This window comes from Saccopteryx bilineata, chromosome 3 (assembly GCF_036850765.1).
Source record: "Saccopteryx bilineata isolate mSacBil1 chromosome 3, mSacBil1_pri_phased_curated, whole genome shotgun sequence".
NCBI lineage: Eukaryota > Metazoa > Chordata > Mammalia > Chiroptera > Emballonuridae > Saccopteryx > Saccopteryx bilineata.
Window position 1 is genome coordinate 285,256,411 of NC_089492.1, and position 139,644 is coordinate 285,396,054.

At 51.8% G+C, this 139,644-nt stretch overlaps 5 protein-coding genes across 9 annotated transcripts; 2 read left to right on the top strand and 3 right to left on the bottom strand.

Annotated features, from left to right (window-relative positions):
• Positions 1–4,447: 4,447 nt before the first annotated feature.
• Positions 4,448–35,593, bottom strand: DRAXIN (dorsal inhibitory axon guidance protein). 2 transcript variants are annotated; one of them, XM_066270431.1, is made up of 7 exons: positions 35,325–35,593; positions 16,350–16,810; positions 13,990–14,180; positions 12,624–12,735; positions 11,935–12,024; positions 9,834–9,923; positions 4,448–4,976 (listed from the first exon to the last, which is right to left on the bottom strand). In XM_066270431.1, exons 1-7 carry the CDS (start codon positions 35,357–35,359, stop codon positions 4,864–4,866), a joined length of 1,092 nt encoding a protein of 363 aa, XP_066126528.1. In that variant the 5' UTR covers positions 35,360–35,593; the 3' UTR covers positions 4,448–4,863. The 2 variants fall into 2 exon arrangements, with proteins under 2 accessions (XP_066126528.1, XP_066126529.1); XM_066270432.1 differs by lacking the exon at positions 35,325–35,593 and adding an exon at positions 28,138–28,263.
• Positions 28,170–40,495, top strand: MAD2L2 (mitotic arrest deficient 2 like 2). Of its 3 annotated transcripts, none has more exons than XM_066270436.1 (9): positions 28,170–28,240; positions 35,600–35,651; positions 35,747–35,865; positions 37,141–37,212; positions 37,696–37,796; positions 38,532–38,626; positions 38,941–39,014; positions 39,827–39,919; positions 40,162–40,495. In XM_066270436.1, exons 2-9 carry the CDS (start codon positions 35,612–35,614, stop codon positions 40,201–40,203), a joined length of 636 nt encoding a protein of 211 aa, XP_066126533.1. In that variant the 5' UTR covers positions 28,170–28,240; positions 35,600–35,611; the 3' UTR covers positions 40,204–40,495. The 3 variants fall into 3 exon arrangements, with proteins under 3 accessions (XP_066126533.1, XP_066126534.1, XP_066126532.1); XM_066270437.1 differs by lacking the exon at positions 28,170–28,240 and adding an exon at positions 28,495–28,580; XM_066270435.1 differs by lacking the exon at positions 28,170–28,240 and adding an exon at positions 35,075–35,232.
• Positions 40,496–40,620: 125 nt separating this feature from the next.
• Positions 40,621–48,017, bottom strand: FBXO6 (F-box protein 6). The gene is given in 7 exon segments (XM_066270434.1): positions 40,621–40,902; positions 40,904–41,055; positions 41,216–41,351; positions 42,550–42,645; positions 43,131–43,257; positions 45,387–45,682; positions 47,872–48,017. Coding segments are annotated over 6 exon segments (864 nt in total). The 5' UTR covers positions 45,652–45,682; positions 47,872–48,017; the 3' UTR covers positions 40,621–40,814.
• A 3,112-nt stretch (positions 48,018–51,129) lies between these two features.
• On the bottom strand, positions 51,130–57,397 carry FBXO44 (F-box protein 44). Of its 2 annotated transcripts, none has more exons than XM_066270440.1 (6): positions 57,265–57,397; positions 55,593–55,881; positions 53,684–53,810; positions 53,442–53,537; positions 53,216–53,351; positions 51,130–52,288 (listed from the first exon to the last, which is right to left on the bottom strand). In XM_066270440.1, exons 2-6 carry the CDS (start codon positions 55,855–55,857, stop codon positions 52,121–52,123), a joined length of 792 nt encoding a protein of 263 aa, XP_066126537.1. In that variant the 5' UTR covers positions 55,858–55,881; positions 57,265–57,397; the 3' UTR covers positions 51,130–52,120. The 2 variants fall into 2 exon arrangements, with proteins under 2 accessions (XP_066126537.1, XP_066126536.1); XM_066270439.1 differs by lacking the exon at positions 57,265–57,397 and adding an exon at positions 56,834–56,959.
• Positions 57,398–57,413: 16 nt separating this feature from the next.
• FBXO2 (F-box protein 2) lies at positions 57,414–62,898 on the top strand. The gene is made up of 6 exons (XM_066270438.1): positions 57,414–57,539; positions 60,546–60,899; positions 61,330–61,459; positions 61,529–61,624; positions 62,073–62,211; positions 62,466–62,898. Exons 1-6 carry the CDS (start codon positions 57,518–57,520, stop codon positions 62,598–62,600), a joined length of 876 nt encoding a protein of 291 aa, XP_066126535.1. The 5' UTR covers positions 57,414–57,517; the 3' UTR covers positions 62,601–62,898.
• Positions 62,899–139,644: the final 76,746 nt, after the last annotated feature.

Consider the following 139,644-nt stretch of genomic DNA (forward strand, 5'->3'; position numbering starts at 1 on the left):
GGTGGTAAACCAGCCCACCCCTCCTTGCTGAGCCTGCACAGGCCCAGCGTTGTTCTTCCCCCACCTGCCGAGTTCGGCATCTGTATTTCTCTGCACTGAGCCACCCAGTGCAGGGAAATGAGGTTGCCCCAGGAGGCCAGCCTGCTGTGACCCGCCTCCTAATCTCTTTGGGACCTAGCTGCTCCAACCCTAAAATGGGGAGAGAGAGAAAAAAATATGAAACTCCTACCCAATAAGTCTGGTTAGAGGGCCATGCTGAGGTCCAGGTGGGAGCAGAGACCCTGTCTGCCTTGTTTACTGAGTGGCTCAGAGCCAGCACTCCTTCAGAGGTGTGAGTGAATGAGTGAGACATGGAGGGGGAGATACTAGGCTTGGAGACCCTCCAAATGCCCTGCGCAGACAGACCACACCCTTGGGGGGGGGCGCAGAGAGACGCAAGAGCCAGCTTATTAACCATCACCCCTTTATTAACAGCTGGGAGAGCACATGCAACCCAGGACTACAAAGGTGTCGCCCTCCCCGCCCCCCCCACCCACTGCCCCACTTCACAGAGCAGCCGCAGACCCCCAGGAAAGTTCCAGGGAGTCAGAACACCCAACCACGGAGGGCCCCAGGCCCAGGTGCCCCACATGGTTTTCTCTAAAAATAAAGACCAGTTCCAGCCCTAGGGGCAGGGCCTCAGAGCCTGCAATTCATCACTGCTGGTTATTAACTGGGCCAACGGGACTGCCAACTCACACCTGAATGTAAATGCCCCTGAATCATCCGAATGTCCCTGGCCCAAAAAGTTCTGCATCCTAGAACTGTCTCTCCATTCACGGTGCATAAAAATGTCCCCAGAATGTGTAAAAACTCACATGGCTGGGCCCCACCCCCCAGAGCTTCTGGTTCAGCAAGTGGGGCCCAGGGTCCTGCATCTTCACCCAGCTCCCAGCTGATGCCACACTGCGGGTCCTGAGCACACAGGGAGTAAGGAGGGACTAGGGAGGCTCTTGCACCCAGAAGAGGCCACAGATTCTAAATCACCCGCCCTGACATTACAGAAAGTACACTCCCTGTCCATGGACACCCCTGGTTTTGTAAACTGCTAGTTCCTGCCGGCCCCTCCCCAAGCGCGTGGTGCACATGGACACTCACATATCCCCCTCACAATCTGCCACAAGAATGAAGGTCATCATAGAGATGCTGCTGCCCCTTCCAGCCTGTGCAACCCCGGAGGAGCAGAAAATTTGGTTTGCTTTTGGGCTCCTCCCACCACCTCTCCCAGCAACCATTTATCCTTGCTGTTCTGTTTTATTAACATGTTCCCTGAGGGTTACATGTATCTTCACCATCTCCAGCTGCAAAGGGACTCCCATTCCGCGGAGCTGTGTGCCCACCACTCAACCTTCGATTTCACTGGGTGTGTGGAGCATGGTGTGAAGGGGTCATGGCTTTGCATTCGGACCCTGTCCCAGTTCCTCCAGGAAGTGTGAGTGAAGCTGTCACTTTCCCATGAGGCTTGGCCCTTCTGTCCTCTGACCTTCAGGGCATTCCCGGCAGCCTCGGCAGCCACTCTTAGTGTCACCAGACACATCATGGAAAGGCAGCCCCGTGGGAAGGGTGAGTATCTCTGGGGAATGGCCGTGAGACTCCCAGGAGGAATGCAGGAGGGCACAGGTGACTGTCCCAGCAGCTATTGGTTTCCACCGGGGCCCCTGCTCAGCTCCCTCCACCAGGGTATATTTTTAAAAACTCATGAACTTGTTACCTCAAAGCCACACACGCCAGCAGCTCTGCCCAGAGGCTGTGCCTGCTGCATCCGGCCGAGTCCAGAGCAGTTTTCCAAACCTCTTTGTCCACTGAACCCCTTGTCCTCTTTTCAAATGGAGCATCTCCTGGCCCCAGTGTCCTGGGGGACACACTTTGGGAAAAGAGTCTGAATGGTAACTTAGAAATGATCTTTGAATATCTGATGGATCATTAGCAAAGAACAGAACACCTACAAAAATTATCCTATAAAATAAATTTGCTAACACGGGGTGCTTGTTGTGTGTTCGGCGCTGTTTGAAGCACATTCTAAGGATTTTGCGATTACTGCTCACAATACCCCGATGAAGGGAGAGTTACCATCCTCAGTATACAGATGGAGAAATCAAGGCACAGAGACCTTAAGGAGAAATCAAGGCACAGAGACCTTAAGGATCATTTTTAAGGTCATGAGGGTGGTGAGAGGCAGAGCAGAACTCTGGTCACTAGCTGCACTTCCACAGTCAGTGGGACGAGAGCAGTGCTTGGGTCCAGCTCCACATTAGTCACCTGCAGAGCTTTGCAAACACAGGGAACCTGGACACAACCCAGACCAATTAAACCAGAGCCTTTGCCGGTGCGCCCCGGACATCAGTGCCTTTGAAAGTTCCCCAGATTATTTTAAGGGGCGGCCCAGGCTGAGACTAGTAGACTGGGGTAGGGGTCTGCAAACTGTGGCCTGAGGGGCAGATCCAACCCAGTGCCCGTTTGTATGTAGTCCGGAAGTTTAGAGAGGTTTTCACATTTTTAAATGTGCTTTAGAGCATCTAGAAAAGAACACTAGTTTGTGACATGTGAAAATTATATGAAATTCAAACCTCAGTATCCATGAATAGTTTTACTAGGGCAAAGCCTAAAATATGTATCTGGCTCTTTCTGGTAAAGTTTGCTGAGGCTGGATTAGAGGAAACTGGCTTTTGCACCAGCAGGAGAAACTTAAGATAGACCTAAGGAAGCACTTTCTGGCAGGGAGGTTTGTTAGACACTGAGTGGTTTTGGCATTCCTAACTCCAGAGATAATAGGATTCCACTGCCAATTTCACCCCACCTTGTAGATGCCCCGTGGAGACAGCAATGGCAAACAGACAGCTAGACCCCGAATTTCCACCCACGGAACTCCCCTGGTGGGCAGTGAGAGTTCCGTGGGGCCGTCAGCTTTGTCCCAACCTTCTGTTCTCCGTTGCTAATGTCCAGGGCTATCTACCTGCTGCCCCCCAGACTGATTGTTGGATTTCCCGCCTGTGGCCATATCCTTGGGCCCTCTCACAATCTCTGATCAGCCACCATGTGGGGCACACACAGCAGGCGTTGTCTGCTCTCGAACAGACAAAACCGCTGGCAGATACGGGACTCGGTTCCCAAAGAGCTGGCTTTGATCTCTTTCAGCTTCCCTGGCCCATCCCGCGAGAGTTCCATGCCCATCGAACTTGAATAGGAGACAAGAGCAAGCGTGTTTGGTTTCTGCTAGATGAGTCTGCCTTCCTTGGTGCCAGACCCCTGACCCCAACTGATTTTCCCAGGGGAGTAAACAGCCTTGGCATCCTGTGGGCACGGCCCCTCCCTCCCAGGCTGTCCAGGCCTGCAAGGAATTTGGACGGGTAGGGCTTTTGTCATTTGAGATTTGGTTTGCCCTGGACCAGAAGGTTGGCTAGGTGTGAGATGCCAAGTGGGGGGATTCAGGTGGCCCCTAGAGCCAGCTCTGCATGGACAAACAGTCTGGGTGGGCAACATGGGTAAGGCCTATAGGGGTTAGTTAGCTTCAAGCACCTCAACCTCAGAGGTGCCCCCAACTCCTCAGTGGGCTCTGCGGCAGAAGTGTGGGGTGAGGGTCCTGGCACCGTCTCTGGGAGCCCCGGGAACCACTAAGATGGAGCAAAGTGGGTGCACGTGGGTGACGTGTGGATGTTTTGAGTCCGTGCTTGCATTAGATTCTCAAGGGGCATGAATTTCCAGAGCTAAAGAACCCCTAGGGTGGAAGGTGGCAGAGCAAGTCCAAGGCACGTCCCAGGACTGGGTGAGCAGGGCCACAGGAATCCGAGCAACCCGTCCTACCTCACTCAGCATGCCAGCTCCCAGGGTCAGGGGCCCACCTGCCCAAATCAGGCCTTATCAATAAGCCGGTGCTTAGTGCAGGTTTGCTTTTGTTTTAAAGATGATGCCTATTTGTCCAGGGATATAAAGGAGCAGGTGGTGACTGCAGCTTCACACCAGTGAAAGGGCTCCCGGGGAACACGCCTCTCTCACTGAAGGCTCTGCAGAGCCTGGAATAAGGCCTTAGTTGTGAAGGAGCGAGAACATGGGCTGTGGAACCGGATGACCTCGGGCCAGGTTCTGATCACAGCTCCACATCTATTCCCCAAGATAAGGGTGGGTGCTCTCAGTGAGGTCCCAGGACCAGTGGCATGGGCAGGCCCCCGGAGCTTGTTGGAGAGGCAGAATCGATTGAACGGGGAATCTGCATTTTCACCACTCCCCCTCCCCGCCCCGTCCCCCGGGGATTGGTACACAGGTTAAAGATTGAGGAGCACTGATCTGGGACCCTAGGCAAATTATGTGACTCAGTTGAGCTTCAGTTTCCTCACCTGTAAAATGGTGATAATGCTTACTTACTTTAGAAGGTCATGTGATAACTAAATGGGATAACGTATGCCACGCGTTTAGCACAGTGCCTGATACATAAGAGGTGTCTTGTATTTATCTCTGCCCTTGAATTCCCTGCCAGGGAGTTTCCATTTCTTTTCCGTTCAAAAACCTCTTCATTTTTTTAAACTTGAAGCTGTTGCAGTGCTGCGGTAGGACGGTAGAGGGCACTCTTGACATTGCCATAGCGGAAAATCCGGCGGAGCTGATCCCCTGGGGGTGGTACGGTGCAGATGTACTGCTGCAGGGCTCCTAGGCAGACGCAGTTCCCCAGAGCTCCCCTCCCCCGGCTGAGGGTCCTGGGCTGGAGTCTGTAGCCCCAGACATCTGTCCCCTACTTGCTCTCCCATTGCTAGTTATAAACAAATCGCTGGTTTCTCCAAACCTCCAGCGCTCAGTCCCCAGGCCTGCTGGGAGGTGCCTCAATCTGGGCCACTAGACGTTGATGAAGGATCCCAGGTCACCGTTGACCATCTCAGGCTCCACACAGCGCCCCTTCCTCCGTGTGACCCTGCGGTTCCGGTGGAATTTGGCGTAGCAGCGCAGCCCTGAGCCAAGGGAGACAAGGGGGTCAGGGGTGCACCAGGCCAGTCCCCTCCCCACTCTGCCCCACACAACCCTCTGGGACCCCAGTACCCTCTCACCGCCACCCCCTTCCTTATTCTGCCCTACAACCAACGCATCCTCCACACCACAGCCTGAATATGGAGGAAGGGAAGGGTGACATGGAGCTCAGAGGATATTTAGGTCCAGGAAACTATTTTTCTGTGTGATACTGTAATAGTGAATGAAAGTCACTATGCATTTTTTTTTTCATTTTTCTGAAGCTGGAAACAGGGAGAGACAGTCAGACAGACTCCCGCATGCGCCCGACCGGGATCCACCCGGCACGCCAACCATGGGGCGAAGCTCTGCCCACCAGGGGGCGATGCTCTGCCCATCCTGGGCGTCGCCATGTTGAGACCAGAGCCACTCTAGCGCCTAGGGCAGGGGCCACAGAGCCATCCCCAGCGCCCGGGCCATCTTTGCTCCAATGGAGCCTTGGCTGCGGGAGGGGAAGTGAGAGACAGAGAGGAAAGTGCGGCAGAGGGGTGGAGAAGCAAATGGGCGCTTCTCCTGTGTGCCCTGGCCGGGAATCGAACCCGGGTCCTCCGCACGCTAGGCCGACGCTCTACCGCTGAGCCAACCGGCCAGGGCTATGCATTTGCCAAAAACCACAGAACGTACAACATGATGAGTGAACCCTCACATATACTATGGACACGAGATAGTAATGTATCCAGGTTGGTTTATCAATTGTAAAAAGTGTACCACAGTAACATGAGATAATAGGGAAAACTACAGGAGGAGAACTCCATGTTTTCTTCACAATTTTTCTATCAACCTAAAACCACTTTAAGAGTCTGTTAAAAAGTTTTTAAGGGAATGCAGCTCTGGCTGGATAGCTCAGTTGATTAGAGAATCGTCCCAAAGGGCAGAGGTTGCCAGTTTGATCCCCAGTCAGGGCATATGCAGGAACAGATAGATGTTCCTGTCTCTCTCTCCCGTCCTCTCTCGCTAAAATCAATCAGTCAATCAAGGCCTGTGGTGGCGCAGTGGCTAAAGCATCAACCTGGAACGCTGAGATCGCTGGTTCAAAATCCTGGGCTTGCCTAGGAGTTGATGCTTCCTGCTCCTCCCCCCTCCCCTCTCTCCTCTCTAAAATGAATAAAATCTTTAAAAAAAAATTTCAATCAATCAAGGAATGCAGATTCTGCCCTCCGCTCTAAAACCTCCCCATTGTATTCAAAAAGAAATCCTAACTTCAGTCTTCTCACTTTTCCTCATATATCTAGCTATCTCCTGTCTCAGGACCTTTGCACTTGCTGTTTGTTCTCTCAGCCAGAAATCCCTTCTCCAGGCTTTTTGCTTAGCTGGCTCCGTCATGGTCTTCAGGTCTCAAAGAGACCCTTCCCTGACCGCCCTAACTAAAGAAGCTGTGGTCTTCCTGGTGCACCCACAGGAGTGTTTTCTGGTTGTGTCTCTTTCCACATGCCACAGGTGCCCCCTGAGATACATGGGTAGATATACTTTTCATTTAAGGTCACGTCCTCTTGATAGTGGGGGAAAGAGATGTTAGTGTGACCTGAGCAAATCCCTACATTTCAGGTGAGGAGTGACCAGAGAGACAGAGAGAGAGAGAGAGGACATCGCTACTTTAATATTCAACTATGTCACTGTCAAAAGCATAAAGAGACTGCTGTGAAGTTTGTGGTAGGTGGCCTAGAACTGACACCTGGGTTACTGGGCCTTTAGAATTATGGCCACACAAATGACACTTGGGAGCGGACAGGGGACTCATGAACAGGAACGGTTGGTAGCCACAGAAGCCATTCCATAACCCTCCAGAATTCAGGCTGGCCTTGACTGCTTGGCTTCAGCCCTGAGCCCCATTTTCAGTGTTTTGGGATATCACAGGAATCCTGGTCCTCATGAGGATTCCTGGCACCCCTAGATCCCTCTGGTGTGGCATCTTGGTGACAACCTCCTCCTGGACCATCTTTAATGAGCTGCCCGAACTGTCACTTCCACTCTTCATTCTTTTTTGAGCCTGAGTCTCCAGGGAGGAAGGGAGAGTTTCGATGAAATCAGCCTTTGTGAGGGATCAGCAGAAATGAGCAGATGGAGCTTTATTTGAGACATAGCTTTTGGACTCCTGGAAGTTGTCCCCTCCCACCTGAGGTCCAAGGAGGGAGGAAAGCAAGAAGGTGGGGAGGAAGAGGGGAAGGTGAAGGAAAAGGGAGGAAGAAGGAGGGGGGAAGGAAGGAAGGAAGGAAGGAAGGAAGGAAGGAAGGAAGGAAGGAAGGAAGGAAGGGAAGGAAGGAAAGGAGGGAGGGAGGGAGAAAGGAAAGGGAGGTGAAGGATGGATTCCTGGGGAGAGGGGCTGGTGCCACCATTGAGCATCCAACCGGGAACCAGCTAGGCATGTGCAGCTCAGTAGGGCCAAGTCCCCCTCACTCCGGTAGGCTGGACCTGGCGGCCAGGGACTGAGGTCTGGCCCCACTGCTGTTCTGGGCTACCTAGACTGGAGGGCCTCCTACCTATACCGCCCCTCAGTGTCGTCCTCTGTGGACTGGGGCCCCGACCCTGCACACAGATATCAGAAGGCAGCTTCCCAGCACCTCCCTGCCTCCCAGCTGGTCCTTCCTGTCTTCATTCCTGACCCCCACAGCCCTGCAGCCACAATGAACTTCTTCTTTTTTTTTAATTGATTGAGAGAGAGGCAGGAAGGGAGAGAGATGAGAAGCATCAACTTGTAGTTGCATCACTTGTTGTTCATTGATTGCTTCTCATACATGCCTTGACCGAGAGGCTCAAGCTGAGCCAGTGACCCCTTGCTCAAGCCGGCAACCTTTGGGCTCCAGCCAGTGACCCTGGGATCATGTTGATGATCCCGTGTCCAAGTCAGCAACCCCATGCTCAAGCTGGTGAGCCTGCAATCAAGCCAGATGATCCCACACTCAAACTGGCAACCTTGGGGTTTCAAACCTGGGTCCTCAGTGTCCCAGGTCAATGTTCTATCCACTGCGCCACCACTGTTCAGGCCACATTGAACTTTTAACCCCCACGTCAGACCGTGTCGCTCCCATCTTTATAAACCTTCCTGCAACTTCCAATTACAAATCAAACAAGGCCAACATGGTCCTGTGTGATCATCCCGACCGGCTTCCCCCACCTCCCCGTGGCCACTGGGCGCCAGGCCCGCTCACCCCACCAGCCTCTTTCCTGCCTGAGATCCTTTCTCTTCCCTGCCTCCTGCTTGGGACTCTTCCCCACTCTCCCCTCCCCAATCTTCAGGTGGCTGGTTCCACTGTCCAGGCCTGCCCATCCTGTCTGAAACAACCCAGACTTGCCGTCAGACCTCCAGACTATTTTCTTTACAACCCTACTCTCTAAAGACATCTGATCGATTTATTAGCTTATTGTCTGCTCATCTCACTAGAATGGACTCTGTGGGTGCAGGACTTGCTGGAGCTTTTAGTGGCTGAATCCCCTGTGTCCGGAACAGTCCTAGACACCTAGTAAGTACTCAACAAGTTTTTCTTGACTGAAGGGATGGATAACTGGACCTACGTAGTGTTATTGCTTTCACGACGGATAATTTTTAGAGTAATGTGAGCAAAAATAGGGCAGGTATCTCATGATAGTTCACAGAGGAACCAAGACCAAATCTCCCCACTCGGGAGATAATTGAATACTGAATGATACTGAGTAATTCGTGTTCATTTTCGGTATTTCATTTTTTAAAGTATTTGTCTTTTAGAGCTAGACACTGAAATATTCACAGGTGAAGTATCTCTAAACTCCCAGGCGTTGCTTCAAAATCCTACTGGCATGAGGGATGGGCAGGGGAGAGGTGGCACAGACAGGCAGTGGGTTGGCAATTATGAAGCTGGCTGATGGAAAATAGGGCTTTGCTATTCTGACTCCTAGTCTGATATATGTTTATAATTTTTCAGAATACAAAATTAAAAGTAGCGCCCAACCTGTGGTGGCACAGTGGATAAAGCATTGACCTGGAATGCTGAGGTTGCCAGTTCGAAACCCTGGGCTTGCCTGGTTAAGGCACATATGGGAGTTGATGCTTCCTGTTCCTCCCCCTTCTCTCTCCCTTTCTCTCTAAAAATGAATAAATAAAATCTAAAAAAATTTAAAAAAAATTAAAAGTAGTCCCCTACTTTTCTAGTTGTGTGAGTTCAGACAAGTCTCTTAGCCTCTCTGCCTCAGTTTGCTGATGTGTAAAATGGGGACCATAATAACTGGATGGCTGTGAGGATTAAGGAAACATGAGGATTACAAAGGGTGATGTGAATAAAGTGCCTAGCACAGAGCCCAACATACTTGGGCACACCTGGGCAGGAAGGCACTACTGCTCCCAGTGGGAGCTCAGAGTTAAAGAGATAGCAGGCCAAGTGCATCCTCCCCTGGGATGTGCTGGGAAATTCACCCCCCAGCCCTGTTATCATACTTGGAATGCCTCCCCTGGGATAGAATTCTGGCCTTCTCAGGTTTGATCTTATTTAAAGAGATAGGCTCCTCTCTCCTCCCTTCTCCCAGCTCCAGATCATGGGAGATCATGCCAGCTTGTATTTCAAGAGGCGAGAAAAGCAAATCTGAGAAACTATGCCAAGAATCAGGCCTAAATGAGTTCACAGATTGCGAAGGAATGGAGCAAAGCTGTTCTCACTCACGGCTTCGGCTCCCAAGGGATTCTCCCACCTCCTCCTTCGCTGCAGGCCCCTCGGCCCACCCTCCTCCAGGAAATCGTGTCCCCCACTCAGCGCAGAACCAGCCTCAAGGAGAGAGGGAGGGTTTGTGGTTCTCAGAGCGGGAGGGATCCCCCACACCGGGGGAGCGGGGCTCACCTTCCACACACATGCAGTCGTCGAAGCATTTGTTGTTGAGACCCCGGTTGTGGGGCGTGCAGAGATGCTCCCGCAGGTCACAGCAGGTCCCTGCCAACACGGCAAGCATACGTGGTCAGCCAAACTGAGCAGACCCGCCCCACCGCCCGGCACAAGGCCCCACTGGACAGGAGATCCATCATCTCTGTGGCAGGGCCATGCCCTGGCGGGGTGGGGCCATCTGGTGTGCGAGGCTCCCAGCCGGAACCACTGATGGATGTCACAGTCAAGGCCCCTGCAGGCAGGTGGCAGAGACCCCAGCTGCCCCAGATGGGCAGTTGATTGATCATGGGAGGAGCGGAGGCTGTGTGGGATCACCTCCCAGGGAGAGCGGGTGGGACAGCTGGGGGCCTGCAAGGTGTAGGGTCAGCGTGGAGCTGAGGAGGGGGTGCTCAAGGATCGCCAACACCAACGTCCTCTTTGGACAGATGGGCAAACTGGAGCCCCCTGGGGAGCAGCGAGATCCCCCAAGGTAGGCCCAAGGCCCACCATAGAGCCTGCTCTCGGAGTGACTGTCCAGTTGGCCCAAACTCCAGCCTTTTCTTTCTGCTCAGGGTGAAAACAATGGTTTGAAAAGAAAACAGCCTGTTGGGGAGCTGGTGGTCTGGCGCATACAATGCCAAATGCTGGTCCGGTGGCTGTTTTGTAGCATATTCTGGCCTCTGAATGAACCATGTGGCACCGTGGAGGTGTGTTACTAGGATCTTCCCCCGGATGGCATTTGCTGTCCAGCAGTGAGGAGAGCAGTTAGCTGTTAGCACCTTCAAGATGTCATACTGGGCCCAGGTCACGCTGTCCCTTGAGCAGCCCCAGCCCATGACTGGCATGGAGAGGGTACCAGGCCGGGCCATTTCCGCCCACAGGGGTCCTGCTCTAGCAGTCGATCTTTGCTCTGGATTGCCCCCATGCCTGGAGGAGACTGCATCCCAGGTGTCCTGTCCATTTGTGCTCCTCCCCCTTTCTCCATTCACAGGCCTTACCCCCCATACCCCGTACCCCCCCTAACCTCCTACACAACTGACTCCACATTACTATATGCTCCCTGGAGGTTCCAGTTGACTTAACTAGGACCAACACCTTAGGGCATCATCAAAGCATCAGGCCCCTTGCTTTAAAAAAAAAATTACTTATTAATTTTAGAGAGAGAGGAAATGAGAGAGAGAGAAATACTGATTTGTTGTTTCACTTATTTATGCCTTCATTGGTTGTTTCCTGTATGTGCCCTGACCAGGGATCGAACCCACAACCTTGGCATATTGAGGCAACTCCAGGCTCCTTTCTTTTAGACTGTCTTGATGGGCACAGCTGCTAAACAGGTGAGGATGTCATCAAAACATCTGCAAGAAAAGCCTAGCAGTGTCATGATGTGCCACGGGCAGAATTAAGCCCGACCAGATTTTAGAAGGAAGTCGGGAGAGGGGTCACGCTGACTTAAGGCAGCACGTGGGGCAGTGGCTCAGCAGGCAGACTCAGGTGTGAGCCACCTCTTAGCTGTGTCACCTTGGGTGAGACACTTAGCCCCTCCAGGGCTCAGTTTCCTTGCCTGAAAACTGGGGATGACAGGGTCCTTTTCTCTAGGTTGCGATGAGGATTAAATAAAATGTGACAGCAACTCTCAGTAACATGATAGCTGGAGTTGTTACTACTAATTATCCCCTAGAGCAGTGATCCCCAATCTTTTTTGGGCCACGGACTGGTTTAATGTCAGAAAAAATATTTTCATGGACTGGCCTTTAGGGTGGGACGGATAAACGTATCACGTGACCGAGACAAGCTTCAAGAGTGAGTCTTAGACGGATGTAACAGAGGGAATCTGGTCATTTTTTAAAAATAAAACATTGTTCAGACTTAAATATAAATAAAACAGAAATAATGTAAGTTATTTATTTTTTCTCTGTGGACTGGTACCAAATGGCCCACGGACCAGGTACCGGTCCGTGGCTCGGGGGTTGGGGACCACTGCCCTAGGGGGTTATGCACCCAAAGGCCCTCCTCATTAGCCCCTCCCCCCAAGGTCCCCAGCACCCAGCCTAGTGCCTTGAACATGATGCTGGTCTGGTACCTGGCAAGCAGTCTTGGTGATGGTCGCATGGCTCCCCTTCGGCTGGTGACGTTTCATTGCCATCGCTAAAGAGTTTCCCCCGGGTTTTGTCTGGGGACAAGAAGAAGACCTGCCGTCATAAGTTGCAGAGCAGAGCAGAGATTGAGCACACAAGTGCCAGTATCAGAGAGGTCATACCACCATGCCCACAGCATGGCCTGGACACGCTGCCTCCAGTAATCTCCTTTCTAAAACGGGTCAACAGCCTGACCTGTGGTGGCGCAGTGGAAAAAGTGTCAACCTGGAAATGCTGAGGTCACCGGTTCAAAACCCTGGGCTTGCCTGGTCAAGGCACATATGGGAGTTGATGCTTCCTGCTCCTCCCCCCTTCTCTCTCTCTCTGTCTCTCTCTCTCCCTCTCTCTCCTATCTAAAAAAACAAACAAAAACAAAACAAAACAAAACAAAAAACGGGTCAACAGCAGCATGGACCTAACATTTGTTGTTGTTTTTTTTCAGAGTAAAATGAGTTGATACACAGAAAGCGCTTGGCATGTGGTAAGTACTTGATAGTGGTCTTTCTATTTGGGGTGTCCGTTCCAGTGTGGACTTCATACTCCACCCATCCCCCACTTGGGACATCTGCAGGTCATGCTGGTAGCGGGGAAGGGCAGGGAGACCACGCATGCGGGGGCGGGTAAGTGGAGGTACCTTTTCTTTTTGCAGAGGGCCAGACCTCAGGTTTTAAGTCTTCGTAATCAGTCCAGTCGAACAAGGCCATGTCCAGCGTGGGCAGCACCTCCCCGTCAGGCCTGGACTGAACCTGCAGGAAGGATGTGGGCGGGGAAGAGGGAAGCAAAAATATGGGGGCCCCAGGGCCGGAGAGCAAAGGAGGGGCTCCACAGAGGCCAGCTCGTCCTTGGCTAGCTTCCCAGCCCGGGGCATCTATGCAGTCACCTGAGGTTTCTGCTCTAGCTGTCACCTGGGTACTCGCCTCACTTTACATCCAGGCAGAATGGTGCCTGCAGGGAACCCGTCAGATGGAGCCATCCATCATACCCTCTGAGGGTGGGGCTGGGAAGGCAGTCACGCCTGCTCAGGGTCGCTATCTCCATGCAGAGGCAGTTGGATGAAGCCAGCCGCTCACATCCCTGCCCATTCTTCCCCCTGCAGAAGTCAGCAGCTCTCCATGGAGCTGTTGAGACCATGATCACGGCTCTGTTCCACTCGCAGACAGCCCCAGGCCAGCTGTGTCGGCACTGGATCTGCCCATAGTAGGACATAGGCAATAATAGCACCTTCCCGGGCAAGGTGCTCAATGCAGGGACTTCAGGAAGCTCACAACGGTGGAGACAACCCTGTGTTCTTTGGGGATGGTCCATTGCTTTTATCAGAATCTCAGGGGACCCAAAAAAGAGAATTAAGAAAGATCTACTGCTAAAATTGAAAAGTTATTTCCTTCCATCTATATTTTATTCATCATTTTAAATGACATAATTTTTAAAAGTATTTCCAAGCTACAGAACAGGTGCAATGATGCACATCTTGTTATTTGCAAGAATGATGCAATGAACTCCCATGTTCCCTTCTTCTGGACCTGCCAGGGGTCGCAGACTGGCCACACGTGCTTGCCTGCGCGCTCTCCATACGCCTGTCTCAAAGGTTTGAAGCAGATGCTAAGTGTTAACTAATGCTTATCAATTCTGGCTTGTGGGGACGTGGTTTTTTACAGTCTCATTATTCTCTGAACTTTTTGGTATGTATAAAATTCTTTGCCCAGAGCCTTGTTCTTCTCAATGTAGAGACCAGTGTCCTGAGTGGGCACTGGCTTCCTTGGCTGTCCCTAGACTGAGCCCCCAGGACCACTTTCTCCTGGACAGTGGCAGCCCTTTCAGAATGGAGTGCCCACTGGGCTGTAGCTGGTCTGGATGGGCATCAGGAGACTTGGTTTCCAGCTAGCTAGTGCCGGTGGCCTCCACCAATTCCCTCCCACCCCTGTTCCTCAGTCTCCCTAAATGTACTAAGAGGAGTTTGTATAATGTGGTCTCAAGGACTCTTCTGGCCCCAAGGCCCTTACCTGGGACCACAGGGACGTAACAGGCAGGATCAGGGACTCCTCCGTGGCAGGTGCTGCCTCAAAGGTGGTTAGGTAGAGTATGGTAGGGGCTAGGCTGGTGGAGGATTCCTCCATTGCGGCATCTGGGGCGAGGTCTTCGGAGAGCTCCACCTTCTTCATTAGGGAGCTGGGCCCTCGGACCAAGGCTCGGCCTGAGACAAGGAGTGGGAAATACGGGTCCTTTATCTGCTTGCCACCCTGCATCAGCCCAGAACCCACATTTCCTGCTGCAAACAAGGGGGCGGCAGGCATCCCGTGACAAGCCCGACAAGCAGTTGGCTCAGCGAACATCTCTGCTGCCCACTCTCCGGGGGAGGTGGAAACCAGGGACTGGGGGTGGGGGAATTGTCTTAGATAAACTCAGTGTTGCCTGAGGATTCTCAATCTAAAGCAACATTCCAGCAAGTCCAAGTCTGGGTTGGCTGGGTGCAGCCAAGGGTGTAAGCACAACAAGTGGGAACTAATAGGATTAGCTATGGAAGGCTTCCTGGAGGAAGTACAGTTTGAGTATGGGAGCAACAGGATGAGGCCGCAGGGGGAGAAGACTTTGAGAAGTGAGAGCTGAAACTTATCAAACACAAGCAGGTGCTTGCTGTGTGGTGATAATTGTCCCCCTGCGTGCTGAATACCTGCGGTGGGGGAGGACCCTGTTGTGCACCTGATGCTGCTTTACAACCACTGTTTCATGAGCTCTGCAGGAGCTGTGGGAGGAAGTACTCTTTCAGCCTCATTCAGGGGACTGGGGGACTGAAGCACAGAGAGGTTAAGAGACTTGCCTGAAGGCACATAGCTGGTAAGTATTGAAGTCTGAACTTGAACCCAGCTCCACCTAAGTGTAATGTAAAATCGATACTTTTAACCACCAGTGCCACCTTCTAAGACACATGGGCATGAGGTAGGGTGAGTGTGACTAGACAGAGTTGGGGTGGTTGGGAACGAAGGGGCTTCAACAGGAGCTGGATGGCCCAGGCTACTCCTTGCCCCTTTTTCTCAGGCAAGATCTGTCTTTAAGGTTGGTTGGGTCAGTTGGGATCACTCCACTCTCCAGAAATGAGTCCCAGAGTAGAAAGGCCACTTAGGGACCACCAGATCTTCTGCATTCATTTTCCAGCTGGTCAGCAGGGCTGGGCCTGGCCTCTAGCCCTCTGACTTGCAGGTGGGTTTGGGGGTCCCAGTAGGCCTGGCAGGGAGGCAAGCCCCAGCTGTTTGCAGCAGAAGGTGGGCCTGAGACTTCACCACCCCCACCTCCTCCAGAACCCCTGCCCCATTCATGACTGCAGCACTAGACCTGCCCCTAGAGGCAGTCTTGTCACATGAAGACTTGGAAGCCGAGGTTGCAGGTGTAAGCTGGAGGCCAGGTGGACTGGGGAGGAGCCAGCGGGAGAGGAGCCAGCTGGGCGGAGCCACTGGGAAATGTCTGTTCAGAGACCGAATGCGCAGAGGGGAGGGGGTGGCGGGATGCTCCCAGTGGGCAATCAGATGCTCATAGGGAGTTGGGAATGTGGAGGAAACTTAAAGGAAGGTGAGGATGGCTGGGGAGTGGGGAGCACCGCATGAAACAAACAAGGATGTGACACCTCTTCTGGGACATCTGTAGCCAGGTTGCAGGACACTGATTCAGCACCAAGAGAAAGCTGAGAATTAATTCGGAACAACTGCTCATCATCCCTGCCACTTGTCAGGCACCATTCTAAGCACTCTGCATATCAAGTCCTCTCTGAATCTACACTGAGGGTAGATGGGGCCGTTAGCTTCATTTTGCAGAGGAAGAAACAGAGGCACAGAGGTGACTTGCCCAGGGCTATGCAGCTAGCTAGTAAACAGTGGAGCTAGGATCTGGACTTGGGCAGATCTGGCCTCAGAGTCTAAGCTCTTAGCCCCTGCTCGATGCTTCAGAGTTGTTTAAGTGATGTCCTTGGAGGGCATTGAACTGGTCCATCTCTACTCAGTAGGACAGATTTAGGTCAGATACAAAGTGGAACTTCCCGAGTTAGGAAGATCCTCTATTGATAAGACTAAGTTCCTACTGCCACAAGTCCCTCTCCTCCACCCATGCTCCAGCCCCAGGCCTCTGCCAGCCTCCTCCCCTTACCACATCCCTCTGACTTTAGTGAGACCCCCTCCCCTCCTCTGGGTGTCCACTGCCTGCCTCCTTTGGGGCTGCCGGATGTCTTCTCAGGGATTCACACCGTTGACACTCCCTCCAGGCCTGCTCCTGCTCCTGAAGTCCCCTTGGCCGTTTGGGTTTGAGCCCTCTCCCCTCCCTTACCCCGCCCCTCCCTTCCATCGTAGGACCCTAGCCATCCCAGACCTCCAGCTACCTCTGTGCAGTTTCAACCTCTCCCTGCGTCTCTTGTGCTCCCTGCCACGTTTCTTCATCCTCTCTGATCCTGGAGACCGGTTCTCCTTCTCAGGGTAGGGCAATGCCAGCCCCAGGAGCAAATTCTTGTCCTGCAGCAGGCCTGCAGGACTTTGCCCCGGCAGCAGCTCCCCTGCCCCTGGAAGCCTGGAGGCCTGCCTGGTAGAGGTGACCACAGCTCCATCCTGGGCCCAGCCAGGCATTCCTGGGCCCCGCTCCTTCTTGCCCAGACCCCGCCGGCGGTGGTGGCTCGCCTGAGGTGTCCATAGTGCTGGGCCTGGGAGGTTGATGTGATTTTCAGGGAGGTGTCGAGCAGGGGTTCCAGGTCCCAGGGAGCTGGCCAGACTGAGCTCCAGAAGCACCAGGAAGGCAAGGAACAGCATGGGGGCAATGTGGGTGGTGGGTCCAGCCATGGGCTCCTCCCTGCAAGAAAAGCAGCATGTGAGGGGCCAGCTGGGCAGCCCTCCTCCACTTCCCCCCTCCCAAATTCTCTCCTTACATCACTACAGCCCCGTGTTTCTCAACAGGAGTAGAGAGGGACTTGTCCCCTAGAGGGCATTTGGCAAATTCTACAGCAGGGGTCCCCAAACTATGGCCTGCAGGCCGCATGCGGCCCCCTGAGGCCATTTATCTGGCCCCCACCACACTTCCAGAAGGGGCACCTCTTTCATTGGTGGTCAGTGAGAGGAGCATAGTCCCCATTGAAATACTGGTCAGTTTGTTGATTTAAATTTACTTGTTCTTTATTTTAAATATTGTATTTGTTCCCGTTTTGTTTTTTTACTTTAAAATAAGATATGTGCAGTGTGCATAGGGATTTGTTCATAGTTTTTTTTATAGTCCGGCCCTCCAATGGTCTGAGTAACAGTGAACTGGCCCCCTGTGTAAAAAGTTTGGGGACCCCTGTTCTACAGACAGTTTTGGGTGTCAGAACTGGACAGTGCTACTGACTCTTCTGGGTGGGGGCCAGAAACGCTGTCACACACCCTACAGTGCTCAGGACAGTTCCCCATGACAGACTCTCCGGCCCAAGGACCACAATGCTGAGGCTGAGAAGACCCGGTGTACATAGCTTAAGCGGTGTCCGGGCTCTAGACTAGACTAGAATTCTCTTCTCTGCGGCCCTTTGTGAAGTGCCTGGAAGGCGCTCAGAATTCCGCCTCCAGTTCCCGGGACTCGACTCAAAGCCTAAATGCAAACAAACGGAATCATAGCATTTGAGCACGTGCCAAGCCTCCGGCAGGAAGTGTGTTTAGTGCTTTGTGTGAGTTTGTGTCACTTTGTCCTTTCAACCATGCTCTGCTGCTGCTTCTACGATTTTTCTGAAGTGGAGGTTAAGGCTCAGAGAGGTGAAGTCACAGCAAAGAAATGTCATTTATGGACTTCTTATGCCTGTGCTTGGAACCAGCACACGGCTATCCCTGGACCTCCTGGTTCTGTCATTGTCCCTTTGTTCCTCCTCTGTCTAGGGAAGTTCTGACGCGGCACTGTCCCTGCTGGCCTGAGGGGTTCTGGTGGTGTGACTCTGAACCCTGCAGGGCGAAGTGAGCTGACAGCCCCCCATTCCCCACTGGAAGTGGGGCCTCCGCAGGAGACCCTCTGCTCTCCCCCACACCGGGGGAAGAATCAGGCCCCTGGGAGTTCCAGAGGGCCTTGCAGCGCAGGCTTGTGAGGCCTGTGGCTGGGGACAGTGTAGGTATCTGCTGGGCTCTGAAGACCACCCCCTATGGCCCCTGCCCCACAGCACCCCCGCCTGCACCGTTCTCACTGCATCTGGACAAGCTTGGCATCAGGTTAGCCAGGCTGACTGAGTTGTTGTGGCCTCCAGGGGCCCCCTGAGCATTCTGTTAGACTCACACAGGTGCGCATGCCTGTTTTCTAGTGATTTGTGGCCATGTCAGTGCTTGCATGTCTCTCTCCAGCCCCCTCAGTTTCTGCAGCCCCTCACCGGCCCCGACCCCCCGGCTCACCTTTAGCCAACCCTTCCTGGGGGGGGGGTGTCTTTCAATGGGTGGGGAGGGCAGGTGGGACAGGGAGGCAGGGGCAGGACCAGGCTGACCCATTCAGAGAGGGCTGGGGGGCTGGAGAGAGGGAAACAGCTCCTCCCTGCTCACTGGGCCACACGCTGCCCTTCACCCTGCTCTCCCTTCTCCCAGGCCTGGCCTGGCCTGGCGTATCCCGGTTCCCTGGGAGGCTGGGGCCAGGGCCTCCTCTGCCCTCTGCTCTGCTCTGCTCTTCCTAGGACCATGGGAAGAGAAAGAGGCTGTCCCATCACTTCTCATCTCATCCCCTCCCTGGAGCCACCTGCGTATCCTAGGCGAGCCTTGGAGAGCTGCGTGGGACTCTGGGATGGGCTTGTTGTGACAACCCCCATTTCATCCCACAGCCTTCTGTCCTAAGACTATGAACTCAGAAGCCCTGGCCTGATTTCCTGTCCACCTGGCAGGGAACAGGAGCTTCTGCCCCCTCAGCCTCACGTACGAGGGTCCTGAGGTTGAGGCTCAGGCAGGTGAGCAGCTGGACTGGAGGAGGGGGTCCATTTTAAGGGGCTGTCAGTCAAGGATTGTTCCCCTACCAGGGACCCCTGGCGCCCTCTTTTCAGGACTGAGGCAGGTGCACACTAATCTGCATGCTGGCATTTAGCAGACTTCACCCTCTGCTCCCCAGACTGAGAAATGCTCTGAGTCTCTGTAGATGCAGTCTCTGACCCAGTCCTGCCCTTCTGTTTGGCAGGGACACCGACAGCCTGGGGGAAGCCACAGAGTGCCCGCATCAACAGGGAATCTTTAAGGTGTTGGCCAATGAATAGATTCTCCATCCTGGAGTGGGGAGAAGCAAGGAAGGACGCCCAAACACTGGATGCAAGAGTCCAGATGGGGCTGGGCAGAGGGTGAGGGCTAGGCAGACTCATGGGTGTGCACAGGCAGCTTGCTGTCCCTGCGATACACACAAGCCAGCCTCTGAGCTCAGTGACCAGCCTGGGGACTGGTCTGAGAAGAGAAGGTGTTCCCTGCAGAGCCAGGAGATGAAGCCCAGCCCCATACGCCCCTGCATAATGACCCCACCTGTACTTGTCATCTCTCTCTCTCCTACTGAAGTCCTTTTGCTAAGACCCTACAGCGGATCCATTCATTGTACCCAGGAATCCCAATTTCAGGCCCATCTTTCTTCCCTTCTGCCCTCTGTACCTGTTGAATCATGCATGCAGCCCACCTGGGGCAGAGGAGAGAGGATTTCAGTGTGCAGTGCTGCTGCACCCATGGGGGGCTATCCCTCTCCCCAGACCATACCAGCACTGTCCTGCCCCTAGACCCAGCCTGTACTGCTGTCAGATTACTCTGATCATGCCACTCACCCCTGCTCAAAACTATCCATGACTTCCTATTGCTTTTCCTTTTAATCAAAGACTCCTCACTTTGGCACTTAAGACCTTGTATGATGTGGCCTCAACCTAGCTTTGCAGCTCTGACCTCTACTTCCTCTGCTTCACAGTCAACAGAGACTAGTCCCTGAGCCCCAAACATACCCCATCTTTCCTGTTTCTATTCTCCCTTCGGCTATTCCCCTTCCCTGGAACAACCACTCCCCTCTACCCCCATCTCTCTCTGTCCAAACCCTGCCCATCTTCTGGGCCCTATTCCAAATGACCTCTCTTTCAGGAAGCCTTGTTCAGCCTCCCCACCTCCCACCCCCAATAGATGTGCTTCCTCCTCCATGATCCTACACAGCTTTGCCCAGCTTTTAAAGATCTCATGTGCCATTTCGTGCTGGGTCATCAGCCTTTCTTAAGGCCCCTGATGAGACAGGAAGATCCTAGGGGGCTCTGTCCCACTTTTCCCTCTGTTCCTCTCCGGTCTAGAGGACCCTGCAATGACAGGCACTGATAACTATGGATTGGAATGGAAATGGCCGGAGCATAGCCCAACTGATGACTGACCACAAAATCATTAACACATTCTCAGTGTGGCTGAGGGGAGTGAGCTGGAGTGAGGGCTGGGAAACCGGCACCACTCTGTCCTGACAACAGCCTGGAATTCTCCATCCAAGCCCAGAGGGCTTGCACGCAGATCCTGGCACAGCCCAGCAGCCAAGGTGCCAGCCTGGCAAAGAGCCACAGGAAACGTGGGCTGCTACAGAAGTTGTGCCAAGGACACAGTGACGAAGGGTTCCCATCCATTTCTGTCACTCTGGGAGCCGGTTGGAGGTTGCATCACAAAGCGCCAAGCACCTGGGCAACAAGGGGCAGCAGGCACCCCCCCACACACACACACACCTCCCGTTAGCCATGGATGGTCTGCCTGTGGCTTGCTCACAAAGCCTGCTCCCTTCTGTGGTGGGGGCCGATTCCGCCCACCCCCCTGATTGGGGACCACCAACAGCTTGGAATTGCCCTAACAAGAGTTCTCGAGGGACATCAGGACCACCCATCACCCAGAGATAGTGCTCTCACTCACAGCTGAGATCTAATAGTGACTCATTAAAAGCAAAGCAAAACAAAAGCAGTTGTGGTAACAGGAGCTATCACTCACAGAGTGGCTGTGAAGCCCAGGCCCTTACACACTTTGTCCATTTCTTATCGTATCCTCTCAACTGCTGGGCAGGGTGGGTTGTTTTCCACATTTTTAAAACAAACAAACTGCCCTGGCCTGATAGCTCAGTTAGAATGTCATCCCGACATGCTAAGGTTGTGGGTTCAATTCCCAGTCAGGCTACATACAAGAATCAACCAATGAATGCATAAATAACTGAACAAGTTGATGTTTCTCTCTCCTGTTCTCTCTCTAAAAATTAGTAAATAATTTAAAAATATACTTCTTTCAAAAAATATAAAATGAGGAAACTGAGGCTCTGGGAAAATAAGCCACAAATCTAAGTGACATGACTGGTGAGTGGCAAAGCCACTTAATGCTCTGCGCAGGGGACATCCCAAGCACTGCGCTGCACCAGAGGTCACCTGCCTCCCCACAGCTCCTGCCATTGCCGTGAGGGCCTCAGCACCCCGCAGGGACCAGGCACTGGCAGCTGGGAAGGGGACTGGCCGAGGAGGGGCAACAGGCTTATCTCAAGCCCATAACCCGTCCCCACACTGTGCATCCTGTCTCCACCCCGTGTGGAGCAGAGCTGCAAAGCTGTTCCCATCCAGAAGGCTGCCAGGAAGCAGATCGTATGCAAATAAAGGCAGTTAATCCAGCCTGGAGCCTGTTTTGATTCCAGAGCCCCTCCTCCCAACAGCCTTGCATATAGGGGCACGGAACAGGGGGGCTCCCGCCCAGCAGACAACTGTGGAGCTGGGCTGCCATCGAGCAACTGAGGACAGCTGTAGGTCCCGCATTCTTGCCTTGCTGATCATCTCACTGCGGCATGGAGGGTTGAGGGAGGAGTAGGGCTGGCCAAGAGGGCTCCATCGGGAATCCTTGGCCAGGGGTATCAGTGATGCTGATTATGGTGCTCATTCCAGGCTGGGAGCCAGACAACCACCCGCTCGGAGAACCTGGCCCTCAACCCCCCTCCCCGACTGTGGGTCTCCTCCTCCTGCTTTGTGAAAGGAACACATTTTTTTTTAATTTTTTTTATATTTTATTTATTCATTTTTAGAGAGGAGAGAGAGAGAGACAGAGAGAAAGAAGGGGGGAGGAGCTGGAAGCATCAACTCCCATATGTGCCTTGACCAGGCAAGCCCAGGGTTTCGAACCGGCGACCTCAGCATTTCCAGGTTGATGCTTTATCCACTGCACCACCACAGGTCAGGCCTGAAAGGAACACATTTTAGGCACTGTATTTGGTACAGATGTTTCAGGGGTTTCTCTAAGCATTTGATTCTAACTTCACTTCGAAAACATTTTTTAATTTTATTAATTGATTTTAGAGAGAAAGGGAAGGGAGCGAGAAGCATCAACTCGTAGTTGCTTCTTGTAGGTGCCTTGACCGGGCAAGCCTAGGGTTTTGAACCGGTGACCTCAGCTCTTTTTTTTTTTTTTTTTTTTTTTTTGTATTTTTCTGAAGCTGGAAACGGGGAGAGACAGTCAGACAGACTCCCGCATGCACCGGACCGGGATCCACCCGGCACGCCCACCAGGGGGCGTCGCTCTGCCACAACCAGAGCCACTCTAGCGCCTGGGCAGGCCAAGGAACCATCCCCAGCGCCCAGGCCATCTTTGCTCCAATGGAGCCTCCGCTGCGGAGGGGAAGAGAGAGACAGAGAGGAAGGAGAGGGGGAGGGGTGGAGAAGCAGATGGGCGCTTCTCCTGTGTGCCCTGGCCGGGAATTGAACCCGGGACTCCTGCACGCCAGGCCGACGCTCCACCACTGAGCTAACCGGCCAGGGTGACCTCAGCTCTTCACCCCACAAAGTGCCACCTGTCCGATAGGAAGGGGCCTCTCAGCTCCCTTAGGCCTCAGTACAGTCAGAGCCCCACCTACCTGTCCACAGGCCATTGTGCCAACTTCATCTCACACAGAGAGCTCTGCCTCTCCATCTGGGGCGCCTCTTTGCAATGGAGGTGGCCAGGGAGAGTGACACCAGGTGGTCACCACTTGCTGGGCTATGCAAGGGAAACTACTACAATCTGAAAGCGGAGACAGGCTCCCTGTGCCTGGGCATTGCCAGTCTGATTGGGGACAACAGTCCTGGCCCTGAGGTCCCAGTGTAATGGGAGAGCCAACTCTTGCCTGGGAGCCCCTCTCTGACAAGAGGGACACACAGGTCCTGTCCTCGGGGCGCTGTCTCAGCAGAAAATGCAGCCCTTGCACCCAGGAAGCTTCCAGTCTGAAGGGTGAGTTCCATTTGCTGCTCTTAGGGACTTCCCAGAACATGCAGAGAACACACTCTTTGCTGGATAGAGCTTCTGACTCACAGGCACAGACCCAGCCACTGTCCTCCAGGTGTCCAGTCTGACCTGCCAGAGAGGCCACAGGTCTAGTGAAGGATTGAGGCACAGACATAACTGTTACTGATTCAAACACACAGATGTCAGCCCAAACCCATTAAGCTGAGCCATGTGATCTTGGGAAAGTCATCTACCCTCTCAGAGCCTCAGCATCCTCTCCTATAAAATGCTGGTGAGCCTCACCTGTGGTGGCGCAGTGGATAAAGTGTCAACCTGGAAACGCTGAGATTGCTGGTTCAAAACCCTGAGCTTGCCTGGTCAAGGCACATGTGGGAGTTGATCCTTCCTGCTCCTCCTCCCTTCTCTCTCTTTCCCCTCTCTATAATGAATAAATAAAATCTTTAAAAAAAATGCGGTGAACATGAGGATGAGCGGAGGCAAGGGTATATGAAGTGAGTGTTGCCCAGTAAGGGTGCAATGGGCAGCAACGGTGGTTATTATGGGGAGCGGAAAGCATGGGAGAGGGTCGCATTTGTGCATCTGTGCCTGTGTGTGCAGGGGGCAGGCGCAGGTGGTGCTGTCCTTAGTCCTCAGTGGGGTGATCGATGGCTTCCATGGGCCAGGGCAGGACAGGCCAAGTCCAGGGCAGGATGGCTTCCATGGGCCTGGACGGGACCATTGTCTTGGCAAATGAGTTTGGCTTCCCTGCAGGGGCAGCTCCATCTGCCTTTATTGTTTCCAATAGCAGCCTCGGGAATTCCTACCCCCTACAAGGAAGGCCTCAAAAAACCTGTGTAAGGATGTTGTTTTTTGTGGGGGAGGGTGCTCCTCTCTCCCAGTACTCCACCCCCACCTCCTGAGCCAGAGTCCTACCTCCTGGTTACAGGTGCTCCTCTTCTCCTCTCCTCCCACCCCCCAAACCTCAAACTTCATTATCTCAGTGCCCAGACAATTAACACCACTTGCGGTTTGGTCAGACCCATCACTTAATCATCAAGTGACAAAAAACGCCTACTGCCGGCTCTGGCAGAGCCACTGTGGAATGAAGACGCCTGAAGTCAAACAAGCCTGGGTATGAATCCTGGCTCCAGCACTTAATAGCTGTGTGACCCTGGGCAAATCAATTAACCTCTCTGGGCTTCAGTCCCACATCTGAAAGATGAGTATGCTTGTTTGGATGTCATGTATTGGGGATTTACTAAGTTAGTTCTAGAGTTTTCTATGCATGATCTAGACCAGTGGTAGTCAACCTGGTCTCTACTGCCCACTAGTGGGCATTCCAGCTTTCATGGTGGGCAGTAGCAGAGCAACCAAAGTATAAATAAAAAGATAGATTGAACTATAGTAGTTGTTTTATAAAGATTTATTCTGCCAAACTTAGCGAAAATCCGACATAAAGTACTTGGTAAGTAATTATTATTATATGCTTTAACTTGCTGTAACTCTGTTTTATAAATTTTATAAAGTAAAGTTACTTCCCTACTTTATAAATCACCATTACTGTGGAACCGGTGGGCGGTTAGAAAATTTTACTACTAACAGAGATACAAAAGTGGGCGGTAGGTATAAAAAGATTGACTACCCCTGATCTAGACTATCTTTCTGAAGTGGATACTTTCCAAATAATAGCAACAATGGCTCAGCATCAGGGCAAAGATTTGGGGGATGTGCCCATCGTTTTCCCATGGCCATCCAGCTCCAAAGGCGGGGTCTTGACCACTCAGGCCACCCTCAGTGACTGACACACTACAGATGCATAACTCAGAGATGAGCATTCTGGAGTCCTTATCCCAGAGCCTGGCACAGAGAGGACCTCTAAAAACTTATTGGTTCTACAATTAGTTCATCCCAGCTGCTCTGGGTTGGGCAGGGGGGCTTCATTCCTCATAAGCCCACATCCATCCAGGGATGTACATAGGTGATCAATGACAGGCTATGGTGTTCCAGTGTGTGTATCTGTGGGGGAGCTGCCAAAGCTGGGGCCTGGCGGGAGGGGGACAGGGCCTCCGGTGGTAAGTTTGCAGCCACCCTCTTACGTCCTCACTGGGAAGGTCTATGCTGCACTCGAGAGGAAGGGCTGGGGTAGGACAAGCAGAGGGTCTGGATCAGCAAGAGAGGCAGGTCTCAACCATAAGGGTCAGGACAACAATGCTCGTGTGACACCCCACTTGGGGCACATGCCCAGGACCCCTCTCTGCTTCTGCTCTTCCCAGGCTGTGGAGTCAGGGAGGCCTGGAAGCAGATCCCAGCTCTGCCACAGTCCTGGCTGAGACAAGTGAAGGAACTCCCTCCCTCCGGCCACTAAGCAGTCAGTTGGGAACACCAACTCTGCTGGACTCAGGCAGTCACTTCCCTGTCTAGTCCGTTTCCTCTACTAGAATCAAGCACAGAAACTGTCTTCACCGTCCAGAGGGATGTAGAGCCCCCAGAACCACAGGGATTTTCCAGGCAGCTTGCTCCCCCTTCAACTTCCCTAGCCACGGTCCTTTGCTCCAAAGCCAGCTCTGCTCCTGGCAGGGCTAGCAGGACCCAGTGGCACCCAGGGATAACCTGTGTCCTACAACTTTCAGTTCATTTCTGTCTCCTTGACCATGGATTCCATTCAATAGAACAAGTCTCTGCAAAGCACCTACTGTTGGTCAGGCACTGGGCCCATTGGTGGAACAAGACCTAGCCCAGCCCAGGGAAGTGAGGACCACAAGAGACACGGAAGCAAAGGGAAGCAGGAGGGCATCCACAGGAAGGGACATCTGACCTTGGCCTGAAAGGATGGGCAGCCTTTGATGGAACACAGGGCAGGGGAGACATTTCAGATGGAGGAAAGAGCCCTAGCAAAAGCTCAGAGGAAGTCAGGGCACAGAGATGATCAGCCCTTCAGCATGGCTGAAACCCCAGGTGTGGATGGAGTGTGGTGAAAGGTAGGAAGATGAGTTAGTGGCAGTAGGGAGCCATGGAGGGGTTTAGGGTGGGGGAGAGGGTTGCATTGAATGTTGAGGAAGGCAGAGAAGGTGCCATCATTTTCATGTGGGTGAGGGGCAGGTTCCTAGAGGTCTCAGAGGCTGCTTAGCTGGCTCTTCCTAGGACAGCTGTGGTCCAAGAAGGCAGGGGACCAGAGATGGAGGAAGGCTCTAGGTTGCCAGATTTGGACCTGTCTGCCAGGCAGGATCAGGAGCCGGAGGCGTGTGTGCCCAGTCCCGTTCTTGCTGAATGGCCAACTCTGGCTGTGGCTGAACACAAAAACCCAGCCAGAAGAGCTTAGAAATTGCCAGCAGGGAGAAGGTTTCCCTCTTCTGAAGTTGTCCTCATTAAGCCACGTAGCCCACATCCTTGTGGACACCTGGGGTGGTGTGTCACCTGTTATAACGACTCAGAAGATGATCAGAGGGTTTAGGCAATTACACAGCAAGCTGGTCCAGGGTCCAGCAAGATGATCCCGCCAGAGGAAGGAAAATGGCTGTGAGCTGGCGCCATGGAAAAAAGCAATCAGTGCAAGACAGAGGTTCAGAATTGGGGATGAGTCATGAGGGTGCCACACGACAAATGACCAGCTGTTGGCAACACCAACAGCCACATTGATCTCATTTGAAAGCAGAGACTCTTTTCACCCTGATGTTTTAAACTCTGCTTTTAGGACAGAGGAAGAGAAATAGGAAAAGAGAAGAGTGTCTGTAGGAAGGCAAATGCCTGTACGGGCAGCGGGTGGGGTGACAGTGATGTAGGTAGGGACAGTCAGGTTCTCTGCAGTGTCTCTAATCTTGAATTTTTGATCCATTTCCCCTTTCTGTGGAGCCCCCATTGGACCCTACCCGGGGACTGTAGACTCCCTCACCGGCTCCGAATGTGTGGCTCCGAATGTGTACCGTGCATACTAGCATGCTTTTTCCCCTGATTCCACATACATCCCTACCGGTAGGTGCTATTATTATCCTCGTTTCGTGATGGGGATACTGAGGCTCAGAGAAGTGTGTTCCTTTGTCCAAGTCGCTCCCAGAACATGTCTGCCTGACCCTAAAGGGGTGGTACTAAACCAGTACCTGGGCACTTCCTTGCGTGCCTCCAGGCTGGGAGGTAGGCAGCGTGGAGGGCGCTGGGCCGCAGAGACCAGGCAGAGGTGAAGGCTGAGGGAGCACCCAGTGGAGGAAGGAAAGAAGACTTGGCGGGAAACCCAAGAGCCCTCTCGTCTCAAACGGTGGCGCCCGCAGGAGGCTGAGACCCCAGTGCGCAGACGGAGAGAAGCTATCAGTGGGGAGGGAGAGGCTGCGCCCGGGCTGGAGGAGGGAGCTCAGCGCGGTCGGGGTTGATCGGACACGGTACTGGTCCGAGCTGAATGGGAGAGCGCGGGGCCAACCGCGATGCTGGCGAGGGCACACCCAGAGTCCCCTCTCCCTGCAGCACACCTCAGCCCGCTGGGCAGCCTCGAAAGGGGCAGGAGAGCACACCAGCCAGCTCTGTCCGGGGCTCAAGGAGTCTTCGAAGCTTCTTCGAACGGTAGTGGACTGGGGTCCACAGCCAGAGACCACCCGGAGGCCCAGAGACAGAGAGACAAAGAGAGACCGGGTCCGGGAGGAAGAAGGCTGGTACCGAGGAGGAGAGTGGGCTGGAGCCGCGACTGGGAGAGTGCAGCGAGGGCGCGCACGAGGCAGAGTGTCAGAGCGTGGAAAAGTGAGTGTCCGGCGGAAGGTGGGCGGAGAGCAGAGCTAGGAGCGGAGAAGAGACGCAGCGAGGAGCGGAGGCGACTGCTGGACAGACGGACTAACCGGTCCGAGGGCCAGGAGCGCAGGGAAGAAAGCAGCATCCTCACCTCCAGCCTAAGTCCTAGGCGCATTCCGCCCCTGAGCTCTCCAGGTAGCCCACCTTTGTCCCGGCGCTCAACTAGGTGAGGCGCGAGGGCGGGGCCAGGGGCGGGCCAAGGCCATGCCTTACCTGTCCGGCCGGCGGGGAGGGGGCGGAGAGGCACGGGGCCGAGAGTCTGCGGGAGCTGAACGCAGCTGAGGGCCGAGCCGCGAAGCAGGGACCGCGCGGAGAGGTGCGCGGGCGGCAGGAGGATGTGCCCACGCTGCACTGGGCTGGAGGGAAGGGGGCGGGGGCGGGCGAGAGGGAAGGAGGCGGGAGCGCGAGGAGGAGGCGGAGGAGGGGCAGTGGGGAGCCGGCTCCGCGGCCCCCCGCGGAGGGGCATCCCAGGGCTCGGCAGGGCTTCGCGCGCTCCCGGCCGGCGCGCCCTCGCCAGCTGCACCCGGCGTTCCGGGCCCGCTCCCTAGAGGCCTAGCCGCCGCCGCGAGGGCGCGGGGCAGACAAAGAAGGCAGACAAAGGCGGGCGCAGCCGGGCGGCGGTGCCAGCACCGGGCGAGGCGGGCCCACTTCTCCCGGTGCGTAAAAGCCGCCTCGGCGCGGCCCGGGGCGCGTGGGACGGGCGGGGCGCGGGCAGCGGTGGCGCATCTGGAGCGGCCCCGGCGGGAACGGGCAACAAAGGGCTACGGCAGGGGGTCCCTGGCGGACCCCAACAATAGATCGGAGTTGAGCGCTCAGCTGCTGCCGCGTCTGGCCCGGTAGGGGCCGGCGGATCCCCAAAAGGATTATTCCGCCTAGGCTGTCAAATGGGACGGAAGAAATGCCCAGGGCGAGGGAGGCGGGACCCGGCACGGCAGGGCTTTTGTAGCCTCCGAAAGTACGTGAAGTGGGGGGCGGGGTTCTAGGAGAGCTCGCTCTTGAACGTAGAGGTTTGGGGTTTTCAAAGCGCTACCTGGTGAGATTACAGGGCGCTGACGGCCGCACTAATGACCCCCGTTCCCCACACGGCGAGGAAAAGCAAAACAGTTCTTCTACCTAACACGCACGCACACACCCAGGAAAGGAAGCAAGACAATCCTTCTATGCAGCGCGCGCGCGCGCGCGCACACACACACACACACACACACACACACACACCTCTGCCTCTGCCTCTCGCCACGCCCCGTCCAAAGTCTGTCTGATGCTCCCTAGTCCGGCCCTTCTGGGACAAAGCTAGCGCCCGGGACTGGCTCATCTATCACCGCGCGGGACGCCGTGTCCTGTCGACCCTGGGAGTACGGGAATGCTCTGTTATGGGTCCCCCGGCCCCCATAACTCACGGCGGGGTCAGTGGGGCCACGGACGCTGCAAAGATCAAAGAGTGGTGGTGTGGGACTGGCGCGCGGGAAGCTGCAGTCTCCCCTGGCGCCCAGAATTCAACCGTGGCTCCCGTTTCGACTGTTTTCTTCTTTCTCCAGAGACTGGCAAATTATGGTTCAGGAGTTTAAGAGCTCTGCTCTGTAGTCAGGTTGAATGCCTGGGCTCCTCTTCTGATGCCATTCCCAGTCTCTGGGCATGTCGCTTAACCTCTCCGAGCACATTATTAAGTGCTATGACTTATGTAAGGAAACAATGTTCCTAAGGTCTTGGCCCCATCGGAAATGCTCTAGAAAAATCAACTGCTATTGTTATTGTAATTATCAGCCTGATGGGCATCAGGATGGATTGGTGAAAGGGCTAGACTGCTTATTCACTGGAAGGTTTGAATCCTTTACCCTATAAGTACCTATTGCGTACCTACTATGTGCCAGCTCTGTTCTAGGCACTGGGGCTACAGTAATGAACAACACGGACCAGATTCCCTGCTGTCATGGAGTTTACCTTCCAGAGAAGGAGACAGATGATAGCAAGTGAACAAATACCTATATAATATGTAAAGTGGTGTTTAGCACTAGAAAAAAAACCCATTGAGGGGAGAAAACATGAAGGGGCAGAGTTGTTTTACATAAGCTTCCCAGGAAGGGCCTCTTTGGTGAGGAATTTTTTTAACAAAGAAAATGAAGTAATGAGCCATGTGGCTGTGAGAAGAAGAGTGAGGCAGGCGGAAGGAAGAACCAGTGCAAAGGTCCTGAGGCAGGAGACTGCTTACTGTATGAGGAAGAAAGCAACGCTGCAGTAGAGAAATGAGGTCAGAGAAGGAGAGGATCATGGGAGCATGTAAAGGCCACTGTAAGGACTTTGACTTTTAGTCAGAGTGAGATGGGAGCCATTGGAGGGTTATGAGCAGGGCAGAAGTGTGATCTGACTTGGGTTTTGACAGTGACTCACCCTGATTCCTAAAATTGAGACTAGACTGTATAGTGTGGAGCGAGGACAAAACCAGGGAGACCAGTTAAGAACTAACTGGCAGAGCCCTAGCTGGTTAGCTCGGTTGGTTAGAACATTGCGTGAAGTGCATAAAATCAATAATAAAAAAAAAAACTTAAAAAAAATAAAAAGAACTGTAGCAGAGAAGAGGTGATGGTGACTTGGGCCTGGAAGGGGGACAAGTGGCCATGATTCTTTTCAAGGATGCAGCTGTGGCCAGGAACATTGAACCCGAAGCAAAATACTAGAAACTCTGGTTCAAATGCTGCCACTATGCCTGCTCACCCACAGGGAATCTTTTGCGGTGTTTAGACTCTTTGTTCTCTGGGTTCTCCCAGAGCAATGCAATGGGAAAAGGTTAGTGGAGGTCTGGACTCCTGTCCCACCCAGGTTAAGGTGACTCTGGTCCTCAGTTTCCCCAATCTATAAAATGAGGTAGTTGAATAGAAACAGGCAGAGTGGAAACAACTCAAATATCCATCAGCTGATGAATCGAAAAACAAAATGTGGCTTATTCATATCCTGAACTGTTATTTTGGCCATGAAAAGGAGTGAAGTACCAATACATGGCACATCTGGATGAATCTTGAAAATATGCTACAACATAAAATCCAGGCATAAAAGGCCACATGTTGTATGATTGAGTTTATGTGAAATGTTCAGAATAGGCAAGTCCAAAGGGACAGAAAGTAGACTGGTGGTTGCTGGGGCTGGAGGGATGGAGACGGGGAGTGGCGGCCAATGTGTGTGGAGTTCCTTTTCGGAGTGATGAAAATGTTCTGGAATTAGTGGTGATTGATACACAGCTTTGTGACTATACTAAAAACCACTGAATGACACACTTTTTGTTTTTCTTTTTTGAATTGCACACTTTAAAAGGGTGAACCTTATGGTTTGTGAATTGTATCTTAATAAAAAGTTTTGTTTTGTTTTTTGTTTGTTTGTTTGTTTTAAATGGCAGTTAAGCTGGATCCAGGGTTTTTACCCTGTGGTTCAGGATGACTTCAGAGGGCCTGGATGCCCTAAAATTATGGAAGACATTTGGGTAGACGTTCAAAGTTTAAGAATAGATGATGTGGCCTGACCAGGCGGTGACGCAGTGGATGGCGTGTCGGATTGGGATGCAGAGGACCCAGGTTCGAGACCCTGAGGTCGCCAGCTTGAGTGCGGGCTCATCTGGTTTGAGCAAAGCTCACCAGCTTGGACCCACCGTCACTGGCTTGAGCAAGGGGTTACTTGGTCTGCTGTAGCCCCACGGTCAAGGCACATATGAGAGGGCAATCAATAAACAACTAAGGTGTCACAACAAAAAACTAATGATTGATGCTTCTCATCTCTCTCTGTTCCTGTCTGTCTATCCATCTCTCTGACTCTGTCTCTGTAAAAAAAAACAAACAACCAACAAAAAAGAATAGATGATCTGGCCTGACCAGGCGGTGGCACAGTGGATAGAGCATTGGACTGGGATGCAGAGGACCTGGGTTCAAAACCCCGAGATCACCGGCTTGAGCAAGGGGTCACTCAGTCTGCTGTAGCCCCCTGGTCAAGGCATATATGAGAAAGCAATCAATGAACAACTAAGGAGTCCCAACGAAGAATTGATGCTTCTCATCTCTCTCCCTTCCTGTCTACCTGTCCCTATCTGTCCCCCTCTCTCTCTGTTTCTGTCACAAAAAAAGAATAATAAAATAGATGATCTGTAAAGTCAGGCCGATAAACCAGGAGTCAAGGACACTTGGGAGTCAGCTGAACCTTAGTGAGGGAACAGCAAGTTGTACTCTGCCCTTCCTGAGGTGTTAGAAGTGCCCAGTGTTAGTGGCCTTTGGTTTGGGTCTGAGGTCAGCAGTGGACCGGAGGGTGTGGGGCAGCTGTGCAGGTCAGGCCTCACATCAGAAGGCCAAATGAGGGAGGAGGAGTACTGTCTGTCTGCCACAGTCCCTTGTTTATGCATCTTGGTCCCTTAGGGCACACTGGGAGCTGCCTTCTGTCTTGGGAAAATAAAAACGGCAGGAGGGAGTACTGGTGTCCTGGAAACCTTAGCAAGGGTGGGATCCATGATTTGGCCTGTGATCTGTTGTCTTCCCCAGTTCACTCATTGTGTGCTTGCTCAGTGAACCACAGGGACCTTCCTTTGCCCTTGCAGGCCCTTAGTCTTTGCAAAGCCTTTCTTTGCAAGACTTTGTTGCATCTTGCCTTCTCTTTATTTCAGTTTAAATGATTTTCTCTGTCCTCATTGCAGACCCTCAGGGACCTGATCCAGTTGACAAGTAAGCTCTTCCTCCTCTTAAACATCCATCCTTCCTTTGAGATACCATCCGACATACTGTCTTATGGCGAAAAATATGCAAATAACTTTGAAAAACAGTCTCCCAGCAAATGGGTATTCAAAAATGTAATAAACTAACCCCATAATGTAATCTGGGTCCCTCGGCCATCCATCACACTGATGTGATTAAGATATGAAAAACCAGATGCCGCAGAGCCCTGTGGATGGAAATGATAGATGAGTTTTCATAACACTCCCCTACAGCCCTCTGCCCCTGCTCCACCTGCAGCTTCTTGGCCCCCATGGAACACAAGGCCATCAGAGGTTTAAAGAACATCTGTCCAGCCTGTTTATTTCACAAATAAGAAGAGGCCTTTTTGGGGTTAGGGGTCAGATCAGTTCAAATCCCTCATTTGTCTCCCACCTGCTTTCCTCTGTTTATGGCTAGCTCTGAATCCAAAGCCCCAAACCCAGGCATTTTTATCTGGGTTTTGACAAGGTGTGGGTACCCAGCATCAAACAAAGACTGTTGGGAATCTCAGTTTCCCAGTTGGAGAAATGTGTTGGGTTGTATGTTCTCCAAGGTTGCTCTGGTGTTCTTTAGCTGTATGTCAGTAGACCTCTGGGGTGGCTTGCACTGTGTCTTCTCAGGGCAGAGGACTGAGGCTCGGGGCCCATGGAAGGAGGGCCTGGCACGAGCCCCCATGTTGCTCACACTATACCCTGGAGGGCACCCCACAGCAGTAGCTGGGCTCTGAGCTTCTCCACCCCAGGCCCCAATCATAAGGGACCCTTTACAAGGAATTTATTCCCTAAGACTGCCACTTCCTGTCACCAGTGAAAAAGCTACTAGAGTAACTTCCAGAAAGAGGCACTTTCCCCAATAACTAAAGCATCAGGAGACACCTTCTACAAGACAGTGAGCTGTTTGGCTGGCTCTGTGTGGAAATGGTCCTCCCATGCATGGCATATAATGGCCAGGGTCTCCAAATCTTGAGAAGAGTGTCTGTGCCCCAAATGCGCTGCCAGGTGCATCAATTTCTGAAATAAAGTATCCATCCCTTTGGGTTAAGTGTTGCATTTTTATGGAGTGCAGACTTTCCTTGAGAACATCTCAAATCAATTGTGTCAATTCCTACACTTTCTTGGGCAATCGGACCCCTGGGGAGCTTGTTAAAGGGTCAGTATGGCAGTGCAGACAGACTGATTTGGTAGGTCAGGAAGGCCATGGCTCCCAGTGTTTAATGGGCTCCCCAGGGGTTCTGATGCAGATTTCCAAGGACTCTTTTTGAGATCTGCTCTGCTGGCATTCCTGGTTTAATGGGCCAGGCTACGTATTCTCCCTTCTGTCCCCACCCTATCGGAAGTGTGTAAATGAAGATTTGAAGGCTTTCTGGGGTGAAGAAGTGGTGCAGGTCACCAACATTCCTGGTTAGATCTGTGTACTCACAGATGGGTGTGACTCCTGACAAGCTCTTAGAGGTCAGAGACAATTTCCCCCAGCTTCTGGTGTTGACGTTCCCCATAACTCCACAGTCACTTCTCTGATCTGTTTTCTCACTTGTAAAATAAAGGAGCTAAAAATAAGTTGAAGTCCTGGAGTTAGAATAGAAGTCAGAACTGGATTTGTATTCCAAATGTGTGATTTTGGCAAATTGGAGAACATCTCTGTGCCTGTTTTACCATCTACAAAGTGGTGTATAATGGGTGCTTGACACATAATAAGTGCTCAATCCGTGTTAGCAATTATTTAAATATTAATATCGTTATATCTCGGGGGCCTTTCAGCTCTTCCAGAGTCCATGAGGAACAGGGAGGGGATGACTCCGGATCCGCCCGCCCCTCCCCCAACAGTTGTGTGACATTTTACTTCACCCCTCTAAACCTCGTTGGCTGACTTGTAAAATAGGGACAATTATAGTAACCTTCGCGTAGACTTGTTTTGAGAATTTAGTAAAATAACCCACGGACACACTCAGCGGTCAGCTATTGTTGATGCATGGGCCCAGGAGGTTTTATCTTCTTGGGTGGTAAAGCCAAGCTGTACAGGTTCCGGGTGGGGGCGGGGGCGTCCCAGATGCACCCTCGTCCTCGCCTGTCCCCGCCCCGGAGCCGGCGGATTCGCTTTCGGTTGGGCAGCTGAGTCCCGGAACCGTGATGCCGGAGCTAGCCGTAGATGTCGCTGTCCAGAGTTCCCACCTGTGACCTCCATCTGGTCGGCACCAGGAGGACGTACCCGCCCCCTTACCGCGCTTCCTAAAGCGAGAGAAATGCCCTGGGGAGCAAGTTTCGTACGACCCGACGTGGAGACCCAAGTTGTCTTTTTTCGCGCTCACCCAAAATTGAAAGGCGTTGGCATGGCGCAGCCTTAGCCCACCCGGCCCCGCCCCGCCGCAGCCCCGCCTCCAGCCCCGCCTCTCGCGCTGCTCCCTTCCGCCCCAGCTCCGGCTGCCGGGGGAGTAGGCGTGGCCCGAAACGGCCCTAGCAGCCGCCGCAGCGCCGCGGACGTCACGTAGCGGCGCCTGGGCCGCGCGGATTGAGCTGGCGGAGCAAGTGGTCCGGTCGGCGGTTCCCCGCTCGGGGGCCGGGCCCCGAGCCGGGAACCAAGGCCAGAGCCGGTACCGGAGGAAGGGAGAGGGGCGGGATTCCCTCCGGGGAGGGATCCAGCCAGGCAGGGGGTGGAGTCTTATTCCAGCCTAGTTTCTCTTACCTCGTGCACCGCTTTTCGCTCCCGGCCTTGCGCATCCGGCTGTTCCGCCTGCGGGCCTTTTTGTTCGCACAGCTCTGGCCTTTCCTACTCCCGAGGCATCGAGGGAACTGGCCTGTAAACAGAGGCTGGTCGAGGCGCAGCGTCGGGGGTCGTTCCCAGCTCCCCTGGTTCTGTGTCCTGGGGGGTCCTGCCCCGATTCCCCCCAGGTGGAGGCGGGCCCTGTGGCCTCTGAGCCTGCCTTTCGAACTAGCCCCTACTTCTGTCCCACCCCCTAGGTGGCGGGAAGGATGACTACGCTCACGCGGCAGGACCTCAACTTTGGCCAAGGTAGGGAGGCTGGACCTGCCGACCCGGAGTCGGGGGCGAGGGAGTGCTTGAGCCAGTATACTTCCCTGAGCGCACCGGGTTCTGCCCCTTCGTAGTAGTGGCCGATGTGCTCTGCGAGTTCCTGGAGGTGGCGGTGCATCTAATCCTCTACGTGCGCGAGGTCTACCCGGTGGGCATCTTCCAGAAGCGTAAGAAGTACAACGTTCCTGTCCAGGTGAGACCCACAGCCGGGCTGGGACCACTGGGTCACTCCCTAATCACAGAATGGGTACAGAGTGGATTTTTAAACTCTGTTCTACCTTCAGGCCCAGCCCCCTCATTCTCCAGCTGCCAGGCCTTGCCTCCCAGGACTTGGCAGCAGCTGGTAGCCAGACAGTCTCCCACCCCTCACTGTAGTGGCTCCTTCATTCCTCTCTCAGCTGGGTGTTCCTCTTCAGAAATTAAGGTCAAGGCCTTCCAATTAGACTATTTTAAAAGAAGTCTTGCCTGACCTGTGGTGGCGCAGTGGATAAAGCATCGACCTGGAAATGCTGAGGTCGTCGGTTCGAAACCCTGGGCTTGCCTGGTCAAGGCACATATGGGAGTTGATGCTTCCAGCTCCTCTCTCTCTCTCTCTCTCTCTCTCTCTCTCCCTCTCCTCTCTAAAATGAATAAATAAATAAAAATTAAAAAAAATAAATAAACAATGGTGATAATGATAATTATAATAATAACTCCCTTTACTAAACATTAAAAAAAAAATTTTAAAAGAAGTCTTGAAGTTGGTCAATGGTTAGTTTGGGGAGGGGGTTTCTGTAAACCTCAGGCACCTTCTCCGCTCTCACCCTAATTGTGGGTTAAAAGGGAAAGGGAGACAAAGCAGTAAGGTACTGACTCCCAGTCTCTAGAAGTGCCTGCCCCTTAAAATGCACTCAGTAAACATTAGAATAAATGAGTGAATACTGGGAGGAGGTGGAAGTTTAAAGGATGTCCAGGGAAGAGGAAAAGATGGACAGTGCCTATTGAGTTCTCACTAGGTACATAGCTCAATGAATCCTCACTTAGTCTTTGAGATCTTTGCAGATAAAGTTTATTGAAGCTTGGAGAATTAATTTGCCTGAGGCCACATGGCTCCTTAGTTCCAGATTCTTAACTTTTGAAAACTCATTAAATATCTGGATCTCTTCTCTGGAAAAATGCCCATATGCCCAAATACACACAATTTAGGGGTTTCTTAGACTCTGAAGCAGCCAAAGGACCAACATTAGGAAATCCTAATACTATGTTGTGCTAATCTTAAGACTGAATTCTTATCTTCTAACTTTTCCCACTCTGAATAAATCAGAGTTCTTAGCCCCATGATGGGAAGTTGGTCTCTTGGGTAGGAAGCCCTAGGGAACTGCTGGGCCTCTCTCCAAGGGCAGGCAGGGCCTGGGCTTCTGCAGGGGATGTTGGGTGGTTTCCCCATCGGTGCAGTGGGCCTCACCAGCCATCACGGCGTTGTGTGCAGATGTCCTGCCACCCGGAGCTGAACCAGTATATCCAGGACACGCTCCACTGTGTCAAGCCACTCCTGGAGAAGGTGAGGGCACCAGGCCCCCCAGCCCACCTCATCCCCAATATGGGCTGGGGTGATGCTGGGACCATGTAGGGTCCCCATGACTATCACACTCAGAAGCCTGTTTCCTGCACCCTGGAGACCACCCGTGAATGGTTCTATGAGTGGAGCATGCCCAGGAAGGTTCTGGGTTCTTCTCACATCTGGTCTCTCCCCCTACCCTGAAGTTCTCTCTCAGCTTGGCCCTTCAGGGTTTCCTCCTATTTTGTCCTGTTCTCTGAGATGTTTGGGGACCCCCCCTGGGCCCAGGTAGTTTCTCCCCTCAGCACGTACCACTCATCTGGGAGTGCCTGCTTACACTTCTCAAACGTCTCTCTGGGCTCTCAGGGACCCTTGGCCAAGAGGCCGAGCCGGGCTGAGTGTGCCTTTTCCCGTCCTTCCTTGGGCAGGGTGGTGGTGGTGGGGTGGAGCACCCAGTTTTGGAGTAAGGGATGCCTGTCCTTGCAGAATGATGTGGAGAAAGTGGTGGTCGTAATTTTGGACAAAGAGCACCGCCCAGTGGAGAAATTTGTCTTTGAAATCACCCAGCCTCCACTGCTGTCCATCAGGTGAGCTGCCTCTCTGCTGTCCCCCTGCTAGATGGTGTGTGGTCCCTAGGAATACCCCACCTTCACTCCTTTGAGGCAGCTCCTGAGTACCTTGAAAAAATGCAAGGTGTGTCACCCTGACAGGCAGGCTGCCCAGTGGTCTCTTGGACATCACACAGGTTAGGTGGTGAGCCTCCTGTGTCACACCTGGCAAACCACAGCACTGGTGAATGGCAAGCCCCAACCTCATTTTATATATATATATAGATGGAAAAGCTAAGGTCCAGAGATAGATGTGACATGAACTACTTAGGGTCACCCACATGTTGGCAGAGCGAGGACATAATCCAGTGTCTTAACTTCCCAGTCAAGCAGCCTAGTCCATAGTCAATTAGAAGTTGACCTTGGACAGGTATGTTGGCTGGTCAGCTGCTGGCTTCCTGTGGTGAGTTCAGGGCAGTATGGTCTTGGGTCAGGCTTGGGGTCCTGGTTCTCAGGCTAGGTGGGATATTAGCATGTTATCTAATTACCTTTAGGGACCCCCTAAACCTCTTTCCCTAATCCTTATTCAATTAGTCTGGATGGGGACTCTGCATTGGTTTTAAACTACCCAGATGATAGGTAGCTGGGCCCTCAGAAGCCAACACTTAGACCGGAGGGGCTCTGGACCCCCCAGATCTGTTTCTAGTGTTGACTGCTTGCTGGTGGGAGGGGGCACCAGTGTGATGGGAGACCTTCCTCTTCTCTCCTTCCCAGCTCAGACTCTCTGCTGTCTCATGTGGAGCAGCTGCTCCGAGCCTTCATCTTGAAGATCAGCGTGTGTGATGCTGTCCTGGACCACAACCCCCCAGGTGTGCTTACCTCTTACCACCTCCTCACTCGGTGTTACCCTGGCTACCACAGGTTGGTCTGTGTTCTCAAGTTCCTAGTTAGCTGAACCGAGCCTCGTCTCTTCCTTCCTTTTAGACTCCTTTGAAAGTCTACCTCTTCTAGGAAGTTTCCCTGATTGACTCCACCCTGGCTTCAGTCTCCCTGTTTAGTGTCTTAACACTTGGTTTACACTCTGACCTGTGGGGCTGCTGAGCCACCTAGGGTGGTGGGAAGAGACTGTGTCTATTGGCAGGCATGGTGTGGCCCAGTCCTGACCAAACTCTTGCTTCTTCAGGCTGTACTTTCACCGTCTTGGTGCACACAAGGGAAGCTGCCACTCGCAACATGGAGAAAATCCAGGTCATAAAGGTGAGATGACACTGGTCCGGGTGGGTTGGCAGGGAGACAACTAGGAGGCTCTGGTAAGCAGACACCATAGCCCGAGCAGGCAGGGGTGCTGTCCATGGCTACCACACATCACGTTGCTTATGACAATGCCTGGCACCCAGTGGTTCTGTGTTAATGATGTGGCCGTCTGCCTGCCATTGCTACCCCTGGGCACTAGCACTGAGAGTAATGGGGTGCAGGCTGGGGCTTTCAGCTCAGTGGAGCTGCCCTAGGGAGGAAGACCCTTGCTTACCAGCTTCAGAATTGGTGCTTGTGGCTTATTAAATTACTTAGATTCACCTGACCAGGCGGTGGCGCAGTGGATGGAGCATTGGACTGGGATGTAGAGGACCCAGATTTGAGACCCCGAGGTCACCAGCTTGAGCCCAAGGTCGCTGGCTCGAGCAAGGGGTTATTCGGTCTGCTGAGGGCCCGTGGTCAAGGCACATATGAGAAAGCAATCAATGAACTACTAAGGTGTCAATGAACAACTAAGGTGTCGCAACAAAAAACTGATGATTGATGCTTCTCATCTCTCCGTTCCTGTCTGTCTGTCCTTGTCTATCCCTCTCTGTTTCTGTAAAAAAAAAAAAAAAAAAAAATTAGATTCCCAGCCCAGCTCTGACCCACACCTTTGGCCTGTCCAAAAAAGGAGCCTGGGAATCTGCACTTCCCTAGTGATTCTGATATTCCCCAAAGTCTGAGGCCTCCAGCTCTGGACGGGGAGGGGAAGCAAAGGAAGAGTAGGCTGGAGTTTAGTCCCCTTCCAGCCCTCACCGTGATCCCCGCCCTAGGACTTCCCCTGGATCCTGGCAGATGAGCAGGACGTCCACATGCATGACCCCCGGCTGATACCGCTAAAAACTATGACGTCGGACATTTTAAAGGTGAGCTGCATGGGGACCAGATATACTTTATTTGGGGTGTGCTGAAGCTTTGTGGACAAGGTTTGGGGAGATTACCAGGGAATGCTTGGTGTAAGGCTACTCCCATCTCCCCTATCCCTTAACCCTGGATGTCGCCGTGCAACCCGACCCTTGGCAGAGATCTGCCTGTCAGGGTCTCATGGGCCCTCCAGATGGGTGCCCCGATGGTCCACCTGACATGGCTGTTTGTTCCTGTCCATTAGATGCAGCTCTACGTGGAAGAACGAGCTCATAAAAGCAGCTGAGGGTGTGCCTGCCCCCCACAGATGCCACAACTGTCAGATTTTGGGGGCCCTCAGTCGAGGGCAGCGCTGCAGGGCCACCCTGATTCCAAGTGCTCTTATTGCCTCCGCGTGGACTGCCCACCTGCCAGCCAGGCTGTTCAGGTCTGGTTGCCTTCATGGAGGAATCCCCCCCCAAGGAGGGCAGGAAGGGTGCTGGGATCGTGATTTCTCAGCCTCCTGGGGTTCAGCTGGCCAACACTGTCTGTCTCAAATATTGTGCTGAGTTGTTTCAATAAAGGGCCCCAAGGGCTGACCTGGGCTCTTACTAACTGTAGTGGGAGGGACAGGAGCAGCCAAATAGCCTGGGGGAGGGGCTGCTTCGCCACTACTGTGCCAGGGACCCCCTAACCCCCACTCCTAGATCCAACCTCAGGCTGGTTTTACTGAAAACGTTTATTATGACAAAATATCAGAGCTTCATGTAAGTTACCACAAACTGGTGGGTTTGCTTAAGTTTAGAACTGGGGCAGAGAGACTTGCTCCCCATGATAGGCTCATCTCTTGCCTGGAGGGGACTTTGGGTGCTCAGCTGGCAGGGTCAAGATGGATAATTGGTTATCAATGACAGATTGTCAGGAGAGCTTATAGAAATGAGGTGGGGTGGGTGAGTCAGCAGCCTCCTCTTCCTGCCTCTGCATGGTCCTGGGTTGAGCTGTGGAGGGCTCTGTTCCTGGTCCTCTTAGGGCTGATGACGATGCTGCTGTTGGTGACACGGGGCCCGTACCAGCCTGCCCAGTACTGTGTGTCTTTGCCCCCATGCCGGAAGAGGATGTAGCGGACACCTGGAGGGTAATCTGAGAAGGTGTGGGAAACCTGGAGGGAGGAGAGGAGAGGAAGTGACCACTAGGACTGGAGAGCGGATGAGATGAGTGACCACTCAACTGCAGAGAAGGGAGGAGCCTCGTGTGGGAGTGGGGGGATTGCAGCCCCTGGGAGGAGTGAGTGGGTGGCTGGCAAGCAGTTGGGACCTCACCTCTGTCCACGTGGCATCGTTCCACTGAGGGATGGTCACAGGTGGGGGCTCGAAGGAGGCCAAGGCGATGTAGTCAGCTGAAACCAGCTGTACTTGGATGTCATAGGTGCAGCCGCAGTCTGCTCTGGCGGCAAACCTAGGGGAGTGTGGGGCTCAGGACTACACACCCCAAGATGTAGGGGGCCCTGGTGGTAGGCAGGCAAGCAGGCCTACAAGTTGGAGCTCTGAGTCATTTCCTTGTGAGGCCCATGAGGCCCACCTTCTTTGTACTCCCAGGGTAAAGAGTCTATTGCACTGGGCCTTGGTTACTCCCTCTGAGAAAAGAGCAACTGTTGGGTATTTCACCTTTGAAAGCAAAAGGCTCTCTATAGAGATCAAGGCGCAGGTTGTCGGAGCTGTGTCGCCTATAAATGACAGTGGGCCAGCTGTGGACTCAATCGTGGGTCTCAAGAGAAGGCCTGTGTGGTGGGGGCTGGCAGTTTCCCCTCTGCTTAGCCCTGCTGTCCCCGTTCCCCACCCCCCAACTCTGCACAGCCCTCAAATCCTGTCCCTTCACACTCATGAGTGCTGCCCAGGTTGGAACTGGGGTCCTTCTGTCATGGGCCAAGGCAGAGCCTGGCAGCCTGGCACAGCTCTGCAGGGAAGGAGCCTGAGAAAGCTGTGGGATGAATGGTCACGGGGGGCAGGGCAGGCAGACTTGAAGGCATTTTGGCGTCTGTGAGGTCCAGAAAGGCTATGTCTTGGCTGTGTGATGCTCTAGTGCCTGTTTGTGACAATTCATCTGTAGGCCTCAGTATCCCCATCTGTAAAATGGGGTTAATGTCTCCTGCTGACACAGGTTTGTGGGGAGGCAGGGAGGTGCTGTTGGATGAGCAAATGATGGATTTGTCTGCTAGCGGGGTATAAGTTGGGTTGACCTGGGTTTTGGGCCTGCCCGTGCCCTAGGACAGTGGTCACCAACCCCCGGGCCGCGGACCGGTATCGGTCTGTGGGCCATTTGGTACCAGTCCGCAGAGAAAGAATAAATAACTTACATTATTTCCGTTTTTTATATTTAAGTCTGAACGATGTTTTATTTTTTAAAAATGACCAGATTCCCTCTGTTACATCCGTCTAAGACTCACTCTTGACGCTTGTCTCGGTCATGTGATACATTTATCCGTCCCACCCTAAAGGCCGGTCTGTGAAAATATTTTCTGACATTAAATCGGTCCTTGGCCCAAAAAAGGTTGAGGACCACTGCCCTAGAACACCGCTGGGCACAGAAAGGGCACTCGCTCCAGGTGTTCTCAGGAAAAGGGGAGAATAGAATGTGGGACTCAGGCCTCACTCACCAGTCTGTAACGGTAATGTCAGGCCGGTACACGTCCATTAGCTTCTCCCAGTAGCCCTCGGCTTTGAGGTCCACCAGCTGCGACTTGAGGCACAAACTGGGGAGCAGAAGGAAAGGCATGCATTCCCAGGTGTGCTCTGTGAGGCCTGGTCCCAGGGGCTGGTTCAGGGGACCCACCAGTGCCCCCGATCACTGCAGGACAGGTAGTGGCTAGTGCTGACTCTGGTTCCTATGTTGAAGGCCCATGAGAAATATTCAATTTGACCCCCTTGTGCCTGGGTGGCATCCCTGTCCACAGGCCCAGTCTCCCAGGGGCCCAAGGAAGTCCTGTTTCTAGGTTAGGGATAGCCTGTAGACACCTGACGGCCTCACTACCCCATGGGTTCCCAGCCTCCTTATCTAGATCTCCACGCCCAGTCCCTGAGTTGACTTCTGCCCCAGGAGGCAGAAGCCTCTGAGCTGCTGTTGGAACCACCTCCCTTGAGCTTCGCAGAGGGTCTGATGCAGGCAGGTTTGGGATTTGGCAAAAGGTGTCCTGACCCTCTCTCCCCAAAACAGCCTACTTGCTTCAGTTTGTCTTACTCAAAGGATGTGACGAAGTACTTCCTGACTTTGGAGTCAGGAAAACCTGTCCCGTGGTCTCCAGGTAAGCTCTCCACCTTCCATTGGTGACCCCCATTGAAGTCGATTTTCCAGGACGTCATACCCTCTAGGAAAAATAGATCTGAGTAAATGTCACTGTACAGTTCCGTTGGTCCCAGGAGCAACAGATGGAGAGCGCAGGGGCCTGCTTATGCTCAGGTCTCAAGGTGTGCAGCCCACTGCGCCTTGGAGGTGCACTCCTCCACACCAGTCCCCACCCTATCCACTCTGATCTGGGACCCTCAACTCCTAACATGAACTGGGGGAAAAAAACCAACCTTCCCCCACTTTCATGTTGTTGAGGGTGTCTGGGAAATTAAGTTTCAGTTCTCAGAACATTACATTACCAAGGGCCTATGATGGCACATCTGTTCTGAATGGCTAATATGCATTTGTCCCAACGAGTACCACTTAACAACTGATATTCCCCCAACACCCTAACTATGTAACACATCTGAGGGGCATGAGGACCGTTTACAGGTTTGCTGGTGGGTCATAGGAACCTCTATGGTGAGCAGGAAGGTTAATAAGTGGGAGTATAAGCACCCTCTAGGTTGTTGGCATTAGTAGCCCCATATTTGTGGAAGGAGTCCCACCAGCTTGGCTCAACAGGTCTGGTCTCCCTCTTCAGACTGAGCTGAGAGGACCTTAGAAAACAGGTGTTTCTCGCCACGGCTTTCCAGAACAATCACCAGGAGAACTTTTACAGATTACTCCCTTGCTCTCGCTACAAGGAGCCCACACCTATTTCTCAGGTGCTGAGAGTTCCCCCAGTAGAGAACCAGACAGGTGACACAAATCCAGGAGCTGGGCTGCACCGAGTGTGGACCTAAGGAGAGATGTGAGTGAGGCTGGACTGGCCATCGCTGGGCTCAGGGCCTGGGGAGGGCAAGGCTGCAGGGGGCTCTGCAGGGCTGAGCTGCACTGGCGGCCTGGTTGGGCAGCTTCCGAATGCAACCTGGGTCACGCGGAGAGAGATGAGTGTCTGAAACGCTGACTGTCTTATGAGATGGACCCGAGGGCCTTCAGCAGGTGGACATTTCTGGATCTTGAGGCAAGAAACATGTCTTCCTTAGGGCCTAACATTCCCATCTGTAAAATGGAACTAGCTCTACTTCTTTGGCCAACTCCTGGGATCCATGTGAAGATAAAGAGAAAATAGGCATGAAAGGAATTCTGAGCACACAAACATTGCCTCTTAATCGTTTGCTGCCACAGCCCCAGTAAGGAGCAAGGTGCCTAGTATGTAGTAGGTGTTGAACAAGGAAAAATAACCTGGCGAATACAAGAGAACACGGGCTAAATGGGCCTGAAAGTATATGACTGCAGTCACCTCTCCAAATCCTGTTTCTTCATCTGAATACCTGGGATGACGGGAGGGTAATGACACTGTGAAGAGCTCAGGCCCACACCTGGCACAGAGGAAGCCCTCCATAAACGTTAGGCAGTGCAGACTGAGCTACAGGGGCAAAATGTTTATACATTCAACATGCTTCTTGAGCATCTGCTATGTGAAGGTATTGTGGACACTGGACGTAGAGTGGCAAACAAGATCCATTAGGCCCCTAGAACTTGAAGTTTGTGGTGGAGAAAAAACACCCAGTCAGATAAAAAGGTAATTCTAGCCCTGGCCAGTTGGCTCAGTGGTAGAGCGTCGGCCTGGCGTGCAGAAGTCCCAGGTTCGATTCCCGGCCAGGGCACACAGGAGAAGCGCCCATCTGCTTCTCCACCCCTTCTGCAGAGAGGCTCCATTGGAGCAAAGATGGCCTGGGCGCTAGGGATGGCTCCTTGGCCTCTGCCCCAGGCGCTAGAGTGGCTCTGGTCGTAACAGAGCGACGCCCCGGAGGGGCAGAGCATCGCCCCCTGGTGGGCAGAGCGTCACCCCCTGGTGGGCGTGCTGGGTGGATCCCGGTCGGGCGCATGCGAGAGTCTGTCTGACTGTCTCTCCCCATTTCCAGCTTCAGAAAAATACAAAAAATAAAAAAGGTAATAAGGAACCAAATGGAGGTGACAGAGTAGAGGGAGGGAGGGCTGTTTTTAAATAGACCAGTTTAAGTCTGAACAGAACTCAAGGAGGAGGAGCAACCAAGAGAAGCATGGTACATGTTACGTTTTGAGAGCACATTTCAGGTAATGTGGGCATAGCAAGTGCAAAGGCCCTGAGGTTCTGGAAAGGGGAGAAAGGAAATAGCCCACCTTCAGCACATGGGTTGCGTAGGAGGTTCCTGCGGAGGCTACATATAAAGTAAAAGATCTTCCAGTCATCCACAGGCTCGTCCCAGTTCTCAGTGACGAAGCCCTCACGCAGGCTTTTGCGTTTCCAGAGGGTCATAACATCAATGAGGTCACGCCAGAGGCTGCAGACAGGGCGGCAGTGCAACAGCAGCTGGCGGGCAGGCACGTGTGTGAATACCTCCAACAGGATGTTCTCAGGCAGTTCATTCATGCTGACCAGGGCCATAGCTGGGGTGGGGGTGGGTGCACACACAGGCCTGTGGGGGGCAAAGGTGGTTATAGCCCTGACCAAGAAGGTGGACTCCTCAGATCCTGAGGGTCGTGGGCCAGGGATTCCCAGTCCTACTTCTGTTATAAAAGAAGAGAGGTTAAGACAAGCATCTGAGCATCCTTCCAGTACACTGCAGGTGCTCAAAATACAGGCTTAATTTTTAAAGAGGCCTTTCTCCCAACCTAGTCAGGTAGCTGTTGGTTAGAGTACTGTCTCCCTACACCAGGGGTCCCCAAATTTTTTACACAGGGGGCCAGTTCACTGTCACTCAGACCACTGGAGGACCGGACTATAAAAAAACTGAACAAATCCCTGTGCACACTGCACATATTTTAAAGTAAAAACAAAATGGGAACAAATACAATATTTAAAATAAAGAACACGTAAATTTATATCAACAAACTGACCAGTATTTCAATGGGAACTACGGGCCTGCTTTTGGCTAATGAGATGGTCAATGTACTCCTCTCACTGACCACCAATGAAAGAGGTGCCCCTTCTGGAAGTGCGGAGGGGGCTGGATAAATGGCCTCAGGGGGCCGCATGCCTCCCCCAGGCCGTAGGTTGGGGACCCCTCCCATACACCAAGGTGCAGGTTTGATCTCCAGTCAGGACACATACAAGAGTCAGCCAATGAATGCATAAGTGGAACAACAAATTGATATTTCTCTCTCTCTCAAATCAATAAATCAATTTTTTTTAAAAAGGCCTTTTCCCCCATTAAATAATTGTAGCCTGATTTGTGGTGGTGCAGTGGATAAAGCACTGATCACAGGTTCCAAAACCCCAGGCTTACCCTGTCAAGGCACATATGAGAAGAAACTACTACAAGTTGATGCTTCCTGTTCCCCCCACTACACACACACACACACACACACACACACACACACACACTCCTCTCTTTAAAAAAGAACATGTATATTTTAAGTTGGTGAACAGTAAGATTTAGCTGAGGCTGCCCTGTTGTCTGCAAGCATTTGTAGTGATACTTTAGTGCTGTGAATTCACTGTTATAAAATCTTTATTGCATCCCAGGACAACATCGAGCAAGACTGCCCGGGTGGTGTGAAAAGGAGGTGATAACTGTCCCAGCCTCAGAAGGGCTGGGGCAGTCCAGTTAGTACAAGGAAAGCATTTAGCACGGGACGTCACCACTAACACTGTTATTATTAGACCAAAACCAAAACGAAAACCAAAACCAAAGTAGTAGTAGCTATCTGATCCCAAGAATGCCTTACTTCCTCTACATCTACGTCGCACAAGGGTTTTGAAGAATTTTCGGTGCCACCATCCGCAGTGGCCTGGATCTTGCCCGAGGGTTCTGGTAGTGCAGAACTCTAAACGGATACCCCACCCCACCCCGCGGGGGTGGGGGAGGAGGGTATATTCTCCGCCCACACCTAGAGGCACTGGTAGAACTTTTCATTTTCTATGGAGGCTGGGACAAAGAAGCAGTTGAGCGTCTTCTCTAAGTTCCTGTTCCTGAAAAAACTGAGGGTGGGCCACACTCTAGCTCCTGCCCAGGAAGCAGCGTTTTAGCATGGCAGAGAGAAAATAAACTGGTAAGAAAGTCATTTGTACATTGTGTAAAATACTATGATGGATAAACTCATGCGGCCTCTTCTGACATTTTAGGAGGAACTGTAAACATTTAAAACGTCCACGCCAGCCCTAAAAAGTCACCTCGCACTTATTGGGCTTCCCACGTGCCCGGTCCGGAGTCACGCGCTAGCCTTTCACCCGTAGACCCTCCCAACGACTCCTCAAAGCGCTGTTACCAGGACCAATTTCTCAAAAGCAAAAGCTGACGGTAGGAAAAGTCGGGCGCCTGTCCCAGGCCCCGCGGCGTGCGAGTGCCGGCAGGTCCCAGTTCGTCCCCCACCTAGGGTGTCGCCCGCGAGGTGTGGCCTGGAGGTCAAGCCAGTTTTGGGGGTAGGGGTCCCACCGGCTCGGCCCAGAGTCGGAGTCAGGGCTGGGCGACGGGGGACCCCGCGCAGCGCGCGACCAGACCCGGGAGACCAGCCCCAGCCCCGCACCCCACCGGAACCCCACCCCACGGTCCCGGGAGTCACGATCCGCCCCGCCCTAGACAGCGTCCGCGGTGAATGCCCCGGGTCCCCCCGCACCCCGCCTCCCGGCGCTGGTTTCTCAAGCCCCCGCCGGCGCCTGTCGTACCCCTGCCTGTCCTCTCGCTGGGCCGCGACCTGGACACAGGACAGGACGCCCTGGCGAGACCCCAGCTACGCGTCAGTCTGGAGCCTGCGGCCTCCGCCGCGCTGTCCGCTCCGGCCTCGCCCCGCCCAGGGCTCTCGCCTCGCCCCGCCCCGCGCTGGCGTCACGGGCCGCGCTCGGCTCGCCCCCTCGGCACCTGCCGTAGGGGATCAATCACCTCGTGATACTGACGCCGGGTCATCTCTTCCGCCCCGGGAAAAGAAGTCTGGAGTCTTCACGGTCGGGGCCACCGTACGGGAACTCAGGACCTCGTTTCCTAAACCTCAGCCTTTCTTTCCAGGCGGTGGGAGGCTCAGCAACTGGCACCCATCTTTTCCCTTTGCTTTCTCCTGCCTCCGGGGAGGCCCCAGGCTCTTCCAACCAAGCCCTTAAGACTCCGCCCCCGTACCGGCCATTCCTCAGACCTCTCAACCTGTTCGTGAGGGAAAGAAGGGAGGTGGGACCGGTGGGACCAGTGGGCTCCTCCCTGGAGGGTGGTTGCTGAATGTGAGTCAGCCGCCTTGGCCGGATTGCTGAGTTGATTGGAGCATAGTCCTGAAGTGCAGAGGTTGCCAGTTTGGTCCCGGGTCAGGGCGCATACAGGAACAGATCAATGTTCCTGTCTCTCTCTCTCTCGCTCGCTCTCGCTCTCGCTCTCGCTCTCTCCCTCCCTCTCTCTCCCTCCCTTCCTCCCTTCCTTTCTCTCTAAAGTCAATAAATAATAATAAAAATAAACATTTAAAAAAGAAGAGAAGAAAGTCAGCCTTAGTCTGATTCCTACCTCCCCTGGGGCTAGACCAAGGGCCGGCTTCATTTTACTTAAAAGTTAAAGCTTCTTTGCATTTTTGCCAGGATTAAATTAATTACTTCTTCATTCTGTGATAGGCCATGAGACATGAGCAGAGCAAGAACCACAGGCCAGGCACTGAAGGTCACCAGGGTGGGAAGCCCTGGGTGCCTAGTAATGAGCAAAACTGGGAAAACAAGGACCTTACCCCCAGGGTGACCTTTCCTCCACTATGTTGCTGGTCATGCAGCTTAGACCCTCTGATTTCACATTGCTAGTCATGTGGTTCGGACCCTTCCCTGACCTTTCCTCCCCTGGCATGTTTCTGGTCCTGCGGGTTAGACTACCCTTAGCAGGGGAGTGAACAAGGGGGCAGGAGATGATACCTTAAAGATTAAGCCCCCAGAGCAATGAGGTTCCGACCTGTCTCAAGTACACCTAGTCCTCAATTGTGTTTCAGCTCCAAACCCAGAAAAGCAGCAAAACCAGACAAGCGAGGACAGGGCTGACCTCAGGACCAACTGCATTGACTAATTACCCCTGTTTTCTGGCCCTGACAAATCAGTGGAGACCACAACCCTGAAAGGAGGCACCTGGAGAGCTGATGAATATTTGATTGGGATCCTCCCCTGGAACCTACCCTAAGATCACTCTTAAAAGCCCTTAGCATGAAGGGATGAAGAACCCAGTGTGAAGTGTGCTCTCTCCCTGGGGAGCACACCCGAGCCTCCCCTCCCCATATTGTCCTGCCCCCCGTGAATTTTCCTCGCCTCTCTCTTTCTCCTAAGCTCTAAAGCAGTGGTTTTCAACCACTGGTCTGCCAGCAGTTTTGTGCCGGTCTGTGAAAGAGTTAACCACCTAATGTATGAAGATTATACAGTCTATAATTTTTGGGTATATGATTAACCAGCACGAAATTTCTGGTGGACTGGCGATTGAAGTCTCGAAAGGATCTCATGAGACTTGCAACAAGGGGAGCAGCGGGCGGCAGCAGCTCATGCCAGGCTAACCCCCTGAACCTGTCTCCAAGGACCCCCTTTTCTCTGACTTCCCAGTGATCCAAAGCGGCCTGCCTAGGCCCATTTCTTTCTTGCCTGTAACATATCTAGAAAACCAAAGCAGGACTGCCAAGGCTCCTCCTTTTGCTTCTTTTATCCTAGGCCCCTTCCTTGTTTCATGTCCCAAGCTCTGTAACTGATTGAGGCACTCATTCTCACAAGCGAGTGGCCCGCCCAGACCTTTCTGAGCGTGTTCCTGCAGGGCCAATAAATCCTTGCTTTACTTGCTGCACTTTGTCTCCTGACTGAATTCTTTCTCTCAAGAACACAAGCATTGAGAGTTTGTCATTTCCCTGGTAACAATTCTACAAAGTTATCAAGCACCTGGTACTTCAGGGAACCACAAAATGTTGTGCATACTTTGCACTGCCCAGGGGTGCCTAACCAGATCACATGAAGTCGTTAGGGCTGTATCTCCTCCAGAGAAGGGTGTCAGCTGCCAACTTGTCATATAGGTAAGTGTCATGAGTGGTGGTCCTTGCCCTAAGGCCCTAATCTAGCTCATTGGTTTTTGGAGTTTCTTTTTGTGTGTGTGACACAGAGAAAGAGACAGAGGGATAGACAGGGACAGACAGACAGGAGAGAAGAGATGAGAAGCATCAATTCTTTATTGCGGTATCTTAGTTGTTCATTGATTGCCTTCTCATATATGCCTTGGTGGGGGTGAGGGGGGGGCTACAGCAGAGCGAGTGACCCCTTGCTCAAGCCAGCGACCTTGGGTCAAGCCAGCAACGTTTGGGTCAAGCCAGGGACCATGGGGTCATGTCTATGATCTCATGCTAAAGCCAGTAACACAGTACTCAAGCTGGTGAGCCCACACTCAAGCCAGGGACCTCGGAGTTTTGAACCTGCATCCTCTGCATCCCACTCTGATGCTCTATCCACTGCGCCACCACCTGGCCAGGCTTGCTCATTGTTGAGTGAGATAATTACATTTAACAGTATTTATTGTGTACATACAATATGCGAGGCACCATTCTAAATGCCTTGGCTTCATCTAATGTCACTAAAGCTCTTGGCAGAGTAAGGGAAACACCAGTAAGCAGTACCTGAGATGTCACTGCTGACCCAGCATGAGGTGTATGTAGGGGCTGCCAGGAGATATCCACACAGCCCACCCCCAGGCTTGCAGCCAGGCCTCAGAGGAAGAAGGTAGCAATGCTGATGACTGCTGGGACAAGGTGTTTGAAGTTCATCAAGGGGTCTGTCCCATGACCCTGGCTCTGTGATGGGCTGGCTCCTAAAATGTCAACCCCTCTCTGTACTTTGTACAGAAGCCACATGTTGCCACTTCTGCAGGTCTGGGGCTTCCCATGAGGTTTGCCCTTCTTCCCACCTCCCCAATCCAGAAACCACAGGGCACAAGTTGGGCTGGGAAACCTTTTATTTGGCTGCATGCAGCAGGGGCAGGATCAGAGCACTGCTGTCCCTTCAGCAGAGGAAGAGGCATAGGGCGGGGGTGGGGGGAGGTCCTGTGAATGGCAGTTCCAAGGGTGGGGTGTGGGCTTGGAATGCTCTCCAAGCCCCAGGGAGCCTGGTCTAGGCGTGGAGGTGGACAGGTCGTCCTTGAAAACCCCAGCCCACTCATCCTAAGCCACACATTATAGCTTTCAGAATCAGAGCCCAATTCTGCACCACCTGCCCTGGGTCACCACACACAGGATTCCGGAGGTCTTCTGAAGAGCCCCACCCCCATCTGGCTTCTGGGGCTTCATTGACGGTGAGGACAGTCCCGACCTGGCATGGATTCCAGCCTCCCTTACCCCAGGCCTGCCCATCTCAGATGAGGCCTGAGCCCCTGGGCCACACCACCTCTCTGAGCAGGTGGGCTGAGCGAAAGCTTGAGAGTAGCAGAGAATGGGACAGAAGACTGGAGAATAAAGCCCTCTGTCCACTCCCAGATCTGTCTGAGCTACCTAGTCACCTCTCAGCATCTGCATGATCCAAGGCAGCCACAGGCTTGCCAGAGGTCCTCCACACTGTCCCTGCTCCAAGGACCCCCCAAAAGAGACAAGGGGAAAGGCCCAGGAGGGGAAGGTGGGAACACAGACCTAGGTTGCCATCTGAGCTTGGAGATGCACCCTCAGAGGAGTCTGGGGAAGAAGTCGTGGGGACAGGGGACATCCTGTACGTCCCTAACCTCAGGGGCCCCATCTCTTAAAGGTGCCACAAGCCTCCCCCATCACCATTCAGGCCAAGCCCTCAGGTGAGCTGGCTGTCCACTACATGTGATGGCTGCTCAAGTGAGGAGGGCCACAAAGAAGAGGCAACTGGAGGGCAAGGACGAACTAGGAAGTCTGGGGGAGCCCAGCCCAACACCCCTTCCCAAGCCCAGCCTTCCTCTGACAACAGTTTACCAGTTAGGGTTCTACGGATGGGGGTTTGGGGGCATCAGGGCAGCGGGGGGCCCGATGGTGATGCTGCTGTTGGTGACCCTTGGGCCATACCAGCCAGCCCAGTAGTGAGTGTCCACGCCACCGTGCTGAAACCAGATGTAGCGGACGCCGGGTGGGTAGTTGGAGAACGTGTGGGAGACCTGGGAGGGGGGTCAGGCAGAGGGAGGGAGAGAGGTCAGGGCAGCTGACCCCGAGGGTGGCACTGTCCAAGGGGCCGGGGACAAGGAAGGGGCTGCTGTCTTCGTGTTAAACCAGGAGTCAGCAGAACTGAGTTCTAGTTCTTACTCTGTGATGTTGGGCAGATGACTGCCCCTCTCTGTCCCCTAGTGTCCTCCTCTATAAACTGAGGTGGAACCTGGAGGGTCCACTCTACAGGATTATTATCTAAGTGCAGCGCAGAGCAACTGAAGAAAAATTTGAAAGCTGCCAAAGGATGTGCAATGTACTCATCACTGGGCACATAAAGCTATTTAAATGGAAATTAATTAAAGTTAGATAAAATTAAAAATTCAGTTCCTCAACCACACTAGGAACTGGCTCTTACTGTGTTCGACAGTCACATGTCGCTATTGGTGACCATACCGGACAGTGCAGACAGACCATTTCTATTATTGCTGAAAGTTCTATTGGACAGGACTAGTCTAGATCAAGAGTTGGCAAACTATGGCTTAGCTCCCCCGCTGCCTATTTTTGTAAATAAAATTTTATTAGAACACAGGCATGTCCACTTGTTAAACTGCTTTCGTGACACAATGGCAGAGCTGAAGAGTTGAGTAGTTGTGACAGACACAGTACGGCCTGCAAAGCCTATAGATGTTTTTATCTAGCTTTTTTAAGAAAACGTTTGCTGGCCCCTGGTCTAGACAATAGTAACAACCAATATTAGTCATTAATAACAGTCAACCTGGAACATGGCTTTACCGGCATCATTGCACTGACATCCTTCAGAGCTCAGAGTAGCCAAAGCCCAGGTGAGAAGCAGCAGAGCTTGGATTTGAACCAAGGCCTGTGAGGCTATCATCTCAGCCTTGGGCAGTGTACCCCCTGCCCCTTCCTGGCCCACATACCTCCCTCCACTTGGCATCACTCTTCTGCTGGATCATTGCTGGGTCTGGCTGGAAGGTCCCCAGAGGTGCATGTGCAGATGACAGGAGCTGAACACACAGCTGGTACTTGGACCCGCAGTCTGGCCTTGCTGCGAACCTGCAGGCAGAGGGAAGGCCCATTAGGGCCTTCGAGATGGGGGGCAGGGTGGGGCGGGGAGCCTGAGTGGCAGGCCCCCCAGACACTCACCAGTCCTTGACCTTGATGTCCGGTCGTGTGGTGTCCATCAGCTCCTCCCAATACCCTTCGGCCTTGAGGTCCACCACCTGGGACTTGAGGCAGGTGCTGGGGGTGGACGGAGGGTGGGAGGCGCTGGGACTCACCACTAGGGCACTGGAAGGCTAGGACTGCCCTCCCAGAGCAGGAGAGACCCCAGGGTGCAGTGACTTGGGCTTCCCTCCCATCTGAGACCCCCTGACCTTGGATCTTACTAATAAGAAGTCACGAAGTATTTCTTGACCTGGTCATTGGGGAATTCCTTCCTCTGGTCTCCAGAGAGATCTTCCACCTTCCACTCATCACCTCCATTCACGTCCAGGCTCCAGAACTCAAATCCCTCTGTCAGGAAAGCACAGTTTACATCAAAGGGAGTTCCCCCAGTGGTCACCTCTCTGAAGGGCTCCTTCCTCCTGCTGCTTCTCCCAGGATAACAGCGGTTGCCCTCAAGCCCTGTGCTGTGGGGCACTGCACATCAATAGTGTGTGCCTCTGGGGCTAGTCCTACCCCTACCAATACTGGGCTGTGTGATCTTGGGCAAGTTGCTTTCCCTTTCTGAGCCTTGGTTTTGTCCTTTAGAAACTGGAGTCAAGAATAGGAACTAGCAAACTTTCTGTAAAAGGCCAAAATATTTTCGGTTTTGTGAGCTATAGACTGTTTCTATCACATAGTATTTTTTTTAAAAAAAAGAACCCTTAAAAACTGTAAAAATTATTCTTAGCCCCTGGGCCAGATTTGGCTCATGGACCATAGTGTGCTAACTGCTGGTCAAGAACATAGCTGTTGTGGAGTCAAATGAGGTAGGCATCTGAAAGCTCTGGAGAGCTTGGAGTTGTTTTATCATCATTTTGCTCCAGAATCGGGATACATAACAGAGAATGAGGCTCCCATCCCACCCCATCCCAGTGTCTAGCTGACGAGTTGGAACATAGCAAGACTGCAGAAGTCTTGTTTCACCTGTTGTTGAAATGTACTGGACAGAAGACTGGATCTCTCATTCTTCCATAGGCAAAGCCCCCTTTAACTTCTGGGATGGTCCTATTAGGCCTAGCCCTGGAGACTGGGAACTATGCCAACAAAACATGGCTGACTCCCCGGTCTTGTGTCTGGGGGCATATTAGTCCTAAATAGCTATAGAAAAGGTATCTTTTTTATTTTTTTAAATTTTATTTATTCATTTTAGAAAGGAGAGAGAGAAGGAGAGAGAGAGAGAGAGACGGGGGGAGGAGCAGGAAGCATCAACTCCCATATGTGCCTTGACCAGGCAAACCCAGGGTTTCGAACCGGCGACCTCAGCATTTCCAGGTCGACGCTTTATCCACTGCGCCACCACAGGTCAGGCCAAGGTATCTTTTTTAAAAATTTATTTTATTTTATTTTATTTTTATTTATTTATTTATTTATTTATTTTTTTTTTTAGAGAGGAGAGGGAGAGACAGAGAGAGAGAAGGGGGGAGGAGCTGGAAGCATCAACTTCCATATGTGCCTTGACCAGGCAAGCCCAGGGTTTCGAACCGGCAACCTCAGCATTTCCAGGTCAATGCTTTATCCACTGCGCCACCACAGGTCAGGCTTTTTTTTTTTTTTTTTTTTTTTTTTTTTTACAGAGACAGAGAGAGAGAGTCAGAGAGAGGGATAGACAGGAATGGAGAGAGATGAGAAGCATCAATCATCAGTTTTTCATTGCGACACCTTATTTGTTCATTGATGCTTTCTCATATGTGCCTTGACCATGGGGCTACAGCAGACTGAGTAACCCCTTGCTCAAGCCAGTGACCTTGGGTCCAAGCTGGTGAGCCTTGCTCAAACCAGAGGAGCCTGCGCTCAAGCTGGTGACCTCGGGGTCTTGAACCTGGGTCCTTTGCATCCCAGCCTGACGCTCTATCCACTGTGCCACTGCCTGGTTAGGTGAAAAGGTATCTATTTTAAGGATAGAATAAGAAATGCCACCCTTGGCCTCAGCTTGCTCATCTGAAAAATGGGTACCAGTACCTACCTTTTAGGGCTATTGTGAGAGGATCAAAGACTTAAACCATTCAAAGTACCTAGTTCATTGTAAGTGCTTAATACATGTTAGCTGGTATCCTGACAGTATGTGTACTGGGGACCCACTCTGCACCCCACCTTCAGCACACGGGTTGTGCAGGAGGTTCCTGTGGAGACTCCGTAGGAAGTAGAAGATCTTCCAGTCAGCCACAGGCTGGTCCCAGTCCTCGGAGATGAAGCCCTCACGCAGGCATTTTCGCTTCCAGAGGGTGACGAGGTCTATGAGGTCACGCCAGAGGCTGCAGACTAGGCGGCAGCGCAGCAGCAGCTGGCGGGCGGGCACGTGCGTGAACAGCTCCAGCAGGATGTTCTCAGGCAGCTCGTTGATGTTCCCCACCGCCATGGCTCCTGGCTTCTGAATGATCGGCTGTGGTAAACGGAAAAGCTAGGCTACAGACCAAGGCCTTTTCCCGGACCTGGTATTTGCAGCACCACACGGTGGTGGTGGTCCCCATCTCAGGCCTGCCATTGGTTGTCTCAGGAAAGTCACTGCGCCTCTTTGAGCCTCAGTGTCCTAGGTGGAGCCAGGAACAGCACTTACCTTTTGGGGAGGCTTCAAGGAGCCTGTGACACAGCAGAAGCTCAATCAAGGTGAGCTCTGATTTTTATTTTATATTTTTTACGGGCATCTCACATCAGCCTCTGAAGGAAGCTAAGGAGGTCCGCGGAGAGGTGCCTGGATCTGCCCACAGTCACACAGTCAGGAGCCCGAGCCTTTTCTGATTCTAGAATCAGCCTGTTTCAATAGGCCAGTGTTTAGAATGAAACGCGCAGCCTCGCAAAGCATTTTAGCCTATCCGGTACCTTGTCCCATCTCTCTCCCATCCTCGGAGAGGGGGACTCGATGTTGAGGACAGGGATGATTATGGTCGTCAGTGGAGGTCCAAAGGGCTCAAGTGACTTTCCCAAGACCTCAGTGGAAATGATCTGCCCAGCTGGGACTGGAGAAGGGGTGAGCGATGGAAAAGCCTTTCCTAGACCCCCCCTCCCCCCGGCCCTATTCCCGTGGCTGGGCTCCAGCTCCAGGTCCCCTCGTGCATCTTCAGATCCCTGTTCCGCGTTGTGACTTTAAAATGTCCCCCAAAGTCGGGGCTCGGGCCCCTACGTAACTAGGGAGCCCCAGCCCGGGTTTCCGCCCGCAGGGTCGCTGGAGGCTGCGCAGCGCAGTCACCACGGCCTGGGACTTGTCGGCGCGGGGCCTACCTCACGTACGGCGCCGGGACCAGAAACCGCCGAGCCCCCCGCCAGGTCCCCGCCCGCCGGCCCGCCCGCGCCCCCGCTGCGGCACGGCACTCCCTGCTCCCACTCCTGCCGATCACCTGCACTCGGCAGCCGACGCGATATCCCGCTCGGTCGCGGTAGCTATGCCTGCCGCCGCCTGCAGTCGCGGGTGGATGCGGCCGGGTCCTCGCTCTCCTAGCCCCGCCCCGGCCCCGCCTCCACTGTCCGCTCCCCTCCCTTCACGGAGCTGCCCCGGCGTGCGCGGGGGGGGGGGGGGGGGGGGGGACTGGGACGCGCCCCCCACCGCGAAGTAGGAAAATTACCCCGGGAGGGGGGTTCCAGGAGGAGCCTCTGCCCCTCCCCTTTGCCTGGGCTGCGCGCCCCGCACCCTCCGCGTAACCCAGACTCTCCCTGCCCCCTCGCCTCCTCCTCCCAGCAGCCACCCCAGGAGGCAGCTGGGAAAAGGCTCAGATAGGACCCCCCATTAAAAAACAAAAACAAACAAACAACAAAACACCCAACTCCTGACCTTTCCGGGCCTCCTGGATCAGCGGAGAAACCTGCAGCCTCCGGCCTCCGCCGGCAGACCGCCCAGGACTGCGGGGTGTCCTGGCTCTGGGCCAAAGGCGGGGCGGGGGCGGAGGCGGGGGCCTTTAAGAGTCGCGGCGGGCGGGACCCGACCCAGACTGGGGCAGCACCTAGACTAGCCAACGCCGCGGGACTCGGGCAGCCTCGCAGCGCTCCGGTTCCTCCTCCTCCTCTCGCGATCGCCTTCAGCAGCGATGGACGGAGACGGTGACCCAGGTAGCCGCCGCAGCCCTGACCCACTCGCTCAGCCTGAGAGGGAAGACCAGGGCAGGCGGGAGAGTACTACAGAGAGGGGGGACCCCCGAAACCCAGCGCCGCCAACTTTCACCTAAGCAAAGTCCTTGAGACATTCTCAAAAGAGCACAGTCCTCTGTCTGGTATCTTAGTCTGGAGGGACGCCTCAAGAATGGCAGGCAGGGAGGGAGGACTCCTGGGTCCCATTTACCCAGGAAGGTAGCATAGGAGTAATCCCACGTTCCCACCTCCTAGCTTTCTGAAGGTTTATTGGGCTGGAGTCTAGGAGGCACCTGGGATGGAGGAGGCTGCAAGCCCTTTTCTTCCATAAACTTCTTCCATTTGCGAGCTCTGGCCTAAGCTGCCCGAATCCCCATGGATTTCTTGGGGGCTACTGGCCTTTCCTCACCCCATCCCAGCCTTCCTCCTGGGTTCCCTTGTCTGGAGGGGCCACCCTTCATCTGGGTGACCCGATGCCCAGTGGAGATCAGGCCAGTGGTCAGGGAGGGTTGGGGCGCCAGCTCTCACAGATGCTCAGGGCCCTCTGAGACTGCCCAGTCATCTTGTCTGGCACAGAGACCCCTCCTCCCCACCCTTTGAGCTGGCTTGGCCTGTGGGGGTTGCCAGCTGAGTCAGGATGGGAACAAGTCTTGCCTACAGACTCCCCCATCCAGTCCTCAGCAGGCTCATCTCAGAGTGGGCGCTGCTTTGGGGAGGTGATGGGAAACAGACTGATGCATGCTCCAGTAGTAAAGCTCCCTTCTCCCAGCCCTAAACACCCCAGCCCCTTCAGTCCCCACTCCCAATCCTCTGTGGCCCCCTCGCCACACCTTTTATAGGGCCCCAGAATGGGCTCCTGCTTTTTCTCAGGGCCCAGCTATTCCCTGGACTCCAGGGCCCAATCCAGGTGAGTGAATCAGCCTTCGGAGGCAGCTTCCAGGGCCAGATAACTTTCCGACAGCAACAATGTGGGGAGTTGTGTGTGCTTGAGCGGGGGGTGGGGGGGCCTGTAATCAGATCTGGGGCCTCAAATGCCAGGCCTGGGGCCAGAAGAGGGGACTGGGTGAGGTGCACCTTTCGGGGAGCATCAGGTGTCCACCAGGGCCAGGGCAGGGCGGGGGGAGGGGTGGAGAGGTGAGGACACTGGGCCCTGCTCCCCAGAGAGCTGTGGGCAGAAGGATGGGCAGGTGATATGGCTTCGGGGCCTGGCATTTTTCTCTCTGACTTCCCACTATTCTGCAACGTGACTTGGGAGAAGCCAGGAAGCATCTCTGGGCCTCAGTTTCCTCTTTGCCAAAAGGGAGAGGGTAAATAAAGCCCCATGTCATCTAGACTTGTGGCAAAAAAAAAGTTAACAATGAAGGGGACGTGTTGTGCGGAATAAGATGGACTATATAAGATCTACTGAGGACACACTGTGTACTGTGGGCTCTGAAGAGGTAAACCCACATGCAGTAATCAAGGATCTGACTGTGAGGAGAGGGAGAAAATGCTCATGTGAGGAGGTAAAGGGATGGCAGGCTGGGGTCCTGGCAATGACCAGACTTGGGTCCAGGTTCTGCCTGTTCCTTCCCCCAGTTCCTGGCCTATTTCTACCACCACCTTGGCTTTCCAGGGTTCAGCCCTTAGGACCCCCCATCTGATGTCTGAGCACTGTGGCCTTCCCCATCTCCCAGAGTGGCCCGATCTCCTCCCTATACCCTCTCCCTTCTCCAGAGACACTGGGCACTTGGTATTTACTTAAGACTTGGATGGCCTAACTGAGGCCAACTGGGATCCAGAAGACGGTCCAGCCCACAGCTCTGGACACTTGTCCACCTCCTTACAATTTAGAATGCCCTTGCCCCTCCACAGGGGATTTGAACATTAGCGCTGTTTGAATGGCCTGGCACCAGGATTACTTCCATTTTAGAGATGAGGAAACTGAGGGCCATGAGTGGAAAAAAACCCAAATCCTTTTCCAAGTACTTGTTACACTGCCCTGTTTGACAAACACAGTCTCTCTTAATGAGCCCCTTTCCCCCATCCCCAAGTCAGACCCCTCTTCCCTTCCCCTCAGGCCTCAGATCCCTGTGGCCCCTTCCCTAATACTAGCAGTGTGACCTTTGGCAATTCAGTTCACATCACTGAGCCTGAGCATTTTCACCTGCAGAATCAAAATCATCACAGTGCTTCCTAATTCAATGAATTCTTTATTGATGTGTGATGGTTATAGGTGGCTCTGGGGTCAGGCTGCCTGGGTTCAAATCTAGGCTCCAAGCACTCATTTGCTGTGTGAGCCTCAGCTGTTTCACGTCTCTGTGCCTCAGTTTCCTCACTAGTGAAATAGGGATGATCACAGGAAATACCTTGAAGACATGCTGTGAGGTTTTAGAGGGTAAATGAAATGAAAATGCTCAGAACAGGCTTACACTCACTAAGTGCCCCCAAAACATTAGCTGCTGACAGTGTGGCGGATGCCAGGCACTGGGGATGAAGTAGTGTTTCCCAGACCTCGTCCCTGCCTTCATGCCCTAGTCTAGTCCCAAGAAAGGTGTTTTATAAACCATCACACACTTGGACAAACCTGGGAAGGACTGAAACTTCTGGTGCTGAGAGGATGTAACTGGGAAATCCAGGAGGGCTTCCATGAGGAGGTGATTGGAGCAGGGATCTTAGAGGGTGGTTGGAAGGATTAAAGAAGTTCATATGTGAAACATAAGGCATTCCTGTTAATAATATTATCAGTTGCTTTTATCTGCTCAGGTATGGGGTGTACTGGCCCTTCAGGGAAACTGAGGCCTGTGAGGCCACTCTTTGGACTTGGGGCTGGTCTGTGGTCCTGGTCCCCTTTGGGTGTCTTCCACTGGGCACCAGTTTCTGGTCACAATCTCTGGTCCCAGCTGCTGGGTTGGGGGTTGGCTACCTGACACACTGGGGTTCTGGGAAGTGTAGGAAGACTTTCTGTCTGGCGGGAGTCACCACCCGTCCACCTCTTCACCCCCGCAGAGAGTGTGGGCCAGCCCGAGGAGGCAAGCCCCGAGGAGCCGCAGGAGGAGGCGTGCGTGGAGGAGGCGAGTGCTGGGGAAGAGGAGGATGAGGCGGCGTATCTGGACGAGCTGCCGGAGCCGCTGCTGCTGCGCGTGCTGGCGGAGCTGCCGGCCGCAGAGCTCGTGCAAGCCTGCCGCCTGGTGTGTCTGCGCTGGAAGGAGCTGGTGGACGGCGCCCCCCTGTGGTTGCTCAAGTGCCAGCAGGAGGGGTTGGTGCCGGAGGGCGGCTCCGAGGACGAACACGACCACTGGCAGCAGTTCTATTTCCTGAGCAAGAGGCGGCGCAACTTGCTGCGCAACCCGTGTGGGGAAGGTGAGGGTCAGGCCCTATTACCCCATGGCTGGAGGGGCTCAGCTGCCCCCTCTGGAAAATGGGCCATACACAATACCAGCCTGCTTTGAGGGTTAAAGGAGATACAGCGCTTGGCACAATGCCCAGCACAGAATAGCCCCAGTAAACACTGTAGTATTATCTCCCTGTCCTCCCGTTCCCTGGGGGGTCTGTTTCCCAGATCCGTTTACCCTCCATGAGCTGAGGCAGGACAAACCCTGTAGGACCTTCCCAGGAGGGAGATGGAGTCTGGGGCAACAGGGAGTGCCTGCCATTCAACCCCACCATCATCTCCCACCCAACATCATTAAAGTACGGGTGGGCCCAGCACCCGACTACAGGGACAAGAGTCAGCGCTGCCACACTTCAGCAAGGACTGGGTGACTAGGATGGGGCTGTCCTGTTACTACAGAGGACTTGGAGGGCTGGAGCGATGTGGAGCATGGCGGGGACGGCTGGAGGGTGGAGGAGCTGCCCGGAGACTGTGGAACGGAATTCCCCCACGATGAGAGCGTCAAGAAGTTCTTTGCCTCCTCCTTTGAGTAAGGAGAAGGGGGGTGCGTGGGAAGGGGAGAGGGGGCCACCACTCCTTCCTAACTCACTTCCCTCAGGTGGTGTCGCAAAGCACAGGTCATTGACCTGAAGGCTGAGGGCTACTGGGAGGAACTGCTGGACACCACTCAGCCTGCCATCGTGGTGAAGGACTGGTGAGTGGTCCCGCGGGGAGGGGGGGACGGAGTGGGTGGGGAACAAAGCCACTACTCTCCCTCAGGGGCCAGTGCCTCCTCACTCTAGTGGTTGTGGCCACGTGGGCCGGATCTCCTGGAGAAGGTGAAATCCACCTATTCTCCTGAGTTTAAATGTTGGCAAAAGATATTTTTGGGTTTTAATCTGTCAACAGTCCAAACAAAACATGTATTTGTGGGCTAGCTTTGGGCCCAACGTTGGGTCTGGCCCACCTAGGTTTTAGTCCTTGGGTTTGGACTTTGGGCAAGTCACCTTCTCTTTGGCCTCAGTTTCCTTCTCTGTAAAATGGGGAGAGGGGCAGGAGGGTCGACAGGCAGGGTTACCTTCTGTAGAAGGCCAGGCTCACCAGCTGAGGCCTGACACCCCCCCCCCCCCCCCCCCCCCCCCCCCGCTCCCTCTCTGGGGCAGGTACTCGGGTCGCAATGACGCGGGCTGCCTGTATGAGCTCACGGTGAAGCTGCTGTCGGAGCACGAAGACGTGCTGGCCGAGTTCAACAGCGGGCAGGTGGCAGTGCCGCAAATCAGCGACAACGGTGGCTGGATCGAGGTGAGCTTGGAGGCATAGCGGCGGCGAAGCCAAACCAGAATGTCAGAATGTGACAGGCGGGGCTTGTGGAAACCCCGCCCCGTGGCGGGCGGGGCTGGAAGGGCCGACAGGTGTGAATGAAGGCCGGGGGGCTGAGAAATCTGGTGGGGCTAGAGGCGGGCCAGTGCGCCGGGTAGGGCGGCCAGGGGAGGCCTCCGGCCCGGACCCTGACCCTGACCCTGACCCTGACCCTGACCCTTCTCCTCAACCCCCAGATCTCCCACACTTTCACCGACTACGGGCCCGGCGTTCGCTTTGTCCGCTTCGAGCACGGTGGGCAGGACTCCGTCTACTGGAAGGGCTGGTTCGGGGCCCGGGTGACCAACAGCAGCGTGTGGGTGGAGCCCTGAGGGATCCCTCCCGTAGCTCCCCCTTGCTGCCCTGGAGGGGCAGAGGCCTGGGGTAGAGAGGCCTTAGTGGTAGCACCCTCCCCTTCACCACCCCACGCACAACCTCTCCTGCCCTTTACTCCAAGCCCAGCCCCCACACAGGTAGAGAAGGGTTTTGTTGGCATATTATTTGCACCTGAAAGATAAGATGGTTGAAGGAGGCTTGGGCCTGGGCTGGGCGCGCCGCTGAACCCCCCACCCCTAGCACAGTGCCAGCCACAAAATGGATGTTCAATAAATATGATTTGTTCAAGGAAGAAATGGATGAACAAATGGATGAATGAACTTTGCATCCTTCCCTGTCTCCTGTCTCCTGTCTCCTGAGGGCCCCTGGCTCAGCCTGGAAAAATACTTGGTGGGGCTCCAACTGCTTTGGTTTCCAGGGCCCATTGGGCTGATGAAGAGCCAGCCAGGCCAGGGCTGGCGGACAAAGGCTGGGATTGTGAGGCCGAGGAGTGGGGAGCTGGGCCTGGCGCCTGACTGATACCCAAGCTGCCCAGAGGCCAGATTGGGGGAGGGGGACACTCTGTGTGGGGGGCCACCCTCCAGGCCTTTCTTGCTCCCCACTCTCATTCCTTTCTGAAGGCAGGATGGTGGGGATGGCAACACCTCATCTAGGGTACTGATTCTCCTGGGCCCAGGGATGCATGCAGGTGACCTGGCTTGGGGGATGGGAAGGTGGGGGTAAGGCGGCACAGAAAGGGTCAGCTTAGTGTCCCCTCTTCAGTTGATGCCCACTTCATGCTGTCCTCCCTGGCTTGCTATAGAATGGGACAGGAGTCATTAGCATCTGGTCTCACTGGTCATTTTCTAAGCCCTGCCCAGATGCTGGCCCCTGGCACTGGCTTGAGGGGAAAGGAGGAGGGAAGGGTATGTGGCCAGGCACTCTCTTTCTGGCCTCCCCAGCGGCTCTGAAACCTGGCCCCTCCCAGGACTCTTGGCTGCTGGTCCTGGGCAGTGGAGGGTTCTGAAACATCCGCTCTCTCCCATGAGGTGACCAAAAAGTCCTCATGCCCCTCCAAGCTTTCCTTTGACTCTGAGCCCTGACACCACCTGTAGTGGGCAGGTGGGATCCCAGAGTTTAAGCTGGGGCCTGCCTGCACTATTCATTGGTTGATTCATTTACTCATTCCTTCACTCATGATTCTTGAAGTCCCCACAATGGGCCAGACCCTGTACAGGTCCCTGAAGTGACAGGGGTGAACAAGAGACTCCTTGCCCCAGGAAGAGTCATCATCCTGGCTACACTGAGGAGGGGACACCCTGGGAGGGGATTTATCTAGTGTCCCTAGGGGTAGGGGAATTTCCATTCTAATGGTGGAGGCATAATCCCTGCTCTGGGGACATCCTCAGTGTGGCAAGGGAGGCAAAGCCCTAACCTCAGAGAATGCCCAATCAGTCTGAAGGCAGAGGCACAGCCCCTGCTCCCTGGGCACCCCCAGTCCTTTCTAGGAGAGTTCACAGTCTGGTGGGGAGGGTACCATCCACACCCACCAGAGGTGCCAATTAGCTAGGGGACGCAATGCTTTGCCCTGGGAGCCCAGTTTGATGGGGGTTCATGAAGAAAGAGGGTCACCCTAGGAGCTCCCAGGTTTAAGTATAGGAGTAACAGGCAACGTGGAGCTTTGGGGTGAGGGACCAGGACAGGTGTGTGGGGAGCCAGATAGGGATGAGTGGGGAGAGGACCAGAGCCTGCCTTGAGGTTGTGGGAGGAGGATGAACCACGAGATCAATGGGCCTGAGAGGAACATCAGGGCAGGAATTTGGGGGCATGGGAGGTGGTGCTGGTGGGGGAGTTCCCCCATGGGGATTCAAGAAAGAGGCTCATGAAATGTTTGGGGCTCTGGGATGGAGATATAGGAGTTGTAGTGCATGTGGCTCCAGCCAAAGCCAAGGGCACTGGTGAGGGCAGGGACTAGTGTGAAGTGAGGTAGGGGAGAGCCCTGGCCTCTGATGCCATGATGAGGAGACAGCAGTCAGGGAGGTGGGGTGGGGGGAGGTGAGTAAGAAAGTGAAGTCCAACAAGGCTACCTCCAGCCAACTGCCTGCTCTCAGAGAAAAGAACCAAGAGCTCAGAGGTGGCTTCTCTCCCCAGAGCCCTCGGTGGTGTCCAGAGGGGCTCAGATAATGGGGTAGTCCGGACCCATTGATCCTCAATGTCTGTGACCAGAGGGACCATTGGGGAGACTGGTGGTAGGAAGACAAGCTCTGACTTGTCAAAGGGTTGACGCTGCAGAGGGGAGGCGGGCCTGCAAGGGCACATCCTGTTACATCATCCTCATACTCGAGACAGAGGTGGAGAAGGAGGAGAGGGCATTGTTACCCCTCTTCCTCTCCTTCACATGACGAGGCTGAGGACGAGAGACTTTCCTGGCAAATGACACACAGTAACTGGAGAAGCACAAGTCCTAATCCGGGTGCATCTTGCTCCAAAGGGCTTGCTCTTAACCCTGCAGCTTTATTGAGTCCTATTCTAGAGGGCAAAGATGGACCCCCGGAAACCGTCCAGTTATGGGACTGCAGCTATCAGCTTCCTTCAGGGGAAACCTACACGCTGTCCAGCAGGGGGCGCCTCAGGTGTTGAAGCCAGAGATAGCAGGCAGGTTAACCAGCCACATTGCTCAATGACCCCTGAACACTGGCCGAGGAGAACTGCCTGCCTGTCTCCTAAAATCCTTTCTAACTAATCGATATTTATTGAGCACCTACTATCTGTCAGGCAGGGATAAAATGGACAAGGACTCTGCCCTCCAGGAATACATAGTCTAGAAAAAACATAAACATAAGAGGCTAAATGAATAAGACATTTCCTAACATGGTATAGCACTTAATATGTATGCCAGGCTTTACTCTAAGAGCTCTATGGATATTAATTCATCATCATAACCCTATGAAGTGGGAACTATTATTACTTCCAGTTTTCACAGATGAGAAAATGGAAGCACAGGGAGGTTAAGCAACTTGTCTAAGGCCACACAGCTAATAAGTGGTGGAACTGGAATTGCATTTAGCTACTTAGGCTCTTGACCCCTATAGTATAGTAAATAAAGTAGAGAGTGAGGGTGGGAGTGCTATTTTGGTCAAGGTGATCAGGGAGGACCTCTCTGAGGAAGTGACATTTGAATGATAAGGAGACCAATCATGAAGATAATTAGGGGAAGATCATTGCAGGAGCAATAAGTGCAAAGGCCCTGAGGTGGGAATGGACTTATTTACAGATCAGAGAGGCAGCCAGCATGGCTGGAGCTCAGTGAGCAAGTGGGGGAATGATATGACACAAGGTTGGACATGTAGGCAGACAATCCTCAGTTTCCTGAGGATCTACTGTGTCCTCTCTGTCTTATAAGGTATAAATGCTATAGGAAGCAGATATGGTATCAGTGTCGTTTAAGAAAAAAACCTTGCTTTGTTTAGCAGGATCTGGGATGGGGAGTTAGATACAGCAGCTGACAATCTTGTTGATGAAACCAAAGTTCCCAAGAATAACAGGATGAACCAATGGTTATGATGATGATGATGATGATGACAAGGACAGACATTTGCTGAGGTCATACAGGTGCCAATTCCTATGCTAAGAACACAGGCTCATTTAATCTGCTCAATAGTCTTTTCTGGTAGATATAGATCTACCTATTTTATAGATGAAAGAGCTAAGACACAGAGATGTTGGGTAACATATCTTGGGTTATAATTGGTTAGTTGAGGCTGGGTTTCTAGCTGAAGTCCTAGCCACTTCACTATGGTACTTGATCAAAGATGGGTACACGTCAGGGGACAAAGCAGGGGCAGCAGTTAGGGGCTCCGAGATGAAAGAGAGTGGAAAGAGCTGGGAATGGTCAGGACTGTGGTGCAATGGGGCTTCTATGCATATCATTGTCCCAGGAGGAGGAGGAGTTGCTAAGGGTTTCTGGGCCACCTTGGTTGAGAGGTCAGGGGAGGTAAGATGAATTTTCTTTTAGATTTCTAGGTGGAGTCCTTTAGCCATTTTGCAATTGAAAAAAAGTCCCCTTTCCTCGTTCTTATTTGTTTACTTTGTAAATACGGATTTTTTATGTATGGTACTTTTAGTTGTGAACCTACAGGGAGGACTCATTCCTCCATGTGCCACTAGGTGGCAGCATTGTCAAGGGAGTACCTAGAATGGGCAGTTCTTCCGTAGAGAAGCGGGTCTCAGAAGGCTAAATTTGAACCCAAAGCCTGATTTCTCTCCATTGTTTGGGGCTAAGTCTGGATTTGCAGGGGCTGGTCCCCCTGCTCCGCTTTGGGGCTGTTCTTACGCCAGAGGCTCCAGAAAAACATTTAGGAGGCTAGCTCCTCTGAGGCCTAAATCCTATAAAATTAGGAAGGGGTAGTGGTCTCCAGGGATCCAGCCCCAAATAGATTTGGGTCATGAAAGCCTTCGTCCATCCTGTGTAGGCAGAGCCGCCGGCCTGCAGTGAACACAGACCACCCAGGCAGATCTGATCCTGATTTTCTGGTGAGTAATGACTTTGCTATTTCTCCCCCCATAAATTAAACCTAATCTTGTGTTGACTCTGCTGAACAGGAGAATAATGAGGGAGATTAAGATGAGATGGTATTCATTCTCCTCCGACAAAAGCCAATTAACTGTCTGCAGGATTACGGCCCTGAGCCAGGAGCTCTGTGGGCAGACGGGGGGGAAGGCAGGGCTGGGGCATCTCCTCACTGGGCTTGCAGCAGAAGAGATTTCAGTTCGATGTGAGGAGGAACCGCCTGGGTGAGGAAGGGGATGGAGTCAAGGAGCGGGTTGTGAAGAGCATGGAACCAGCCACCCAGGTGATGGTTGTGAGACACGAGGAGGCGGGGGAGGCCCTAGGGGAATTTCTGATCCCCTGCACTGCTGGGCCTTTGCTCTCTGGGGCCTCGGACCATCCCTCATCCCCATCCCAGACCACCTGGCACCCTCCCCTGCATTCCCTCCCTCAGGGAATGTCCTGGGACCTGTCTCAGCCTCATAGGCTCCAGTCCAGGGTCACCTGTGATAAGTAAACCTGCTTGCAGGGGTTTCCAGCCTCCTCCCCACCCTGTTCTCCCTTGTTCCTTCCTGGAGGCCACACGTCCAGGGTCAAGAACACACGTCTGGAGACAGAAAGTCGGGTTTCACCTGGTTTTGCCCCTTGTCCCATCTAAAAAGTGGGACCTGCAACCCCATCTGCCAACCTGCTCTGCTGTTCTGAGGAGTTCAAGTACCCAAGGTTGCAGACACAGCTCCAAGCACCTGCCAGGTTTTCAGCCCAAGGTGGGAGGCTGACAGGTCAGCTGACCACGGTGGGGCTGGCACCACTGTTGAGAGGCCGGAGGAACTGACCTTTGTAGATCGTTTATGTCTACATGATGTCACTGGCTCCCCATGGCAGCTCCTGGGGGAGGCTTCATTTTGTCAACCCAATTTATGAAAAGGGAAGCTAACACTCCAAGAGGAAGGTCTAGTGGTCAAGGTCACAAAGCTGTAACCTGCAGAGCTAGCTGGGCCCGGGGCCTGGGTCCGAGAGGCCCCAAACTTGGTGCCCCGCCTGAGTCTACGTTGCTTCCTGCATGTGACAGGCATTTACTAGGCGCTGGACGAGTGAGTGAAACACTCATCAGGGGCTGTTTCTAGTCTAGGAAGTCCCTCTGTCAGACTCCCCCACATCTTGGCAACTCCCAGAAGGAAATGGATTGTGTGTGATTTGCAAAATCCTTCTTGGTAATTCTTGCCAACTCACCCGTCTTACCTCTACGATTAAGAAAAATTCACCCTTCCATCCACATCTTGGCGCTGGCTGTGTCAGCTTAGATTGACAAGGCTTTGTTATTTCCTGAGCGTAGCACAAGTGTCCTCGTCATCTACATCAGTGGTCCCCAACCTTTTCTGGGCCACAGACCGGTTTAATGTCAGTAAATATTTTCACAGACTGGCCTTTAGGGTGGGACGGATAAATGTATCATGTGACAAGGACAAGCGTCAAGAGTGAGTCTTAGATGGATGTAACAGAGGGAATCTGGTCATTTTTAAAAAATAAAACATCATTCGGACTTAAATATAAATAAAACGGAAATAATGTAAGTTATTTATTCTTCCTCTGCAGACCGGTACCAAATGGCCCACGAACCAATACCGGTCCGCGGCCCGGGGGTTGGGGACCACTGGTCTACATATTAGATCATCTGTGATATTTCACGCCCACCATGTGCTCACTACATGTGAGGTGTGTTCAAAGCACCGCCTGCACATGGTTTCATTCAATTTCCCCAGCATTCTTGTGTACTACAGTGTGTCCATAAAGTCATGGTGAACTTTTGACCGGTCACAGGAAAGCAACAAAAGATGATAAAAATGTGAAATCTGCACCAAATAAAAGGAAAACTCTCCCAGTTTTGGACCCATTCAGTGCAGTTTGATGTGGGCTCACGCACAGATTTTTTAGGGCTCCTTAGGTAGCTATCCCGTATAGCCTCTACAGACTCGTCACTGACTGATGGCCTACCAGAACGGGGTTTCTCCACCAAACTGCTGGTTTCCTTCAACTGCTTATCCCACAGAGTAATGTTATTCCTATGTGGTGGCGCTTCATTATAAACGCGCCGATATTCACGTTGCACTTTGGTCACGGATTCGAATTTAGCGAGCTACAGAACACACTGAACTTTCCTCTGTATCGTCCACATCTCCACTGGCATGGCCAGTGGGCTGCTCCGCTGTATACACAGTGTTATGTCATCATCTGCGCATGCGCACATGCTGCCACATCATCCTACAGAAACTGGCAGGGTTTTCCTTTTATTCGGTGCAGATTTCACATTTCTATTGTCTTTTGTTGCTTTCCTGTGACCGGTCAAAAGTGCACCATGACTTTACGGACACACTGTATTATCACCCCCATTTGAAAGATTGTGATGAGCCCGAGGCTCAGAGAAGGGCAGCATTGCCCAAGGTGGCGTAGGTGGGATTTGGCAAGGCTGCAATCCACCTGAGGTCTGTCTTACTCCAGAGCTGGAGTTCTTCCCATGCCAAAGGGCTTCCCCACATGATGTGACTTTCATGGGGTTCCTGTCCTGTGGGAGGTGGGGTTGGTGGAGGGCATGGACCTTAGGGTTTAGTGGAACAAATGGAATTCTAAGCTCAGCCTCAGGAATAGACCTGTCATTCATATGTGAAACATTTACTGCCCAAGCATTTATTGAGCACCTTCTGTGTGCTACCAGGAAATAGCAGTGAAACAACAAGGTCCTTATCCTCTGGGAACTTACAGGCTAAAGGAGGAGATGAATCCAGATGCCAGCCTGATCCTCCCTGCCTGTGTGACCTTGACCAAAAACACTTAACCAGGAAGTGCCTCCGTTTCCTCATCTGCAAAATGGAGCTGATCACAGTTCCTACCTCAGAGGGTTGTAATGAGGCTCGAATGAATCTATATTTGTAAAGCAGGTAGATCAGGGGCAGCACATAGAAAGTGCTGTATCTGAGTTTGTTAAATAAATAAAATGAGTGGGTTGGGCAACTATAGTTCCATAGTTAAAGAGCTGTGAGTGGAAAGCCCCTGTATTTTGGGAGCCGAAAGGAGAGATAGCTAACCTGAACCATAATCAGGGAAGGCTTCGTGGAAGAGGCAGTGAGTGCACAGTTGACCTGAGGAAGAGTAGGATGCTAAATTACTTTCCCAGCCAAGAGAGCTTTCTTACCTTCCCGTCCATCAGCCGCAGCTGTGGTACTAACTGGTCTTTTCCCAGGGCTTATGGTTATAATTTATCAAAGTGTTAAGCACCATAGTGGCATCTAAATTCGAACAGAAGTCACTGTCCTCAGGGACCCGTGGTTGAGGGGCTGGATGGATGGGGTCCCAGGTCTTCTCCAGGACAGCAGAGGAAGGCCCCAGGCAGGCGGACAGGTGCGGGGAAGTCTCCAGCAGGGGGTGCTGCAGCGAGGCCCCCAAAACCTGCTGCAGTGATGTCTCTGACAAAAACAAAAGGAAAAAGGAAAGGGGGGAGCAGGCAGGGAAATTATTTTCTCAGCCGGCCTTCTGGGGGAATTAAATCTTGTTTTTTGTCACCACCGAGTGAGTGGAATAATCCAATATATAAAACAGAAGCCCCCTCCTATTTATTGCTGTGACTTTGGCCTAACAGTCTCGGGGCTGCATTTGGAATCAGATGGTCCCAGGGAGGGAGGGAGGGTAGGAGGGAGGTATCAACCCTCTGGATCAATTACTCTCCTCTCCAACACTGGAAAAATGAATTATTCTCCGAAAAGCAGGCTCCTCATCCAATGAATTCTGCACTGCAGAGCCGGTGGAGTTATACCAAATTGAATTTGGTCTTTGAGAGACATTTAAAACCAGGTAGAGTGTGTATGTTGATGGGGGGGGGGGGTGTCTGACTGCCACCGGGGCCTCTGTCACCAGGCTAGAGAAGCCCCCTGCTCACAGTACTCTGGGGTAGGAGGTGACAAGAGGCAACCGCCCTGCCATCCTGAGGGAGTAGCAGCACTCTGCACGGGCAAGACGCTTTGCTCCTAGCCTGAGGCTCAGAGAAGTGAGGCTGCTTGTCTGAGGCCACACAGTGACATAATAACCAGGGCAATCTGTTACCTTTTTGTCCCTTGTCCTCTGGGTCCTGCTGAAAATGGCCTCAGAGGACCTCCTTCTCCCAGGGAACCTTGGGTGGAATAAGTTGGAGTTGGGAGATTTTTCACTCTGGACACTAGGTCTGTACACCCATAGCTGTGTGACTTGGGGCAAGTAGCTTAACTTCTCTGGGCCTCAGTTTACTCATCTGAAAAATGGGGTTTACTAAAATCCCTATACTGGTTGCCACTCTGTCAGCTACAAATGACAAAATGCAATTCAGCCTGATTAGGTAGGTGGTGGCGCAGTGGATAGAGCATTGGCCTGGGGCAGTGGTTCAAAACCCCAAGGTCACAGGCTTGAGCATGGGCTCACCAATTTGAGCGCGGGGTTGCTGGCTTGAGTGTGGGATCATAGATATGACCCCATGGTCACTGGCTTGAGCCCAAAGGTTGCTGGTTTGAAGCCCAAGGTCACTGGCTTGAGTCTAAGGTTGCTGGCTTAAGCAAGGGGTCACTTGCTCTGCTGGAGCTCTCTGGTCAAGGCACATGTGAGAAAGCAATCAATGAACAACTAAGATGTCGCAACGAAGAATTGATGCTTCTCATTTCCCTTCCTGTCTGTCTGTCTGTCTCTTTATCTCTCTCACAAAAAACAACAACAACAACATGCAATTCAAAGTAGTTTAATTAAAAAGCAAATTTGGGGGCTCACATAACACAAAAGCCCAGTGCAGATCTCTTTTAGGTATGGCTTTATCTAGAGTCTCTGAGGTATATTCAGAACTCAGTTTTTCTCTTTGTGTCTCAGCTGTCTGTGGCTTCATCCCAGGCAGGCTCCCCGAGAAGGGACTGCCACCTCCAAATCTGTATCTTTTCAGCCCTGGCCGGTTGGCTCAGCGGTAGAGCGTCGGCCTGGCGTGCAGGAGTCCCAGGTTCGATTCCTGGCCAGGGCACACAGGAGAAGCACCCATCTGCTTCTCCACCCCTCCCCCTCTCCTTCCTCTCTGTCTCTCTCTTCCCCTCCCGCAGCCAAGGCTCCATTGGAGCAAAGATGGCCCGGGTGTTGAGGATGGCTCTGTGGCCTCTGCCTCAGGCGCTAGGATGGCTCTGGATGCATCAGAGCAATGCCCCAGAGGGGCAGAGCATCGCCCCCTGGTGGGCATGCCAGGTGGATCCTGGTCGGGCGCATGAGGGAGTCTGTCTGACTGCCTTCCCATTTCCAGCTTTGGAAAAATGCAAAAAAAAAAAAAAAGTAAATGTATCTTTCCAGAATTAAGTCCAGTGGCTTCACGTGCCCACCTCTGACCATTACTGTGGCGAGAAGGATGGCCTACACCCTGATGGGCAAGGTTTGGGGTGCAGTCGTGCAGTGAGAACCACAGGTTGAGAGAAGGGGGCAGATGCTGTGGGGCTCAAAGAAGCGGGCTGGGTACTGGGACCACACCCTAACACAGAGTCCCACCCCTCCCAGCCTGGCAGGGGTGAGGCGGTGTCTGGCCCCGCACTTGACACTGGGCAAGCTCTCAGCTAACAGGGGCCTGCTCACAGTGATGGCTTCCTTCCAGTGTTCACTGAAGGGATGCATGTCCTTCTGGGCAGAACTCCAAGGGCTCTGCCCAGTCTCACTCTGCCTCCTGCATGGTCTCCAGCTTCCTCTGCTCTCCCAGCCCAGCCCCAGGTCAGAGGCAGCCTTCAGCACCCTGCCTGCCCAGGGGTCCCCAGGGAGGGGGCCTCTGTCACCCCACATGGCCCTCCCTGGGAGCTTCAGAGGCTGCACTTTAATCATTTGGGGAAGAGAGGACAAAACTAGCCTGAGATGCAGCGAGGACCTGGGTTCAAATTTGATTTTTGTCATGAGCAAGCCTGTTAGTCTTGTGCAAGTTATTTACCTTTCTGTATCTCAATAAAACTTTTAACTTAGATGAACATAATAATGTTTACATTTTGTGTTAAGTTTTTTTCTACAGAAAGCATTGGGCATACACCCAGGTGCTCTCTGGAGGACTTTGGCATGGATCTGACATGTGGAGAGAGGGGGCTCAAATCCCCTATGGGGGCCAACACATAGTGGAGATAGGGGGGCTTTAATGGGGGACCTGCTGGTCACAGCTGCCTCTAGAAGCTATGGCTTGGAGGACAGAGGGCTGAGGCTTGGGTTAGAACTTCTGAAAAGGACGAAAGTAGGTGAGTTGTCTGGGAAGACGGTGCTCTGCCTTGACCGTGTGTGGGGGTGCACACACCCATCTGCCTTCTTGAGTCCGGCTTGGACCCCTGTAGCTTCCGTTTTGGGCCCCCATGCTATCTGTAATTTTGCCCTGAGAGAGCACTGACCCTCCCTGTCTTCTGCCAGCTCCCCTGCCCTCCTGAGTATGGTGGCCTGGGGCATGATAACAAAGAGAATGGGACTGCCCAAGTCCAGAGGTCAAGTCTGCATGCTGCTGCTTCCTTCCAGGGTGGCCTTGGGCAGTTGATGCCCCTTCTGTGAACCTCAGCTGCCTTCCCTGTGAAATGGGATCATGGTACTTGCCACACAGAACTGCTGCCGGAGGCAGTGAGGTCAGTGGTTGAGAAGGTGCTTTGTGACTGCACGCGTTCTGCAGACAGGGTGCTGCCAGGGTCAGTTATAAAGCCCATCCCTGGAGATCCAGCCATGTCCCAGACACACAGCCTTGGAGACACTGTTATGACCACTGTTGTAACCAGATTCTTGGCTGCAGCCTCCTGTCCCACCCATCCACGGCCAGTGTCTCATGTCTTTGGGAAGACATTAACCCAGTCTGCTGGTCACAGGGCAGATTGGGGCTCTGACACACAGGGTGGATTTCTAGTGTTCTCTGGAGCTTTGTTAGCTAGCCTGTAAAGTGGGGGTGATAACTCTGCCTTCTTCTCTCAGCCCTAACTCCACCAATCTGAGCCTGACCAGGGGTGAGGGGTTAGGCAGTCTGTGCACAGATACCCTAACTGGCCACTGGCAGCAACTTCAAAGCCAGCTTGCCCCTGAGATGCTGAGACCAGCAGACACTGTGGCCAGAGAAGGCAGCCCATCCACGCCCTGTTTAGAACCTAACAGGAGAGCAGAGATCAACTTGGAACAACAAAAATCCTCAGGCACAACCTGCCAGAGTCTTGTAGCCAGACTTCTGCTTGGCTAAAGGTGGGGATTTTCTGTGTCCCTATGCATTAGAGGTCAGGGTCCACCTGGAACATGGGGAAGCAAAACCTTAAGGGAAAATTTGAACCTCTGTCACCCCAGTCGCCTCCAGTAGCTACCTTGGGTGGGGTAAGTCTTAGAGCAAGCTGATCAGGCTGGCGGCGGGGAGAGAACCCCTCCGGAACAGAGAGCAGGCGATTGGTGTAGTTCAGCACCACGGACAGCACCCCTGTCTGCCCTCCGAGACCCAGACCTCCAGGGAGGAGGATAGTGGGGAGGCACAAGGGTTATTATTAAGTGCTTATATCAGCCAGAACCAGTGCTGGATACTAATTCATTATCCTAACTGGGCCTCGTTTTCATTCTCATTTGACAACTGAGGAAATGAGGCTCAGCAAGGTTAAGTTGCTCCAGGTCACACAGCTCGTTCGTGGTAGAGCATGGACCTTGATCCAAGTTGTTCTGCATCCAGACTCTCTTACTGTTTCTCTGATCCGATGGGAGAGGCACAGCCTCTGCACACTCATGGCAATGATGACCCCAAAGCCGCTGGACTTGTAGACAGGGGTCTGGGTCTGTGTTTGCACATGTGGTGTGTGAGTGCCCATGGGTGTGCATGTGGGTGAATTCAGTGAAGTGTAGTTATTCACAGGAGGCTGTGTGAGTCCCCGTGGGAACCAGAAGATGAGAGTTGGTGTCACATCTTGGAGACCCTCCATCTTCCTAGAAAGAGATCTAGAATTCACCATTGCCCCCCCCCTTTTAAAAGAATCACTTAAAGAACAAACCAGAACTGATAGCTAAATTAAACCTGCTGAGTGCGCCTGTTTAATTGAAAATGCCATCTGTAATTTAAATGTCAGAATCGGGATGGTTATTATGGCTGCCTTGAAGACTAGGGCTCATTTCACAGTTTCAAAACAGACCAAGGAAAGCAGCAAATGGGCCATGACTCGTGGCACTGTGGAGCAATTAATAACGTCCCTGGTCCCTCTGAGCCCTGACTCCCACTGCAGCCCCTGCAGACAGGGTCGGGCTGGGAGCTTGCAGCTGGGGCCCCAGGACTCATCCCCTCTTTGCCAGTCTCCACTTAGTTGCAGGGCAACCTTTCCAAAGTGCGAGGCTCACTCTGTCCCTCTTCAGGGTCTCCCTGGCACTTCGAGGGAGCACGGGGCTGCCTTCTCTGGCCACAGTGTGTGCTGGTGCCAGCATTTCACCCCAACCCTTTAGCCCAGCATTCAAGGCTTCAGGAAGGCAAGGCCCTCCCCACCTCTTCAGCCTCAGCTCCTGCCACTGCCATCTGCAGAATGCCTCTGGGTCTTTGCACAGGCTGAGCCCTCTGCCTACAAAGCCATGATCGCTTCTCTTGTCCACCTGGTGAGCAGCACTTAATATTCATGACTCAGCCCTTGTGCTGTCACCTGCAGGAAGTCTTCCCTGACTGCCTCGTGCTCTCTCAAAGTACTGAACCAGACAAGGGTAAGTGATACCTTCTTGGTTTCCCAGGGCTCTTTAGTCACCTCCGTAACTTACCACTTACCGTTCTTTCCTTCTTGACCCTCTGACCACAGTGCTATCTTTATCCCCTTCTCCTTATATTATGAGCTCTTCAAGGAACCTCATTCCTCTGGAGACCTGGTGCCCTGCCCTGAGCAATCACAATAGCTCACACTGTTATTGAACACCTACTATGTATCAAGCCCAGTCACCCGTCCCATTTTGGAAGTGAGAAAACTGAGGTGTGGGGAGTAACTGTCATAAGCCAGAGGGCTCTCAGTGGCAGAGCTGGGACATGGATGGAGGCAGCATGCCTCCAGAGGCCAAGCTTTTATCCACTGTGCTGTGGCGCCCCCTACTGGGCCCTCAGCTGAGAGAAGGGTTGTTTGCTGAGCACACAAAGCTTGCATCAGTTGTGCCCCTGACCCTATCTCAGGAGATGCCATAACAAAGCAATTGGTCATCAGCTCCAAAGGGATTTAAGCCAGCCCCATGGTGATATTCCTGTTCTCGGAGCTCAGCCTGGTGCTTCCTCCTTGCATGAGGGGCCTGCAGGAAGGGGTTCCTGAGCCCAAGCCCTCCCAACCCCAGCTTCAAGGCAGGAGTCCTTCCATCCCTGCATCGGCAGCGCTCTGCCCATCCATACTGCACCTGGGACCGCTCAGGTGCGCAGTGGGGTACAGTGGGACATCCAGGGTTGCTGTCCAGCCTCCTGCTTACAGCCATGGGACCCTGGCAGGACATTTCACCTGTGTGACCTCCCTGTCTTCATGAGGTCATAGGAGGGCCTGACGCAGAGTGCAGAGGATTCACTAAGAGCATGGAGGTACATGGTGCTTCACAGAGGCACATGGCAAAGGTCCAATGTATGGGAGCTGCATCATTACTTAATTAATTAATCAATCATTTCCTTCTTGGTCCACGTCTGGGGGAAGAGACCATGCCTGCTCTGTATTCCTGGCCTCCAACCCCCAGCTTCAGAGGATTTCCCACTGCTTAGTGGAAAGAGAAGTTCTCAGATCACGCGTTTGCTCTGTGACTGGTGCTACGCCATCACCCTTTCAGCATGTCCCCAATCCCCCAGCCCCTCTGGCCCACAGCCCACCATCCCATGCTGTCCGCCCTCTGCCTGCTTAGTCTCCTGCCCTTCTCTTCCCTGGGGAGGTCATGCAGCCATCCGTCCCCTCCGCCCCGAACAAAACAGAGAAACTCGTTTCCAATTACATGGGCTTCTGTCTCCCCAGGTCTTCACTTCTTGCATGTTCTCAACTTGTTAGAGGAAATCGTGTATCGACACCAGTATTGATTTGCATAATTCAGATATAATTAGGAGAAAGATTTGCCAGGGTGTCAGGCAGCGGGGCCGGCGCTGCTGTAGCCTGCTGACCTTGGGGAGGGCTTGGAACTGAACCTTGAACTCTTCCCAAGTTCATGGCTCCCATTGAAACCTTTATCCCTAGAAATGTGCTCCGCCATGAGGTCTCAAGGCCACGGGAGAGCTCTTGCCTGGCCCAGCTTTTAGAATTCTGGCCATGAAGGCAACTTCATGGGGACCTGCTGAGGATGTTGAAAGGCATTATGCTGGCCAGGAGGTCAGCAGAGACGGGCCAGTTTGCTTACGCTACCCCGCATCTGAAGTGGGGGAAGGGGACTTCAGGGTAGTGACGTTTTGACAGTAGAGGGAAGGAAGCAAAACCCAGCAGCACTTGAAGCGAGAGACCAGAAATGAGCGTGGCCCCATGAATTCCATTGCTTCTGGGAGGAAAAGCAGCGGTGCGTCCCGGGAAGAATTAAGGACGTAACGAGGCAGAGAAATAGATGAAGAATGTGCGCCCTTGCCTGTTCTCTTCTGTAATCATTTCTCTCTCTCTTTTTTATAATATTTAAAAAAAGATTTTTATTTATTGATTTTTAGAGAGAGGAGAGAGAGAAAGGTGGGAGTAGGAAGAATCAACTCCTAGTTGCCTCTCGGAGGTGCCCTGATGGGGCAAGCCCAGGGATTTGAACCAGCAACCTCAGCATTCCAGGTCAATGCTTTTATTCACTGTGCCACCGCAGGTCAGGCTGTGACCACTTCTTCATGACTTCATTCACTCATCTATTCACACAGCAAATGTTGATTGAGGGGCTATCATGCACCAGGCCAATAGTAAAGAATTAGGTGTCGATGCTGTGGTCGCTCATCCATGTAACTGGTAGACATGCTTCCCCCCACTCCAGCCTAGAGGGTGGATTTTGGTCCGGGATTTAGGGCCTGGGGGGGGCAGGCTCTGGAAAGGACCGATGCCCTGAGACCATACACTGCTTTCCTTAAAGTTTGCTTCTGTGTATTTCACCTGTGAGCTGGTTCTGTCTCAAGGAGACAGGTGATGCCAGGGGCTGTGGGATGGGGGTATGGCCACCTGGGGAGTGACAGAACAGGGCCAGGGGTGGGGGTGGGGGGTGGGGTGGGGTGGGCTTCCCCAGCAGGTGAGCTTCCTGGGAAGCAGGAAGATGGGCAGAGAGTTCCTCTCCATACCCGCCCCCTGCCCCCACTCTTGCCCTAAGGTGACCCTCTCCTGCTCCCGTGCAGCCCCCGCAGAGTGGCCCTTACCAGAAGCTACATCCAATTTCCCCGGGGAGCAATCTCCAAGCCACTGATTTACTCGTTAGCTGTCACCACGGGCACTGAATAATAAGGCCTCTTCCTGCGGAAAGGATATTAGAGTCTGAGATGGGAAGGGCTGGGGCAGTGTGATATTTATTTCTTGGACATCCGCTGCAATTAATCACAGTGCTGTCTGTAACGTGCTCTCAAACAGCACCACAGCCCCTCCTCAGGCCCCAGGACACGTCCCAGGGCCCCAGGGGCTGCAGGCCTGGGGACCCACGATTCAGGTGGCCTGTCATGCACGTGCATGGGCCGAGAGAGGGAGAAGGCTACCACCCTCCATTTGGAGAGGACTCTGATTCACTCATTCGCTCACATGGCAAACATTCATTAAGCATCTGCTGTTTCCTGCTGTGCACTGGGCTGGGGGCCGGGCACACAGGGGTGAACCAGCCAAGCCTGGCCCCTGTTCTGGGGAACCTACGTCGTGTTACAGTTTCCATTCCTCTGCTACCACTCTGTTCTGGGCGCTGGCTGGTTGCGAGTGGAAACTCATCCCTATGTTCTCTGTCCTGCCCCCTCCCCCTCAAACCCGCCCACCCCATCTCTGCCCAGATGGTTAAACAAGACAGCCCATCCCTAAATCCTCCGATAATATTTCCCAGCTTTGCGCCAGGAGTCCTCTGCTTTCTTAGGGAGGGAGAAAGTAACCCTTACTTGATCAGCACCAACCTGTGTCAGGTCAGGCCCTTCCAGATGGTGATGGTTACACACCTACCTATCTCCTTCAATCCTCGCTTTGCAGAGGAGGCAACTTGCTTAGCGTCTCACCTAAAGCAGCGATGTGCTGGGCAGACTCTTTCCAAGTTGGCCTTTGCTGACGTCAGGTAGGTAGTTTGAAATTGGCCATGGTGGGAGCATTTACACCATGGAAATGGGCAGATGCTACAAGTCAGGGTTTTCTCCCACTGGAGAGCTGGTTGTTAAGCACTTATCAGCACACCACTGCACCTAAATGCTTTGACCGAAGCTTTCCTCTGGAGCAATTGGGGGCTGGGGATGTCCTGCCTCCCAGTAAGCAGCAGCTTCATCCTGGTAGAACTGGGGAAGAGCAAAACAAACTCCCATTGGGGAGTCAGTGTTTGGCCTCTGTCTGGCCACTTTTTATTTTTATTTTTTTCCGAAGCTGGAAACGGGGAGAGACAGTCAGACAGACTTCCGCATGCGCCCGACTGGGATCCACCCGGCACGCCCACCAGGGGCGAAGCTCTGCCCACCGGGGGGCGATGCTCTGCCCCTCTGGGGCGTCGCTCCGCCGCGACCAGAGCCACTCCAGCACCTGGGGCAGAGGCCAAAGAGCCATACCCAGCGCCTGGGCCATCCCTGCTCCAATGGAGCCTCGGCCGCGGGAGGGGAAGAGAGAGACAGAGAGGAAGGAGGGGGGGATGGAGAAGCAAATGGGCGCCTCTCCCATGTGCCCTGGCCGGGAATCGAACCCAGGTCCCCTGCACGCCAGGCCGACCGGCCAGGGCCTGTCTGGCCACTTTTTAACATCAAAGGCCGTTTTGGGAATCAGATGCAGTTCCTGCTACCCTCCCCTCTCCACATCCAGGCTAATGATGAAGTGAAGACCTTGCAGCTAATGGAGGTCTCCCTCAATGCTAATCAGGGCTTTTATTGACGTGAGTGATGGGTTTTTGCTTTGCTATGAGGACGAGGCAGGAATCTGGCACGGGGCAGGCACTGAAGCCCCTCCTCAGGGATAAACATAGAGGTGTCCTCCAGGATACCCATTTGTAGGTCTGGGATGTCCCCCCCCTCATTCTTTTGATCTTGGCTTAAATGTCATCCTCTCAAGGAGACCATCCTATCTAGAGTATGTCCCTTTGCACCCGGAGTTTTCTGTTTTAGTTAATTTTCTGTTTACTTGTTTCTTTGTTTCTTTTACGAGAATGCAATCTCTGTGAAGATGGGAAATGGAGGCAAGAGGGCCTTAGCAATTTCAGATGTTTCTTGTTCCCCATCAACTCGTCTTGTTTCCTGACACCTGATCCGGGGAGGACATTACTCCCGGCAGTTTCTATAGCTCCACTTGGGTCAGCACGTGGTCCCTGGCTCGGAGTCAGAGCCTTGGTTTGTACCCTGGTTTCCGCGTTAACTAACTGTGGGATCATGGGAAGGGAACAGATGCTGCGGGAACCAAGGCAGCCCACTCCCCAGCCCCTGGCCCGGCCCGCTGTGGCTCCATTCTCCCACGCAGTTTTCCGAAACGCTCTAAGGCCTTCCCTGCTTCAGACTGAGAGTTTTTACTCTTGATATTATAAAAATAATGCTTTCCAGGGGAGCAGAACAACATTAAAACAAACGAAAAGTCACTTTTTAGATAAGAGAATCATGTCAATTCCCCTGTATTAGCCCTGCCCACCTGAACTCAGGACCCCACCTCCTTCAACAATTATAAGTAACATTAACACTGTCTCCTGGACCGAGTTATTACTTCCAAGAATCATAGTCTCTGTTTCTACAAGGAACTAATTAACAGCATGCAATGAGGAGGAAAAATTCAATTAATTAGTGGCTTAATAAGCGCTGGCAATGACTCTGGCCTTGGCTTGGGAGTTGGGGTGTGTGTATGGAGGGTGAAGGCCCCCCAGAGGACCAGGGGTGGGGTTTGAGAGGTGGGGGAGCACCTGGCTTGGGAATGGGGTTCCTGAGAGGCTGTGAAGGTGTTACCCACAAGGAAAGAACCCCGTTCCTGTGTCTGCTGGTTTTTCGCTCTGCCTCCTGGGCTGAGGGCCTGGGGAGCGTGGCAGTGCGGTTGTGTGGGCTTAGTCACGTCCCTGTGTGGTGGTTGGTGGCTTCAGAAGAAGTGAAGTAAGACTTCTTTCTTTGTCCTGCTCCTGGAACCCCCACCCCTTCGAGTCCTCCCATGTCTCAGCCAGAAGTTGGAGTCACCCCTGACATTGCCTTTCCCTCAAGCCCCACCTCTCACTTGTCCCCAAATCTTGTGGCTGCTACCTTCTAAACCAGGGGTCCTCAAACTTTTTACACAGGGGGCCAGTTCACTGTCCTTCAGACCGTTGGAGGGCCAGACTATAAAACAAACTATGAACAAATCCCTATGCACACTGCACATATCTTATTTTAAAGTAAAAAAACAAAACGGGAACAAATACAATATTTAAAATAAAGAACAAGTAAATTTAAATCAACAAACTGACCAGTATTTCAATGGGAACTATGCTCCTCTCACTGACCACCAATGAAAGAGGTGCCCCTTCTGGAAGTGCGGTGGGGGCCGGATAAATGGCCTTAGGGGGCCGCATGTGGCCCTCGGGCCGTAGTTTGGGGACCCCTGTTCTAAACAGTTCTCCCACCTTGCCCACCCCTCATATACAAAACAATGTGGTGTGTGTATGTATTGATATATTTATTTTTTGATGGTAATCATATAAAATAAAATTGATTAGAATTCCTGTGTTTGTACGTATATGAGTTTCCTGTTGCTGTTGTAACAAATTACCTCAAACTTAATGGTTTAAATGATACTCGTGTATGATCCTAAAGTTCTGGAGATCAGAAGTTCAAAATAGGTCTCAAATCAGGGCTAAACTCAAGGTGTCAGGACTGCAATCCTCTTGGGAGGCATTCAGTTCCCTTGATTTTTCCAGCTTCTAGAGGCTGCCTGCATTCCTTGGCTTGTGGCCTCATCCTGCATTGATATTGAACAGAATCTTTCTCATTCTGCCAGCCCTCTGCTTCTCCCTCTTCTGTGCTCTTCCAATTTTAAGGGCCCTTTGGATGACATTGGGCCCACTTGAACAATCCAGGATAATCTCCCTATTTTATGGTCAGCTGATCAACAACTTGAATTCTATCTGCAATCTTAATTCTATCTGCCATGTGACCCAACATGTTCACAGAGTCTAGGGATTAGGGAACAGACATCTTTGGGGGCCATTATTCTGCTGACCAGAGTGGGTATTATCTTTCTATCTTCTCTGTAGAAAATGATGTTACAAAATGTTGACCTATAAAGAGGTCAAGAGTATGCAGCCCAAAACGTAAGACAAAAACATTATAGAGGTATCTTAAGCGGTTTATTAAAAATATTTTTCCCCTTGGATTTTGTGATGTTTGTGCTATTTTTTAGCTTTAAAAAATGTGTAATTTGTAACACTTTTTAATTCTAAATACACATGAACTTTTGTGCCCAATTTTGCATTCTTTTGAATAAAGAATTCAATTTTACATCTTTTGTATCTTTAAAAAAATGTATTTACTGTATTCATTTTAGAGAGAGTGGAAAGGAGAGAGAGAAACATCAATTTGTTGTTCCACTTATTTATGCATTTATTTATTGGTTGTTTCTTGTATGTGCCCTAACCAGGGATTAAACTTTGGCACATTGGGATGATGCTCTAACCATCTGAGCTACTCAGCCAGGGTTTCTATTCTTTTTTAAAAGCTCTCACCCCCACTCAAGTTGTATAAACTTCAAGTCCCATAAAACTAGGAGCCCCTGCTGCTCCCACCCCAGGGCTCTTGCACGTACTCTTCTCTATGTGAGAGCTCGGTAAGCCTCCCTCGCCCTCTCCTCCTGGATCATCCTTCAGACCTCAGCTGGAGCTCTAGTTCTTCACATAAATCTCCTCTCACTGCACGTCCCACCCCAGTGTAGCTGGGACTCCTGGGCTTCTCCTTTGTGCCCCCCCCCCGCAATGATCAATTATTCATGGAATTGCGTGCTTATGTCTGTCTCCCCCATTGGCATGTCACCTTCATGACCTTAGGCATCCTGCTCACTGCTGATTCCCCCAGTGGTCAGCACAGTCCGGCACTCAGTCAGAGATTGGCAATGAAGTGCAGAATGTGAGGGTTGGGTGGGTAGTTTTCTCGGGGTGGGAGGGAAGGTGAATGTGTTCTAACGCAGATACCTGTCCGGGGCGTGCCTGCATGCCTTCATGAGCTGGACTGGGATTCAAACCCAGAACTTTGCTGTGTCAAAGTATTTCCAACCACACCATCTATTTGATGTCTAAGGCCATTTAATGAGTGCCCGTGTGGTGGGTGGCAGAGGCGTGTGTCAGCCATTCTAAGGCAGGAAGTCAGTGAAGAGTTAGGCTGGATGAAATCCTGGGGGTGCGAGGGAGCCACTGCTGGTTCTGGAGCTTTGTGGGCTGTCCTGGTCTGCCCTTGCAGGAGCCTCGTCTGGAGAAGGACCCCTGACGTGGCCCCATCAGCTTGGATGAGTCAGAGCATGGCCACCATGAGCTCTTTCTGTGGATGGAGTTTGGGACACGGAGGCTGATGAACCTCAGAGAGAAGCCGGCCAGCACCTCCTTGCCTGCCAGCCGCCTGGTTGTCCTGACTGGCCTTCCCGCAGCCCCTCCATTACGCCTATCAAAGCCAGCCGCTGGGGGCCAGCCGTTTCCAGAGGAGGCCGATAAGGCATTTATTGAATTTATGATTTTAATTCATGACAATTCTAATCCCATTATGGGTTCCCTTTTGTTTGCAGCTGGTGCAGTGATGGTGTTTAATTATGGCTAAGCAGGATTCCCTCTCGGCGGGGGACCATTCCTGACAGTCCCGGAGGTCCATCCATAGTTGAAGGCGTGTGTGTAGTGACCCTGGGGCTGGGGAGACGGGGAGACGGGGCAGGGGAGGGAGGGGCAGGGGAAGGAGGGGCCCCCAGCCTGTGGTGTGACGGGCTGCTGTGGCACTGCCTGGTGCAGGCAGCTGCTCCATGTAGGACTAAGGACGATGCTTAGTGAGTGACAGTTATGACTGCAGCCTGTGCCGTGCCGGGGGAGCAGTACCTAGCCCGACAGTGCTGGGGGTGTCCACAGATCCGCTAGGACCTGTATACCAAAGGCACTGAGTAAATGACTATCTTGGGATGGGTCCAAGACTCCACTGCCCACCCAGAAATGGGAGTGGCTCCCACGTCATCAGGGTCCCCAGGGGAGGTCCAAGCAAGGGGAATGGTTACAGTGACATCGCAGAGTCCCTTCTTGGCTTGGAGGGCAATGCAGAGTGGAACAGGAAATGTGGTAAGGAGGGGTCAGGGGTCATGGGTCAGGTGCTGGTCTCATCTCTGCCGGGAGCAGCCGTGACTTTGGGTGACATTTAGCCTCTGTGATGCGCCTTCTTCAGCTGGGAAATTAGGGGAGCAGAATCTGGTCCTGCCTGGGCCAGAGGGAGAGTGTCCCTGTGGTGGTTGTGAAGTGGGGGGCAGAATGAAGGGTGCACATCTCAGAGCAGGAGGGCTGAGGAGGGCATCCGACTCAGGCTACTTGAGGCCTGTGTCCAGGCCACCGGGGGTGGGGGGCCCAGACCTGGTCCTGGAGCTCAGTGACTGATAGGAGAGTCAGAAATAACGAGAGAGAATCAGTCTTGGCTTGTGGGTAGGAAGACCCTGGAAGTGGGAGAAGCCTCGTGTGTTGCAAAGAAAGATCCAGTGTCTCACCTCAGTTCCTTCATCTGTCAAATGGGTATGAGAATAGTACCAGCCCTACCTTCCGCCAGAGGTAGGAAAGGGAGCGAAGGAGACCTTACTGGTGGAACAGGGCTTAATGACCGGGTGAGGGGAGAGCAGCATTTCATGGTTCCCTGGACCTCAGTCTCTTCATCTGTAACTGCTGGGTTAGGATCAGATGACCTCCGAGAATCCTTTCAGCTCAGGCGTTTGCAATGTTGATGATTTAACAAGGAAGGCTTCCTGGAGGAGTTGGTCTCAAGGATGGAAAAGGTAGAGCTTTCTTCAGATTTGTGGGTCTCAGATCCTGATTCCTTAAGGACCAGGTGAGGATGGAGGAGGCAGCGTGGTGTAGGGGTTGAAAACTCAGATGCCTGCTGGGATAAAACCAGTCACTTAAATGAGCCAGAAAAACAAGGTGTAATACAATAGGGGGCGGTGGGGAATGTGGCTAACTGAGATGTGCGTGTCCCACTTAAAGGGGCAGGCATTTCTTTTTGCTCTAGCAAACATTGCCATGCGATGATGCTGATTCTGGTTGTCAGGTGGCCTCAGTCTTTGCAAGTGCCCCTGTCTTTAAAATGGGCATAATAATAATACCCATTTCACAGAGTTGGTGTGAGGACTAAATAAGCAATAAATACAAAATGCTTAGAACAGTGCCTGGCATACTGTAAACGGCAATTACTGGTGTTGACAATCACTGCAATTGTTATTCTCCATCCTCACAAGAGACCAGATGTCTTCCTTCCCTGACCCCCAGCACACTCAAGGTGGGCAGATGGGGGGGTGTCTGATCACTGTGGTCTGGTTGTTTGGGGTCTTAGGAGCAATGGGCTTCCATGGCTGTCCTTACACTTGGCCTGAATGGCAACTGTAGACAAGAGGTGTTTGTCTTTTGGGGAGAAAGTTGACGCTGAAAATGCTGCTGGGAACAGTAGCCTTGGAGTCAAATTAAATCACTTCATAAGGGTTTTCATTCCATTTGGGGAGATTATTCTGAGCCTGAGACATACACGTTGCAGGAGGGGTCTGTCTGGCTTTGCTGGGCTGAGACAGAAAAGCTTGGGGAGAGTGGGGATCAAGTGGTGAGGCGCGGAAACAATGCCAGTCGGAGATGGAGCCTAATTGTGAGCCTAAAAGAGATTCCCAATTGTGTCCAAGGACAAGGAGGGAGAAATTAGGACCAGGAGTGACAGGGTAATTGTCCAGCCAGTGCTCTATGCTGCACGCATTCCTAATTCTGCCGGGGCTGGCAGAAAGACAGGGTGTGAGCATGTGTGTGCACAGACATTGGTGTGCACGTGTGAGGAGGCTGCCTGTCTACCTGCTGCTCCACCCCTGCTAGATCTGCTTTCTGGTTAACCCCAGCTGGCCTGGATTATGCCTGCTCCCATGTCTTGGTTTCCAGTCCTGGATCTTTGGATAACCAGCTGGGCCTCCTTGGGTAAGTCACTTACCTTGCTTTGCCTCAGTGTACCTATCTGGAGAGAGAGGGACGCTCATTTTGGCCCTATCTGCCCCAAAGAGGTGTCGTCAGGAGGCCATCTGAGGGCGGTGTTTTTGAAGGACTGCCTTCGGGGTTGGATGCGCCTTCTCTTGTCTGGAGGGCTCTCTGTAGCTTCAAGACTTTTTACGGCAACCTCAAGTCTTATTCCTGCCGAGACCCTGTGTGCAGGGTAGGTGGATGCAACCCGGGTTATAAATGGAGAAACTGAGGCTCAAGGGTGTTTTAAAATACAGTTTTATTAATATTTAGTTGTGGCGAGACTGATACATCAGGAGGCAATGGCCATGAATAACACTGTTATGCACAGGTCCCAAGAGGAAGGGGTGTGGTGAGGAGGGGTCAGACCGCGGGACAACCCGATCCAGTCACCCATCCACACACATTGTGGGCGCACGATTGTGTGTGTGTGTGTGTGTGTGTGTGTGTGAGAGAGAGAGAGAGAGAGAGAGAGAATATGTTGCACGGAGCACTGTGACTAAGCTCCATCAGGACCTCATGGAACAGAGGGAGATGGGCAGAAGCAGGCACTATGCATTTCCTTTCAACGTTCTTCATTCCCATCCAACACTTCTCTGTGAAGCTCCTGCCTCCCACCTCGAGCTGGAAGGACTTTCCTGTAGTTCTGGAGGTGGCTTAACAGAAGGGCAAGCATCCCAGTCTGGGAGCTGGGACACCTGGGTTTGGGTCATAGCACTGTCACTGAGTCACCCCGTGACCAGGATACACCCCATAAGCCTGAGTTTTCCCATCTGTACAATGGATGGACTGGGCTAGAGGGTCCTTAAGATGTCCCCAGATTTGACCCTCTGTGGATCAAGTGCTCTGAGCGGTGGTTCCCAAGCCCGCTCACCAGAATTAGCTAGGTGGGGACAGGGGGCTTGTCAAATACTGATTCCTGGGCCCCCTCCTAGACCTGCCAGATCACAGCCTGGGGAGGAGAGCCTAGGAAGCTGTATTTTTGAGAAGTGATTTCGCTGTAGCTGGCTCATAACCTGGCATTTGAGAACCACTGACTAACGAGTCTGGTTCCTCAAAAGGGACAATGCGCTGATTTCTGTGTGAGGCACCCCTGGCCTCCTCTGCTGGCTTGACAGCTAACAGGGCCTGTCTTGCATACAACTGGAAGAGACAGTGCCTATTGAGCCCAGACTCGATCATAAGGATCCTGGTAGTGATTGTCCTGTGTCCACAGGTGGAGGTGGCCCATATGGGGACCCAGGCCAGCTAGCTGGTGAAGTATGTTGGAGCTGAGAGCTCTTCCTGCCACATTGTTGGGAGGTCTCAGTCCATGTCAGTGCCTGGGGATGAGATGTGGGGAAGAGATGAGGCCGTGGGCTTGGGGTGGGCACCAGGAGCCCATGGAACAGGCTGTTTGAGTCAAGTTGGGAATGGGAGCAGCCCGTGAACTTGGGCAAGCCCGGTCATCCTCTCTGGGGTCTCAGTCTTCTAACCTATAGAATGGGCATGGGAGTGGATGAGATGACTCGTCAGGTCTTTATAGCTCAGGCATTCTGAAACTAGCCTGGTCCTTAGAGAGGACTCAGCTGGGGGTGGGGGGTACAGAGGGGAGCTGCTGGGAGGGCAGGAGCTATTACAGAATGGGAGGGGGAGGGGCTCCACCTACAGGAGCCAGGGGGCAGCTGAGTGGTCAGGCCAGTCTGGTGGGGTGGGCATGGGAAAGCCAGAGCTCAGGAGGGGAGGCAGGCGATGAGGTAGAGATGGGAGAAGACATAGGACGACTCCAGGACCCCCTGGTCACTGCCATGAGAGGGAGGGGGCTAAAAGTATAGACCCCAGAGCTTCTCTTTCTGGTTCACATCCCAGCTCAGGCTCCTCCCAGCTGTGTGATCTTGGGGGAGCCACTCCACCTCACAGAGATACATACATACAGTGAGGGATGATGGTAATAGCACCTTTCTCAAAGGTCCTTAGAACGGCCAAGGCCCTAGAACAGCACTGACTGAGCACTTGGCTAATGTTGACATTTCTGTTGTTGTATTAGTATGAAGGCATGTCCCTGAGTAGTTATGAACAGGCCTCAGGAGGCTGGAGTCTTTGCATATTTCTCCCTTGCCAGCCTCAGCCCCTACGTGACTGCCAGCACACGGGGGGGGGGGGGGGGGGGGGGGGGCGGGGGGCGGGGATCTCTGGCTGTCGAGCGCCTCAGGCACATGGGCAGACCCGCAGCTACATGGAGAGCCTCTACCCACTTTGGATCCCTGCTTCTTGCCTCCCGATTCCCTGTGCTAGATGTGGTCTCCCCCTTTTCCTGTGATGTTCAAGATGCTAATTAGGCTTTTTCTCCTTACAATTCTCCAAGTCACTGGCTGGCCATGTGACTTTGTTGCCCGACCTCCCTGTGCCCTCAGGTTCCTTATTTTTAAAATGAGAACAGTATCTATTTTATTGGAGTGAGTGAGTCTTCAGCAAGTTTCCAGGTCAAGGGCTTAGCACAGTGCCCAGCCCACATAAGAGCTCTAAAAAGAGCAACTCTTGCCCTGGTCGGGTAGCTCGTTTGGATAGAGCATCCTCCCGAAATGCCAAGGTTGTGGGTTCAATCCCCAGTCAGGGCATATACAAGGATCAACTAATGAATGCATGAATAAGTGGAACATAAATTGATGTTTCTCTCTCTCTCTCTCTCTAAAAGCAAGAATTAAAAATTTAAAAATAAAAGAAGCAATTCTTGTTGGTGTTATTAGTAATAGAGATGAATTGAGTCAATGATGTCATCACAGTTACTGACATGTTTTTCTCCAGGGTCCAGGGCTCAGGTGGCAGTGGGTACCAGACCTCCAGGCAGCCCTGGGCCCAGCTTAATTAGTGTGTTTTGCTTCAACCATCAGCCCGCCTGATGTTTGTGCTCTGGTATGAAGCAAGCGCTGAACTTTGAGTCCAAGACTTGCCCTCGGCTAGTCTGACCCTCAGTTTCCCAGTCTGTGAAGTCTGACGATGACGTCCTCTTTCCCAGGAGGCTGGGAGGTTTATAGGTGAGGGCAGGGGGGAGAACAAACCAGCAGAGACAGCTGTGCAAACAGGAGGGGCCGGTCTGCGGTGGCTCGGCTGGCATGTAATCAGAGGGACTTGGATTTGCCTGGCAGCTCCACCACTCACTGGCTGGATGACCCCAGAACAAGTCCCTCAATGTCTCCGGGCCTCCTTCCTTACCTGTCCAGAAATAAGAGTTATTTTGTGAGACTTGCAATCTCGCATCTGCATCTCCACTCACTGCCTCTGCTCTCTCCCTCCCGGCTTCTCTTGTAGTTGAGATTAGCCTTCATCACCTGTCTGGAGGATGTGGATATGATACGCTGGCATCTTTGCATATTTCTCCCTTGCCAGCCTCAGCCCCCACGTGACTGCCAGCACATGGGGGGCGGGGATCTCTGGCTGTCGAGCTCCTCAGGCACATGGGCAGACCTGCAGCTACACGGAGAGCCTTTGCCCACGTTGGATCCCTGCTTCTTGCCTCCTGATCCCCTGTGCTAGATGTGGTCTCCCCCTTTTCCTGTGATGTTCAAGATGCTAATTAGGCTTTTCCTCCTTACAATTCTCCAGTTATGAATAATGATACTGGCTCATAAATGAAAATTGCTTTTCTATTTAAAAAAATTTTTTTTAAAGAAGGTATGAAACCAGGGCTTCTGGGTTATTTGCAAGTTATTAATTTCAAGCGGCACTCTTAGCTAGCTTATTAATGGTGAGGGTATTACAGCTGAGTTAAATGACTGGGGTTTTAATTGCCTTGTGGGCTTTTATACAGTGTGTCCGTAAAGTCATGGTGCACTTTTGACCGGTCACAGGAAAGCAACAAAAGACGATAGAAATGTGAAATCTGCACCAAATAAAAAGAAAACTTTCCCAGTTTCTGTAGGATGATGTGGCAGCATGTGCACATGCGCAGATGATGACGTAACACCGTGTATATAGCGGAACAGCCCATGGCCATGCCAGTCGAGATGAGGAGGGTACAGAGGAAAGTTCAGTGTGTTCTGTGGCTCGCTAAATTCGAATCTATGACCAAAGTGCACCGTGAATATCGGCGCGTTTATAACGAAGCGCCACCACATAGGAATAACATTACTCGGTGGGATAAGCAGTTGAAGGAAACCGGCAGTTTGGTGGAGAAACCCCATTCTGGTAGGCCATCAGTCAGTGACAAGTCTGTAGAGGCTATACGGGATAGCTACCTAAGGAGCCCTAAAAGATCTGTGCGTGAGCCCACATCGAACTGCACTGAATAGGTATGAAACTGGGAGAGTTTTCCTTTTATTTGGTGCAGATTTCACATTTCTATCGTCTTTTGTTGCTTTCCAGTGATGTTCACACATCAGGGGTGATGTGTGACCGGTCAAAAGTGCACCATGACTTTACGGACACACTGTATATGGGGAAATGGCTTATTTCCATGTTGGTGGGTGCTCTAGGTGGGAAGACATGACTCCACTTCCGGGAGACTGGAGAGGAAGTGGGTCCTGGGGAGATGCTTGCTTGGTGGACACTGGGTCCCAAGACCTGGTTCCAGGAACTTTTCCAGGGCTTGTAGGATTCGAGGGTAAGGTGGCCAGACATGCTATGGTGTCTGGGCCGTGTGTCTCAAAGCCAGACACAGGCAGGGGAGTCCATACTTCTTCCCCACACACAGGACTATGTCCCTTGGCCTTCACCTTCACTGAGGACAGACCAAGTGGAGGCAGGTCAACATGGTGGCAGGCAACATTGCAATTAGTCCAGTGTTCCTAAAATCTCAGTCATTTCGGTTCTGTTTTGGCCACATTGACATACGGCTTGTTCTTATTATTTACTTACTGCTTTGATTTCCATGGACTCACTTAAAAAAAACAACAACTTAGATTTAGTTTAAAGGGAAACTATATCACTGCCATAAATGGCAAACCAGCATCCCTAGTCATAAATTCAAAGCGACATAAAAATGAATCCAGGGCTATTAAAGTAAAAAATGTCCATTTTTGCACCACCTGAAGTGACTCCCACAAGGGCAGTGGTGTAGTGACCACAGGGTGGGAAACCAGGACCTCTTGACCCGATGGCCTGTGCTGCCCCAGGCTGGGGTCAGGAGACATGTGAGGGGGAAAGGACAGTGGACAAGGGGGCAGGTGACCAGCCCAGAAGAACCAGTGTACTCTGAGGTCCTTCCGAACAGATGCAGCCAAAGATAAGAGACTGTAGGGGAAAAGGTGGATCTGAGAAATTTCTGTATACTTTTTTTTTTTTTGTATTTTTCTGAAGCTGGAAACGGGAGAGACAGTCAGACAGACTCCCGCATGCGCCCGACCGGGATCCGCCTGACCGGTTCCACCCGGCACGCCCCCCAGGGGCCACGCTCTGCCCACCAGGGGGCGATGCTCTGCCCCTCCGGGGGTCGCTCTGCTGTGACCAGAGCCACTCTAGCGCCTGGGGCAGAGGCCAAGGAGCCATCCCCAGCGCCTGGGCCATCTTTGCTCCAATGGAGCCTCAGCTGCGGGAGGGGAAGAGAGAGACAGAGAGGAAGGAGGGAGGGTGGAGAAGCAAATGGGCGCTTCTCCTATGTGCCCTGGCCGGGAATCGAACCCGGGTCCCCCGCACGCCAGGCCGACCCTCTACCGCTGAGCCAGCCGGCCAGGGCCTCTGTATACTTTTAACTGTAGGAAACAGCATGTAAATGATATGTAAATTTCACAGCAGCCAGTGTTTGTTCTCTGGGGTCCATTTTTCAGGGGTGATGTGTTGGCAATGTGGCTGCCCTATCTGAGGCTCCTGCTCTCATCTAGCCCCTGGGTTCCCAGGAACCATAACAGGAGTGAGGGGACTATCCAGGGAGCACTGGCCTGGGAATCAGGATGGAGGTAGCCAGGCTCTGCTGCTGCCCTGCTGGGTGACCTTGGACAGACCACTGGGCCTCTCTGGACCTCTGTTTCCTCATCTGTATGTATAGGGACGGGGTTTACACAAGATGCAGCTGGGTGATTTATTTTATGTGTCAACTTGGTTGGTGGCAGTAGCCAGATTATTCTGGGTGTTTCTGTGAGGGTACTTTTGGATGATATTAAATTTTAAATCAGTGAACTTTGAGTAAAGCAGATTGCCCTCCATAATGTGGTGGGCCTCATCCAACTGCATAATAGCCTAAATAGAACAGAAGACTGATCTCCCCTGAGCAAGGGGAGATAGTACAGCAGATGCCTTTGGACTTGACCTGCAACATGGGCTCTTCCCTGGGTCTCCAGCCTGCTTGGCCCACCCTGCAGACTTTGGGTTTGCCAGCCTCCAAATCATGGGAGCCAATTCCCTAAATCTCTTCTATTTTCTATATATGCATATGCCCTTTTCTTTGTTTTTTTCTGGGGAACCCTAAAACAGACACCCTCTAGCCATTGGCTGCCTTTGGCATCAGGAGGAACCGGCAGGTGCTCGGGGAGAGCATGGTGGCTGGTCTTCATTTCCCTGTCTTTCTCTTGCCCTTGCATAAGTGGAATAGAGGAACTCTATGCCAAGAGGCTTAAACCACCAAGGGGATTCATTCTCTCTCTCCCTGCTCCCACCCCGTCTCTCTCTCTCTCTCTCCTGAACATCGCTTCTTCCACATACCGTTTCCACCTCATTTCAACCCCTACCACCACCTCTGCTCTGGGACCACCTATCAGGTGGCATACCAAAAACGCTTTTTGGGGTCCTCCTCTGTACCCGACCCTGAGTTGCTTGGGCATGGAAGGGCCCAGACTGAACACTTATCGGGTTGGCTTGAAGGGAGTCTCTCCTGCCTCAGCTCAGCCCTCAGTGCCATCGAATTGCTTCTCTTTGAAAAACAAAATTCGTAGAACATAAACCACCATCTTAAAGTGTGTAATTCAGCAGTTGTCAGTATAGTCACCATGTGGTGTGACCATCACATCTCTACTTCCGGAAGGAACCCTATCCCCGAGAGCAGTCCGTCCTGTCCCAGTCCTCCCCTTCCCTTGGCCCCTGGCAACCACAACCCTGTTTTCTGTTCCTATGGATTTGTCCATTTCAGGTATTTTGTAGCAGTGAATTTGTACAATGTGTGAATTTTGTGTCTGGTTTCTTTCACGTAGCATGTGTTCAAGGCTTATCCATGTCGTAGGGTGTATCAGGACGTCATTCCTTTTTATGGCTGAGTGATATTCCCTTGTGTGCATAGACCACATGTTGTTCATCCAAAGGATCTTTTAGAGGCACAGCTCAGATGCTACCACGTCCTGCCTACAGCTCTCCAAGTGGCTCCTTTAGCGACGAGAGGAAACCCCACACTTTTCCACTGACCCTGTGGCTCTGCATGGTCAGATACCTTCTGTGTTTCTGACCCCTCCTGACTTTTTTAAAACATATTTTTTATTTTTTATTTATTTATTTATTTTTTGTATTTTTCTGAAGCTGGAAACAGGGAGAGACGGTCAGACAGACTCCCGCATGCGCCCGACCGGGATCCACCCGGCACGCCCACCAGGGGCAACGCTTTGCCCACCAGGGGGCGATGCTCTGCCCCTCCGGGGCGTCACTCTGCCGCAACCAGAGCCACTCTAGCGCCTGGGGCAGAGGCCAAAGAGCCATCCCCAGTGCCCGGGCCATCTTTGCTCCAATGGAGCCTTGGCTGCAGGAGGGGAAGAGAGAGATGGAGAGGAAGGAGGGGGGGGGGTGGAGAGGCAAGTGGGTGCTTCTGCTATGTACCCTGGCCGGGAATCGAACCCGGGTCCCCTGCACACCAGGCCGATGCTCTACCGCTGAGCCAACCGACCAGGGCCCATATTTTTTATTTTTTAATTTACTTATTGACTTGAGAGAGAGAGGGAGAGAGAGAGAGAAAGGGAGAGACAGAGCGAGATAGAAACATCTATCTGTTCCTGTATGTGCCCTGACTGGGGATCAAACCCACAACCTTTGCATATTGGGGCAACGCTCTAACCAACTGAGTTTTCCAGCCAGGGTTAGCATTCACCATGCTCCAATTACACTGACCATCTTGAGCTGGCTAGACTCACACCAGCTTCAGGGCCTTAGTAACAGCCGATATCCTCTGCCTACAAAGTTCTCACCTCCCCAAATCCTATTTTGTTTATACTTTCTATTATGGCCAACTTTCAAACTGATACAATAAGAAGGATGATATCTATATAACAATAAACATCCCCTCTATCCGTTGCTCAGATCCAACAATTATTAATTCATGACCAGTCTTGTTTTATTTATAGCTCTATCCGCTTCTCCACTGTGTTATTGTGAATCAAAACCCAGACATCTTGTCATTTAATCTGTAGATATTTTAGTATTATCTCTAAAAGATAAACAGACTCTTCCCCGAAACAGGACTACAATACTATTATCACACCTAAGAAATAAACTATACTCCCTTTATACCATTCAGCATTTAGTCGGTGTTCCAATTTTCCCCAATGGCTCATACATTTATTTATTTTTTAACAGCAATGTTTCCATTTATTTTTATTGAGTTTTTACCTGGAATGCCATGGGTTCCTGTCCATCTCCAGATTCAGGTGGTTTCTTCATTCAGCCAAGTATTCTTTTACTTTACCCTTGACTGTGACTCCTGCCCCACGTGTCCCATTTTCTTCAAGAGCACACGTTGTGTTTAAACTGGAGTCTTGATGATTTGGATGAATGAGCACTCCCTTCTCTCACTGTTCCCTTCCGGGTCATGTTCGGCTGCGTCTTGGGAGGGCCTTTCCCACAGCTGGGTCCTGCGTCCCAGTTTAACTTCCCACAGAGACCAGTCTGCTGCATTCCCTTCCACCCAAGCCCTGGCCATCCATCTTTTTCAGTTTGTAAATAGTTCGTAAAATGAGTTAATGGGATAATCTGGACAGTGTGATTTGTTGATATGTCTAAGTCTTATTGTAGGTTAACACATCTCTCTCCATCTCTTCCTCTTTTTCTCTCCCTCCCTCCTTTTCTCCCTCCCTTTGTCCCTCCCTCTCCTTTCCTTTCTCCCTCTCCTTTCCTCCCTTTATAGCTCTCCTTGCAATTGATATGGTGAAGAAACTGAGTTGTGTATGTTTTCAAGTTTCCTACTGTCTGGAGTTTGCTGATTGCATTTTTGCAATCCCTTGTCCCTGCAAAATGCAGTTGATCCAGAGGCTTGATCAGAGCCAGGGGAGATATTTCAGCAGGAATATGTCAAAGCTGGCGGGACCTGTGGTGGTGCAGTGCAGTGGATAAAGCTTCAACCTGGAATGCTGAGGTCGTTGGTTCCCCAGGCTGGCCTGGTCAAGGAACATATGGGAGTTGATGCTTCCTGCTCCTCCCTCCCTTCCCTCTCTCTCTCTTCTAAAATGAATAATTAAAGTGTAATAATAATAAAGAATATGTCAAAGCTCAGCACCTAAGTGATGGAGGGGGTTCCCAGGATGCAGGACTTTCAGTCTTAAAGCCCAGACAGCTTTGGGTACGCTAGGATGACATAGGCATCCTGTCACGTGGTAAGTGCTCATTCAATATCTATTTTTTTTTTTTTTTTTTTTTTTTTTTTTTACAGAGGCAGAGATAGACAGGGACAGACAGACAGGAACGGAGAGAGATGAGAAGCATCAATCATCAGTTTCTCGTTGCGCATTGCGACTTCTTAGTTGTTCATTGATTGCTTTCTCACATGTGCCTTGACCGTGAGCCTTCAGCAGACCGAGCAACCCCCCGCTGGAGCCAGCGACCTTGGGTCCAAGCTGGTGAGCTCTTTGCTCAAGCCAGATGAGCCTGCGCTCAAGCTGGCGACCTCGGGGTCTCGAACCTGGGTCCTTCCGCATCCCAGTCCGATGCTCTATCCACTGCGCCACCACCTGGTCAGGCTCATTCAATATCTATTAAATGCATTCATGCAAACTGGAGGTAGGTATGTCTTGTTTGATCTACACAGCATCTCATTAAGTGTACTTTAATTAGATAATTTTTACAAACCAGAGTATATCATGTAAAAATCCAGATTCCTGCTTTCTGGAAAATTAGATGACATTACCCCCCGGGGCCTACATTCCCACGTGGCAGCCGTCACCTGGAGCAGGTTTCTGGCATCTGTGTAGAGGGGGCTGTGCTTGCTGACTCCCCACAGAGCGCACTGTTTCCAGCTCATCTCCAGTCTGCTCGGCCCTGGCAGGGGTGTGTGTTTCTGTGGCCCAGCGGCCTAGAGTTTGGCCACACAACCTTTTGAGCTAGACAGATTCGAATGCAGATTGGGGCTGAGACACCTAAGAGTTTTGCACCCTTGGCTGCCCCTTCCCTGCCCTGGGGCCTCTGTTTCTTCCACCTCACCTTCTTCTCCTCTCCTGGGGTTAAGGTGCGCGATTGTTTCTGGATACATCTGTTACAATGTGAAGGTTTTACCAGCTTGGAGGATGTGTTAATCCACGATGCCTTCTTTCCTGATCCCCAACTTCCAAATCGGAGAGCTGGGCCCTGCAGAGTCAGTGTCTGTCGCCCTCACCCACAGCCTTTGGGGGAACACTGAGCTCCATGCTGGCTTGGCCAAGGCTGGGGTTGCTGTATAAGACCCAGTGTTGTCCAGGCCGGCAGTAGAGCCTCAGTGTAGGGTTACCATGGTGATCACCCCAGAAGATGGGGGCTGGGGGACTAGGGTCTGGAGACTAGAGGGAGGAAAGAAGAGGAGGCTTGAGGGGAAAGGAAAGCCTCAAAGGCTTGCTGGGATGGAGAAGGGAGAACAGAGCTGATGGGCAGTGGGCTTTCCTTCTAGGCTGGGCTCTGATCCTTCTTAAAATGCAAATCCCCTGGGTGGCTGGCTGTTTGTAGTTTCTCACACTGCTGTGGAAAGTGGAAGATTGGAGGCCCTGGCAGCTGGAAATTGGGGACTTAGACACTCTCTGTTGTTTTTCCTCCTCATCCCCCCTGACCACGGGGGTGCTGTAGCCCAAGGCAGGGCTCAGGGGTCTGGCTGTCCCCTCCAGTCCATCAAGGACACCTCTGCCCACCAGGGCTCTGGCAGAGCCAATAGCTGCACTATCCTGTGCTCTAGGCTTCCTCTCACAATCTCCTCCTCCCTTCCCAACTGAGCTGTCCCCTCTTCCAGGAAGTCTTCCTGAATATTCCCTCCCAGACCTGGTAAGATGTACACCCACTCTGCTCCCTGCCAGACCGTATTTCCTCCATCAGAGCTTGGGTCATTCTCTTGACTGCCCTACTTGTCTATTTCTATAGCAGCGTGGTGGGTTCCAAGGGCCCAGAGGCTGAGGTCCACCTGGGTGGCTGTGGTCTCCCTTCCATTTAGTGCCAGTGTATTGTATGTGTGAATACACTTGATCTTAACCAAAAGGCTGAGAAGCAATAGTCGATGTGAATCCGTGTGTGTGTGTGTGCGCGCGCGCGCGTGCGCGCGTGCCCGCAGGAGATCCGAGTCAACATTGCAGAGTTTAGCTGGGGCTGTGTGAAGGCGAGAGGGGTGTGGTGTGCTGGAGGGAGAACTCAGAGAGGAAGAGGGGCTTCTACAGCTTGGATAGGGGCTTGTTTGCCAGAGCCCATCTGCACTGAGACTTGCAAAGTCACTCCTGTCTGCTGCCCTTGCAGTTCATGATCAGTATGGGTGGGGATGTCCCCAGCTGGGGCAACGGTCAAAGTACACCCCAGATATTGGGGCCTCATATTCTTCCCTCTGAGACTAGGGGAATGAGAGAGAACGGCCCCTGGAGTGCAGGATGGGGAAACTGAAATCCAGGTCAGTTCACTTTCTCTTTCAAAAAACACTAGCTCTTTGGACCTATGAGCTTTTAAGGATCCTGCAAACATATCTCAGACCTTAGAATATTTATTGGCTACAAAATGAAAAAACTGTGAAATTTAAATTAATAAATGTTAAGTGTCTACCAAATGTAACATTAGGTCAACTGCACGAATTGCTACATTTGGTATTCATAAAGTTGTCATTACCCAAGGGAGCAACCTGTTGGCTGTATTTTCTCCCGGGGTAAGAAATTCCAGGTGGGCAAGAGGAGACATGAGAAGACACTAAACTGCCAGTTAAGTCCATACCTGGGGGCCAGACAATTTCAAGAGCAAACTTAGAAAAATCCTTTAAATTTTTTTTTGTCAAAATGCTGATAGAAGGGAGGGCTTTAAAAGTCCTCTTGCCTTGGCCCTGGCCGGTTGGCTCAGTGGTAGAGCATTGGCCCGGCGTGTGGAAGTCCTGGGTTCGATTCCCGGCCAGGGCACACAGGAGAAGCACCCATCTGCTTCTCCACCCCTCCCCCTCCCCTTTCTCTCTGTCTCTCTCTTCACCTCCTGCAGTCGAGGCTCCATTGGAGCAAAGTTGGCCCGGGCGCTGGGGATGGCTCCATGGCCTCTGCCTCAGGTGCTAGAAAGGCTCTGGTTGCAACAGAGCAACGCCCCAGATGGGCAGAGCATCGCCCCCTGGTGGGCATGCTGGGTGGATCACGGTTGGGTGCATGCAGGAGTCTGTCTCTCTACCTCCCTGATTCTCACTTCAGAAAAATACACACACAAAAAAAGTCTCATTTGTCTTGGGTCTGGCAAGGTAGGGGGCCTGCCGTTAGCCTTCATGAAGCCTCAGCAGGGCCCTTCCAGCACGTTTACAGTCTGTCACCCCTCAAGACAGGGAGGTGGAGGAGTTTAGAGGAGACGGAGGAGGTGTTGGTTCCCCTCCTGCCCCTCTGATTCTGTTGCTGAGGTTCCTCCGTGGGCTGCTCGCCAACCTCATTAAGTAAAGCTTCTTGGAGTCCAGGAACACAGCTGCAAACCACAGCCTGGTCAGTGTTGGGATTACGGCCACAGTCTTGGCTGGAGAGAAGTGGGTTTTGGGAGCAGCCTGAGGGTTGCTTTGGCCCGGCCGCCGCTGGCAGGGGTGCCTCAGAACTGGCCCCTGAAAGGACACCTGACACGGGACTGGTGACACACCTCGGGTCTAGCATCAGGGCCTGGCTTCACTCTGGTACAAAGAGCTGATGATCTTGAGGGAGACCCCTTCTGGGCCTCAGTCCTTCACTTGACAAGCGGGGGTGTTGGACCATCCTTTTTAAAGCTTGAGAACAAGAAGAGATATGTTAATGCAATCTCCCCATTTCATAGCTGAAAAGAAGGAGGCTCAGAGGAGAGGGACCCGTCCAAGGTCGCACGGGGAGATAGGATGGAAGCCAGGCCAGACCCCCTTCTGATTCCCACCATGATGTCCATTTTCCATTTCTGTCTCCACTTCCTCCACCCAGGGTCTTCCTGCAGGGCAGACCAAGGGACCCAGCCCCTGTGGGGACCAGAGTGTCCAGGGCCTCAGGCTGCCAAGAGCAGGTGACCTCAGATGATTCTCCCAAGAGGTTCTCTTTCCATCCCTTTCCCCAACCCTGGGAGAGCATTGGGCTCGGAGTCAGAGACCTGGGCTGCAGACCCTCCCCGCCACATCAGACTGAGGTGTGACCTGGGCAAGGCACTCCACCGCTCTGAGTCTCAATTTTTGTTGTTTGTTTGTTTAATTAATAAATTTATTTTAGAGAGAGGAAGAGAGGGAGAGAGAAAGACAGGAACTTTGATCTGTCCCTGTATGTGCCCTGACCGGGGATTGAACTGGCAACCTCTGTGCATCAGGACGATGCTCTAACCAACTGAGCTATCTGGCCAGGGATGAGTCTCAGTTTTCTCTTCTATAAAACAGAGCAGAGATGGGTTCTGCCCACCCCACGGGGTGGCAACAGCTACTGGCAACCATTTCCCAGGGCCTGGACCTCCTCTGGAGAAGGCACACCCCTGCCCACCCAGGAGAGATGTCATTAAATCCATAATTTGTCAGATAGAAACAACTCCAAGTGGAGAGAGGAGAGAGGGAGAGCCTGTTCCTTTCACAGACATGGAGGGAGGTGCTGGCCTGCCGCTGCCAGTTACAAATACCATCCTGCAGGACCCCTCCCCCAGAGCAGAGCCTGAGGGGCCCAGAGTCCCAGCACGTGGCCAGGAGCCTCTTATTGGGGTCTTTGCTGGCCTGAGGCTTCCCGGCTGGGCTCCGTTGTTGGGCACACCCTTTCCGGGTGTGGTGGGGTGGGGGTTAAGGTGAGCAGCAGTGTGTTTCCAGCCTTTGGCTAAGTGACTCCAGAGAATGCTTGATTCACTGAGCACAGGCTCCCCCGAGGCAAGCAATGTGGGAGGAAATGAAACTGGGGATTATTCATCCTCTGGGGAAACCTCTTTCCTCTATCTCTACCTATTCCAAAAAGTATTCTAATATGAAATCATAATGAACATTGATATTTCTCAAGCACTTGTTAGGTGCCAGGCACTGTGCCCAGCATTTACATGCATTATCTTATTTAATCCTCACCACAGCCTTAGCCCCATTCTACAGATGGAGGAGTTGAGGCTCAGGTGACTGGAGGAAGGCCACGTGGCCAGAGAAAATAGCAGAGCAGGGATTTGAAAGCACACCAGGGTCACTAGAGCCTGAGCCCCTGACCACTAGGGGACACTGCCCTTGCTGACACTCTGGATGTCAATACCCTGGGACTGAGGGTCTTACTGGGACTCTTGGGACAGCTGCTCTCCCCCTCTGGGCTTCTGGCTTCCCAGACGGGGCTCTAATTGCCCTCCCCGGCTCTGTTTCCCAGGGGTGTCAGCCTTCAGAGGCCCCTGTGCCTGGCCCTTGACACCCGCCCCAATGTGCTCACCATGGATGTGCTTCTGCTTGCAAGGAGCCAGGGACCAGGAGGGATTAGGAGACAGAAGCTTGTGGGTTGAGGCCAAGTGGGGAAGGCTCCAGGTCAGGCTCATCAAATTAATGAAAAAAATCTGTCCCTGCAAATGTTGGCAGCAACACCACCTTCGTGATCTCTCCACCTAAGGCCCCTGGCCCTGCCCTATTGATTGCATTTAGTATCATGGATTGACAGGGTCCCTGTAAGAGCCAAGGGGCAGGAGAATTGATGTCTGAGGGCCTGGTGGAGCTGTCGCTGTGGAAGGGGCTGAAGAGGGTGGCTTATGGTCCTGATGACATTTCAGACCTCAGCCTGGAGAAGGGAAGGAGGCACTCGCCTAGCAGACCATGTGACAGGAGTTCTGCTTTTGTGATTTTCTTTTTGTTTCCCTTGTCGGGGGACCACAGGGCAGGTTTCCTGGAGAATAGGCCCCATTGGCCTGTCTTCCCAGCCCCTACTCTCCAGGTCTCCCTACCGCTCACTCAGACCCTGCTGTGGCTCCCAGCTACCTCTAATGTTAATCTACCACCACTTCTTGCTCTGCACGCTGTCTCAGGGAGCTGACCCAGATTTCCGTCTCTAATTCTAACAACTTCCTGAGTTTCAAACCCACAAGTCCTTGGCCATTGGGCCTCCCACCTGGACAACCCCAGGCCCCTCAGATTCAACAAGCCAGATCTTCTACACCATCTTCCTTCTACAACCTCCCTACCCCCTGATTCTCTGCCCCAAGTTTCCCCATCCCAGTGAATGGCAGAGATGCCCACATTATAAACACACAGATCAACATGAGCATTTCAGGTGAGGTCCTGTGTGATGTACAGGGCCAGGGGGGTCAGAGGGTAGAAGTGAATGGGAATGGAGTAGTGTATGTGTCTGACGGTAGTCAGGGGAAAACTCTCTGAGAAAATGACATTTGACCCAAGAGCTTAATGATGAGACAGAGCTGGCTTTGAGGAAGAGTTTTCTGGGCAGAGAAAACAGTAAGTGCAAAGGCCCTGAGGTGGAAACAGTGAGGCCAGTGTGTTTGGGAAGCATCAGGTGAGCCAGTGCAGGCTGAGGATGGTAAATGACACAGAGTTTTGTGTGGGATGGAGTCAGAGAGGTCGGCAGGCACAGTCTGAATTTTTTTTCTAGGTGTCTGAGCTAGTGGAGGTTTTTAGGCATGAGAGGGCAGTCACATCAACTGATTTATGTTTTGAAAGGGTCCTTCTGGTTGTTGGGTGGGTGAGGTGAAGCATTCAAGGGGTTGCCTTGGAAAAGGAATGCAGGGACAGGAACGAGTGAGGAAACAGAACTGGGGTATACATGGGAGACAGAGCCCACAGGACTTGCCAGTTGGGTGCAGGGGCAGGACAAAGAGAGAATACAGGCTAGTGCCTGGACATTTTGGCCTGAGCGACTGAGAGGGGAACAGGGGGGAGGAGCAGGCAAAGAAGGAAATAGAGATTTCTGTTTTGAATTCCCATCCTTCTGAAAATTTCAAGCAGGCATCTGGATATATGAGACGGGAGCTCAAGAGAGATGTCAGGGCTGGAGATATGAATGTCAGTTGATAAGTGTGAATTCAGCTTCCCTACTTGTTCTCAAGCTTTGCCGCTGCTCTCTGCTTCCTATGGAACTGGGAACTCCCCGAGGGCAGAACTGGATTTTATTATTGTTATGTCTTCAGTGGCTTGGAGCAAAGGCCACTCAAAATTGTTGAGGGATGAATAAAAAGCATAAATATCTGTTTCACGTATTCATTAAAGAATATTTGCAAAGCACTTAGTCTGTGCTGAAAGTAGAGCTATGAGTGAGACAACATTCCTGCCCTTGGGGAACTTAGGCTTCAGTGAGTGAGATTGGTTGGAACAAAACCAATGAATATATAATATAATGAAGAATGGGGCCTGGACTGAGGAAGAAAGATTAAGTAAGATAAGCAAATAAAGAGCACTGGGGTAATTTTTAGGAGGGAGGTCAGGTGAGGGTCCCTTTAAGGAGAGGACAGTTGAATAGAGATCTGAAGGAATAAGAGGTAAGCTGTGTGGATATCTTGGGAGAAAAGCATGCAGGCATGTGCAAAGGCCCTGAAGTTGAAACACAGATTCCCCCTATGCTGGAGGCTAATGGCACCTCAGGACAGACACACTTGGGGGCTAATGAGACTAAGGGAGTCTTCCCTTCCCAGTTCTCACACTCATGACAGATAAATTCCCTCACTAATGGCTAGAGATAAAAAGTTCGCTAGGAACATTTTCCTCTCTTTCCCACAGTATCTAGGTTCAAGAAGGAGCCACTACATAGAAGTCAAGAGCCTCCTCTAGGGAAAGAGAAAAGGGGGTTCTTACCACCCTTCAGGCAAGGCACTCAGCCCCCAAAGGTTTGCTCTGGAATCCCTTCCTATCTATCCTTGGGGGGAGGGGTGCCAGGTAAGTTCAGGGACACAAAGTACCTTAATGACAACGCTGTATAATAATAGCCTAATGCCTTCATAGAGCTGTTATCTGTAGTCACAGAAGGCGCCTCCATGCCGCATTGCCTACGAGTGCTGAAACGCCTTCACCCCAGAAAGCTTTCTCCCCAATTACGTTATGTTAGCCTCACGCCATTCTCACTTAGAGGTGGGGGACAGGAGCAGTACCCCCATTTAGCAATGTTGACTTCAGGGGGTGGAGACAGGCCTACCGAGGCCCCAGATGCCCCACCCTGGCTCTTCCTTCTTCCCTAGCAACCTAGCAACCTCCAGGTGTTTTGGGGAAACTGAGGTCGCTGTCATCTCTGTGTCTCAATGGAGAAGTCCAGGCAGAAGTTTGGTTCATTCCTCATTTGCTCTCAGGCCCATCCCCCACACCCCAGCCTGTTTCCCACAGCTGGATTGGAGGGACTCTGTTCAAACATCTGGGCAGAAAGGAGTATGGTGGGACTGAATGAGTGTAACATCTCAGGAATGGGGTTGGGGGACAGGGCCTCCCAGCTTTCCAGAAGAAAACATCATTTTCATTTTGTCTCCTGGTAACTATGACTTTGAAAATGCTGTCCAAATTCAGTGTCTTTATCCGCCCCCACCCATGGCCTCTCTGGGAGCCTCTGCCCTTGGCTCTGTGTTTGCTGCTGGCCTCCCCTCCCATCCTGTCCTTCCATCCCCCAGACAGAGGTCCTGAGGGAGGCTGGACTGGGACGGGAACATCCATGTTCAAGATGGGCTACTCACATGCCTGACGAGTTGGTGCTGGCTGACAAGCTGGGGCGGGCCCGGGGCTTCGGTATCTCTCCATGCAGGTCTCCCTGCAGCCTGCCTGGGCTTCCTCACAGCGAGATGTTGGAATTCTTAGTGTGAGCATCCCAAGAGAACCAGGTAGAGTCCGTCTCACTGTTGGGCAAACAAGTGTGTTAGGCTTGCTCGCTTGTATTTTGCCTGATTGGTGCATGAGCACAGGGCAGCACCACCTGTGTATAGTCTATATAAGGCTGCAGGTGCTTGTCCTCAGGGCGGTGGATTGTAGGTTGCAGATTGCCTGCTGCCATTGGGAGGGGTCATTGTTTGCTATTGTTTGCCAGAGAAGGGGTTCTCCCACAACCACCTGTTTTGCTTGTGAGTTGAGAGAGAGAGAATCAGTTTTCCCTGCCTGATTGCTTGTCCACAGTTACAAGCCTCTAATAAATGGAATGGCCCACCATCCTACGGCTCCACAGTTCCATTACCATCTGCCTGAACCCCAGGTGAATCTGCATGGCCATGGCCACCGGCCTTACACTCACCTTTTATGACCTAGGTTTGGAAGTCATATAACATTACTTCCATTGAAGCGATCCCCCAAAGTTCTGCAGACTCAAGGAAGTGGAACTCATAAGGCCCATTACTCAACAGGAGGAGTGTCGTAGTCACATTATAAGACCATGTGGGATGGGAGATAACGTTTCATTCATCTTTGGAAAATATGTCCTCCCACACTTGGCCATGCATCTATTTTAATAGTCAGGATGAGTGAGGCTCTGCCTTGAATCTCAGTGGCTTAACAAAAGGAAGCCATATTTCTCACTTAATTGCAGTCCATAGAGGTTTGCTGACACCTGTTGGCTGTCCTCCTACCTGCTAGAAGTAGGGATTCTGGCTCCTCCCACTTTATGATAATGCCATCTTAAACCTGTGGCTCTGAAGTCCTTGGAGAAGTGGGAGAGAAAAATGTAGATGGAAATACAGAGGGCTTATGTCCAGACCTACAAGTGGCATCCAACACTCAACCTGCTTCTCACTGGCCAGAACCTGCCCCAACCCAACTGCAAGGGAAGCTGAGAAATATAGTTTTCCTGTGTGCCCAGGAAGAGGAAAAGGGAACTTGTGAGCACCACGCCAGGCTCTGCCACACTTGTCTTCTAAGACCTCAACCAGAGAGCACACAATTGTGTTTTGTTGAATGTTGTATTCCCAGTACCTGTCACATAGAGGTGCTCAGTAAATGTGTCTTCATAAATGAATGAACAGAAAGATGGCCTCTACTTTGGCCCTGACTTCTGAGCTTTGGGGTCAGGTGCTTGAGGCTGAGTAAGCCCTACTGTTGATAAGGTTTGGGGAGTGGTGGTTCTCATGGGGGACGTAGAGTTCAAGTTTAACCCCACCTTCATTGACCCACCAAAGATTCCTTGTGGAAGCCGTGCTCATGGAGTGGCTGGAGTGGCCACCATGCTTCCTGGACTTGGGGAATGGGATGTAGGTGTTTGCTTTAAGCAGCTTTGGCTATAGAGGTCAGTGCTGAGGGGCATGGGTGGGTCACAGCATCTGACAAAAGGGAGTAGTCTCGTCTGACCCGTGGTGGCGCAGTGGATAAAGTGTCAACCTGGAATGCTGAGGTCAACAGTTCAAAACCCTAGGCTTGTTCAGTCAAGGAACAAATGACAAGCAACAAGCAAGCAAGGAACAACTAAAGTGAAGCAGCTATGAGTTGATATTTCTCACTCCCCCACCTGCTGTAAAAGCAATAAAATCTTTAAAAAGGGGGCGATAGTCACAAGGGGTTGGGAGGGAAGATTAGGAGGGCTCCTGGGGTTGAAAAGTCTTGAGAAAGGTAAAAGTCATGCTTCAAATGTAAGAGATCATGGTTAAAACTGATTGAGTATGAGTACCCACCCCCCTGGCCCAACACACACATCCTGGAGCTGCCTCAACCCCCACAGCACAGAGCGACCCATGCCCAGTGCAGCCATCTGGCCGCCGCTTCTGGCAAAATGAGAAGTGAGGTCTTGTTTGATTTGCAAGTGAAAAATTAGTTTCCTGCATCAGGAAGCTGATCCAGGCCTGGGAGATGCAGCTGCTGCCAGGGACCCTGAAGGGCTGTAGATAGGGGGTACACACCTGTTCTCCCTGCTCCCGTGTAAGTTCCCTCCCATCCTGTCCCTTCTTCCAGCTCTTAGTGTCCCCAAGCCATGGATGCTGCAGCCACTGGTAGAGCTAGGAAGCCAGGATAAGCAGGGTTGGGAAAAAAGCCGAAAGGAGGCATATTTGGGGACATCAAGTTTCAGAGGCTTGGAGAGCGTCCAGGTGCAGATGGGTTACATTGTAGGCGACAAGAACACAGTTGATAGATCCGCCATTAATTTGGAAAAAATGAGAAGCAGCTTGAAAAGTATTACCACCTTTGTAAATGACCGTGGTAACAATGAAAACAAAGACAACAGCTGTCATTTATTGAGACCAAGCAACCACCCACTTGTAGTGACTCCAGGTCCTTTGTCCTGCGCCTCATTGGGGCTGGATGGGGCAGTGCGCCCCTTTTCACCTAACCCTGGTTTTTCGGTCAGAGCACTCGTCCCTGTAACTTGACCCTCAAGGTTACTTCATTGGTTTCTCTTTTTTATCCTGCTGAACTGTAAGTCCCTAAACAATGAAATCAGTGTCTGGGTTTCTTACAGTTGTCTCTTTACTGCTCACATGATGGAACTTAATTCATATTTGGTGAGTAAATGAATAATTAGACCAAAGAGTCAGGTTTTCCAGGACTTCTGACGGGCTCCCTCAGACCTGGGAGTGGTGGTTCCCATGGCAGACCCAGAGGTCAGGTTTAACCCACATTAAAGTCAGAGGGAGGGGACTGAGGACCCTGGTCTTCCACTGCTTTAGCTTTCTTTTTTTCTAAAATATTTTATTTATTCATTTAGAGAGGAGAGGAGAGAGAGAGAGAGAGAGAAAGAGAGAGAGAGAGAGAGAGAGAGAGAAGGTGGGGAGGAGCAAGAAGCATCAACTCCCACATGCACCTTGATCAGGCAAGACTGGGGTTTTGAGCGGCGACGTCAGCATTCCAGGTTGACGCTTTATCCACTGCGCCACCACAGGTCAGGCTGCTTTAGCTTTCTGACAACAACTTTGCCTTCTTTTGAAAGCCATTTATATGATGATTATAAAAAGCTGTGTAAGAAACTGCTCCCAAATATAGTAGCTGCATAACTCAGCTCCGCAGGGAAACAGAACCAATAGGATATATATAAGGACATGTATTATAGGAATTGGCCCATGCGATTATGGAGACCGAGAATTCTACCATCTGCCGTCTGCAAGCTGGAGAACCAGGCAAGCTGGTGGTGTGATTCAGTCCAGTCCAAAGGCCCGGGAGATGGAGGGAGCTGGTGGTGTAAGTCCTGGTCTGAATCCGAGGGCCCGAGAATCAGCAACACCAATGTCCGAGGCAGGAGATGATGTCCCCGCTGAGGCGATGAGAGGGAACATGCCCTCCCTGTCAGGCTTAGATGGATTGGATGACACCTACCCAGTTAGTGAGGGTGATTTGTTTTATACAGCTCACCAATTCAGATACTGATCTCTTTGGAAAATACCCTCCCTGACTCACCCAGAAGTAATGTTTTACCAACTTTCTGGTCATCCCTTAGCCCAGTCAAGTTGACACATAACAATAATCCCCAAGAGTTCACCCCTTGTCAACTTGGCACCCATACGCATCTGAAACCATACTTGCTCTCCAAATCAAGACAATAGCAAGATCATAATTCCATCTCACAAGACAGAACTAGGCTGCAAACAACCGAAAACATACTAACTGCTTCCCCGGAAAAGGCGATCAAGTCCTTGAGCGATGGTTACTCTTCTCCTGACATCTTAAATACTGTGATGTACAACTAACAACATGTGAATACTGATATGAAGTCAGTGCACCTTCTGCTACATGACAAGGGAATAAGGGAGAAACAAAAAACAGGTATTTGCTTAACATATGTACATATACACACAAACGTAGTTATAACAAATAAGGAGGAAATAGTCATGACAATTACAGTCCTTTTTTTTTTTTGAAACTGGTCATGTGGTCCTAGCTGGTGTTATTTTTGAGTACCTCCTCCTACTGCCCCTCTGTATTCCCCTTGCCTTCGGTAAGCACCTCAGCTGGTCAGACTTCAGATTCCGGAAGGGTCTGCGCCATTCGCAGTCCAGCTTGAGTTGGGCTGCTGTCGTTTTTCATTGACTTCAATCAGAGGGAGGGCATGGCGGCACGGAGAGCTGTCCTAAGGGATCTCCTGTATGCGACACACTCGTCCCTACTGCCCTGGTGGAGCAGTAGTCCAGCTTCCCCTTTGAAGTCAGGATCCATTGTTCCAGCCAGCGCTGTGACTTCTTTTTTGTCTGTTAACTTAGAGGCAGGAAGAGCCAATGTCCACCCCTCGATTTCTGTACCTGTGAATCTGGGTTAGTGGAGAAATGGCACAGTTTATTGGACACTGATTCAGAGCATGTGCAACTTTCTGAAGCACCTTGCCCCAGCCCTGCAAGGTTTTGCCACCTGGTAGACACTGCAGTTTAGTCTTCAAAAGGCCATTCTACTGTCCTGTCCAGCCAGTTGCTTCAGGATGATGGGGAACATGGTAAGACCAGTGAACTCCATAAGCACGGGCCCACGGTCACACTTCTTTTGCTGCGAAGGGGGTCCCTTGGTCAGAAGCAATGCCACATGGGACACCATGACAATGACCAAGGCATCTTGTAAGCCAGGGGTAGTCAACCTTTTTATACCTACGGCCCACTTTTGTATCTCTGTTAGTAGTAAAATTTTCTAACCGCCCACCAGTTCCACAGTAATGGTGATTTATAAAGTAGAGAAGTAACTTTACTTTATAAAATTTATGAAGTAGAGTTACAGAAAGTTAAAGCATATAGTAATAATTACTTACCAAGTACTTTATGTCGGATTTTCGCTAAATTTGGCAGAATAAATCTTTATAAAACAACTTACTATAGTTCAATCTATCTTTTTATTTATACTTTGGTTGCTCCGCTACCGCCCACCATGAAAGCTGGAGCACCCACTAGTGGGCGATAGGGACCAGGTTGACCAGCACTGTTGTAAATCCATGGATGGTTTTGGTAGCAGCGTTCTGTGCAGGGAAGGCAAACCACACCCAGAGAAAGTGTCCATTTCAGTGAGGACAAAACGCTGCCCCTCCCACAACGGAAGTGGTCTCATGTCACCAAGCTGCCATTCGGTAGCTGGGTGACCACCGTGGGGAATGACGCTGCATGGGGGCTCAGCGTTGGTCTCCGCGGCTGGAGGATTGGGTCCTCAGCAGTGGACAGAGCCACGTTAGCCTTGGTGAGTGGAAGTCCAGGTTCCTGCCACCATGACCACTTCGTTGACGAGCCCATTGGGAGATGACAGAGGTGGCCGAGTATTCACAGAAGGGGTCATCCTTCCTACCCACTTGATCACTAAAGTCCTTTCCTGACGTGGGGAGTTTCTGGTGAGCGTTTACATGAACACTAACATTTTTACCCTGTTTTGCTCATTCAGAGAGGTCTATTTCTCTACCTCTCCTCACATTTCACTGCCATCCGTTTCCCAATCATGTCTCTTCCAACCATCCAGCCAGCCATGGGCCGCAGCCCATGAACCAGTAGATGATCACACATCTGACCATGTTTCCTTCTAAGAAAAGTGAGCAACCAGGTGCACTGCTCGAAGTTCTGCCCATTTTGTCTGCCCACTTTGGGAGGATTTTACTTCACTGCTGTTTGTCTGGGATGTCCCAGACAGGGCCTGGCATGGTGCAGCTATCCACTTTCAGGCGGTGCCTGGATATTGGACAGAACCATCTGTAAACCAGGCCTGAGTCTTTTCTTTTTCTGCAACTGATCGTAGATGACTCCCCATGAGGCCACAGGCTGGGAGGGAGACTGGGAGGGAGAAGGCCATGTGGCAGGAGTAGGACTACAGGCATTGTGGTCACTTCTTCATGTCACTTAACCCGCTTCTTCAGGGCCTGCTCAGGCCCGATCTCATACACACCGCTGTTGTTAGATGCTGCAGCGTTGTTGTGCACACCCAATACGACAACCTGGTGGGCCACTTAAACCCAGAAATAATGTTTTACCAGCTATCTAGGTATCCTTAGGCCAGTCAAGCTGACACACAAAATTAACTCTCATGGTTGCTTAAAACAACACTGTATTATCAGCACTCACATTTCTGTGGGTTGACTAGACTCAGCCAGCTGGATCTCCCTTGGGGTCTCTCCTGTGGCTCCAGCCAGATGGTGACTTCTTCGGGCACCCGTCTGGGGCCCCCTCTGAGATGCTGGAGGGGCTGGGGGTTGCCCGGCCATCACTCCCTCTCTATGCAGACTTGCCGTGCGGCGCTGTGGGCTTCCTCACAGCTCAGAGGGGAGCGGGACTTCTTCCACGGTAGCTGCCAGAGTCGTCGGTGGAAGTGGCAAGGTTTCTGGTGACTTAATCTCGAAAGTCAGGCAGCGTCACTCCCATCAAGTTCTATTAGTCAACAGCAAGTCACAGTCCAGCCCAGATTCCAGGGGAGGCTCGCCACAAGGGTGTGAGTACCAGGAGGTGGCTTTACTGGGGATCCATCTCTGGAGCTGGGCCACAATGGGGGATGGGGCCGAAGGGGAGATGTGGTGTTCTAGCAGGCAGGCCTCTGTGTCAGCAATCAGAAAAACCTAGCCCTGGTTTTGCTGGTCACCCTTGGACAAGTGTCTTGATCTTTTTAGGCCTTAGCTTCTAAAGTATAAAGTGGCAAAAGTGGGCTGGATGATCTGGAAGGTTCTCCCGGCACCCACAGGCCTGGGTTTGGCTCCCCGGTCCTCCCTGCAGGCTGAGTCTCTGGTGAAGTAGGCAGGCTGGTGGCCCATCTGCAAGCTCAGAGCCCACGACCCCCAAGCTAGGCTCTTAGACACAATTACTGAGAAGACCAGGGGCTCGAATTTCCAAGCTTGGAAAATAATCGCCCTCCCCAGCCATCTCTGGGCACATTATTCATGAGCTCATTATGGCTTAATTTAATCAGCAGATGTCATCCAAATGCCATTTATTCTGCCTTCTCGCTGGAGAGGTACCTATTTGTTTTACATTTCAAATGCACTAGCTCATTATTCTGTCGTTTGGGACTTTATTTTGTAATTCATTTGGCAAGTTCCGACAAGTCGAAAATGATGCTGTACCGAGCGCAGTACCTCCTGAGCGCCTCCCAGGGACCCCGGCCCCCTGAAAGTGCCTCCCCTGAGCTCCTTCCTTCAGGAGGCCAGCCCCAGGCACTCTCCACCTTTCTGATGGGTAATGGAGAGAGATCCAACATTCTGATCGTCCCTCGAGTCCAAACCCTGCCTGCGAGACTCCCAGAGACGAGCGCCGAGGCCTGAGGCAGGTAACCGGGAACGCTCAGGATCACTCTGCAAGGGACCAACACTGCGGGCTGAATTCCGGTTTTGCCATACTTCGTGATTGGCCTCAGGTCTTCCTTCCCTTGTGAAAGTGGCTTACCTTCTCTGAGCCTCAGTTTCCTCATCTGTAAGCCGAGACGGTAGTAGGTCAGCATGTGCAAGGTTGCTGTGAAGGTTCAGGGGGATGAGGCTTGTCCAGCGCTGCCCCCGTGCTGGGCACACGGTGCCCCCTCAGTTTGCTGTGAACTCAGAGCAGAACGGGATGACACACATCGGCTCTTGCCGAGAAGTGGGGGATTAAGGTCAGAGGGCTTGAGGCGGTTCTGGGGTACCTGCGGTGTGCAGGGTCCTGCCAGGGTGGTGGCGGGTGGTCCCCTTAGCCTCAGGTCCGGTCGGGAGGCCCCCTGGCAGCCATCCCAGCATCTCCGGTGCTGCCTGACTACTGGCTGCCAAACCAGCAACCCCGGAGGGGCCACTGATCTAAGAAACACATGACACCGCTGTCTGGAACCATAGCCTACATCATATTACAAAGCCTCACGGTGTTTCCAGGCAACGTCGTGGACTGTGCGGCAAGGCCACAAAGGCTTTGAGTGGGGCTCCCTTCAAAATCACCGGGAAGCCCCCCCACAAGATTCAGATTCCAGAAGCTGGGGTGGGCCCGGGGTGGATCCCAAGGTTCTCCGAACAACAGCCTTCTGTGTGTCCTTCTCTGGCGCAGAAGATCCACTCCCCAGGCCCCTTGGATTCTTAAAAGGATAAAATTATTAGCTGGCTAGTTAGAAGATCAATACCTGTGCAATGGAGCCTGGGAAGCTTCCAGAGAACGCTAACATCTTGGTGATTGACTCCAGTCTTTTGTCTACGCGTATATGACACAGGACACACTGCTCACATTGTACGGTTTCATTCAGCCCACAATGTCCTCCTCTTCCGTGTCCACCCATGTCCTCCATCCCCATTCTGGACCGGCTTATATATTCGTCCTCTCTCTGGCAGGTCTGCCTTCCCTCTCTTGGACCTGAATTTTGGGCTAGTAGCCTCAGACTCCTCGTCCTAAAGGACATACCCTGGACCCTTTCTTCCCCTTGAACCATTGACACATCCCTTCTTTAATTTACTGCCAATTTTCTGTAAAAGCTACCATCTCTCCCCACCCCCATTCATGTCCCCTTAATGTAGTCACTTCTTGATCCTAAAACTCAGGCTCCGGATCCCCCCCCCCCCAATCCATCCCCTGAGATGCTCCCGAGCAGTGCCATCCAGGAGAAATAGGAAGCCAGCTGCATGTGGAATTGAAAATTTTCCAGCAGCAGCCACAGGCGAAAAAGGAAGAAGAGACAAGTGAAATTGATTTTAACAATATATTTTATTTAACTCGATATATCCAAACTATTATCATTTCAACCTGAAACACGTAATCAATAGAAAAGTTATTCATGGGCTATTTCACATTCTTTTTTATTTTTTATTTTTTATTATTTTCTTACCAATTCTGCAACCTGGTGTGTATTTTTTTACTCACCATCTTTCAAGAACTCAGTAGTCATATGTGGTCAGTGGCAATGGTGTCGGATAGTACAAATCTAGGGGACACACCAAAGACCCAATGGATAAACCCAATCATCTCTTCTCAGGGAACTTATCCATAGAGTTTGTTCTCATGTCCCCCCAATTCCCTATACTGCTGCTTATTTCACCTTTACATGTGACATCTTTATTTCTGAAACATTTTGTTTTTAAGTGAGAGAAGGGGAGATAATAAGACAGACTCTCGCATGCACCCTGACCCAGATTCACCCGGCAACCTCCATCTAGAGCCGATGCTTGAATCAACTGAGCTATTTTTAGTGCTTGAGGCCGATGCTCGAACTAACCAAGCCATTGGCTGTAGGAGGGGAAGAGGAGAGAAGCAGATGATAGCTTCTCCTGTGTGCCCTGACTAGGAATTGAACCTGGGACATCCATATGCCAGACCAACCCTCTATCCACTGAGCCAACCAGCCAGGACCTGAAACTTCTTTATTCTATTAGTAATACATGACCATTTCTAAGTATCAGGAAAATTCAGATATGGAGATCTAGAGCCTTGAAATAATATCTTTGTGATGTTCTCTCTCGTCAGGCCCTTGTGGACAACTCATCTTGGTCCGGCAGAGGGCTCACCTTGCATTGGGGTTATTTATGGCTGGAGCCCAAAGAGGCAGCAGTAGTCACTGTTGAGAATTTTTTTGAAACAAAAGAAAAAGTGCCAGAGGAGGCTGGGTCTGGAGTTTGTGTCGTAAATATAGACAGATTTGAGAAGAGGGAGGGCCCAACTCTGCCTCCTGTCTGCCTGGTGAAATGAGATGGGGACACTCAGGCCAGTTTCAAGGTAGAGAAGGCAACATTGTGCGGGGTTTTCAATGGTCTATAGAATTGTTGGGGGCTGAAGCCCAGATCCCAGTTTGATTCATACCGCTACAAGAGCAGAACTGGGCCACCAAGAGGTAGGCTGTCACTGCTGTGGTCCGGAAGCTTCTCGTGGAATTGGAAGGGCTGCTTTTACAGCTGCCGTTTCCAGATTCAAACTACTGCCACTGTGACTAGCGCTGCCACCACCCCGATGCAGCTGCTAAATCAGGACCAAGCTGCCACCACGCACACTGTGACCCTGAGTCCTGCCTCTTGACTCCAGGTCACTGGAACTCCCCATAAGTGGGACGATTAGCCACCAGAAAGAAACAACCAAAGTGGCCATCCCATATGGAGGTCAATGTTTAGAAGAGAGAGGGAATCAAACTTCAGAGGCCTGGCTTGCCACATAAAAAACAGAAATGTATCAGTCAGCTCAGACTGTTACAACAAAATACCATAGACTGGGTGGCATCAATAACAAACATTTATTGCTCATAGTTCTGGAGGGTGGGAAGTTCAAGATCAAGGTGCTGGCTGACTCAATTCTTAGTGAGAATTCTCCTCCCGGCTTACAGACAGCTGCCTTCTTGCTGTCCTCATGTAACAGAAAGCTAGCACGAGAGGAAGCTGTCTGGTGTCTCTTCTTATCAGGGCACTAATCCTATCATGAGGACCCCACCCTTATGACTTCATCTAATAATAATTATCTCCCAAAAGGCCTCATCTCTGAATACCATTCATTACATTGGGGGTTAGAGTTTCAACCTACGAATTTTGGGGAGACACAGTTCAGTCCATAGCAGTCCTTTAAAAATTGCAAGATCACTGAGGTTACTGAGCTGCAAGGGAGTCTGGGAGATATGATGGTTTTTCTTTGGGTTTTACAGTCTCTGCAGTGGGGAAGTTACATGAGAAGGGGTTGAGGGTGCTGGCACCCTCTGGGTGGGCAGCACCTGAAGACAGCATTAGGAACATGGAAACTAATACCCTACCACAGACATCTTCATCATTGGTCAGCAAAGAGGAACCCCACTGATACTGGGTGGCAGTTCTTGCAGACTTTTAATCAATTTCTATTAAGAAAAAAAAAATTGAGATTATGCTCAACATATGGCTCCATGATGTGTTTTCCCATTTGCTGTATTGTTGAATCTTCTCTCACTGTCAATAAACATTCACACCATCAATGTACATAGCTCCCTGCTATTTTTCGTTCTTGATGAAACCATAACTTATTGAGCCAAATGCCCACGGTTGGGATTTTTGAGAATAAATGTAGATTGTTTCCAATTTTCCCTAATTGGAAACAAAATTATGAGGAACAGTTCAGAAACGAAATCTAAGGATGAATGACTGAGAGCGAAATTACTGGAGAAGGCTGTGTGTGTTTCAAAGGACTTTGGATGCACGTTATTAAATTGTCCTCCAGAAAAATTACATCAGATCACAGCCAACAAGTCGTGTTAGAGGGTGTATGTTTCTTTGTGTCTTCAACAATGCTGGGTATTGTCATCAACATTTTTTTTTCTAATTTGATAGTAAAAAAATTCCCTCACTCCCCCCTTTGAAATTCTTCTTCCTTTGACTTTCCTGGTGATCTGTCTGCATCCCTTCCACTTCCTGGTTGTTCTCTTCTCAACCTTGTCAGAGACCCCCCCCACCCCCACCTGCCCTACAAATGTCTGTGCTCCCAGCTATCTGTCCAGACACCTTCTTTTCTTTCCAGATATCCCTTTATAAATTTGAGTGAAACCAGCCTCTACAATCCCCCTCCGGCCCTGAGCATCATGGCTGTCCCCTTCTTGGCCCTGAATCAATACGTGATAAATAGCGAATGCGAAATAACCCTCCTACTTAAGACTAATAGTCAGAAATGGAGACGCCATCCTCAGAACTTGTTAAAAATCTCAGATACCTTCAGGGGAAATTGTTCATGCTCAGTAAAGCCCAGATTTTACCTACAAGAACAAAACAGAAAGCCATATATTAAAGAATCAGCTTTAAATTGCTTTCCTGCAGCTTCCCGGGAGCACCAGTCAAATTTGGAGCAGAACTAGGCAGCAGTCTTCAGGAAGCCTGTCCCCCCAAAAGATGGAGGAAAAGTTGACTGCAGATCTCGTTATAGAGATCTATCATACAATACTTTCGGGGATGTGCTTTGGTTCAGTCCAAAGCGGGCTTTGTTTCCACCCCCAACTAGGGTCTGACCAACTTCTTTCTGCTTCTAAAAAAATCTTTGGAAAATCAAAACCAAACAAAAACAAAAAGCCCCAATGTGATCTCTGAGGGGGGGGGGGGACCCCAACTATCTCCCCTGCTTTCTGTCTTGAGCTGTAGGCTGGACATTAACTAGATGTTCTGCTGGGACCTCAGACTCAAGATGCAACCACATTATTGCCTGTTCTTCCTCCTGTTTTAATAGCTGACACTGACTGAGTCTCCCAGAGGCAGGAACAGAGACACTGAGTGCAAACAGTGTATTTGGGGGAACATCGGCTGGGAGAAGTAATGTTGGAAGAGGTAGGAAGCCAATACAGGGTGTGTTAATGAGCAGGTGACCACTGTGGGCAGCTGGACTCACTCCTCTGAGGACCTCTGGGGGCTTTTGTAGAGCAGACCTCAAAGGTGTCCCGGGGAGCGGGGCCGGGAAGCCAGGTGTTTGTCTACCAACTTGTCCATCATCCCTTTGAGATCTGGAAGTGCCCGGGCGGTGAGTGAAGCTTGGAACGAAGGCCTGCAGTGGGAAGCCATTGGCTTTTGCAGGAAGGGGGAATACCACTGGGCCTGGAGGGGCGCCCGTAGCCCCCACCACGAGAGCATCTTACGTGCAAGGCATCTTGCTATTTGATTTGCACCCACCATCTTTTTAGTCACTGTGAGCAGCCTAGGGAAAGGACAGTCTTGTGGTCTCATACAGATAGGAAAACTGAGATACCAAAGGATTGGCTCAGGGTCATGCTCCTCCAGAAGGGGAGGAAGCCGTGCTGTGGACCGCGGAGCCTGTGCTGTCCCCTCCACACCTCCTGGGCTGCCACCGCCTGTGCCACGGCCGTGCTCCCTCCCTCCGCCCTCGCCTTCCAGGGTGGCATCTGGTGAAGGAAAGGGAGGCAGATAGAATCAGGAGCTTGTTTACCTTCCATGTAGTGTGTTCCCTTAAATCACAGGGTGCTTGCAATTTTCTGAGCTGTCGGTTCCCCACTTGGCAGATTTTAGACTCTGAGGTGGGAGTTCTGCCCGTGAAGCCCTGTGGAGGGAAAATGCACCAGGAGCGGCTCTGGGAGGCTGGTGCTCACATCAGCTTGATTCTGATTAAAGCAAATAAGTGTGTGTGTGTGTGTGTGTGTGTGTGTGTACGTGTGCATGCACGTGCATGCATGTGATAAATTATGATGCTTTTTGTTTTTCCTTCTGGAAAACAACCATTTTCTGGTGCTTTGAATATGTTCTAAATAAGATCCCTCCTTTGTCTACTGGGTTCAAAATGTTAGTTAAGCACAGCAGAAGAAAAGGATTTTCATTCTTGACTTCCCTTACTGCTTAACTCTGCTAATCCCTTTAATGTAATAATAATAATAATAATAATAGCAGTAGTAATAGTAACAGCTATTATTGACAAGGCTTACACCACAGGCAAAGTGATATAGAGATGGGCTGAACTGTATATGTATTATCCACAAATATGTGTATTTGCATATACTATTATATTCTAAATATCTAAACATGTAAACATTATTTACTCTCCACAATAACCTTGCTTTTCCTTTTCTAATTTTTATTTTTTTGTGACAGAGAGAGAGAGAAAGAGAGAGGAACAGATAGGGACGGACAGACAGGAAGGGAGAGAAATGAGAAGCATTAATTCTTCCTTGAGGCTCCTTAGTTCTTCACTGATTGCTTTCTCATATGTGCCTTGACGGGGGGCTACAGCAGACCGAGTGACTCCTTGCTCAAGCCAGTGACATTGGGGTCATGTCCATGATCCCACGCTCAAGCCAGCGACCCCATGCTCAAGTCGGTGAGCCCATGCTCAAGCTGGCAACCTCGGAGCTCTGAACCTGGGTCCTCTGCATCTCAGGCTGAGGCTCCATCCACTGCACCACTGCCTGGTCAGGCCACAGTGACCTTGTGAGGTAAGTGCATCCTCACTTTGCAAAGGCTGAAACTGAGGCTCAGAGAGGTTAAGCAACTTACCTGAGTTCACCCAGCCAGGATGGGGTGGAGCTGAGATCGACGCCCCCTCTGGTGCCCAAGCCTCAGGCTCTGAGCGCCCCCCCCCCCCCCGCCTCCCTGTCATCCCACTGCAGTAGCTGCCTCTTCCGGGATGTGCACCTGTGCTGTTCAGGCTCTGCCTGCTCTGTCCCAGTTTGCAGAAGGGACCTAAGTGGCCCTGCTTCTGCTACAGCTCACCTGGTACATCAGCAGCAAGGCAGAGGATGTGGGGGTAACCCTGGGACCTGGTCCCTTGCTCTGTGTTCTGGGAACCATTGACCTCTCAGCTTCTGCCCAGGGCCTGTCATCACAAATAAATATGTCACAGTGTGATTTGTGGAAGGTATCAGGACCGCGGGTGATATTTTTCACCTTCTATTTCAATTTCCGTTGTTCTTACTATAGTGTAGGTGCAATGAAAACTAAGTACCCTACGCGTTTATCTTCTCCTTTTCTGTTCTCTATCCTGGCTGGCTCCCTTCCAACCGTTCTCTTCTTGTGGCTTGTCTCGGATGTGAACGACCTTTTGCTGGCTGGTCGCAGCAGTGGCATGGAGCGACTCCCCACCCCCTGAACACGCCTCGGTTCTGGGACTGTGGTTCTTTCTCCACCAGCTACTTTAAGAAAAGCTGAAGGGAAATGATTCAGAAAAGATGTTCTAAACATTGAACCAGCCACGAATTAGGGAGACCCAGATCTGCGTCTGCTTACTGAGCTGCCCCTGTGAGCACGTTACTGACATCATCCAGGGGCGAGAGGACAGTAGGGACCAAGCTGGACACGGCTTCTCTCCCTCCAAGCTTGGTCATTCATTCACTCAGCAAACATCCACTGAGTATCTGCTGTGTTCTAGGCACAGTTTTTGGCACAGGGTTTATAGCAGGCCAGTAGTCTTACCTTCATGGAGCTTAGTTTCTTGAGTGCTTGGCTGTCTGGAGCCCGTTGTAATTGTAACAATGTAGGTCTTTTTATCTCTGCAGTTCCCTGATGCATCGCTCATGGGGCTGCATCATCTGCCTTGCCTCCTTTGCATCTTGATTTCTGAGGACTCTCTCCCAGGTTGTTAATGAACCTCGGTGATGGTGACCACAGGTGAAGTCTGACCCAGCGTGTGAGCAAGAAGGCATTTTTGGGAAATATTCCCTAGCATAACATGGGACAACACACCTTCCAATGATGTCTTCTCTTGAATTCCTGGGCCGTAGTCATTGCATTCCTGAGATGCGATCTCTTTCGTTGGTGACTGTATCCCTGCCTCCCACACCATCGCCGGCAGGGAGCAAGGCAGGCGCCTCGGGCCAAGCAGGGAGAGAAGTCCCTTTCGTGCAGGAAGTGTTTAACCTTTGTCCAGTATGGCTTAACACAGGTAGAGCACAATGTCATCACGTTGTTAGACAACGAGAAGAAACCGACAAAAGGACCCATCGGGCTCATGGAGTATGGTCTCAGAAGCCCTTGGAGGAGATGGGCACAGCCATCCATGGAGGACTCACAGAGCCTGGTGGAAGGGGATGGGTGACGGACTTGGGTACCAGGGTAGGAGGGACACATGGTCAGGGACATCGGGTTGCCAGCCCTGCAGCCAGAGGCAGTGGGACGAGAGCTGATGTAGCTCAAGCCCAAGGGTGGGTGATGAACCAATGCTAACCCAGCGCCCTGAGCGAGTCACCCTGAATCAGTGTATCAGCACCATTCTAGTGGCTTGACCTCGCACAGCCTCACAAAGGAAAGATCACTCTGGCCAGCAGGAGTAGACTGCAATCCAGGCCACCCTCCTAGAACCAGGGCCTAAAGACGGGCTGTCACATTTTTGTGAGGCAGTATAGAGTAGAGGTCAGGGGCATGGACTCTATAGCGAGCCTCTGTCCCTGCCTAGCTGTGTGATCCTGGGTGAGTTACTCAACTTCTCTGAGCCTCAGCTCCCTTCTCTGTACTGGTCCCACAGAGGTCTGGAGTGAGTGTGACAAAGATTGTAAAGTGTCCAGCTCATGGTAAGGACAACATAGTGTGACAGTTTAAAGTAGCATAGACAAACTAGAGAAAATATTGGAAATAAAGAATTAAAACCCTATTACCCTACTAATAGAATAATTGATGTGCTTTTTTAAATTGTGAGACACAGCCAACTGAACATTTAGAGTGCCTAAGTCTAGATGGGGCCAGAGGACCCCAGTCCTTTTATATGAAAAAGCCTTAAATTGGAGGTGACAAGGGTGGGACTCCAGGCTGATGCTTCCAGCCTTGGCCAGAGCTGCCTGGGGTGGGGGTGGGGCTTAAGGGAAGTGGTTGTGTGTGTGGGGTAGCTTAGCTCCAGGTCTTCCGAAGAGGTCTGTTTTCTCACCTCACCCACCCAGCCAGCCTCCTAATCTTTTCAAGTTTGTAATTTCCCTTGGTCCCCCATTAACCCACATTGCAGGTGGGCTATTTTAAGGATCTTTTTTGGTTTTGTGTTGCCCAGACTTCAGCCCCTGAGCAACGGTGGTCCCTGCTGGGGCCACTTGGAGCAGGCTAAGTGGAGCTCTCAGGAGCTCGCGTATGACCCCATGACCACCACTAGTGGTTCTGAAAAGCGGGGTGGTGAGGGTCACCTCTGCCCCGAGGTATGTCTGCCACCCCCACTCCAGCCAAATCTCCACTGTCTCTGAAGAGGAGGCCGGGAAGAGCGAGTGTGTTCGTATGTGTGTGTGTGTGAAACGCACAGTTCAGCATCCCAATAAATCATCCTGCCACCCTGATGGTAAAGCAGTGAGGGAACCATCTCCACCTCCATTGGGAATTTAGGCCCTGCCGTCACTCAGCCGTCCCTGGGGGCCCTCAGGTTCCCAGCACAGGACAGCCGAGCTGTGTGCTTCACGGCGTGATTGACCGCGACTTCTTTTCTGCTCACACTGGCCCCTCTGCCTCTGACTGGGTAACAGACGGAAGAGGAAAATGGCCATGCAGATCATCATGAGGCTTCCCACGGGCCAGACTGTGCAGCACGTGGGTTTTCTTACTGGATTTTTACAGCACACCTGCATTCTGTGAAGGCACTTCATTAATAACTATTGAATGAATGAATGTCCTTACAGGGAGGGTTCTTTTATTATGCTACTTGACTGGTGAGAAAACAGAGGCTCAGATAGGTTTAGCAACTTGCCCAAGGTCACACCGCTCAGAGCTGGCAGAGGTGAGATCCAAACACAGACAGCCTCTGCTCCTAAGTACTACCCTCGCCCGCCCTGGCCTGCCCTGGCCGGCTGCTCAGCCTGGAAGAAGTCTAGGATGGGGTGGGGCTGAAGCCCCGGGGCCCTGCCCTGGCTCCTTCCTGGGGCAGCAGCCTGCAGGTCTGGCTCCCTCCTTGGCTGTGCCTGGCTCAGTCTGCCTCTGTCTGCGCGGGGAGCTGTCTGGGAGCTGTCTGCTGAGCCTCCAGCTGTTCCTACTTCCATTCTCTCAGACACAGAGTTCTGGGTCACAGGGCCTGTGATTGCGCCTGAAGCACCAAGTGTACTTACAAATTGGTCCTGTTCCACCACGCGGGTCATTACCGCAGAACAAGCTGAAGTGTTCTGCTTCCTCCTTTCATCAAGACGTGACACACAGAGCTCCTTCTCCCAGGGACGCTCAGGGGAGAGGACACCCTGTTCCTTTAGGGGACAGAAAACCAACTGCATTGAGGGAGGCAGCTCGGACCCTCCCTTAGAGGGGGCTTCATGCTCTCCACTGCGTCCAAGCTCTTTTAACGTGATGTTCCTGCAGCCTGGCCTGGAACATTCTCCGGCCCTCCCCTGTCCCCACCCTGTCACCTAGCTGATTCCTACTCCCCCCACTCCCCAAGTAGATTTCTCAGAGCACCCCCCTCACACACGCTGTCATCTCCTTCCTTTCACTATCACCCTTGTCATTTCCTTTTTTTTTTTTTTTGTATTTTTCTGAAGCTGGAAACGGGGAGAGACAGTCAGACAGACTCCCGCATGCGCCTGACCGGGATCCACCCGGCACGCCCACCAGGGGCAACGCTCTGCCCACCAGGGGGCGATGCTCTGCCCCTCCGGGGCGTCACTCTGCCGCAACCAGAGCCACTCTAGCGCCTGGGGCAGAGGCCAAGGAGCCATTCCCAGCGCCCGGGCCATCTTTGCTCCAATGGAGCCTCGGCTGCAGGAGGGGAAGAGAGAGACAGAGAGGAAGGAGAGGGGGAGGGGTGGAGAAGCAGATGGGTGCTTCTCCTGTGTGCCCTGGCCGGGAATCGAACCCGGGACTTCTGCACGCCAGGCCGACGCTCTACCACTTAGCCAACCGGCCAGGGCTTCATTTCCTTTTTAATGTCTGATCTTCTCACAAGACTGAGGTCCATGAGGACAGTGACTCTGGAGGTTGTGTTTGTAGCTGTTTCCTCAGAACCCAACTCAGAGGCCTTTGGGCAGGCAGATTTCAAATAAAGGAGCCCCTTCCTCAAGAAACTGCTGTTTGTTGGCCGGTCATCCTAGTCCACATCCAAGTCTAAGGACACAAAGTGTGGGCAGCGTCTCCTACCCGTGTGCCCTGTGCACAGACCGCATGGCGGGACAGGGGACCTCGGTGCCCCGAGTGTTTGTTAACTGCCTGGAGTTGAGATTCAAATACTCAAGTATGTAAATGAAACAATTTAAATAACAGACTGTGTGTCTGCTCAGGGCCTAAGAGAATCCAACCTCTGGAACCCGGGGAAGAAAACTGGGTCGATGACAGATAACCGTGAAGAGGTTGTTTAGAAAGGCGAGACCCAGAAGTGGGTCAGGGCTCGGTGCTGTGCAAATGAGTGACTGTTTATTTAGCGGCTCTTCTCCATTGTGTGTGGCTGCACGGTTGGGGGTTTAACTCATTTGGGGGTTTAGTTTCCATAGGACAACAAAATTTCTTTTTAAAAATAGCTCTTCGTCCTAAAAGTAAAACAGTTTGCATTGAGCCGGGGCTCAGCAAATTGGCGTGCTGCCGCCGCCATGAGGGAGAGGAGCAGCCTTTGTACTGATTCCCAAGCTCAGCCCAGCCTCCTCTGGCTTGTATCTAGGCTCTGATGGAAAGGGGGTGGGGCGGGGCCTGGAGCCCAGTTTGGTGGTAGGGGTGGGCAGTGGCCGTCAAGGGTGTGTATTAGGGGAGGGGGTTACCAGAAAGGGGATCTGGCCCTCCTGGTCGGCCTCCTAGGGCCAGCAGGTAGCGTATGGGTTCATGACTTCAAGCAGGAAGAATTTCAATAACATGAGTCCAGGTGATTTTGAGCATGTTTGTTAAAGCTGGGTATTGCAGGAATCAAAGGAGAACAAAAACACCCAGACAACTTGATGAAGGAAGTAGGATTTATTTAGCCGGTGGAGCTGCATGACCCCAAAAGAGGCAACAGTACACGTGCTCCCCAAAGTTAGGTTTCTTATCTCTTATATACCTTTACAGCTTTTGCTTTCATGTGACAATGCCTGATTTCTGTGACTTCTTTGTTTGCAGGCCTATGTGACTTCTGTGTCTTAGGGAGGGGAAGGGGTGAGGAGGCCGGAAGGTCTGTCCTTAATAATCCCATTACTCATTCTTCTTGCTGGAGCTGCAAGTTCATTTCAAGGAACTGATAACAAGCAAGGTCCACAGCAGTGGTTTGTTATTTTTCAAACTTTTCTGTCTGCCGTTGTTCCCTCAGTCAAGAACACTGAGGTCACAGCCTGAAGCGTAAGACCCCAGACATTGCAGGCCCCCCCTCTCTTCTGCATTCTTCTAGTTTCTCCTCCTTCATTGGGACAGTGAGACAAGGAAGGGCTTGGAAGAGAAGAAGCGACAGGAGAGAGACCAGGCAGGGCTGCACTGGCCCTCTGGAAACCCTTATGAAACAGGTGGCCCACTGGCCGGATTTGATGAGAGAGATGTTCAGGATGGCTCACTTATTCTGAGAGAGGGAACGTTACAGTGGATAAGGACAAGGGGGTGGCGCTGGGATAGGAATCCCTTCCCCGCATGGATAAATCTGACCCTGGGCAGGTTGAATAACCTCTTTGTGCATCAGTTTCCTCACCTGCAGAATGGCGACGATATCCACACGCACCTGCGCCTACCGCGTGGGATTATGCGAGGATGGAACGGGCGAGGCAAGCAGAGTGCAAATTTGAGCCCAGGGCAGTCTGACCACACAGCCAGAGTTCCTTCCCCAGCAGATGGTGGGGCACACCCTTCCCTCACCACCCCCACGAAGAAGCTCCTGTTAGGGATTGGGGAGACCCCCCTTCACTGGTTCCTGAAAGGAGGGAGCCAGGGGGATCACAGGAGACTCAACATAGCCCCCTCCTCCACCCCAGGGACCTGCCCTCTCAGACCAGCCTGCACCCCCAACCCCATGGAATTTGTCAAAAATGTGTGTGCTTCTGTGAACCCTGCTAGCCCATCTCTAATTTCCCCTGGTGAGGACGGGGCCAGGGGCTGGGGGCTGGGGGCTGGGGTGGCATTTGCACTAAAATGTATCAGGGGTCTTGTTTCCCAGGCCCAGGTTCTCTTTCTCCCACGCTGCTCCCCAGTGGGTGGCCCCACCCCTGGGTGGCAGAGCTTCACTGCCTTTTCAGAAGTAGGGGCCGGGTCAGGGGCAGCCCCTTCCCACCCAGTTGCAGCTGTGTCTTTGTGCCATTGGCAGGTGGCTGTACTGGGGGTGACCCCAAGACAAGGACTTATGGGGTGAAGTCAGAGGGGGCCGTGCTGGAGGTGTTCCAAGGGGAGCAATGTGCCCTCAATTCTTGTCTTGCTTGAGAGAAAGAATCCAATCAGAAGACACAGTGCAGCAAGTAAAGGAAAAATTCACTGGCCGTGCAGGAAGAAAGGGGGCCTGGGAGACAGGTTCAGGGGTGAGCCCGGGACGAGCTGCGCTGCCCACTGCTCTCCTGGTTGCAGGTCTGGTGGGATCCCTTAGAGCTTAGGAGAAAGAGCGGGAGCCCAGAAAGCACGCCTGGGGGAAGAAGAGAAGGAGGAGGGAAGGTACAGGTGTGCTCCAGGAGGGAGAGTGGAGAGTACCGCTGGGACCTCAGTCCTAAGGGATTTTAAGGGTGGGGATTTTAGGGGCGGTCCCAGGGGAGGCTCTTAATAGAATATTCATCAGCTTTCCAGGTGTGGTTAGGGTCATGTTCTCCACTGATTGGTCAGCGCCAGGGCAGGGGGGTCATTAGTCAATGCAGCTGGTCCTGAGGTCAGCTGTGGCTTTCTTTTGTCTGGTTTTGCTGCTTTCTGAGACACAACTGAGGCCTAGATGTCATCTCTAGGGCTTAATGGTTAAGCGCTATTCTCCAGCTTTCTTGTTCCTCATCTAAGGGGGTCTAAAACCACACGACCAGCGATATGCCAGGGGAGGAAATGTCAGGGGAGGGTCTGAATCCCATGACCAGCAGATATGAAATCAGGAATCTAAACTGCATGACCAGTTGAGCTAAGAAAGCTCACCCTAGCCTGACCTGTGGTGGCGCAGTGGATAAAGTGTCGACCTGGAAATGCTGAGGTCGCCTGTTCGAAACCCTGGGCTTGGCTGGTCAAGGCACATATGGGAGTTGATGCTTCCAGCTCCTCCCCCTTCTCTCTCACTGTCTCTCTCTCCTCTCTCTCTCTCTCTTTCTCCTCTCTAAAAATGAATAAATAAAAAAAAAATTAAAAAAAAAAAAAGAAAGCTCACCCTGGGGACAAGGTCTTTGTTTTTTTTCTGGTTTTGCCGGTTGCTAGGCACCTGGGGCTTTTCGCCCTGGTGGCCTTCTGTACCTGGCCTATCGTCCTTACTCTGCTCACGTCTATCTCACTGCCTATCGCAGATCCTTCTGGGGGCTCTGAGGGAGAATCCATCCCGTGCGTCTCTCCTGGCTCCTGGTGGCTGCCGGCCTCCCTGGCCATCCTCGGCGGAGCCCCAGTTCTCCGGTCTCTGCCTTCATCTTCCCATCACCTTCCTCTGTGTGCGTCCGTGCATCTCTCTTCTGTCCCTAACAAGGACGCATGTCATTGCATCCCAGTGAACCCAGGGTGATCTCGCCTCGAGATTTTTAATTTAATGACATCCACAAAGACCCTTTTCCCAAATAAGTTCCTATTCACAGGTTCCGAGGAGACATACGTTTTGTGAGGGGCACCCTTCAGCCCACGACAGCCCACGAAGCAGGCTCAGGAATGCTGCCGATTGCCGTCATCGACAGGGCTTGCTGAAAACCTCTTCTCCAGCCGCCCGCGCCCCTCTGACCCCCCACTTCTCTTCCTGAAAACTCAGATCTGAGTTCCATCTCTTTTGTCTTTCCTTCTCCGGGTCTCAGGAGCTAACATGGCCAAGGTGCTTGGCCACCTCCAGGCTCCCCTGTAGCAATGAGCATGAAGTTTGGGCAGCTTGTCCTTGAGGGTGAGGTGATGGGCTGGGGGGGGGGCGGGGCTGCACAGCTCTCAGGAAGCCTCCTTTGACCCCAAAATGTGGCTGGAGGGGTGGCTGTGGGAGCTGTTACTCAGGCTACTGCCTTGGGCTTCCAGGGTGAGAGGCAGGCCCAGGCCCCCAGCTCGGGGCAGGAAGCATGGGCTAGCTCGGGCTTGAGGCCGGGTCTCAGGCAGGGAAGGCTGGAATTTCCTGAATTCTTCATTCCCATCCCAGGCCTGTCCTCCTCCTGTGGGTGACAGGATGCAACAAGCTCAGATGGCAAATGACTCTTAAAGTCTTCTTATTTTAAAAACAAAGTGTGTTGCTGCCATTACAAAAGCAGCTGTGCTCAGGATGGGAAAATTGAGGCAATGTAGAAAAGAAGGAAGTGGAGAAGGAGATCGGCCAGAACCCGTGAACCACCATCGTTAACAATCTTTGGGATATTTCATTTCAGTGTTTTTCCCCCCTACGTGTAATTTTCATTTCACAGGGTTGATACTGTTCATACATTTTTGTATCTTGCTTCCCCATCCCCGCCACTTACTTTTATAGCATGTAAGTATTTCCCCACATAATGACAAGTTCCTTGCAAACGTAATTTTTAATGGCCAGATAATATCCCATGGAGGGACTGTGGCGTGATTTCCCCCGATGATCCCCTCTTGCTAGACATCTTGGTGGTTTCTGGGCCGTGAGTAGCCGTGGGAGTCAGCAGCCGGGGCAGCAGGGATCCCAGGGAGGCTGCGCTTGCGGTCTGAGGCCCGTTGGGCAGGGCTGGAGGTGGTGCCTGCATCCCAAGGGCCAAGCTGCCGTTGGCACTGTCAGACCTCCTCATCTACGAGCAGCTTTATCTTTATTTCTAACAGGTCTGCTGCCGGCTGCGCCCTGACACTTTCTCTTTATGTGTCTCGCTCTCAGAGCCTCTCTGTCAAGTAGTTAATGAACTGAAAACAAGCACTCCAGCGCTGCAGGGGGCCCCTGCATGCTGGGTCTGTACAAAGAAGCAAAGAAGCCTCAGGGAGGCAGATAATGCCCATCTGGTACCAGTCCCTGGCAGGGCCCAGAGAGCAAGTGTCCCCTGCTTGTGCCTCCCTGTGGAGGGACAGCGGAGGAGCTCCCCAGGCAGCCTCAGCCCTCGGTGTTCCTTGCTTGTTGCTTTGGGAGCTCCCAGTCCCTGCCCTGCCCCGCCCCCTTCCCCTGGCCCCACCCCTCCCACACTCCAGTTCAGAGGCTCCACACCTGGTTCATGACCAGACTCACCAGGGCAGCTTTTAGAAAATGCAGATCTCCAGGCTCTCCATCCTAAGAAGTGGGACTCAGAGGGTTGGGTGGGGTCCCACTTGATTAAATAATCAGGTCGCTTTGAGAATCACTGTGTTAGTCTGGGGACACCCCAAATCTCTGTTTGGAATCTTCCTCCTCCCTATGAGCTTGGTGCCGCTAATAAGCCCCAACGCTACTCCACTCGGGAGGGGTGAGTCTACACTCCTTCTTGAAAATTACTGACCTGATCCAGGTCTTTGCTTTTACAGCTGAGTGAGCTAACTCCAGAGAGAAAAGGACTCATCCCAAGTCACTAGGGCAGAGCTGAACTAGGACAAGGCTCCCTCATTCCCTTAATCATGCCCATGTTCCTGGGGCTTCATGGTCTCAACTCCCATTCACGCCTTGTCCAGACCCACTTGGGCTGTGTTTTAGCTGACTCTCCAATCCCCTTGCCTATCTGCGGCCAAGCTAATAAAATTTTGCAGTTTCCACAGATTGTTGCGTCCCACCAAGCCCTGAGGCGGCTTTATATTCTAGTTGGTTCTGCAAGGAGGGAGAAAAAGGCAAATGCTAATCACTTTGCTGGTGGAGAGAGAAAATGAATAGCAGCTCCCTCATCTCTGAGGTCCTTTTCATGCTTGAAAATCCCTGGTCTTGTCCTATATTTGCCCACAGGGACTGGAGACTGGCTCCCGCAACCCTGTGCTGGTTTGCTAACACCATCAAGTTTGTAGGAAGCACGAGAGCTGGGTCCCTTGGGGGAGGTGGGGACATCCGGGTGGCTGGGGTGCCTTTCCTGGTGTGTGTGTGGGGGTGAATGACTCTTCTTCTGGCCCTTGGGAACGGACAGAAGGTGGGGGCTGGGCTCAGAGGGGGTTGGAGTCCATCATGGAATGTGTGTAAGTAGAATTCGGGCGAAGAGGCTGCCGGCTCGGGGACTGCATGTCCCTTTCGGTCCGGAGCCTTCTCCGAGGCAGGGAGGCATGAAATGGGTCACGGAAGGAAGTGATGGCAACAGAAGGAGCTGAGTGCCTGCGATGAAATATGGATGAGCCTCTTCATACTCATAAATTGGTAGCCGGGGCTGTGGGCATCGCTGGCTGGAGGCCCTGGGGGTTTGTCTCACCTGATAATGGCCATTTTTAGTGACACTGACTCCCTCGCCTATGGTCTCCCATTTTTTAAGGTTCCTGGGGGGAGGTGGGGTGGTGTGGGGGGAGTGTGAAGAGAGCTGTTTCCCTGGAGAAGAGGCCCAGGGGGTCGAGTAAGTTCTGCTCTGAGCTGCAGTAGGAGTGTCCTGATGTCAAACCAGGGAAGCTCATTTTATCCCCACAAAAGCAGGGACAGCTTCTGCCCCGTTCACCTGTACCCCAGGGCCTACAGTGCCTGGAATGCAGGCTTAGCTAGAATTTGCCAAGAGGATGAATGGATAACCTCTGTATGTCCAGTCCCTTCAAAAACTAACTCTCTGCCAGGGGTCAGTGAGTAACATGATTTCACTTAATCTTGTATTAGTGGGCTCTGATTTATGAATTCAGCCTACACGTCTTGAGCACCTACTATGTGCCAGACAAAGTTCCTGTGGTCAGTACATTCATTCCCCAGCGCCAAAAGGTCGCTGCTCTCAGGAAATGTTCCAGAGGCAATTTCTGGAACAGAAGAAGGAAGGGGAACGAATGTGTGTCTGGCACTGCGGAGGTGTGAGGAGGGGAAGAGATAGACGGTCGGGCGAGAAGGGGGACGGACTTCCAAAGCACCACCTTGCTTGAGCCTCACATTGATCTGGGCCAGGCAGGGCTGACAGGTGAGACTCCTGTGGCTCATTCCAAGTTGCCCTGGGAGTTGGTGGCGGGACCAGCGTCCCGGCTGTGGACTGAGATGGAAAGCGTCATCACCGGGCTGTTTCCCAGGATGTTTTCAGGCTGTTTCTAGACCTGGTGCTGTGAACAGGCCAAGCCAAGGGGGGCTGCACCTTGTCCCTCTTGCAGCTCAACCCCCACCCCTGCCCCAATTTGCTGCCGTCCCCGGGGGAGTGGGATTGGGGTGATATATATATATATATATATATAATAAATGGCATGTTGGGAAAGCTGGTGCTCCTGGGAAGAAAAGAGATGCTAGCCACGGAGGGTCCTTATCCCAGTAATGGGGGTGCGACTGGACACCCAGCCTGCCCCCATCCCTGTGGGGTGAAGAGGGTTCTGGCACTGTCCACTCGGTTTCTTCCCCCCCTTGGCCTCCTCACTCCTCCAGGGAGGGCCCTACTGTCCTCACACTGGTTCTTTGCCTTTTGAGGTCCAGAATCAGGGAGAATAGGGGAGCAGCTTGAAATCTGAAACTCAGGTGTTAGAACCAGGCCAGGGGGGTTTGGGAGGAAGGAGGCACAAGAATCATGTGCAGAATGAGAGAGGTGTAGGGGGCAGGGGACGAGGGAATTGGCACCTTCTCCCGACCAAGTGCTCCCTTCAAAAGGCTGCAAGAACACAATGGAAGAATTTGAAATGGGTTCAAATAAATTCTTGGTTGCTAGACTGTGTGACTTTCATCATGGTGACACTGACCGTTTACATGACAGTGCTAGCAGGGTTACATGTCATAAGGACCACAACAAAAACGATGCTTGCCGTGTACTGAATATTATTATATATGAGTAAAAATTTTCAACTATCTCACATTTCATTTAATAATACTATTCTGCCTTTTCCTCCCTCTTTGATATTGCAAGCTTTGACCTCCTCACGCACAACCTTCCCCCCCTTTGTGCTGACTAATAGAATTACAATATTGAATCTTGAAACTATAGGTCCTTCTAACTGCTGGTGAAAGAAATCTCAGCAAGATAAGATGTAAAAAAGTGTTTTCACTTGCCCTGCAGCTATAGGAAAGCAGATTTGAGTTCATATAAAGCACCCGGCTTGCAAATGTTATTTCTAACAAAAGAGTTCTACATGGTGCCCTGACTTCAGAGATGTTTGCAATACTTCATGGTAAACAGTGTCCGCTGTTCAAGAGAAAAAACCCCAGGGTTCTGATCAATTGTCTTACTTAATAATTTACTACCCTGGTAATAATATTTAAATGGATATTTCTGTTTTCCGAAAAGTAGATTGGCCCTGGCCGGTTGGCTCAGCGGTAGAGCGTCGGCCTGGTGTGCGGGGAACCCGGGTTCAATTCCCGGCCAGGGAACATAGGAGAAGCGCCCATTTGCTTCTCCACCCCCCCCCCCTTCCTCTCTGTCTCTCTCTTCCCCTCCCGCAGCCAAGGCTCCATTGGAGCAAAGATGGCCCGGGCACTGGGGATGGCTCCTTGGCCTCTGCCCCAGGTGCTAGAGTGGCTCTGGTCACGGCAAAGCGATGCCCCAGAGGGGCAGAGCATTGCCCCCTGGTGGGCGTGCTGGGTGGATCCCGGTCGGGCGCATGCGGGAGTCTGTCTGACTGTCTCTCCCCGTTTCCAGCTTCAGAAAAATACAAAAAAAAAGAAGAAAAAAAGAAAGAAAAAAAAAAAGAAAAGTAGATGTACTCGTGAGGGAGGAGGGTGGGTGTGCCTCCTCTCCCACAGGACCATGTCTGAACACCACCTGGGGCTGTTGGCATTCTTAGTTAAACAAAGAGTTCGAGGACCCTTGTCTCATTTCATTAAAAAGAGGTCTTTACTTGGGTTCTCTTGTTTAATCCTCATGACCCCACGCAAGATAGGCACTATTGTCATCTCTCTTTTATAGACAGGACAGCAAGACATCATGACTAATGCGCCAGGGGACAAACAGCTGGCAGGTGGCGGAGCCAGGAGTTGAAGCCAGGTGGCAGACTTGGAGCCTGCGCTCTCAGCATTGGTGCTGTGCCTCCTGGGAAGGAGCAGTTTCACTTCTTCCTGTGGGCTGGTGGCTCTGGGAAGTAGAAGATGAGGAAGAGGGGGACTTCCTTAGAATCTACGCATTCAGAAAAGAGGAGAGAAAAACATCAGAGTCAGGGCAGCTTTGCAGAGCCTGGAAGGAAGAAATAAGTGCAGAAAAGGAAGAAGAGGGGCAGAATTTAGAGGAGTTGGGACCCTATGGCTTGCGAGCCAGATGTGGCTCTTTTGATGGCTGCATCTGGCTCGCAGACAAATCTTTAATAAAAAAATAATAACGTTAAAAATATAAAACATTCTCATGTATTACAATCCATTCATTTCCTACCGCTCATGTTCATGGTTGTGGGTGGCTGGAGCCAATCACAGCTGTCCTCCGGGACAACACCAAATTTTTATTGGATGATGCTTAATGTACACGGGTCGTTGGATGGCTCTCACGGAATTACATTTTAAAATATGTGGCGTACATGGCTCTCTCAGCCAAAAAGGTTCCCGACCCTTGATTTAGAGGGTGCTCCCGAGCCAGGATCCAGGAGGCTGCAAGGGGGGAGGGGAGTGAGAGGAGCCTCAGAGAGGCTGGAGGGGCTGTGAGCACGAAAGGCCTGGCTCTGGCTGGTGAAAGGGATGGGGTTTCAAGGTCAATGCCACTGACATGATGCGGCTTGGGGGCACCCTTTACAGGAAAGAGGAGGTGAGTGGTAAAGCCTGGAGTTGGGTGGTGCGGGGACCCTGCACAGGGACACTTTGCCTAGAGAAGCAGCGAGCTCACTGGATGGAAGAAGAGGAAATATACAGAGGAACCTAATAAGTGCTTTAATATTCTGCCGAGCTAACTGGGCAATGTGAGGCTCAGGACCTGGAGAGGACCAACTTTCACAACGTCTTTATTGTACAATCATGCGTCCCAGTAATGACAGTTAGTATATTTTAAAATGGCGGGCATCCTGGGCAGTCTTTCAGGTGTTAGATATAGTGCTGTTGGTCTGATGTGCTTGTCCATTTCCCTCCTTCTAATTACTGTGGGAAACAACCTCCCTGACACACACACACGCAATTCTAGTTATCTTTTGTTGCATAATCCGTTACCCCAGACTTAGTGACTTAGAATCATCATTTTATTATGCTCACTGAGTCTATGGGTTAGAAATTGGGGAAGGGTATAGCAGTGATGGCTTGTCTCACCTAGGGTCTCACCTAGGAGGATTCAGTCTAGGGGCAAGAATCATCTTGAGGCAACGTCACTCACATGTCTGCTGTTGGTTGATATTGGTTGTCTACTTGCACCTAAACTGGGGCTGTTAGAACACCTATCCTTGGCCTCTCCATGTGGTCTGGGCTTCCTTACAACATGGCGGCTTTGAATTTCTTAAAAGGGTGTTTAGGTTTTCAGAGGTCAGTGTCTCAAGAGGCAAGAAGTGAAAGCTGTGAGTTTCTAAGGGCTGGGCCTGGGAATGGGACATGGGAACAGTATCACTTTTGCCATATTCTGTTGGTTGGAGCAGCCACAAAACCTGCCCAGATTTAAGGAGAAGGGACACAAACACAACCATGGTCAAAAAAGGAGGTATTGTGGGGGCCAGGTATGGAAAAATATCATATACATATACTCGGTCTTGGTGTGATAGTCAATTATGGTGTCCCTTTGTTCCCTCAGAAGTGGTCACCCTGTCGATGCTTGTCAATCAGATTAATTCACCCCTCTGGCAACAGTAAAATGTTTAGTGGTGGATATGTAACCCAAGAGGGTCATTAGAATTTTCTGTGGTGTTGATCTATAAATTCAAAAGAGAAATTTCCTGAGAGGGTGAGATTCTGGGCCTGTGGACCCTCTTTGCTCCCAGATGAGGCAGGTCTACCTGCAGAAGGATTCCAAACAGACACTTGCAGAGCTGTGAGTCAGAAAGACAGAATCCCGACAACATTGCCTGAGCCTCTGGGTAGAGCCGTGCCCCCAGCCAGGTCCTGTCCTGGGTTTTCATGTTTCTGACACACTGGAAGAACTCTCAATGATCAGGCAAGGGAGAGAGAGAGAGATGATTGTACTACAAAGGTAGTAAAAGGGCCAAGAATTTGAGCCCTAAGGTTCATTGTGTGGGAGAGAAACTTCCTCCAGAGGGAGGCAGAACATCTTCCAGAGGAGAAATAGTGGGAGACTTCCCGGGGGGTCCCCACCTTCCTTTTTCTCCTGTAACCATGATTTTATTCCCCAGAGAATCCGAGAATCGTGGCGATGACTCTGAAGTTGGGTAATTGAGAGTAACTGCTTTTCTTTCCTGTGATATTGAGCAAGTCGCTTAAATCTCTTCTAGCCTCAGTATTGTCATTTAAAATATATGTTATTGTGGGGATTAAATGAGATGGTGCGTGGTAAACCTTGAACACAGTTCTGGGCACACTGCAAACTCTTGATGACTAAAAATTTACACGAGCTCTTTAGGTGGTCAGGATTCCTCTGATGTTAGTACAAAGATGGAGGTCTTAACATCTCCAAAATAGCTTTAGGTGTGCCCAAGCTCTTCTTGGTGCAGCCTGTGGAACTATTAGAAATGACAAGAGGCTCTCATGCAAATGTATATGTATGGGTGAGCAGTGATTTCCATAACAAACACAGGCACACACAGGCAGGTTACAGATTCCTCCAAGGTCCAGGAGCTGCAAAGGGAACACTTACTAAATCAGGACTAGTGAATAAAGCCCAGAATGTTTTCCTCTCCTTCCCCACTCTAATGAGCTGAATAGATTCCAATTATGAACCCAGTGCAAGGGCCTGGCCATGATGGAATTCGCCAGTGGCCTTGACACTGAAATAGCAACACATTCTGAGGGGCTGCATGGAACACAGGTGTCTTCATAGTCCTAGCACACCTCCTGGTAATGACCAGAGAAGGTGCAGGAGAGCCAGCGCCCAGCAGGGGCTTGAAGGGGCTAGGAGGAAGGGAAGGGGATGTCTGGAGAGTGGGGAGAGAATGGCCTCGCAGAATGCATTGCTGTCAGCTCCTTCTATAGGAGTTAGGATTCACCTGGGCAAGTTGTAATGGAACCTAAGCCCCCTCTAGCCTAGTTTGTCAAGTTGTGAATAGTCCTTGTGACCTCAAGGTTTCAGTTTTCCCATCCTGAAAAATGGACACAATTAATATATGTTTTCCCTACATTTTCAGAGTTGTGGGAGGTCCAGAGTAAATACAAAAGGAATGTGAGAAATGCAGGTCTTGGGGCCATTTACAGACTGCCTGAGCTGGAGGATGATGGAGTTCCAACCTCCTCATTGTACAGCCCAGCAGACTGAGGCCCAGGGAGGGGAGGGACTTGGCTTGACATCCTTAAGCGAGTTAGTGAATGAGATGAGACCTAGTACCAGGGGCCCTGATGTTAAACGAAGCGACCCTTGTTTTTTCCTCATTGTTCATTTGCTTCTTTCCTGGCAGTCATATTGGTGCAAATTCCCTAGGTACCTATGGCTGGTGAGCCTAGTTGGGTAGAGCATGGGTTTGCACACTATGCATTTGTGGTTTTCCTGGGTCCTCTGGCTGGATGGGACATGATGTCCCTGTTGTATTAATGCTTTAAATATATATATATATATATGTATGTATCGATGCTTTTGTTCACTGCATAATTGATAGTGTACAGTCTCCCCTGTTGGCATCCCATCTGCACCAGCCTCCCACTGGCTGGGATGAGGTTTGTTTCTGGATGATAAGCCTTGGGAGTGGATTAGATACTCTGCAGGCCCTTCATCCCCACGTGGTATCCCATAGATGAAAAGAGTTTGAGAAAAACTGACATAAAAAAGGCAATAGATTCCATTTCTAGATGAGCCAGGTGGCTCTGAAGCTGCCGTTTATTCATTCTTTCAACAGTAAATATGCCATCATACGTGACCCTGTGCATGTTCTCTTGTAATATCTCACGAATGTATGGTACGGGTTACAAGAGGGACTAGAGGAAAGAAGCATGGAGGACTCAGAGAAATGCATCCTTAATTTTAGGAGATAAAATTGCATGTGGTGGGGGCTGAGGAGGGATCATTATTGCTATCCTCTCTCGGTGGACCATTGCAACAGCCCAACTTGGTCTTCTAACTTCTCTCCCCCTCCTGCCTCCCCAGTCCTTTCTTCACACAGCAGCTATTAAAGCAGGTGGTTTTACACATAAATCAGATCATATTTCTCCCATGCTTAAGATCCAAACCCCTTATATGGCCTGCAGGGCCCACACGATTAGCTCTCTCTTATTTCTCCACCTTTATTTCCTCCATGCCTTTGCTCCATGTATGCTAATCCAGCCACTGGCCTCCTTTCTGTCTTTTGAACTGCCTGGGGGGGGGTTCCCCACCTTCTGTGGAGTATAACACCTCCATTCCTTCCCCTTCTCTAACTATGATTTGTTTCCCCAGAGAATCCAAGAATCTTGGAGATGAACTTGAAGTCCTTTGAACATGCCACACTTGCTTCTACGAGCTGCTACACCCTCATCTTGGCATGGGTCTCTGCCAGATCTTCACAAGTCTGGCTCCTTCTCATTGTTCAAGTCTCAACTCAAACATCATCTCTTCAGAGATGTCTTCCCTGGCTCTCCTCGCTAGAGTAGTCCTTGCCCTGTCGCTAGTCAGCTTGTTACTTTGCTTCTATTCTTCAGAGAACTTCCAACAAACTGAAATTGGACTGATTGTTGATACGTTCATGTATATGTGTTTCCCTTACACTAGAATGTAGACTACACGCAGGCAGGGTATTTATTTGGCTCATCATGACATTTCCAGTGCTTAGCACAAGGCCTGGCACACAATAGTCTTTCAATAAATATTTAGTTAAATGAATGATGTATTTGATGGTGCACCTAGTTTAAAGGAAAGATTTCTAAATAACCTCATTTTTTCCCTTTCTCAAAGATCAAGGTATTCTTGCATCTGAGTTTTATAGGAAACATAAGTTAGGTTCTAGGGGTTCTGTTTTTTTTTTCTACCCATGTACTTCACTGACAATTCTAAATATGAGAAACTACATTTACCTGGAAATTCCCTGATGCACAAGCCCCTTAGGAAAACACCTGGATTAGAGGAAGAAGGTGGAAGCGGAAGCGATGTAAATATTGGGTGTTTTCCAAACCAATCTTCTCATCACACATACATTTTTAATGCTGTCAGAATTTAATTTGTTATACAAAGCTGAAGGCAGTAACGTTGTGTGTAAATAGCAAACCACGGGAAGATTACTTTCCACAAACACGGTTTGCCAAATAATAGACCCGACCTTGTGCATGGAACCTCTATCCGAGGTGCTGAAACAGCCTGCGCGAGCTGCCTGGTGGCGTGTGGCCACTGCGCCCTGCCATTGTTGGGTCACGCTGAAATGATAGCGTCTGGGAATCACAAGGCTAAACTATAATTCAATTCTCATTTGGCGTCTCTTGAAGCTATTTAGGAGCTGCTGCAACAGCCATCCTATTCTACTCTAGGGAGAGTGGCAGGGCTACGGGATGATGATGAACCCTCTTGGCAGCTCCCGGGACTGTGTCCAGCCTCAGGCCACATCAACAATGTTGTGAGCCACATCAACAATGCCATGAAAAATGAGGAAAGTGCCACAGATCATGATTCACAATCTGAACTTGCTATGACACCTGTCAGTCCAGCTTTAGGCTAATGATCTGTAGTGGTGCCTCTGCCTGGTGGCTCCACACCTCAATATCCTCATTTGCACAATGGGCAGGCATGTTCCCATTTCCCTCCAAATAGAAAATAAAGGACAAGCTCTATGAATCTCATGGCCCTCGAGAAGTGAATGACAGATGATGATCTAAATTTCGGAGTGATGGAATGGTCATTTAAAAATATTTGTTAAGCCTGACCAGGCAGTGGCACAGTGGATAGAGCATCAGACTGGGATGCAGAGGACCCAGGTTCAAGACCCCGATGTCACCAGCTTGAGCGCAGGCTCAACTGGTTTGAGGAAAGCTCACCAGCTTGGACCCAAGGTTGCTGGCTTGAGCAAGGGGTCACTTGGTCTGCTGTAGCCCCACGGTCAAGGCACATATGAGAAATCAATCAATGAACAACTAAGGTGTCACAAAAAAACCTGATGATTGATGCTTCTCATCTCTCTCTGTTCCTGTCTGTCTGTCCCTATCTATCCCTCTCTCTCTGTCTCTGTAAAAAAAATAAATAAAAAATAAATAAAAATATTTGTTAAAAATTTTGAGGTATAATTTAAAGTACACAAACCTTAAATATGCAGCTTAAAATGTATGCACGCATGCGTGTGTGTGTAGCCACCATCCAGAAAAAAATACATAACATTTTCAGTACCACTTCCTTGTGCCACTTCCCCAAAAGGGTAATCACATTTCTGACACCTGTCACCACAGATTAGTTTTTCTTGTTTTTTTATTTTATTTTTTTTTATTTTTTATTTTTTTTACAGAGACAGAGAGAGAGTCAGAGAGAAGGATAGATAGGGACAGACAGACAGGAACAGAGAGAGATGAGAAGCACCAATCATCAGTTTTTCATTACTACACCTTAGTTGTTCATTGATTGCTTTCTCATATGTGCCTTGACCACGGGCCTTCAGCAGACTGAGTGACCCCTTGCTCGAGCCAGCAACCTTGGGTTTAAGCTGGTAAGCTTTTTGCTCAAGCCAGATGAGCCCGCGCTCTAGCTGGAGACCTTGGGGTCTCGAACCTGGGTCCTTCCACATCCCAGTCCAATGTTCTATCCACTGCGCCACTGCCTGATTAGGCTTTCTTGTTCTTAAACTTCATATAAATTGGATCATTGAGTATAAACTTTTGTGTGTCTGACTTCTTTCATTCAACATTATGTCTTAAGATTTATCTATGTTGTTGCATATTGTTAGTTTATTAGTTTTTATTGCTTTATAATACTCTTCTGTATGAAAAACCACAGCTTATTGATCCAATTTACTGTTGATGGACATTTGGATTGTTTCTAGTTTGAGGTTAATTTGAATAAAGCGGTGAATATCCTAGTGCATGACACTTTTTTTGATGGACAAAGCACTTGTTTATGTTGGGTATATACCCAGGAGTGGAATTGCTTGTATTAGTCTATACATGTTTCCAAAGTGGCTGGATTAAATTAGTTATTTTTCTGTAAAAAAAAATAATTCTTCTTCTCGATTTGGCCTTTTCTTCATCCTCTTGATCAACAGAGATGATGTTCTGGGAAGGCTCTATTTAATAATGAGGCTTTAGGTTTTTCTGGAAAACTTTTATTGATCAATATTGATTAGATGACTATTCCCTACTAATCTCTTCCTAGAAGCTAGAGACATTCTTCCCTCAGATCTTTCATCTCTTTGGTTATCACCATGATTGACTGCTGTAGTGGAATGTGACTGAGATGATTCAGAGTTTAGAATGAATAACCTCCCCCTCTTTCTCCACACCCTAGGCTGCAACATGTCTGAGAGAAGAATCCAACCAAGAAGAGCTAGGGGCACAGTGTTTGCCCCCCATGTCATGGAGGAATCCTGGAAGCGCTGTACACTCAAAGGCCAATTAAAAATCTGCCAGGAGCTTCAACAGGTTAGCTGGCTAGAGCGTGGTCCTGATGTGCAAAAGTTGTGGGTCTGATTCCCAGTCAGGGCACATACAGGAAGAGGCTGATATTTCTCTCTCTCTCTCTCTCTCTCTCTCTCTCTCTCTCTCTCTCGCTTTCCCTTCCTCTTTCTCTAAAATCAATCAATAACAAAGAAAAAAAAATCTGCCAAGAGCTTTATGCTCCAAAAACATGACAGGAAAGGTGCAAGGCAAAAAGCAAGCTTTTTTCTTCTCTCTTGCTTTTT

Bases quoted from the DNA above. Each gene is read 5' to 3' on its own strand.
- MAD2L2 (XM_066270436.1), top strand. From the start codon at position 35,612: ATGACTACGCTCACGCGGCAGGACCTCAACTTTGGCCAAG. The intron at 35,652-35,746 runs GTAGGGAGGCTG...GCCCCTTCGTAG, and splicing joins GGACCTCAACTTTGGCCAAG to TAGTGGCCGATGTGCTCTGC. The intron at 37,213-37,695 runs GTGAGGGCACCA...CTGTCCTTGCAG, and splicing joins TCAAGCCACTCCTGGAGAAG to AATGATGTGGAGAAAGTGGT.
- FBXO2 (XM_066270438.1), top strand. From the start codon at position 57,518: ATGGACGGAGACGGTGACCCAG. The intron at 60,900-61,329 runs GTGAGGGTCAGG...CTGTTACTACAG, and splicing joins GCGCAACCCGTGTGGGGAAG to AGGACTTGGAGGGCTGGAGC. The intron at 62,212-62,465 runs GTGAGCTTGGAG...CTCAACCCCCAG, and splicing joins ACAACGGTGGCTGGATCGAG to ATCTCCCACACTTTCACCGA.
- DRAXIN (XM_066270431.1), bottom strand. From the start codon at position 35,359: ATGCGCAAGGCCGGGAGCGAAAAGCGGTGCACGAG. The intron at 12,025-12,623 runs GTACCTCCACTT...TCTTGTCCCCAG, and splicing joins GCCCTCTGCAAAAAGAAAAG to ACAAAACCCGGGGGAAACTC. The intron at 9,924-11,934 runs GTACCAGACCAG...CCGTGTTGGCAG, and splicing joins TCACCAAGACTGCTTGCCAG to GGACCTGCTGTGACCTGCGG.
- FBXO44 (XM_066270440.1), bottom strand. From the start codon at position 55,857: ATGGCGGTGGGGAACATCAACGAGCTGCCTGAGAACATCCTGCTGGAG. The intron at 53,352-53,441 runs GTGAGTGTCTGG...CTCTGCCTGCAG, and splicing joins GACATCAAGGTCAAGGACTG to GTTCGCAGCAAGGCCAGACT. The intron at 52,289-53,215 runs GTATGTGGGCCA...CCCCCCTCCCAG, and splicing joins GTGATGCCAAGTGGAGGGAG to GTCTCCCACACGTTCTCCAA.